This window comes from Hippichthys cyanospilos, chromosome 16 (genome assembly GCF_059441005.1).
Source record: "Hippichthys cyanospilos isolate Australia breed blue-spotted pipefish chromosome 16, RoL_Hcya_1.0, whole genome shotgun sequence".
Taxonomy (NCBI): Eukaryota; Metazoa; Chordata; class Actinopteri; order Syngnathiformes; family Syngnathidae; genus Hippichthys; species Hippichthys cyanospilos.
Window position 1 is genome coordinate 15,773,076 of NC_142384.1, and position 121,896 is coordinate 15,894,971.

The 121,896-nt window shown below is 39.9% G+C and overlaps 11 protein-coding genes across 19 annotated transcripts in view; 6 read left to right on the forward strand and 5 right to left on the reverse strand.

Moving 5' to 3' along the window:
- The window catches only part of LOC148410913 (uncharacterized), a 4,976-nt gene extending 2,513 nt beyond the window's left edge, over nt 1-2,463 (forward strand). The window contains exons 2-3 of the mRNA XM_088437833.1: nt 859-934; nt 1,261-2,463. Of these exons, the coding sequence (XP_088293959.1) occupies nt 889-934; nt 1,261-2,042 (828 nt within the window). The 5' untranslated portion in view covers nt 859-888 and the 3' untranslated portion in view covers nt 2,043-2,463. The remainder of the gene's footprint in view (nt 1-858; nt 935-1,260) is intronic.
- A 198-nt stretch (nt 2,464-2,661) lies between these two features.
- LOC148410914 (uncharacterized) lies at nt 2,662-8,161 on the forward strand. Of its 3 annotated transcripts, XR_015868251.1 has the most exons (5): nt 2,662-2,706; nt 3,483-5,658; nt 6,404-6,584; nt 6,935-7,020; nt 7,499-7,560. XR_015868251.1 is itself a non-coding variant. In XM_088437831.1 (4 exons), exons 2-4 carry the CDS (start codon nt 3,492-3,494, stop codon nt 7,595-7,597), a joined length of 2,352 nt encoding a protein of 783 aa, XP_088293957.1. In that variant the 5' UTR covers nt 2,662-2,706; nt 3,483-3,491; the 3' UTR covers nt 7,598-8,161. The 3 variants fall into 3 exon arrangements, 2 of the variants coding, with proteins under 2 accessions (XP_088293957.1, XP_088293958.1); XM_088437831.1 differs by lacking the exon at nt 6,404-6,584 and having other exon boundaries at nt 7,499-8,161; XM_088437832.1 differs by lacking the exons at nt 6,404-6,584; nt 6,935-7,020; nt 7,499-7,560 and having other exon boundaries at nt 3,483-5,375; nt 5,506-5,656.
- Nucleotides 8,162-20,401: 12,240 nt separating this feature from the next.
- nfil3-6 (nuclear factor, interleukin 3 regulated, member 6) lies at nt 20,402-23,661 on the forward strand. Its single transcript, XM_088437630.1, has 2 exons — nt 20,402-20,675; nt 21,409-23,661. Exon 2 carries the CDS (start codon nt 21,450-21,452, stop codon nt 22,599-22,601), a length of 1,152 nt encoding a protein of 383 aa, XP_088293756.1. The 5' UTR covers nt 20,402-20,675; nt 21,409-21,449; the 3' UTR covers nt 22,602-23,661.
- A 4,009-nt stretch (nt 23,662-27,670) lies between these two features.
- nfil3-2 (nuclear factor, interleukin 3 regulated, member 2) lies at nt 27,671-36,879 on the forward strand. Of its 2 annotated transcripts, none has more exons than XM_088437649.1 (3): nt 27,671-27,905; nt 32,859-32,929; nt 33,068-36,879. In XM_088437649.1, exon 3 carries the CDS (start codon nt 33,323-33,325, stop codon nt 35,099-35,101), a length of 1,779 nt encoding a protein of 592 aa, XP_088293775.1. In that variant the 5' UTR covers nt 27,671-27,905; nt 32,859-32,929; nt 33,068-33,322; the 3' UTR covers nt 35,102-36,879. The 2 variants fall into 2 exon arrangements, with proteins under 2 accessions (XP_088293775.1, XP_088293776.1); XM_088437650.1 differs by lacking the exon at nt 27,671-27,905 and adding an exon at nt 28,574-28,773.
- An 18,272-nt stretch (nt 36,880-55,151) lies between these two features.
- On the reverse strand, nt 55,152-68,686 carry rgl3b (ral guanine nucleotide dissociation stimulator-like 3b). Its single transcript, XM_088436292.1, has 16 exons — nt 68,377-68,686; nt 66,813-67,099; nt 65,629-65,673; nt 65,301-65,500; nt 65,090-65,229; nt 64,206-64,430; nt 63,387-63,490; nt 62,993-63,077; nt 60,424-60,510; nt 59,522-59,554; nt 59,274-59,395; nt 58,489-58,578; nt 58,217-58,346; nt 57,740-58,033; nt 56,613-56,727; nt 55,152-55,981 (listed from the first exon to the last, which is right to left on the reverse strand). Exons 1-16 carry the CDS (start codon nt 68,398-68,400, stop codon nt 55,842-55,844), a joined length of 2,121 nt encoding a protein of 706 aa, XP_088292418.1. The 5' UTR covers nt 68,401-68,686; the 3' UTR covers nt 55,152-55,841.
- Nucleotides 68,687-70,735: 2,049 nt separating this feature from the next.
- On the reverse strand, nt 70,736-87,736 carry LOC148410918 (choline transporter-like protein 2). Of its 5 annotated transcripts, XM_088436291.1 has the most exons (23): nt 87,273-87,736; nt 86,787-87,019; nt 80,559-80,607; nt 80,404-80,477; nt 80,230-80,314; nt 79,328-79,412; nt 79,013-79,126; nt 78,851-78,911; nt 78,343-78,466; nt 78,116-78,199; nt 77,908-78,020; nt 76,974-77,105; nt 75,985-76,084; nt 75,764-75,856; nt 75,086-75,170; nt 74,722-74,984; nt 74,554-74,648; nt 74,057-74,160; nt 73,903-73,976; nt 73,752-73,822; nt 73,528-73,616; nt 73,324-73,408; nt 70,736-72,157 (listed from the first exon to the last, which is right to left on the reverse strand). In XM_088436291.1, the coding sequence occupies exons 4-23, from the start codon at nt 80,441-80,443 to the stop codon at nt 71,955-71,957; spliced, it is 2,100 nt and encodes a 699-aa protein (XP_088292417.1). In that variant the 5' UTR covers nt 80,444-80,477; nt 80,559-80,607; nt 86,787-87,019; nt 87,273-87,736; the 3' UTR covers nt 70,736-71,954. The 5 variants fall into 5 exon arrangements, with proteins under 5 accessions (XP_088292417.1, XP_088292416.1, XP_088292414.1 ...); XM_088436290.1 differs by lacking the exons at nt 86,787-87,019; nt 87,273-87,736 and adding an exon at nt 86,181-86,355 and having other exon boundaries at nt 70,736-71,358; XM_088436288.1 differs by lacking the exons at nt 86,787-87,019; nt 87,273-87,736 and adding an exon at nt 86,181-86,355.
- A 163-nt stretch (nt 87,737-87,899) lies between these two features.
- LOC148410919 (glutaryl-CoA dehydrogenase, mitochondrial-like) lies at nt 87,900-92,418 on the forward strand. The gene is made up of 12 exons (XM_088436293.1): nt 87,900-87,991; nt 88,409-88,524; nt 88,773-88,802; nt 88,907-89,047; nt 89,156-89,218; nt 89,708-89,878; nt 89,976-90,105; nt 90,880-91,096; nt 91,332-91,435; nt 91,521-91,646; nt 91,719-91,879; nt 91,954-92,418. The coding sequence occupies exons 2-12, from the start codon at nt 88,425-88,427 to the stop codon at nt 92,025-92,027; spliced, it is 1,317 nt and encodes a 438-aa protein (XP_088292419.1). The 5' UTR covers nt 87,900-87,991; nt 88,409-88,424; the 3' UTR covers nt 92,028-92,418.
- A 3,033-nt stretch (nt 92,419-95,451) lies between these two features.
- On the forward strand, nt 95,452-99,470 carry LOC148410920 (uncharacterized). Its single transcript, XM_088437358.1, has 2 exons — nt 95,452-96,026; nt 97,311-99,470. Exons 1-2 carry the CDS (start codon nt 95,798-95,800, stop codon nt 97,589-97,591), a joined length of 510 nt encoding a protein of 169 aa, XP_088293484.1. The 5' UTR covers nt 95,452-95,797; the 3' UTR covers nt 97,592-99,470.
- An 844-nt stretch (nt 99,471-100,314) lies between these two features.
- On the reverse strand, nt 100,315-105,789 carry farsa (phenylalanyl-tRNA synthetase subunit alpha). The gene is made up of 13 exons (XM_088437357.1): nt 105,629-105,789; nt 105,016-105,153; nt 104,657-104,755; nt 104,433-104,551; nt 104,044-104,136; nt 103,674-103,802; nt 103,483-103,598; nt 103,309-103,393; nt 102,250-102,349; nt 101,746-101,914; nt 101,323-101,400; nt 100,935-101,049; nt 100,315-100,635 (listed from the first exon to the last, which is right to left on the reverse strand). The coding sequence occupies exons 1-13, from the start codon at nt 105,773-105,775 to the stop codon at nt 100,530-100,532; spliced, it is 1,494 nt and encodes a 497-aa protein (XP_088293483.1). The 5' UTR covers nt 105,776-105,789; the 3' UTR covers nt 100,315-100,529.
- Nucleotides 105,790-106,439: 650 nt separating this feature from the next.
- On the reverse strand, nt 106,440-117,282 carry ilf3b (interleukin enhancer binding factor 3b). 2 transcript variants are annotated; one of them, XM_088436754.1, is made up of 18 exons: nt 117,173-117,281; nt 116,280-116,331; nt 115,984-116,195; nt 115,747-115,921; nt 115,440-115,590; nt 113,785-113,876; nt 112,464-112,559; nt 112,111-112,222; nt 111,929-112,026; nt 111,761-111,869; nt 111,534-111,647; nt 110,789-110,994; nt 110,439-110,600; nt 109,834-110,115; nt 109,628-109,739; nt 109,491-109,535; nt 107,247-107,645; nt 106,440-107,150 (listed from the first exon to the last, which is right to left on the reverse strand). In XM_088436754.1, exons 1-18 carry the CDS (start codon nt 117,208-117,210, stop codon nt 107,026-107,028), a joined length of 2,580 nt encoding a protein of 859 aa, XP_088292880.1. In that variant the 5' UTR covers nt 117,211-117,281; the 3' UTR covers nt 106,440-107,025. The 2 variants fall into 2 exon arrangements, with proteins under 2 accessions (XP_088292880.1, XP_088292881.1); XM_088436755.1 differs by lacking the exons at nt 106,440-107,150; nt 107,247-107,645 and adding an exon at nt 107,729-108,353 and having other exon boundaries at nt 117,173-117,282.
- A 547-nt stretch (nt 117,283-117,829) lies between these two features.
- LOC148410923 (prostaglandin E2 receptor EP1 subtype-like) lies at nt 117,830-121,665 on the reverse strand. Its single transcript, XM_088436756.1, has 3 exons — nt 121,477-121,665; nt 119,411-120,337; nt 117,830-118,616 (listed from the first exon to the last, which is right to left on the reverse strand). The coding sequence occupies exons 2-3, from the start codon at nt 120,287-120,289 to the stop codon at nt 118,344-118,346; spliced, it is 1,152 nt and encodes a 383-aa protein (XP_088292882.1). The 5' UTR covers nt 120,290-120,337; nt 121,477-121,665; the 3' UTR covers nt 117,830-118,343.
- Between the last annotated feature and the right edge of the window lie 231 nt (nt 121,666-121,896).

Sequence of the window (121,896 nt, forward strand, 5' to 3'; positions counted from 1 at the left end):
GACAGAATGGAGTCACAGCTAAGAAGCAGTTCCACTTCAATTGGGGTGGTATCACTTATATATTCTCCCTCCGCATGCCAGAAAGCCATTTAAGAATTGCAGTTGTGAATTAGCTTAGGGCCTCAAAATCCAAGATGGAATCAATTCCACAACACTAAAATGCTGCTGAAATGCTGAATTATGATCATGAAAAACAATGTGATTCTATTTAGATCCCGCAATTCACAATCCGGATATTCCCCATTCAACAAAATTAAGCGCCATTCAAATTAGAGTTAGGATGGATAAATTCTATGCTTTTCGATTTCATAAATAGTCAACCCATATATAGAGGATCCTTCATAGAAACCCAACTGATGAATATCCATCATACTGGCCATTTAATATATTTATGTAAAAACAAAACTAACTGTAAGATAGTGTGGATGCTCCACTTCAGTTTATGTAGATATACTTTTAAAAGTATCCCTTACAGACTAAACATAAGAGGACCGAGGATTGACCCTTGTGGAGTCCCCACCTCATGTCCATTTGCTCAGATTCCAAACATCCAAAGATTGAAAAATAGCTCTTTTTTTCTGAGCAGGACCTGAACCATTGTAGGAGTGTTTCGAGTTGCATCCTTGTTCATCAGTATATTATGATCAACTTTATCCAAGACTGCACTGAGATCGAATAAGACGAGAGCTGTCAAACTTCCTGCATCAGTGTTCAGTTCTAGATCATTTAGTACTTTTCTGTACTGTGATGAGCCAGAATCCTGATGTAAAAAACGTTTTCAAATGGATTAATGAGTTTGTCAAATAGAGCAAACTGAGATTTGATACTGTTAAATGATCATAATGTTTTTTGTTTCAGTAAACTAGAGGCGGACAATCACACCTCCATATGGCACAAAGGATAGTTCACGGAAGTGGGAAGGATGGCCGCTCGGGTAAGACTGGCTCTGGTTACTATCGACACAGTCTATCACAGAAAAATGCTCTATGCAGAAAGATATTCGAAGGAATTTTCTGAATTATCCGTCCAGAGGAAGAAAGAGGACCATTCAGGCCATGTGATTTAATGAGATTGAAGTGAAACGGTCACACCAAAGTCAATGCTATAATCATTGTTTTCTCCTTGATGTGGGCTTTACAGCATAAACGATTACTTTTTGCGTAGTGTTCCAGGCTGTATTGATGAGCCTGTTCAAATAAGAACGCACATTTTCGCTATTTTTTTTTCACACACACGCGTTCGTTCTCTTTTGCATTGCAGTTTTAGGAATGCTAACCGTGCAAGTGGAAAGGGACCCTAAAACAGGAGCCGCAGTCGTTAAATCAGTGGCCCCCATGTCCGCAGCAGCCAGCGGCCCCCTGGCCTCCACTGTCTTTGATGACGGCAGGAAAAGCATCCATGCAGTTGGTGGCCCGGGCTGCCATCCCTCATCTGATGAGCTGGGGCAGATTCTGAGCGTTGTCGACGGCGTCGGGATGCGGGTGATGCTAGATGAGGTCACAGTCACACCAAATGAAGCGCAGCCAAAGATGGTTAGCGCAGACGGCAACAAAGTTCCAGGCGCAAAAATACAGCCAATTGTCAGTCAATCCGTGTCTGAAGAGGACAGCCATCGAAGGCCTAACGCTGAAGATAAAACAACAACCGAGGCCAGCGGTGTGAGTCAGAGGTTTGAGGAGGATCTAAATGTGATGGTGGTTAGCGACACGGAGGGAAAAGAGGTGACCATGGAGGATCGAGATTTGGAGGAAAACCCAGTAACTCTCGTCTTCCTGGGCTACACCGATTCTACGACTGCGCAAGATAATCCGGACATGCTCATCGCGGAAAGGGTGCTGATTACAGAGGATGGAGAAGAACACAGTGATCAAAAGGCGGGAAAAAGGGGTGAAAGAGAAACGTATCAGGACATTCCCCTAAAAGAAAAAGATCACATGTCTCGAGTTCAGGAAAATAAAGCGAAGGAACCATCCTCTCCCTCTGTTGAAGAGCGAAAAGGCCCTTCGAAGCGCAAGAGCTGTCAGTGTTGCTCTGTCATGTGAGACCTTACCGCATTTGATCATTTGTGAATTTTATTACCTATGGAAGCATATGCAGCATTGAGGGTAACTGATTGGACATTTCTGCACATCTGTTCCCCCCATTTGACTCAGAACATTATGTTATAATCATAGGCCATTATGTGTACTTGCAACTTCACTGAGCTCCCTTTAAAAAGCACTTTCTCCCCCTAGAGGAGAAAAGCAGACAAGGCAACATAATGCTTTTTTTTTTTTCAGGTTAATTTATTGCACCCATTTGTAAAGTTCAAAAGATAGCTAGCCACAAGAGACAAATAAATATTTTAAAATGAGAAAAAAAAAATTCTGTTGAGACTTTAATTTGCTGTTTCAGTGTTTATTCCTGTGACAGAAATGTTTTACGTTGTGTATTGTCATAATGTTTAATAAAATCAGGGATCGTCTTTGCCATGTGATAGCTATTTTGTTCTGAACAGTTAAATATTCGCAATACATTCGAAGACGTGGATGTCTTCGGTGTTTTTGTGTTTCTAGCTCCCCATTAAACATGTCCTGCCTGAGATTTTGTTTATGTCCGTCTCACATGACTCACATGACTAAGAAGACGCTAAGAAGATTCCCTTCATCATCATCTGGATTATTTACATTTCCTCTGATGTGCTACATGGCTATAGACTACAATTAGGTGAGTTTCCTTAAACATATAACAACTTTTGTAAACATTTTGAATTCCAGGAATTGGATGTTTGCAGTTTTATCAAATCTTTAAACTTGTATATTATGTCATAATATTTGGATGATGGTTTGCTCATTGGGTGCTGACACAGCAGGTTTAGTGCCATAAAAAATAAGTCTTTACAGTTTAAAAACCATATAAAAGAGAATGATAGAATAAACATGTTGAGTTCATTTAAAGTCCTTTTTCTGGAGTTGCTCCTGCATGTGTTGATAATCCAGGGCCACAGCGTAGACATAAAGCTCCTCAACACGGTTATAAAAATAGACTCGATTAAAACCTGCATCACAGAAAAAGAGATTACTTCAGGATACTATTTTTCCCACTCTAAGAGTTAATACTACATATCTGAAATAAAAATATATAAAATAGATGGTATTTAATGGCAAGCAAATTAAAAAATATATATTATTTAATATTTTATTGGCAAATGTGATTAAACTAATATTTAGCTGATCAAAATGAACAAATTGAACCGACAAGAGGCATGTGGTTTGAGTGGTATTTATTGTCAATCACATTGCTATACAAGAAGGTGGACAAACAAGCAGTACAGCACAGGGTCCAATTGCTAATACTCGTAATTATTAACGTGTGAAATTGGCATCTCCAATGTGCAAAGAATGATCAAAACTTTGAATATCATCAATTTGAAAATAGATTTTCAAATTGTGCTAATAAGCGCTTTCAACACATTCTGTCTCTGTCCTTGAATATTTCAAAAGCTCGTTACCATGGAAACAAACGCATCAATGCAACAATACTTGTCGCTGGCCTCCGAGGATGATGCCGACCTGTGGAAGATGGACTCCGAGCTAGTGACGGAAAATACAGAAACGGCAAACGGGCTCTCACTGAGTATTCCTGGTGAGGGGCCCGGAAGTGAAAGCAAGGCCCCTCCCCCTACTGTGATTCGGAAAGATGCAATAAACAGCGGAGGTGCAGATCATGAGCTTCTCCGACTACGACCTTCCCTTTCAAGCATGGCTCCGCTATTGCCGGGAGGGAGCAACAAAGCCCCAAGTAATTCCAGTGTGACCTTTGTGTTTGAGGCAGGTGATGACACAGAGGCTAAAGCTAATCCCATCAGCTTACACTGGCATCGTAGTGAAAGGCAGTCAATGGCAGCACAGATGGAGGCTGCCCAAGTGTCAGCGGGTACCGCGCTGATTTCTGGAGGGTTTATAGACCTTCCTGCAAATGCTGAAGACCAAATACCCAAGGCTCCATTAGGAGGGACAAAAGAACAAGAGCGGTTCCATGTGCAAGTGGCAACCTGGGGAGAAACTGATGGAGACGCGTTTTCAAAACAACCATCTTCAAACACTGTGGATAAGCTTGAAAATGACACACATTTGGACAAGGTAGGAGACAAAATACAAGAAGGAGATTTGGTTAAGCCTTTGCAGGGCTCAGAAGACAATGGACTGACACTCATGCGGGATAGCAAGGTACCAAGAGAAGCCTTCAAAAACAAGGAAAAAATGACTGCAAGAGCACTCAGTGATGTAGAAATGAACAAAAAAATGGAGAACTTTGACACTGACTCAAAAGATTCCTTGGTAGGGAGTGAAAAAGATACTTATGAGGTACCAATTTTTAAGAATGTGTTTGAAAAATCGAATTTAACTCCATCTGATCAGAGACAGGCTAAGGTAAGTAAGGCCTTACACAGAGATGATTTTTTGAGAATAGCTTCGGATATTCTTCAAGGCGAGCGACTGCTTCAGCGTCTGAAACTGGTTCAACAACGACAGGGGGCAGATATGTGCTGCAGCCAAAAAGTTCATCACGAAGGGGAGCGTGAGGAGAGGTTTCTGACAAACGATTTAACGGCAAGTGGAGGGGATGCGTCGGGCAAAGTCAAGAAAGAAGAGATCCGATTTACAGAGACAGAAAAGACTGAAGAGAATTGGAGTACAGAAGCCCGAGAAAAAATGCCCGCACCGCCCCAGCACCATGATACTGCCACAAGAGAAGACGATTGTTTGGATGAGACCCCAAGTATCGCTTGTGGTTCCCCGGATTGGATTTCAGTCAATACCGATGAAACCGTTTCCAGTTCAACTTCCCTTCGATCCTCCGCTCACCGACACTCTGTGACAGAAACTTCCACGGAAAGGCGAAACTATGAGGATGCCCAAGGGAAACAGAACTTACAGAGGACTGGTGGGATTCTAAACCTGGCGGATGATCCAGATGTACTGGAAATCCCATTCAAAACCAACATCCTGTTTGAAGTACTTCCCACAAAAAAATGTCCGGGACAGGACAGTGACTGGCGATTGTCTGGGCAGACGTCAAAGGAAGAGTTAAGTGGACAGGGGGATGTCCCAAAAGAGTATTTCAAAAAGGAGGTCCATCAATCAAAGAAGGCAAAACAGCTATCAGAAGCTTTCCAGCAGGAAAACACACGGGGTCCAACCAGATTAAGGAAACCCATTTTTACCCTGACGACAGATCAAGTTCACTCCACGGTGCTAGAACGCACACGTAGCCTGGACATCTTCTCAGCTTCTGAAGGGAAGAAAAGCTCGGAAAACCTGCACTCCAAGATCCCAAGCGGTGGTCCTCGAGAAAGGACGCGATTATCTCCGTACCCAAAGCAGGATAAAAATGTACGTCTTTGCAGGAGTTCAGACTCCATAAGCACGGAAGTGGTAGAAAGTAGCGGTTCGGTACGGACGGACAAACCTGGACGAGAAGCTCATGCGCTCAAACAAAATCCTTTCTTCAACTTGCGTCCAGCATTGGCTCTGAAGCCAGATGTTGAGGAGGACATCCGGGTAGCCCAAGCAAGAGAAGATGAGCTCCGCAGACAAAGGTGCACTTTGTATGGAGAGAAGCAACAGCGTACGGACCGAGCGGAAAAACCGGCATGGACATCCACTGTCATACCAGGTGAGTTGTAAAAATGTCAAACCGGGTTGGAGATACGTTTTTTCCCTCATAGTTGATTGTGAATATGACATAAGAATCCCAAGGCTTAAAGCGAGCAGTCTCATGTCGCTGTTTGCGATGGAAATTTTAGACTTTGGAAAAAAAAACATTTTTAGTTGTTTATCAATGATTGTACCAAGATGCATCATATAGACCTTCAGGTGTCACTTTGACCTTCTTACCCCGTCTGGCACTAAGAAGAATGACCTTCTCTGTTACCATCACAGTGTGTTTTTCGAGGAACAGGATCAGCCACTAGCTCTGACCCTGTCACTGGCATTTAGACAAAGGAACTTTAGGAGTGCTTCTGACAGAGGAGCTCCAAATGTAAGAACTTGAAGACATCTATGTTTGTTAATGTGCTTTATAGTATTTGTTTAGTTTTAATGTTTCAATGTGGTCATATTGCTCAGAAAAAAAAAAAAAAACAATCAATGAGGGTTATTTTTTGCTCCTTTGCTTGATTCCAGCATCCGTACAGCCAGACTCTGAGCGTTGGCAGTATTTTTAGCTTTGGAGCAGGTCGATGTGTGTTGACGTGTGGGTTGAATCAAGGTTCAAATGGACAAGCGAGTAATACGTAACAGTAATCCTACGTGTCTGGGATCAAATGAAACCAAGCTAGATTTTGTAACTAACAAATGCTATATATCATCCTTGCTTTAATTTGTCATAGTTACATTTTTTTAAATTGTTATTTTGCCAGGCTGTGGTCATCACAATTACTGCACAAAATCAGCAAGTACCAAACAGACTGATCTTCGCAAGAGCGGAAGGAAACAAGATATTCCATTTTTAAGGAAAGAAACAATAATTGATTATTGGAGTACGTGTTTAAAACAACCCAACAAGTCTCACCGTTTGAAAGTTGAACCAGAATTTCAGAGGTATAAATGCAAATATATGCAGACAAAATATATACATTATAATTGGTGTGAAGATAGGAATTTCCAAGTATTTCTCTATGATTTTGTTGATATTTGTTTCGGGATGTAACAAAACACTACATTGTCATCATTTGTTTAAAGAAAAAAATGGCCATTTTTTTTCCTGAAAGGTCTAAATCAGGAGGTCTACCAAATTAGCACTAAGTCTGAAAAGGTCAGAGCACAACTTATTTTTCCCCATTAAAGAGTGATTTTAACATGATATTAAAAGGTGAGATGTTAATTCAAAGAAATAGAAACAATTGAAATGCCATTTTATCATTTTTTTGCAACTTTTCCTCTGTTTTTAGGTGAAAAGCCGCAGTCCAGAGGTAAACTGGAACGAGTTTGGCCACCGCCCTGCAAGAAAGAGCAACTTAAATCTCAACATACACAGGTAATATGAATAGCATTTCATTTCTTTGTGTATTTTGTTTTTTTAATAATATAAAGAATATTCTGTAGTGTATATATAGTGAGAATAAATTTAAAAAAAACATTGACTTGATTATCATTTCATGCATGAGAGAATCGAAAAACATAATTATGCATGGTCATATAAATTAAAATTGGGGGTGTGGCCAAAAGTCATTTGTTGTTTTGTTTTGTTTTTTTTCTTTTTTGCACTGAGCTGATAAGGACAGTAAACTGTCACAAACCCCCTGTGACTCTCTGGATTAGTTTGTTTGTCCTCCAAGGTCAGAACCCTCATCAGCCTTTAATTTAACCATTAGCTAATAGTATTTATTTACCTACGCTTGTCTAATATCCAAGTATCGTTCACGTTTCCTCTGGGGAAGTGATGATGCTTTTCAGTTTGAAAAAAAAAACAAAAAACAGTCCAGTAATCCATCCCTCTTGAATCGTCACCACAGGGCCCGAGTGTGCACAGAGCAGGAAGTCAGAGGTCTCATCTGTGGCAACGCTGGGAGTTTGGGCAAATCAATGGGCAGCCTTCAGCACAAAAGGACTGACGCTTTTGACTGACGCTTGCCGACTTTTGTCATTTACATATTGCTTTTCTCCAGCTGCCAAGTATCTAACTTTAAACAGCAATAGCCGGCTAATAATAAGTCTGCGGTGAGAAAATCATACATGTAAACAGAACTGGAAGTGTAATAAGTTCCATTTGCAGCGCAGGTTATGCCAAGCCAAAAGGAGTAGCCTCTGTCCAAACTCAGTCCTAGAGGGCCGGTATCCTGCATGTTTCCCAGGGTTTTTTTTCCCGACACATTTGAATCAAATGATCATTATCAGGCTTCTGTTTGAGATTATCATTTGAACCCGGAAAACATGCAGTATACCGGCCATCGAGGACACCTAAGGTTAAAAATTAAACAATACAAGTATATGTATTTCAATTAGGTTATTTGTTTGCTTTCACAATAAGACTAATTGGTTTTGATTTTGACTTTAGGGTTTGCATTAAAATTACAGTAGATCTTTTTTTTTTCAAAACTGCTTTGCTAATCAACATGAAAATACTATTTGCTGCTATGCACTGTTTGAATGTAATAAATTAAAAACTATTGATTGTTTTCTGCGTCACGTTTGTTTTGTTTGATGAAAACTCTTATTTCAGGTCCCAGGGATTATCCAGTAGAAAATAGGTTGAGCATGTGACTAAATAATAAGGGAGAATACTCATATAGTAAATTTACTAATATCATAATTTACTAATATAAACGTGTGGGGATTGTGCAAATCCCACAGTAATTAGTTTTAAATTGGTTTTATTCTTTAGTTAGGGTATTTATAACGAGCTGCCAACTTGGATGCTGGAGCTAGAATCAAACCGCAGTATTAGCAGAGATGAATCTGCATAATGAATGATATTAATTTGTTCATTTCATAAATGAGGTTGGCGGCTTATGAGAACGGGTGATAAATCAGGAAGAAAAATGGAAAGTCTTTCTTTGGACCGTAATGATGCACTGCGATCATTTAAATAATCTGCAGTTTTACTAGTGTACTTTAATGCGCAGTAAGTACAGTACTGTGTTATATTCGCATTGGACGAACTGTATGCGTGTATTTCAAACATCAACCAAGAGGGGGCAGCATCATCTTGATTGTGACAACAAGTCAAGTATCGGATATAATCATGAAGACTGCGGTACAGAACTGTAAGAGAAAACCCAAAACATAATAAATGGGTGTTAGTTAGTGGATGTATTTTTTTATTTGTTTATTTATTTATTTTAAATTTCACTAGGGATTGTGTGGTTGTGTGTGTGTGTGTGTGTGTGTGTGTGTGTGTGTGTGTGTGTGTGTGTGTGTGTGTGTGTGTGTGTGGGTGTGGGGGGGGGGGGGTATAGGCGTATCCTTTTTTTTCATGTTACTGCATACTGATGATGAAAATAACTTATGCAATCCGTAGACAGAAAACGGAAGCAACGCTGGGAACGTACAGTACAGTTATGTAACCTTTGTAAATTATCTAATGATGACTCACATCATGAAATAAGAACAGGTCATCGTGTACACTGCTTGATAGAACATCTGGAACAGTATGTGCAAGAGTGGGGGTGGTACCTTCCTCAAAGTTTGCCACACTGAGTCATCCTAAGATGACAATCACTTTTTTTTTTTTTTTTCCACGGTCCTTTGTGACAGAGTCGCTCAACTCATTTTTGTGTGAAGGCGTTTTTCTGCGTGAAGGCTGCGGGCAATATTCACATCATAATAACATGTTATTCATATAATACATCTATAAACTATAAACTCTTCAAAATTCTGAATATGTGTGAATGCGGTTGTGAATGTTTGTTTGACTACATTATATGTGCCCCTGTGATTGGCTGGTGCACCTCACCTCATCTCATATAACTCAAGAAAACGGATGCCTGCTATATATATTTTCAGAATAAACAATGAAGAAATTCCTGGATAATCATTTGTGAAAGTTAATTACAAATGTTTTCAAACACACCTAACAATATTTTCTGTATGCATTCACGATATTTATATGCAAGAATAAACCTTGAGACTTACAAACGAAATATGCGATGGAATTAATTCTGTAGTAGAACAACTTGAAGGCACGGACCTCAGAATCTGAAAGATGTATGCAGTACTGTTTATAGTTTTCCCAAAAGTGGTTGTACTTATGCTGGTACATAACAGTACATGGATGTGGATATGAATTGTGTGGAGCAGTTCACAGTCTAATATGAATCTAACAACATGAAAATCATGTACAGTACTGTATTTCAAAATCTAAATAAAATACATAAACAAAATACATAAATAACACTTACCAGAAATTCTGTTTATTAAGTGCCATAATACAGACATATTTGGCTTCTAAAAGTGTTTCTGACACACCATTCAAAGCTGGCATCATTGAGCGCCTCGGATGAATCTAAAAATCTGATTAATCTGTTTAAAGAACAGTCCCTTCGCTAATATTGTTTACGTTACATGGGCCAGATTCTCGAGGCTCTGGTCCCATTAGATTTATGGGCGTGGCAGCACATTAAGCTGAAATCTGTTTTGACTAACAAAAGAAAAAAAGGTGAACCTTCAAATACAGGGTTGGAAACGGGCTAGCCGAGGGTAATGATTCAAAACGAGTGTTGGGAATAAATCAACACAATGATTAGAAGCAGTCTGTTGGTGCTTTACGCTGACTTACAGTCATTGGGTTTGTCTTGCTGTATTGTCCGTTTTCTATTAAGCTTAATTTGCTGACAAATTGTTCTAATGCAAAATGTCTTGATGACGCATTGCACCCAGGCCCTGAGGTAGCAAAGCACACCCAAACCAAGGCACTCTTCCAGTTGATTAATTAAGGAACCCGGATAGGTTTTTTCCCTTAAACTAGGTCCTAGCTTGTTCGTTCCTGTTAAAAAAAAATTGCACGTACTATGACATAGTTGAAACAATTGATTTCATCCATACAGAGAAGCAAAAGTGCGTAGTAAGCAGGTTGCGGCAGAAATGGTAATGGAACCAGAGCTTACACATTTTTGGGGAATGTGGTCTCACTAAGGAATGCAGGTGTGTGTGTGCTTGTGTGTGTGTGTGTGTTTTTTTTTTTGGGGGGGGGGGTGATGTCTTCAAAATCCTTCATTCGCAGACCCTTCTTGTCAAAGGGGAGAAGAAGTCAAAGAGCCATCAATCCTGATTGACAGCTTCCTCTGATAGCAGCAGCTGGCCAATTTGTTTACTAATTCTCTGTTGGAGGAAGCCTTTTGTTTCTTTTGTAGGCGACAACTCATCTCGACCTTTTCCGGGGCCCGTAATATTCCCGCATTTACACTGACATCACGTTGTGTCCATTTTTATTAGAATAGCTCAGTTTCAACACACTATTTTACTGATACATATTTCCATTAATAATCATCTGTTTTTGTCCTTCAATTTATACTCATACCACATCTCCCACAATAGAGTATCACAAAGCTCAGATCTGGGTGTTACTTTCAAAATTGTATCAGTTTAATGGGTAGTCACTTGTAGTATTTGTTCATCATGCATTAACAAATGGTTATTGTGATTTTTTTTTCTTCGTTGGTATCAATAAGTGCCAAGCCACTGCACTTTCAAAGTAAAAGTAATGCCCACTTTTTGCGATAAGTGGCATTCCACAACGGAATTAAAAACGTCGCAAATGCACAAATGGGTCCGTGTGAGAGACAACTGGCGTCACTGCGAGATATGGAGCCTGACTCACCTCTCTGCAATAGTACCGGCACCAGCGGCAAAAAAAAATTCCAGATGAAGGATGACTCATCCTTACCACCCACATTTTCCCCTATAAGTCAGGATTTATCACATACAAACACGGTCATGACCAGATTATTGTAATAAAATGAAGACAATATGATTGGTCTTCATACTTTGTAGGAAAAACAATAAATATCCATGTGGAAATGTAATATTCACTTACTCCACTGTAGGGCATGTTCTAAACGTCAACTATCTTAAGTCACTGAAAAGAAATGAATAAGTGAACAGTGGATAGCTGCAACACAAGACAGAGTCAACAGACCTCAAATGTCCCTCTTGATTGTTCATTGTCCTGAACAAGCCTTCCTATTCTCTCTCCCTCTGGCTTGTTCCTGCGGTTGTCTCATTCCGTGAGATCAGATTGGAAAAGTCCAACCATGATGGTAATGACGATAACAGAAAGGAATAGGTCATACTTTTTGATTTGGGGTTTGTACATTGTTGGCTATTTCCACCGATTCTATTAAAAAAAATGCACATGATCCAGGAAACTACAGTAGATACAAAATAAAAGGTTTTCATGATTTAAATAAAATGACATATTTTCAAACTTGTTTCCACCATCAGTACTCCCATAGCTGTTTTTATAATGTGTATGTGTGTGTGTGTGTGTGTGTGTGTATACATTAATTTTAGAATTTCTTCATATTATTCATTTAAAGGGTCTAGGAGCAAATTTTTGGCCTTGGAACGGATTAGGCCATTCACATGTTAGAAACGGCCTTATTTATGAAAAACTCACATCACGAAATTTTTCCATGATGAAATATTTTCATAGAGGTATCACTGTATTTCTTTCTTCTTTTTTTAACAAAAGAAACATACTACAAACCAAAAAAGGAACAAAAAAAGAAAAGTTTAATCTTTACCTGTAAATTTTGATTGCTGTGAGTATTTATGGGAACATAACCATGCGATAAATAAATGAGCATTGTACCATGTACTCTTTATAAAAACAAACACATTTTGCTTGTTAGGGATTGAGTAGCGCAGTCCAATTTATGACAATCGTGTAATATGATATGATATAGTACTTATTTTGTTTGCTTATACATCCTGTAATCCGATTTTAGATGTTGGTATGTGGCTGCCTACCGCAGCAAATTGAATCAAAACTGTTAAAAACACACACACACACACGCACACACACACACACACACACACACACACACACACACACACACACACACACACACAGTGCCTCATTAACAATGGATATGTAAGACTTTTAAAACTAAATAAAACATATCCTCATAAAGTTCATCCCAAAATGCCTGCAGCCTCTCACAAAGGTGAAGCACTTTGAATGATTTTCTGTTATGAGCCATCAAATTTGTGGTATTTCAGTCCCCAACAAATATCCTTGGTATTTTGTTAACAAAGATGGTACTGTAAACAGCCTCAAGAAATTACAGTCCTTGACCTTATCTGACATGATGAAAAAAATCAAATCAACGGCAATGTTTCTGCTGTGACGCTCCCCATATCTTGAATGAGATCTTTTAAGAACACTGCGTTAAGGAATTAATACATTTTCGGGAGGAAACAAACCAAAGTTACATAAAGCTACTCTCAAGAAAGTCATGAGGTTTGGCTATGTTTTATGAGACACTAGTTGCGGTCCATTATGCTTATATTCAAGCAAATTCATGTGAGGGCCATTTACTGTAAGAGATCGTCCGAGGACACAGGGACTCACATTCATGACCCCTGTTCAATTTTTGGCAGGCATTCCATTTTAATCCTGTCCAAGTTTTTGTAAACCGATTTAAAAACTCCTTGTTGAATTCCATCCGTTTTCCCACATCTAAGGACAATTTAGCGCATCCAACAAAGCTATCGTGCATGTTTTTGGAACGTGGTAGGAGGCCGGAGAAAACTCGCGCAGGCTCGGGGAGTAACTGCAAACTCAGCACAAGGGAAGGCTAGAGCTGGAATTGAACCCAAACCTCTTAACTGTGAGGCGGACGTACCCCTGGGGGTACTTGAAGGAACTTCAGGGGGTGCTACAGGTTTTAAATAAAACAAACAAGCAAAAAATTAATTGGTAAGAAATCATTATCGAAATAATCGCTACATGTAAATATAAGTTCATGAAACAAATTTTATGTTTAGGAGGTTATTTAATTTAATTATTGTAAAAAGCCGGATTCTTCTCCATACTAGAATGGTTGGACCCAACTTGTCATGTGCCACCTCTCGTCACCTGTCGAGTTAGTGATCTCTACTATGATCCCAAAAGACGACACTTTGAATTGAATATTTTTCTGTGGGCAAATATTTATTCATAATTATTTATTTTTAAGAACAGGTATGACACATTATATCGACTACTTTTCGAGGGACAAATGTTAAGAATTAAGATTTTTTTTTGTGTGAACAGATCTCTACTGTAACCCCCAAACAACACGCTTTATCTTTAATAATTTTTCTGTGGACACATTTTTTTTTTTTTTTTTTTGACACTTTACATTGATTATTTTTTGTGGAAATTTTGTGGAAAAACATGTATTGAAAATGAAGTTATTTCTTTTTGATAACAGATGATCCAAAAGAGGACACTTTAGGTTGATTATTTTTTGTTAATACAAGTGAAGTTTGAAAGGGTTTAAAGTTTAATAAACAAGACACTGATGGCATGTTTTAAGTCATTTTTTAAACCACCTTCGTTAAACCACTGTAGTACAGCGACTGTGCCCCAGTAGAGCTTTATGCTTCGCAAAGCCGCTGACAATTCCACTGGCGTGCTGGGATGAACACAAAAGAAAACGGTTTCAGCCACCTAGATTTGCACAACCCCTCTGATTTGGAGCAGATTATGCAACTGCAAAACATGTTTTACGTAACTGGGGACGGTTATGCGCTGGTCTGAACAAACACTTTGTCCCCAATTTAAAAATTTCATTTGAGCCCACCGTTTACGCTTGATGTCACGGCAGTGGCTTACACGTTATGAAATATGCTTTATAAAGATATGACGCTCGTCTTCGCGGTGGGACGTAGAAGCTTGCTCGATCAATGAAATCGCGTTACAGTGAGAGCGGTGCTCGTGCGGGAGCCATTAACCATCATTCGTCCATCCAAACATCATATTCTACCATCATCTACCATCTACCATCATTTGACCCTCATTAGGGTCAAGGGTGAGCTGGAGTCTATCCAACTGATTTAGCCGACCGAGATGATATGATACAACCACATCTTGTATGTTTGAGTAGGTCATCATTTTTTTTTTAAATTTTACTGTAATCTTCACCTGCATTTTGGGTCGGTTCTATTTCAGGTTTTATTGTTTTGTTCGACTGACAACCCTCTCTTTATTTGGGGTCCGCAACAAATTGTGAGGCACAAGTATCACTGCCACTTAGTTATCTTTTTGACTTTTGCATTGTCAGATCCAAAACTAATTGTTGGTCAGTATCGGGTTAATACAAACCAGAAAAGAAGACAACTGTCAAATATGAACACATACACACAGTGGGGGGATAACTTACATTGTTTTGTTGGTCCGACATTCGTCATTTGTCAGAGCTCCGCCCCCTTTCGGTCCATCATTTTTTTCAAGCCAGGCGAAATCGTAATTGCTGGTCCGTCGGTCCGTCAGTGTATTTTTGCCTACCCTTCCGTCACCAGTGGAGGGCGGAATTCGACTTGTTTTTTCTACTCCGTCATTATAATCGTCGGTCCGTCAGTGTATTTTGCCCACACTACTGCCACCACTAGAGGGCGAAATTTGACTTTTTTTTTCTGTAGTTTGTAATTTGTTAGTTGCTAGTCTACTTCTATCTGCACTCATTCAATTTAGTGTTTCTGTTTTTGTACTTACACTTAGAACTAACACCTTGTCTTTTTTTTATTAACCGGGATGAATGAGTAAGTCTTTTTTTAAATACAGGAATCTATATTTTGTGCTTAAACAGAGAGCTTGAGTGTTTTCACTACCAAAAAAGAGAATCTAAGTTTTTTTTTTTTTTTTTTTGGGGCTAATGCGCTTCCCTGCAACCATGTGTGGCTTTCTATTTATGTGCATCATAATTTGTATAATAATCTGTTGTAAATAGAAGGACATAATATCAATGCTTCATGCTCATTTTCATTCAAAGAGTAGTTCTGCGTGGACCTTCTCATGGTTTTGTTTCTTCTAAGAATACTGACAGGGTTTCTTTAAGTAGTTGAAAAAAAAAATGTTCTGTTCTGCATTAACTTCATTTATGTAAAGTTATTTACTTTTCATCTGTGTGCATTTCGTAAGCCCAGCCCAGCCCAGCCCCCATCCCTGAATGATCAAAAGCGGTTGCTTTGGCAACAGTGTGACGTATTTCAAAAGCTAAGAATAGACTCGCTCAGAGAAAAGCAAGGATCTTGGCTTCACTTATATATATATATATATATATATATATATATATATATATATATATATATATATATATATATATATATATATATAAAACTTTTTTAGCACTCACACGCTCCTTGTTTTGAAAGTGAACAAAATGAGTCATAGCCTATTTATAGCTCCACTAATACATTTGTCCTGTCCATGAAGAGAGAAAGTTTGACGTTGTGTCTATTCCATCACAGCTGCATAAATAAAGATGAATTGAGTTATGTAAATGTGTTTTGGTCTAAGAACATTAGCGTTTGTGTGTATGTGTGACTGCATTTGTTTTTTTTCACTTCAAAACCTTTCAAAGAAGTTAATCGCAATAAAGTAAACTTTTATGACTGAATATGGGCAACACATGTCAAGTCATAGCAAAGTCTAACATTACAAGGAAGCCAAATAATTCTTCAAAATAAACGATACTTTTGGTACAAGTAGCTTATGTCATAAACGACCTTGAAATGCTTTTATTTTGAAGTCTCTCCCTGAACGTCAAAATCTATCCTTGCTCGCTCATGATAGTGACACAAATATAATTAAATTTTTTGCAGGCCTAAACAGCGAGTGAAATTTACGAGAACATTGAAGCTATTGTGGTGAATTTCCTTAAAACTTGTAGTGGTTATGGCCCAGCTGCTTTTCAGGAATTTGCCGAAAAATGAAGACCTCTTAGACTCAGGCATCTTGATTACAAAAATATAATATAATAATAGCTGGTTCCAAGATGGCCCTCCACATGGCCCTTTTGTTCTTCATTTGAACCAGTTTATCTCCTCCTTTACTACTCAAATTACATGTCTGTGGCAAACACTCATTGGTCAAGAGGTCAGGGGTCCGCATTCAGACCCAAAAGCAATGCCTTTGTTTCCATGTCTGACATAAAATTTACACTGACAAAATCTACTGCAATGAGACTCAAAGAAAACACTGAAGAAATCAACAAAAGTAAATGAACATTCCAAAATACACCACTATTGATTTAAAAATGTGAAAATAAATTTTAAAAAGGACCTGGGATACGTCTGGGGGGAAAAAAAAGAAAACGTAAAAATCCGTCTTTGGCATTGAATGCGCTAATGGAGAAAATAGCAGCGAATACAGACAAATGGGTGAGATGTGCTTGTGGCACAGTTGGCTATGGACTTGCGCCCAGGTTTGCGTAAGTTTGTTTTTATAATTGGCACTTTCAGTACCTGACATAACAGACAGTTGGCTGCAGCTCATGAAGGTTATCACATTAGGTAACCCTAAAAAGTAGGCCAAGCCGTGTCTAGTTCACACTGGGTTGTTGCTGCACAGCGTTCCCGCTGCAGATTTTACAAGCGTCATCGTTAGGAAGTAAACACGATCGTTGGAGAGTGAGGGCAAAACAAGAAGATGCGAAAATCAGACATTTATTTGGACAGAAGTGAGGCAGAAAGAGTTTTCTCAGTGACAGGGACAGGAAAGTGACTCATGGCGCTAACCTTCTTTCTGTGATCGGCGAACTGCGTCAGCCACCCTTTTGCCCTTTTCCAAAAGCTCCTGGTCTATTTTGGGGTGGAAATTCACTCCTGCGGGGTACATGATGTATCATGCCCTTAACTGTCAATTTAAGCATATATCCAAATTCTAAATCTGTCGGCACTCCATTGCCTTTTTTTTTTTTTTTTTTTTGGAAAGGGAATTAAAACTCTCTCTCTGTCTGGTTTATGGGTTGTGTAACACCCTCATTGCCCAATGCTGCAGAGGAGACGCTCATATGAAAAAAATGTACACGGCCACATTACAAGAATATAAACCATATCATTTGCTAACCATAAATAGGATTATTATCGGTAAAAATTGTATAAGTATACTTAAAACTGTATTGTAACATTGTAACGTTGACAAAAGGAAAAAGCAATGTAAACCAACTTTCAACAACTGTTTTTTTTAGAGAATTTATACAGGTTAAAGTGTTGTCTAAGCAGAAAAAAACCCAAGCGCATGAAAGTTCATGGAAAAAAAGATGTCAATGCATAATTTATACATTTCACATGGCAAAAAGAAATCTTTTTTCCTGGGGTCATCCGTTGCAATTTTGTCATACATTCTTTCTGATGGAAATAATGACGATTTAAATGATCAGTTTTTTGTCATTTATCTTCTCCTGCCAAGGCTGCTTGAGGATATCAAATATGCGCCAACCAGTCATTTGGGAAACTTCAGAATTTCCCAATAGCCACCACGCCTTTGGCTGTTACCTGCAGAGAGGGTTTGATTTCATCTTTATTCTTGTGGTTCCAGTTTCAAGTGGTGCAGTATATCATGTCTGCTCTGCTGTTTTGTTTTGTTTTGTTTTGTTTTTTTACATAAATTGAGGACAGCATGAGAGCGTACAACAGATGTGAAGTATTGCGTCAAGTACTATGATTGACTTTTTAAAAGTATTTTTTTCTCACCATGTCATTATTTGCTAACAAATTCACATTTACAGTAAACAATATGAAATCCACGCATCTTTGTTACAGTATCTCCAAATTGTGAGTTCATTAGGCTGTCTTCATTTGGAAAATAAACAAAATTAAACTGGGTTTTTTTTCTTAAAATAATGGTTTACTTTTGACAAATACAGGTCCAGTTAAATGTTTTGAAACCCCCTTTTAATTCTTTTTTATCATTTAAACATATCCTGTTGTTGATCAAAAAAGTATATGTTTTATAATCAAGATTCTTCAAAACAGCTATCAGATATGAATTTTCTCAGTCAGTTTTATGACGCTTTATGACCAGAATGACCTTCTGTTCAGATGTGCATTTTCAAGACACATTAACTTGAATTTTGCATCTCTTGAAGTATTTGAGAGCATTTATTAATTGTATTATTTCTATTAGCATCGTGGAAATATTCATTTGAATTTTGTCTTTGCACAGTTTATAATAAAAGTTGAGGTTACCAATACATTTTACATAGCCTGTAACTTAGCAAATGGCTACATTTTCATTTTTCTGCTTTCATGTTGGAATATGAGTTTTTATTTTCAGAAAATATTCCATGATTTAATCATAGACTCACAGCAAGATGAAGAGTTCATGATTCTCCAACTCATTTAAGCCTAAAGCGCTTTCTCTTCTGCTTTTGTTTGCTTAAAGCACACGTAAACATTACATCTTAAAGGAAGTCAGCTGACTCATTTTCGGACATGTTTTTCAGCGAAGACGACACACCGCCCGAAGGTTTATCCCCCCCCCCCACCCGCTCAAAGAAACACGGTCAATTAGGGGCTCGGGCAGAATGTCAAGAATTTCAGCTTAAACTTGATGAACCTCTTGACTTCCTCCACTTTGTTTCCTGAGCAGGTTCACTGACTTAACTCCAGACTAACTTATGATTTCTTGGGTTGATGCAGTAGAAAAACATTCCAAGCATTGTGTAAACATGATGAAATTCTAGACTCCCGATATTATTATCAAAAGTATGCCGTGATATTCGATACCTGTGATGAAGATTGACACAATGTGTCATGTAAAAGGCAGCGTTTCTAAAGAAGCCTATGATGCAACGCTGAGCTCTAAAGTGGAGCTTCAAGTGTTACAATTATTTCGTAAGGCAAACGGATCCGTGATGTAACTGACTTCCTGTTGCGTAAAGCAAACAGCCACTATGACCCGAAAAAAAAAAAAATTGCCTCGTAAAAAAAACTCTGCTGTATTCTTTCCATCTAGGAATTTCACTACACCTACTACATCCGTACATTTGTGTAAATAACAGATTGAAGAGGACAACTAGGATCTTTACTGTATTTTGTTTACCTATGAACTTAATTATTCGTCACTGATCCTGAGGATTTACCAGCCTTCAAGCTAACAAGATTTCCCTACCAAACATAATTATTCGGAAAAAAACCATCACTTGAAGTCTTTATGTCCTTATGTTGATTATTTTTGCGGACAAATATTTATTAATATTTAAGTTGAGGATTTCTTTTTGTGAACAGATCTCCACTGTAACCCCAAAACAGGCTGCTTTATGTTTAGTATTTTTCTGTGGACAAATATTTATTTATTATGATTTCTTTTCAAGAACAGGTCTGACACTTTATGTTGATTATTTTTGTAGACAAATATGTATTAATAATGAACTTACATTTTGTGAATAGATCTCTAATGTAATCCCAAAACAGGATGCTTAATGTTGATTTTTTGTGTGTGCAATTTTTCTTTTCTTTTATAACAACATGTCTGACACTTTTAATGATTATTATTTTGTGGAAAAATATTTATTAATAATTATGTTACTTCTTTTTGATAACAGGTTTCTTCTTTGATCCAGAAGAGGACACTTTAGGTTGATTATTTTTTGCTGACTAACGCAAATGAAGTATGAAAGTGTCTCAAGTTTAATAAATCAGACACTGATAGCATGTTTTTTGTTTGTTTTGTTTTCACCCAAAAATGCTTTGCACTGGTAAGGGTATTTGGCTGAAAACATATTTCACAGGGGGTATATGATAGAAAAAAGGTTGAGAACCACCGCTGCAGCCTATGTGTCGTGCCGAGATGTTTTTCCTCCATATATTTCTGCTGACCTGTATTGCAGTGGCGTAACATTGCTTCATTATGACGCGCTTCGGCGGAGGGGGAGGAGTCGCTGAGGTCATATGACAACGACATCTGCTATTTGCGGCAACTGTCGGGAGCTACGCAGGCCGGGTGAGAGAGAAGGAGGGCTTATGAAAGTGGTCACTTTTGAAAGGCGGTCCCACAGCGTCTAATTTGCACACAAACGGGGCCCCGGCTGGTTCACTCGAGGATAAAAAACCGTCCCAAGCTGAACTCCGCGTTACAAATAAGCCGCAGCCCTCTTCCAAGTGGAGCAGAGTGGATGAACAGCACGGCTGGATAATATTAAGTCACATCGCAGAGCAGAGAGCATCTGCAGCGAGCACACACAGCGCATCTTCTGATCACAGGTACACTTTCTATTTTCTATTTTTACGATTTAAATGATTTTATTTTTTTGTATAGATATTTTCCAATCTTGTTTTTAGTCTACCTTTTGTGAACATATAGTAAAAGTTTACGACTCAGTTCCACTTTTATTATTATTTTGTTATTTTGACTAGATAGATAGATAGATAGATAGATAGATAGATAGATAGATAGATAGATAGATAGATAGATAGATAGATAGATAGATAGATAGATAGATAGATAGATAGATAGATAGATAGATAGATAGATAGATAGTAGGCTCGGCACTAAGCAATAAAATATGACAGCGATGCTGCTTTGGGGTAATGGGAAATGCCGTAGTCTGCGCTCGTCTGAACACTGCACAGGGATCAGCGTGTTCCCGTCAGAAGTGGGTCGGTCCTCCTGTTGGCGGAAGACCGGAATTTATGTCTATTTAAAGGCCACTGTGCGATTCAGATGAGAGTACGCTTTCGAAACGTATTCTGTTTGTGGGTTAAGCCAAATGAGAATGTAGGTCAAAGTCATGAAGGATAATATAACATTTTAAAACGCGTTGCGCCATAGCATCGGCTTAGTGTTAACACCAGGCGTTGCCACATATTGATGATAAATGGTACAAGTTGCTCCCATTTCACCGGAGTAGTGCGTTGTAATAGTGTTACGTAATATTGTGTTGTAATGGCTCTTGCGTAATCGTTAAATCCTTTCATTGTCTCCTTCTACCACTAGGTGGCACTGTTGCTGCGGTTTGGCCTGAGATTTGATTGAGAATGTTTGAGGAAGTGTCCCGCGAGATGAGCATGCAGCAGAACGTCGCTACGGTCCGTCCACTGGAATGCTCAGGAGAAGGAGTGGGAGCACCTCTTTCTTTCCCAGATAATACCATGTCCATCCTGACCTCCAGCAACCTCTTGGCCCGCTCCCTGCTGGGCCGCAGCACCGCCGTCAAGCGCAAGGAAAGTCCCTCCTCGTCCAGCATCCGGCGCAAGCGTGAGTTCATCCCGCTTGAAAAGAAGGACGAAGGTTACTGGGACAAGAGGAAGAAGAACAACGAGGCGGCTAAGCGTTCACGGGAAAAGCGCCGCGTCAACGACATGGTCTTGGAGAGTCGCGTGCTGGCCCTACTGGAGGAGAACGCTCGCCTCAGGGCGGAGCTGTTGGCTCTCAAGTTCCGATTCGGTTTGGTGAAAGACCCGTCCAACGCTTCCATCCTGCCGCTCGCCACGACTCCCCCGCACAGCCCTCCGAGCGCGACTCCCCACTTCTATCTCCTCAACTCCCCATCACCACAAACCAACAACAACCAGATGATTGGGCGGGGCTCCGGGCGAGACTGCGGCAATCTGTCAGAGGACTCGGGGTTTTCCACTCCATGTGGATCCAGTGTTGGAAGCCCAGTCTACTTTGAAGACCACCTCAGTGACCATGAGAAATCCTCACCTCACAGAGCAGAGGAAATCACCTTTGACCTCTACCACTCCTCCACTGACGTCCAGAAGGTGGACCACGCCGAGACGATGAAGAACCTCCCCCATAAGCTTCGTTTCAAGACGCCCAGTAACTGTGAAGCCGGCGATGCCGCAGGTGACCCCAATAGCACTCGACGCAGCCCGGCCCCCCTCACGGTTGAGGCTCTGCGAGATTCCCCTAAAAGCCAAGAACCAATGAGGAGCAAAACAGGAGAGGGTCACACGGGTGTGTGGCTTCCTCTTCAGGGCGATGCAGGCAAGAGGGGGAGACAGTCCCCCCAGTACGTTCCCTCACCCACAAACTTCACCCTGCAGCCTCCTGCTCAAGGACACACCGAGGTCAAGTATCAGCACGAGAACAACTACCTGAAGTCTCAGCTGACTTCTTTGAGCAAGGAGGTGGCTCAGCTCAAGAAACTTTTCACAGAGCAGCTCATGGCCAATCCTAACTAAGAAGCCCTTTTGTCAAGAAAATGTTGCTTAAGGAGGACATTTTACTCTGAACTCAAACCTCTAACAATGTGATGTGTCTTGTTTTCTGAATACTGCATTATTTTGTAATGGATGTCTATATATTCCTCTTGTAGCCTGCTGTCTTGTTTGCACGCTTCCGGCATGGAGCTTAATGTTTGTCGCATCAACAATGTCCTCCCGTTACAGCGGCTTAGAACAGAAATTTGTAATTGGGGGGTCGGTGAAGGCACTTTAGGGGGTACGTGAGATCTGAACATGGTTTCTGCAGGTATTAGCAAATCCTACTTCATGCTTTTTAATGACAGGACAAGTGCATTTTCAAATTGAGAGCAAATTAATTGGAACATGAGGACATTATATTGCAGCGACTTTTAAGTTTTATTCAGATGCTCATTGTTATTGGTGATGCAATTTTCTTGCAAGTAAATCAGATTACGTTACATGATCAATTTGCTGGATGAATTACACCAAGAGATACCACTACAAATGTAGTTCAACAGCTTAAAAAAAAATCTAAAAGTGTTGACGCAGCACCTGATTTTTTTGTTTGTTTGTTTGATGCAAAATACTTTGAGGATTGCCAAATTGCTGAACCAATATTTCACATATTGAAGATGTTTGCATTGCCTAAATCAGTGAATGTACAGCAAATAACAAATCCCCTCCTCAAAAAAACTGTCAAATCACTAATGCAGGACTACATTCATGTCTATCATCCATGTGCACTGTGAACTGAAGACTGAAAATAGCATCACAACATCAGACGTTTTCAAAATGCATTTTCGTACATTGTGAGCTTGCGACGTCATCTGATTGCAAGAGTTTTTGGGCTATTTACTTTCATTGTAAACAGATAGCCGATAAGATGGTAACTAGCACACAAAATCTCATGTTTCTTTCCATGTTTGTTTGTTTTGTTTTGTTTTGTTTTCAAGCCAAGCAGTCGAACACTGTTACTGTCTGTTTTTATCTCTTTTCATGCCAAGTTTGAAAGGTGTCTGTGTGGTTTCATTTTGAAAATAAACATTTGATAAAGTCACTCTAAGTGTATATTCATGGCTCCTTAATCAAGTCCATCGAGACCGTTGTAAATGGAAGACTGATATATTTTCAACTGGAAATATGTCTAGTACGTTGAGTAAATTTGCACGCACTAAATGCAAATCACAAAATTTATAACAAAATTAATATTTGGTCGAAATAGTTCATCCTCAGCTAACGTGATGTTGAAATGTGTCTTATCACGCCTACGGCAACAAATAGTTTTTTCTGGGCGCGTCGGATTTTGTTTAATTGTCCAGCAGGGAGCAGCAAAGACAGTATCATAAGCCGATATCTATTTTCAGCGGTTCGTCAAATCCAAATCGTCGATGAGAAGCCAGTTCTTTTATTAGCAAGTTAGTTGGCGTGGTTCAGCGGGTTGGCACGTGTATTTTTGTTATTTTGATTATACTCATCCAAAAGGGTAATTAAATGAGTTTTAATTGGATCTGACTTCAATGTTTTCAACTTATGGAAAGTGGCGTTTTTTATCCCCGTGAAAGCCGAAATACATGCATTTGTCCAACATTTTTTTTTTTTTTACTATTTATTCTCACCAGTGTCACTTGGTAAGCTGGAGTTGAAATCCACTGAGTTGACTCTCAATTAGTGGCCCGAAAATATCATGGATGTAATTTTATCAGCAGGTGTGAAAACTATATTATCTTTCGAAATGTATCGCACGATGTTGTGGTGGAATGCATATGCGACAGATGCTGCAGGTGTGGAGCGGCATGAAGAAAGGAATGCGATTTATTGAAGCCACTGCAATATGTTACTACTCACGACTACGTAACTCTCACAACCCCCTCTTTCCCCCAATCTGTTGCCCCCCACTGCCCCCACCACCATCTTTTTTTTTTTTCAGTGAAAGGATAAAGCCTGTTGCTAGGCAGACAGTGCGACAGTTGCTATGGGAACGCTTGCAGACAGAGCTGGGGGTCTGCCAGGGTGGGGATAAGGATGGGGTGCAAAAAAGAAAGGCATGATATAGAGACAGAAAGAGAATGTGTGTTTTTATGGGGGAGGGGCATCTATGATCACACTCAGCCAATGCTTTACCTCCTTCAACGCTATTTGTCTCCTTCATCCATGGAGGGAAACAAAGAGTGACGTTTCACATGATCCCTTTTAAAGATCCCAAATTTACAGTAAATGCGAGCCGGATTCCAATTTGTAAAACACATACATAGAATATCTTATGTGTACACAAAGGTCTAGTGAATTCCTAATTATTATGCAGCCAGAATTGAAGATAAACATCCAAAGTTTGGTTAGAGCGTCATGTGAGGAGGTCAGAACTAGACTCGGAGGAAACTAGACTCGAAAACTAGACTCGAAAACTAGACTTACAGCATTATATATATATATATATATATATATATATATATATATATATATATATATATATATATATATATATATATATATATATATACAGTATATATATATATATATATATACAGTATATATATATATATATATATATATACAGTATATATATATATATATATATATATATATATATATATATATATATATATATATATATATATATATATATATACAGTATATATATATATACAGTATATATATATATATATATATATATATATACAGTATATATATATATACAGTATATATAAATATATATATATATATATATATATATATATATATATATATATATATATATATATATATATATATATATATATATATATATATATGTATGTATGAAAAACTCACACACTGGCATGCAAAATCTATCCCTCACATTGTCCACTTCAAATATGTTCAGTGTCCACAAAGCGGTTTGTTCTCAGCCCCAATAAGCCGAGCTTATATATTTATATTTATATTTAAATTTATATTTATATATACAGTATATATATATATATATATATATACAGTATATATATATATATATATATATATATATATATATATATATATATATATATATATATATATATATATATATATATATATATATATATATACAGTATATATATATATATACAGTATATATATATATATATATATATATATATATATATACAGTATATATATATATACAGTATATATAAATATATATATATATATATATATATATATATATATATATATATATATATATATATATATATATATATATGTATGTATGAAAAACTCACACACTGGCATGCAAAATCTATCCCTCACATTGTCCACTTCAAATATGTTCAGTGTCCACAAAGCGGTTTGTTCTCAGCCCCAATAAGCCGAGCTGATCCCACGCCTGCGGTGCAGTCATGTTTGATAGCCGGTCAACGATCGGGGATGCTTCAAAGTCCAAGTCCTCGGTTATACAAAGTAGAGTTGTTGCACCGTCACAAAATAGTTTCACACTCTTTGTGCGAGGGATTTCCACGCCGGCCAGCATGGCGAACATTCCTGCTTGGAATCAAGCTGAAGCACAACATGGGCTTTGATAGCAGCTGGATGAATAAAATGTGGAGGAAAATGAACAAGCGCTGAAAAAATTGTCAGGCCAGTGATAATGCTAAATTCGTGTTACCTCTAGCAGGTGCAACTTTAGCAAGCTAAGAGGTAATGTTTTGATGGCTGGTTGGGGTGCCGTCTTATTTATTTCTTTATTTATTGATTGATTGATTGATTTTTGTCTATTTTTGCTGTAGCAGGCGCCATTTGGATTCAGGTTTGGGCTATTCTAGTTCTAGTTCCTAAAAAGGGGGATTGGTGGCTTTGATGAAGTCAAAATTTTCAGTCGCCGCTCTAAAAAGCCACGCTCACCATTGTCAGATTAGTTCACCCTAAACTGTCATTCTACCCAGCGTCACCTGTCAATCACTTGAATACTCGATTTAAAAATATGTTTTTGTTTTCTTCTTTCAATCTAAACCATGACCCCATGGGAGGACAATTATGCCCATGAATCTTTATATTTTAAATATTGTTTGTGATATTTTTCATTGCTGTCAATCACCTGGAACCTTTAGTTAAAAATAAGTTTCTTTTTTTCTTCTCCAGATCTTAGTTAGGACCCCATGAGAGGACAATTATGTCCACATAGCTTTATAATTTCATTATTTAATTATTTTTTGTTAAAAAATGTGTTTTTAAGCATATATATATATATATATATATATATATATATATATATATATATATATATATATATATATATATATATATATATATATATATATATATATATATATATATATATATATATATATATATATATATATTTATTTATTTATTTTTTTTCACCAACTAAAAATGCTTGCCTGTTCTGGGGATTGGTTGAAAAAATATTACACAAGGGGTGGTAGGTACATCAGGACAGAAAAATACTGACGTCATCAAGAGCTAGGGAGCTGATTGGCTGGGGAAAAAAACAGTCTCATAGCAAATCTATCTTAAATTACATCAAGCAGCAAAATTGATGCTGATGGCTGTGTGCAGATTGAATTAACATGGTAGCTGCAGTTTGAAATATGAAATACTGTAACACGCTTTCAGAATTTGGCAGTGAATGTGGCTGGTGCAACGTTTCACTGAGATTCATTTCTTGCCTCGGCGGCTCATCTCGGCAAAATCCATGTCACCAGTAAAGCAGGTCAAAGCAAGAACACTCCAGAGAACTATGAATGCATGCGAATGGGAATCACACTCAAGTCTGGCAGTTTTGTGCACCCTTAGTTGACTGTTAAAACTTATTGTTCGAATAAAAAAAAAGTCAAGTTGAAATGATTGTTGACTTCCCTGCATTCCCTGACTTATTTCTATTCAGAAGCAAGTTTGACGTGTCCAAGCGCAGTTTGAACTGACAGCATGTGAAGGCCGTTAGCCCCACCCATTACATCCCCTAGCCCCGCCCCTCTTAGATCCCTTCTGCAACGGGATTGGAAGGCGCGGAAATAGGGGAGGGGGCAGAAGTGGGAGAGAAACAAAAAACGTGACTAGGCACCCAAAGCGTCCTGTTATGCAACAACTGACCTACTAACATACATTTAGACACTGAGAGAGAAGGGGAAATAGAGAGAGAGAGGAATTGGAGCAAACATGCCATGAGCAAGGCACTAAAAACAAAATCCACTGAGCTCACGCTCCTCCTGTATACCTGCACTGAACGGAGAGCTGGACTTTTGTCAATTGGCGGATGGCTTGTGTTTAGGAGTATGAGGCGACAGCACACGGATTGCTGCCAACCGGATTCCATCATCTAAACAACTGGTGAGTTTCTCATTTATTTTTACAATCATTTTTCCATCCCGGCGCTTTTTTTTATAACTACCGCATTCGAACCTCGGTGGCAATATTCTCAATGTCAATGTCAAGTTGTGTATGCGTGTGTGAAGGGGGAAAAAAGCTATAGATGGAGGATACGCCTTTTGTGGGGAGGGGATTGGGGTATGCTGTTATTTTACAACAATTCAGTAATACTGTACATCAGTTTGGATAATAAGTGTTCTTTTTTATGTTGTATCCAAACCACATATGCGCAGGCGCTGCACGAGCATATTCTAAATACATTACAACTAACTATAATGATAATAACAATACAAATAAACTAATACTAATGATATTAATAATAGAGTATTTTTTTTAAATAATAGTATTCCTGCGTTGGTATGATTCTTATTCTAATTATTATTATTTTAACAATATTATACTTGTGTTCGTATTTTTCTTGTTTTTATTATTATTTTTATGATTATGCATTTACGCTTCTTTGTAAATTTGCGACCTATTTGGAGTCTTGTGGGTTAGTAGGCTAGTGCAGACGAGTGAGCAGTCGGCACCGCGGCCACACTTCTCCGTGTCACGTGTAGCTGCTTCTTTGTAAAGGTTACCGCGGCTGTGCGGTCCTCCGGCTTAACCCTTCAGTCCCCGCCCAAGAAGCCGCAAACAAGGCGAACCGGGAAGCGCAAAGTCAGACGCGATCGAGCCGCGAGTGCCTCGTATTTGCCTTCGGATACCCATTTAGGTGGAGCTATTTAGGGAATACTTAACGTTATTTGAAGATGGGACTCCCTCCCAAAATTAGACCGCTAGAAGGATGGTGAAGTTAACCGGCTTTGCTGACTGCAGCTGCTGCAAGGTGAGGTGGAACATCTGGGTGAAATGTGGGTCAGATGAGGGTCGTTGTGGGTTATAACATTGCGTCAAGTTTATTCGTATTCATAAGGGGGTGATTGTTTACTTGGATGCACGCATCTGATGATCTGAGGATAAACGAATGCGATGTCACACTAATACTACAACAAAGAAAGCACGCGGGGCAAAATATGAAAACCACTCATGATGGAGAGACTAAAATGTTTTTTTTTAAATCAAAATGGTGTCAAACAAATTCAAACCGTGCTTTTACTGATGTATTGTGTTTGTATGTTTTTTTTTGTCTGTTTGTTTGATTTTTGGAAACTGGCACACGTTTATCGTTACCCCACTTGCTCTCGCAGCTTTTTAGCAATGGCATGCTAAAGTCATTCTCAAAGGATGGATTTCATACAACCAGTAATATTATGTACAGTAAACAATGATCTTAACCTGGTACGCACACTAGTATCTGATCTCCTGTATTACACATTTGAAACAATGTAACTAAATAGAAATCTGTACATTTAGATACCAATATGTATCATACGTGAATTCATAAATGAAAAACGATGTTTTAAAAATGGCTTATTATGCAATCGGGGGAAACCGCTGGTGTGTGCCGCCTGTATTCAGGGGCGAGGCCGCTGCCAATTGGGTGGCATACAGTGGGTCTCCATGCCAGCTATAAATGTAGGTCACATCACTCCTGTGGGAGGGGGCGGCACTGAGGTGAGGCACAAAACCAAAGCACGCTAGTGCAGCATTATCAGAAGCATACAATAGAAGCGGCAGTCATAACAAGAGAAATGGACATTGAGTTGAAAAGCGCCACAAAAGTCCATGGAAACAATCCAACTTTAATTAGAAGCGAGCTACATTGACATCAAACCCAAGTAAGAATGATGTTTGTTGCCCACGTTATCAGATAAGGCCACTTCAAAAGGCAAGTTAATTGTCTGGGTTTCCGAGCGCATGTGAGATGGTAAAATATGAGCGCTTGTGATTCGGTGTTGCGCTGCGGTTGTTGCTGCATGCGCAGGCGAATTACAGCGTTTAGTAGGCCAAGGGAGCACATGTGACTGGTGAAACACATGGACTGAGTCACTCAGCTTTTTTTTCCCTTTTCCAGAGAGAGAGGGCTGATATGGCTGAGTGTTCTTGGAACTAGGATCCAGTTTCGATTGGACTCCACCTTGCTGGCAGCCTTTCAGTTTTCTTAGTCCCCGCCCCCATCCCCCCAGTATGTTGTTTTTGTTTTTTTGTTTTTTTTAAATAAAAGTCTGCACCCAGATTTGGGATTCTGGCAGACCCCGCCCACGCCATCACCCCCCAATTTCACACCACGTGCCATACCCCCCCCCCCCCCCCATCCTCTCTTTCCGTGTTTCATCATTCCCCCTTCTTTTGAGGCATGTGCCTTTTATTTTAAGCCTGCTCCTATTTCCTGAAATGCTCCACAGCAACACGTGCGGGGTTTGAACTCAATCCACTGTTTCCAGTCGGCGCTACCCCATTTAGAGTCTCGTGGTTTGGGCCCGGCGGTTTGCGTAAACCAGCGCAACTCGGATTCTTTCATCATTCCACAAGTGCCGCCGAGACCCGGCAACGACACGTGATTTGTATGATGAATCGGAACGAGCCATCTAGGTCACGGACGTATATTTAGATCGGCAGATCAGGTTTGTTTGCTGGAGTGTAATCCATTTGTATATTTGAGTCATAAATTCCAGTTGCTCATTCAAATAAAGTTGCCGCATTCAGGAGTCACAAAAGAGGGCGAGAGAGATAAACAAAAGAGGAGCTTGAGCTCTAATGCTCTCAATGAAGCTCAGCAACACAAATCAAAAGGAAAGCTTTTAAAAACGTTCAACTAATCGTCCGCGTTTGACCACTAAATTGATTGTCAGGACTCTGAAATCTAATCCTTTTGTTGCCGGGGGTGATACATTCCTTCGGTTGATGTAATACCAACATTGTTGCAGTCATCACTGCTGTCCCGCTATCTAGCGACCATCTCATCCTTTGTTGCATTTCTCTCGCTTTGATTCATTTCTTTGTCTTCACTCGCCACACTTGTACTGGCTCCGCCATCACTTTTTGTCTTTCTTCCCATCTCCTGGCTCCATTCTCAGGGCTGCGTCTCGCTGCAGTTCTGGTGACCTAGATTCTGTACAGTGGAGGCAAATGGACTTTCTGGGTCAGTGGGACACGCCGCGAAACGTGTCTCGTCCTATTCTGTCTCGCTGCTGCCACATGTCTAAAGCCTCACGAGGATAACCTCAAACCATTAGGCGATCCAACAAATGAAAAAAAAATAAAATTCCAGTCCAAACCAGAAAGACCTGGGAGCAAATTCAATGGGTCTAACCAGTTCTGAACCAGTCTGACTAAACAATGAAACAGAAGAAAATTTGCACAGGGTATGGTATACCCATATTAGATTAGATCAGTGGTTCTCAAATGGGGGTACGGGTACCCCTGGGGTACTTGGAAGAACTCCAGGGGGTACTCAAAAAAACAAACATGCAAAACCATTATCCTGTTAATTAATCCTGTTTAATAAGTTCATAAAACAAATTTTATGTTCAAAAGGGTATTCATTTTCACTATTTTTTCCCCATACTAGAATGGTTCGACCCAACTTGCCACCTCTCGTTACCTGTCAAATTAATGATTTGTTTTTGTGAACAGATGTCTCCTGTAATCCCAATGGAGAACACTTTAAGTTTAGTATTTTTCTGTGGACAAGTATTTATTTATAATTATTTCTTTTTGACTCTGTTGACTGATTACTTTTTGTGGGCAAATGGTTATTATTAATTAAGTTAATGATTTAAAGAGGACACTTTATGTTTAATGTTTACTTGTAGACAAAAAAAATATTTATTTCTTTTTGAATGGCATGTTTTAAGTCTTTATTTTTCTTTATTTTGACCAAAAATGCTTTGCACTGGTTAAGGGGTACTTGGCTGAAAACATATTTCACAGGGGTTACATCACTGAAAAAAGGTTGAGAACCGCTGGTTTAGATAATGAAATTGCTTTCCGGACAGTAAAGTTTTATTGCAATGTAAAAATCTTAAAAAAGCATATGTGTATTAACAAACACATCAGCCTATGAAATAAATCAACTGTTACACGATTACATATGTGCAACACAACTCCCCCTAAGTATTGCGTAAACATATGTAAGACTTCATCACAGGTGCAAGAACTCCTTGGAATCTAACTGAAACTCATTTACAGACACAGAATGGGATTTATCTTTGAAGCATACATGATGAAAACGCAGACCACCCTCATGTTGTGGCAAATGTTATCAAGCTTCGTTAGATCTGGCTCTGTCCCTCATTCTTTCTTTTCAGAGGCCCTTGACCTATATTCATCAATGACTCACATCCCAGCTTGCTCCCTCAACACACACACTCCACAAAATCTCATGCCCCCGATTTTTGCCTATTTTTCCTTGACCTGCATTGGCCGCTCGCCTTTGTGTGCCTTATCTGCTCTCCCTGCATCATTGATTTGGCATTGAGTTGTTTTGGTGAAGAATGCTGCCACATTCCTCTGAGGTTGCACGCATGGGGGGTTAGCTATTTTCAGGAGTGTTTACACATGGGGATTCTCCCTGGAAAAAGCAGTGGGGCAGTTCCCGCAGAATCCAATAAGACGACTGGTTTCACCCTTCTGACCTACTTTAACATTTAATTTGAGATTTGATTTACACCATTTCTTCCGTGAGCCCGCGGGGGACAAGATAAGAAGGGGGCAAGCGGCCCTGCGATATATTATTCCCGCTGACCCCATTACATCACGGGGGGCAGCATGCCAGGCTAAGGGTCAAGGGTCATAGGCTCGCAGACAGAGCGGATCAATAACAGCAGAGAGGTCAGACAGTATGGTCAAACAATTCTCATTGGTTGCCATGGGAAAACAACCGACACGCAAATGCGCCGTTTGTCTGGATACAAACCCAAAGAAAAACAGGAGAAGGGACATGACATCATTTTTAGTCTTTTATGCAAATCTGTCAGGAGTTGAGCCAGATGATCACATCTTTTTTACGCTTTGTTTTTATCTCTGCAGCTTTTAACATCAACGACAGAAAGAACAAGAGGAAAAGAGAGCAAGATTCATCAGGGGAGCGGCACACCGAGGTAGGTTGGCAGACCGACATGCTGCTGTTTGCATGCAGATATGGGACGCGGATCATCCGCCTTCACTCAATGTGCCATTATTATGCCCAAACACCATCCGCTCATCAGTAAACTCCATTTTTTTTTCTTCAATCCCAGATCCAGGAGTCGGAAATACCTGCTACCACAGCAAACCCAAAGCTGCAAGTGGATAAATGAGGGTGTCTGTCGCTGAACCACAACTCTTCTTGATCTTCTTGGCTTATTTGGACACTTGAGTTCTCTTCCGTCGTAACTGAACTTGCAGTAAAAAGACTGAGACCTTGAAGGAGCTTTGAAAGGTGTTCCATCACCTTGATCTCTGAGTCGCCGCTTTGTTGGTCGAAAGTTCAAACTGGCTGCTACCAGACAAGAATGGAAAATCTGACTTCAGCACTCAGAAACTCAGGAAGTAACTTAAACTGCCTTGAGACCTTCACCGGTTATGAAGAGTCTATGCCGCCTCTCCAAGGGACGGCGTCTCGCATGGGCCGCATCATGAAACCCAAACCCAACATGACCTGCAGGCGAAAACGCGAGTTCATTTCAGACGAGAAGAAAGATGCTTCTTATTGGGAGAAACGGCGCAAGAACAACGAAGCGGCCAAGCGCTCCCGCGAGAAACGACGTCTTAACGACATGGTTTTGGAAAACCGCGTCATTGCACTGAACGATGAAAATGTGAGGCTCAAGACGGAGCTGCTCCAGTTGAAGCTACGCTTCGGCCTTATCAGCGCCGCCTCTTACATCGAAAAGAGCCAACAGATTGAGGGAAGCGCCGGCGCAGCGAATGGCGGCTCTTCTTCTTCATCATCCTCTCAGTACTACTCCAGCGGTTATTCCAGCGGTTCTCAGGTGATGATGAACTCCGACTCCTCTGAAACCGAGCAGTCTGGGCTCAACGAGGTCCGCAGACAGATTGCCACATACTCGCCTCGCGGTTCCCTGTCCGACATGTCCGACGGCTCCTCCAGAGACAGCCCGGAGCCGATTCCCTTTGAGATCAAGCAGGAAGGAGACAGGCTGGAGATGGATATCACCAACGGCACTACCACCCAGATCATGTTTAACATCCATGGAGGCCTGGCCCCTGTACCCACTCATCACCAGCTCCAGCAACACTCTCAGGAGATGGAGGCCACTTATCACAGCCCGCATCAGCAGCAGCATCTTCACAGACAACAGCCCCATCAGGAGCCTCTTTCCGCTCTCAATAACCAGCTTGCCCCTCAGCCACCTGCCGCCCAGAGAAGTGTCATTCTCTTTTGTCCCGTGGACAGCTTGACACGGCCTCAAGATGTCGACGTCCCGAAACAGAGCAAAAGTAGCAGTCAGGCATGTGCCAACCGACACCCAATGTCATTCGCCGAGAACGCCCCGGAGCCTCCCGCTGAGGTTATGAAACAACTTGAGAGAAAACCCATAGACTCCCCTTTAGTTGAGTTCTCAGGCAGCCAAAATGAAGACGGTCAGAGACAAGCGTACAAAACTTGCCGGTCTCCGCAGCAGACCCGGCAGGAGCAGCTGGAGCCTCATGCCTCCGATGAGTTTATCCACAAACAAGTGGAGGAAGTCAGCCAATCGCATCCGTATCACCACCGGCCCGCTCCTCCGTACCTTAGTGCCCAAGACGAGGAGCCGCCCGTTCTCAGCCTTGAGGGCGACTTCCCAACTAATGCTTACTACCAAGGTCAATCCGGTTCCTCGAGTAAAGACACGTCATCCATCGACGGGGATCCGAGGAGCTCTGACAAAGACGCTTCCACCGATGATGACGAATCTCCTTCCTCATCCTGCTCAGACAACCGACATCACGAGCCCGCCTCCCCTCAAACCGTATCTCCGGGCTGCTCTCGGGCCCAGGGCCGGGACCCCCCTGGAGAGGTGAAGACCACGGCCTTGCCCCACAAACTCAGGCTTAAACATCGGGCCATCAGCTCCGGGAGCAGCGGCGGCCATTGCTCCGGCCAAGAGTCCCCGACGACACCTCCCTCTGCCACATCGCCGCCCCTCCCTCAGCATCCGTATTTATCCCTGTCGCCGCAACAGAGGGAGAACCCGGCCGAGGCCGCCAAACCGGCAACGCCTGAGGACGAAGGCGCGAGGATCGGCAAAAAGGAGACTGTTGGACGGCGGAATAAGAGACGAGATTAGATTCAGTCTCCAGTCATACGTATGGTAAAGACAATTCCTCCGCGGTCACCGTCTTTTCTAGAATGCCTTCGCCCTCCGATGCTTTTGGTACACGAATCTGGCCAATTTGACGCCGCCAAAACGGCTGGACTTTGTGACCAGTAGGACTGTATCATACTTGTATATAACTGTACAGCTTTTTCATTTCTTACATTCTCTCCATACCAACAGAAGCACTTTTTTTAAAAATGAGATGAGAGGAGGAATGGAACTACATGCTTTTCTTGGTTTACCATTTATTTCATGCCGTCAAGCAGACTCAAAGCCCATTCGGATCAAAGGAAGAATGTAAAGCAATGAATCTCAAGCTTGATCTGTAAACCCTAACGTTAGATTTGCCTCGAATCTGACTGCGGACAAACGCGTGCGGCTGGTTATGCCTTACTTAAATGAAACAAACATACTCTCGGGATGCTCCCTTGACCAAAGAAGCTCGACCACCATCAGAAGGACAAAATTGGAGTTCCATACCTCTTCCCAGACCCTACCTCTCTGATCCATATTCTCCCCTTGAGTTGACAAAAGATTTGCATCACCTTTATTTTCTAAGCACTTGTTTTGTATATTACTGTGATATATGAATATATGTATCTATTCTAAATCTATATTTTACAATAAATTTAATACAAACGCAGCAACGATAAAGGATTTTGAAATGACCGTCCTTTAAGTCACCCGAATGAAATTACTGTACAGCCACACCGTCTGCTGTTGCCACAGGACCCACTCAAATCAAAATGCCTCTCTCCTGATTGTCGAGCTTTAGCATTAATCATTTGTTAATGACCTGTTTACACAGAAATGGCTGTCCAGTCGGAAGAGCCAGCAGCACTGAATGGAGAACATTTTGTTTTCTGGGGCAAGTGCCTCATTCAAATGTTTGGATTTCTTAACCTATAACCAGCCTTTAAGTATGTGGTGGATCTCACCGGCTGCAGGCTCCAAGCCTTTAGTTTATTTGAGCTTTATCGACCATATCTGTTGTCACCGTTCACTGGCCCAATGTATTTATTTCCCTCTTCTCCACTTGCCCATCACTGTATAAAAAGCCCACATGAACATAGACAGAATGTGTACAGATGCAGAACCAAGACCCGCCGCAGAGTTTGAACTGTGATATAGAAATTCGCGACGTGCTAAACCGTATCCGAAATTGATCAATATTGCGATTCAAATTTGACCAGAGAAATGTAGTTTTTGCCACCCATATGCTGCAGATATCCAGTTCTCTATGTAGCACGACTTCTCAGTGAGTATGCGCGCAACCTGCGCTGGATTGGAGGTAAACAGAAGTATATGTACCATGTTTGGCTTTTTGACACTTGTGTATAAATGTAAAGTTCCCCCACCCTCAAACGACACTGTAATGTTTATTTCATTGGTTTTATATCCTTTTTTTTCTCGTCAAGTGTTGTTCCGTTCCCTATACTGCGTCGTTTTTCCTATTGACTGTGATGACATGTATTTGACTCACCCCCCCCCCCCCCCCCATGCCTGCCCCACCCTCTTTTCAGTGTGTATTAATCAGTAACGTTTGTGATTTTGCTGATGGTTTTCTGAGAAAGACAAGTAGACAAAAGGAAGCAGGCACAGATAAAGTGGTGTTTTGAGATGGGTGGTAGTTGAGCCAGCTGGCCATTACCATTTCTTCCTTTTGACATGAATATGTATGGAGCGACACTAATGAAGATGGGAGCATTTCAAGATCGAAAAAGAAATAAAAAGAATGTTGAACCAAACAGTGGTCTTCGTGTTGTTTTTGTCGCCATATCTTGCAGGGCAGCCGTTTGCAATTTCGAACATCATTTTCAAGTTTTTCCTGTCAAGGGTACTGTTTAGACACACATACACCTTTGGCGCTCTAAATTGATAGTATGGTGCTATCAATCTAGAATTTGCAACAATATGGCCAACTCTTAACTATACGCACATATATTGAGAATTATTGCGTAATTTCACAGTGGTTAGGGTGGTTTGTTGTTGCGACAGACGACACACATTTTTTTGTGGGGCCCAGCCCACAAAAAGAGCCTACGAGCGAAGTGAGCAACCATTTGGATCTATTTGAAGGTCTTTGGCGACAGGCAGTAGTGACTGTAAGCATAGCAATGACAGCTTGGAAGCGGCCTGGCACCACATGCTGATGATCTAGAAACCTCAACCTCCAGTTAGGTAACACGTTGCTCATACCTTCTTCCAACGAGTTTGGCATGAGAAACCAGGAAAACGCATAACATAAATGCTTAGAACATTGTAATATAACGACAGTTCGTATTTTTACTGCGTTCCTGCAGCAATAACAATGTAACTTGCGGAATACTATAAATTACTATATATATATATATATATATATATATATATATATATATATATATATATATATATATATATATATATATATATATATATATATATATTGTTTTTTTTATTAACTACCTAAAAGATATTTACTTGAGAAAAATTTTAAACTACTATAAAATTATCACTATTCTTTGGTCCATTAATGCAATTATTTTCCTGCATAATACAACCGTTGAATAAAACTACCAAATCCGAATCATTGTTTTGGTATTTTTTCACATAGTCTTCTCATAGAACTTGGAACTAGTGCAGGGTATATTGCTTTGAGAAGGTCCGCAAAAGATGTACAAATAATAAGATGTTTGAACAAGGCTTTGCAAAGTGTGCAATTGTTTTAATTTTTCCAATAGCCGTCAAGCAACTTTTTCAGTCAAACTATGTAAAGATTCATCTTGGTCTGTATTTGTGCTAGTGACTCCCCCCAAGTTTGCTTGCAAATTAAGCAAAAGTTAACTGCAACAGGAAGTGAATAAAACTGTTCAATTAGTTCTTTTATTAAAGCTTTGTGAAATGTAAATTAATCCACATTTTTAACACTTTAACTGCCCTCATATAGATATATATATATATATATATATATATATATATATATATATATATATATATATATGCAATATATACAAGATCTTCTGTGCTAATGTGTATTTTATGTGTATACTTGTTTACATAATCTGCATAATCTGAATTGAAAAAGACTGCAGGCCGTCATCCAAATGAGTACATTTTGCATGAACAACTTGAACAGTTCTTCCCCTAGGTCCACATTTTTTGCAGACATATAACCAAAGCGGAGCATATTGCAAATCAAACATATTATGACAGACGTAGAACAAAGTAGAGAAGGTTACAAGCAAAACATTCTACAACTGAAGAGGGTGAGTCATCACTGTGGGATGTGCACAGAAATGAGCCTTTGGCTGCCTCTGTTAACGTCCAGGCCAAAGGCAGTCTTTGTGTTAACACAGAAAACATACAGTATTACATGTGTCCTGTTGCGTAATTTATTGGCAAGAGTTGATATTATCTAGCCATTAATCAATTAGCTATAATATAATTAAACTAAAAAATAAAGCCCGGTATGTGAAGAATTATTTTCTCCCAAATTTTCCCAGCCTTCCATGCATCAGGACAAGGTCAAGATAATAACAACAAAAGGAGCAGAGGGAGGGGCAGCTGACGGAAGACGAGCAGGATACACAAGGGGAGGGAAGTGACCACTACCTCCATCTTAGCCTTCAAACAAAGTACCTCTTTGAGGCCGACGCGTCAATGGCCTTCACAATGCTTTTAGCTGCATTCGACTAATCACACACACACAAACGCACCGCTGTATTTGTGCAAAAACGCAGTAAACCAGATCTTATCAAGTTGACGTTTCCTGTGAGAGTAAGGTGTTGCTGCATCCTCTGGTTTCCTGACTTGACTTGAACTGCACGGGAGCTTGCAGAAACAGGTCACGGGAAGGGAGGCGAGAGGTAACTAAAAAGTGTGTGTGTTTGTCATTGGGGGGGATCCTTCCATGTCATTTTTGTTCATCATTTGCAGAAAAAATCAAAGTTGTTATATTGGTAGACATTTTAATTTAAACTCTTGAATAAAATAAATAAATCAATACATTTTACCAGTCCGGCCCACATGACATAGTCTATATGACCATATTTCAAAATACATAAATAAAGAAACCAATAACACCGATACTGAAACATGTCTTTTGAATCCCAGTTGCTGATTTCCATGAGAATTTGAGATTTTGATAAGCCAAATGAGAAAAAGTCACTGGCAGTTATTAACACCGTGTCTAAAAAAGGTGCTTAGAAATTGGAACCCTTTTGTTTGCCTCAATGTAAAAGGAGAAGGATGACACATTAACACATGCTGTGTGCGGTTCAGTCACTTTCAAAGTGGTCTGAGGCAGCCATGGAGTAGTGTGGCCCACATGTAACCAAAGACCTCACACGCCGCAACACCCCCCATATCGCCATCAACTTCACACCCGTTCACTCAGCTTCTCTCGGTTCAGGCATGCACGCACGCCCACATGAACACGTGAGAGTACACAAGCCCTTGTTGACCTGCAGCCTGTAACTTTCTTTCAAAGTGACGTAACAGTAGTGCGCATGCCGTAGAAAAACAGTTTCTTGTTGTTTTAACTTTAGTGCCAGCCGATTAATGAAAAAAAAAAATCACACGGGGACCGAGTGGAGGGAAAAGAAAGGGAGGGGCAGAGGTGGAACGGGGAAGATGTGAGTGGGGTCAAATTATTTATTTAAGGGACCGCGTGGAGGAGAAGATATTCTCAAGTGGGCTGGACTGGTAAAATGAGGCTATATGGGGATTCTGAACCACACGCACACATGCACCTTACAAATCCTGCACAGTGCAGGAAAGCTTGCTAAATACATAATATTTTACATCATCCTCATATGTATAGTTGCTTCCACTCCATCTGCTTCATTATATGCTCAGAATGGAAGTTCATTCATTTATTTATTTCCCTATTATTGCCCTTCTTGCTCTTACTCTATTTTTGTTTTATAGCCTACTTTATTATTTGCTCGATCGTGGAATGTAGTCCGCTCGGTGAACAGAATAAGAATTTCATTGTATCCGATAATAAAACACTTGCATCTTGAATATAGCTAAACAATTAATGTCACTTATGCAGGTATGTAGATTTTTGCTGTCAGAAAAAGTTCTCCTGAGAAAGATCTTCGGAAAAAGAAATTTGGGTGTTCACATTATTGCTCAGCCCATGCTTAAAATAAATAACACACACGGGCAATAAGCATGCATACCTAATGTTTTTCCTGCCATGATGAGAAGAACCAGCCAAAGACACGCATAAATGTGCAGCAGCAGACGGCCGAGAGCGTTTGAGGCTCGAATGACTAATGACGGAGGCCGAGAGGGCACAAAGAACGAGTGGGAAACATGGAGTGCAAACAAAGAGACGACTGTGTCTTTCACCCCCGTGGGCTTCCTTCCTCTTAGGCCACCGGGCCATTGGCTAACTGCAGCCTACAGAGAAAAAAAAACAACGGTTTGCTAAGCATGCAGCTCCACCCCAACACACACACACACACACACACACCTGCACTTCCCTTCCTCAACAATGGCACAACTCAGAGATTGCATGTGAAAAGTGATGAAAGCGGGTGAGAGGTGCAGCATGACAAAAATGCCACAAATTCTGTTGCTGTGTTTCAATAGGCTCTGTAGTGCTGCTCCAACTGAGCTCTTCAAAGCCTTCTATAATCTCACCACAGGATGGACGGCACCACCATGTGCCACACTTCCGAGGAGGGCATGTCGGGACACATGCTATAAGGAATTCTGGGAAAGAGACACAATGCGCGCTTTGTATTTATGGTATGGTGGGAGGGCTTCGCTCATATGGAGAAATTGCATGCTATAATTATCTTCTTACCATCTACACTGCAGTTATGTTCATGTTTGAAGGGGAAAGGATGATCTCGGTTGATTCAAAGCGTGGGTGTCAAACTCAAGGCCCGGGGGCCAGATCCGGCCCGCCACATCATTCTATGCGGTCCGCAAAATTCTAATGACAACTTCAAGTTTTTTAAATTTGCCAACATTTGAAAATTAAACTAAAATCAATTAAAAAAAAACACCATAAAAATCAAAGTATTAAATTAAATAATAAAAATGTAAATGAAATTAAATTAATAAAATTAAAGGTATTTTTTTAAGAAAAAAGGAAACAACAAGCATTTTTTGCACAGTTTTTTCCTGGCCTAGGTAAACATTAAAAGATCATATTTTACCGAAAATTTCTTTACCTTCATAACGGCCCTATGATAGAAACTATAACCACAATACGGTCCACGATAAAAATGACTTTGACACCCCGATCTAAATTGTTTTTAAACTCAACAAGGATGATTTATTTTTTTCTGCGCTTGAGCCAAGTGCGCTACTTCACAGGAAAATCCAAATTAAAAAGAAGCGAAATGAAAAGTTTCCATGCTAGATCACGAGTCTCCTTTTCCTGGTAACGTGTGGCGATTTCATGGAACTAAATGAGGCCATCTGCAAACAGATATATCATTTTATCACCCTAGTACTCTTAAGATTGAAACACGAGAAAAAGCCAGCGCGGTATTTCCGGAATCTTGCCACGGTGCTTTGTTTTAATTGTGTTGTTTGTTCAGCCTTGTCAACATTTATTGTAGTGTATAACTTCCAGCGCAGAGGGGAAGGACTTGTTATGTAGGTTGGAAAGCCTGTTGAAGATATTACACAATAACCTTGCGGCTGTGCTGCCTGCAGTTAAAGTTGAGTAACCGCCTGTGTTACCCTGAGAGCGGGGCTGGGTGAATGAGGAATGTTTGTTTTCAATCCAATAGGGGCCCAGGAAAGTGTCATTCGTGTGTGCGTTCATGCATACGTACATGAGGGGAGGGTTAACTCATAGCAAATTAGCTTCACTACTCGCCAATGTTTTTGTTTTCAATTCCTCACCCCTTGCTGAAAATGAGGTCAGCCGTCACGTGTTACGCGTTTCGGCCGGAGCGGGGATACAATAGACGTCGGCGATGATATTTTTTTTATAGTAGGTTTAAATTTAGCTCATAGCCTAATGGAAAAGACCTTAATCATCCAAATCAGTCGACCTTTGGAAGGCAGAGGATTCAAAAGGACTTGATTTCCCCAAGCTCCGTGGAAATGGCGATTGGTCATGTGCTGTACTTACCGTTGACTTTGGAAGCGTTCCAGCATCGGTGACCTTGTGGAAAGTCGCAGTCGTACGTGTTATTAGTGCATACAGCGTGTGAGTGGGCTGTCAATACGGTGTTAAGAATGCGCAGGGAGTGGCAGGCGAGCTTTATCAAAGAGCGACACTTGTGTCATGATGAGAAAGCGCCCATCCGGATGTCCGACGCGTCTTAGTTTCAAAATCAAAAGGAATGCGGCAATACACGCACCGACAGAAAGTCAACTAAGTGGTCATGCAAGTCTGGTGTTCTTATAATAAGCGCGTCATTTACAAGCCACCATGGAATTCAATTACACAAATTCACAAGCCACCACGGAATTCGTTTTCACAAGTTGAAAGTTCATTACCGGCAAGAATTCGGCACATCTACAAAGAAAAGCTTCTGAACTTCAGTGTTGGGAGTATTGCGTTGCAAAAGTCATGGAATGCGTTGCTTTTTGCTGTAACGCCGTTCCACACAAAAATTTTACTCGGTGCGAAAAACACTGCGAGATTGGAGGAGGAAGTCCAGGGCAAAATGTTTACTTCCTGTTATTAATATCTACGGTACCGCAGCAGAGATGAGTGCGGCTGAAGGAGACAGCAGGTTGAACAATATACGTCCATAACTTTCAGTTCGTCAGAGATAAAGACGAGAAGAATAATCAGGAGTAATTTGTGCGCAACACCATAAAATAGCACCAGTAATTTGACAAACCATTTAGAGCGGTGCCATAGTAACATGAAGAAAAAAATTGGATAGCATATTCTTGATAAACTGAGACCTGTTTGGCAAATATTGTTTTTGGGGGGATTTCTGTTTAAAAAAAAAAAAACACAAAGTTATAATTTACTGTAATTATTCCTCAATGTTCTCCTCATCATTTCGTCTTCTACTCAGGGAACCCAATTCTTGGACTGGCTGAACATTTTCAAGTTAAAAACATCCATTACTTTTTTGCGACAGGCCAAAATTTTGAGATGTCATTGTGTCAAAATTGGCGTCATATTTCAAACTTCCACGAAACTTGTGACGGTATTCTTTATTTGAAATTGATGCATTTGTTTGCAATACCTGGTCACACTATCGAATTCCACCTGTTTATTATCTACGTCAGCCCTTGGACATTTTTTTAAAAAACTTAATTGCTATAGTACTTTACATTAAGTCCGTAAACAATTTACCTTAAAAAAACATGTAAAAACAATGTAAACCTCCTATGAATTGCTATATGCTGCAAGCAGCTAACAAAATGTAGGTCAACTCCTCCCAGTTTCTTCAGCGAGGCCCACCTTTTTATTTCGCTTGTCCGCAAAGTAACTTTTGAACGCCCCGAAGCCTTGTACGCCCCCCCCCCCCCATGATAAAACAGCTGTTTTGTGGGCTAACCGAGAAAAACAGTTGCAGTGGGCGTGGCCCATGGAAGCAAAACGGGGCTGCGGCGATGCAGGCCACATGTTCAAATATGGCCCTCCCAACATGGTCATGTCCCCCAGACACCCTCCTCCCACCCTTCCATTTTTTCCACCCTGATGTACTTGAGAGGAAATCTGCTCTGAGCTCCAAGAATCCTGACCATATACAGTGCCAGCTGGATCACAAAACAGCAGACTTGACTGCAGTCACGTGTCCCGCTTGGCTTTGATTGCAACAGCCGACAGAAGGAATGTCACGTCGTTGCGGAGAGCCATCTCCAGAGCAGCCGTTATCAATCAACAGGTTGGCTTTTCTCCACTGTTAGTTACAGAAACGCGGGTGCCTTTTAAGGAGGCGCTAACGCAGGTTTGGAGGATTCTGGAACCCAAGCGATGAAAAGTGCAGAAACACAAGGAGGAAACAATGATGGCATGAGTTTTATTTTCTCCCCAGACTGGAATGCGATGGCTGATATTGGGGGCGGGGGGGCTGGCAGCTGAGTGCACAACCACGGACGGGGGGGGGATGACTACAACCTTCCATTATGAAGGCGGGGCAGTTAGGTCAGTATGTCACGTTGGCCCAAATACATTTTCCAGTCATTAGTTCAGGTGATCTTTGGATTTACGACGTTAAAAAGATCATTTTAAGAAACGGCAGTAATGAAGCAAAAGTTGTGAAACGACTTGTGGTTCTATTGACAAACTACTGTTGCTTTGGCGTCTGCCGGAGCGACAAAAGCAAAATTTGATGACTGACAAGTTGAAGGGAGTATTCTTTGTGCTAAAGCCGGGGAGGAATCCTGAGAAACAACAATGAGTTCAAGTATGTTAGTGAAAAACAGCTGAAAACAGACCCGATACCACTGCGACTTTTTTGTAGATACGTTTATCATACTCAGCGTGCAGGGATGATAATGCGCCACTAGTTGTTTGAACCTTTCAGCAATCGAGTTTCACAGAATAACCGTGATGAACAAAATACGATCTGAAGTCTTCAATCGTATGTAAGTGCCTTCAATTTATGGTACAAAAGAAACTTTTCGATTGGATTGACAACCAAGACAACAAATTGGTTTTGTCGGTTGAAAATGCCAGAACTCAAAAAGAATCTTGGGTTTTTGTCCATGAGGTTAGTCAGCAGTTATACTTGTTGTCAAACAGGCGGAGCTTTATATTTTTGTATGCGGTGTATTGCAGCCTTGTTGATACTGTAAAGCTCCAGCTCCCGTTTTATCATCAGGAACCGAGCCTCACGTTGTTCAAACACAAACACGCCCACAAGTCGGAGTGTGTCACGGCATAATGTGTGCCACAAAGGCGCAAGGACCTACTTTCTTATCCAGTTCCATCCAGTTTGTCACAAAGCAGGCGAAATGATGAGCGGGCAGGCCTCAGGTAAGTGAGACCTGAGAGAGAGCCCCTTGACATCTCAGTTCTTCTGGTGTAAGTTTGTTTCTGGCTTCAGGTTTCACGAGCATAACCTTTCCCAAGAGGGTCAGGGTTTAAAGTTGAACGGGTGCAGCTGAAGGTCTGGAAAAATAACCAGACACATAAACAAATTTGCATTTTTCTATGTACAATCACAAATGATTTAGGTTGGATTCCAATGTGACTATTGCCGCAGCACGTCTTGCTGGCCATCTGGCCCTCCTCCAAAAACGACTTTAGCCTGTTGACCTATGACTTGTGGGCCCCGGTCAGCTTCCTGGACTTGTACAAGTTCCTATCACTTGCGTCTCCTTCCTGCCCTCCTCGACCCTGCTCCTCCTCCAGTCGGTGGACTGCTCCAAGGCCTTGTTCTTGGAGAAGTTAGCACCAAAACAGTTGAAGAGGGGCCTGCTGATGTGCAGCAAGATGGTGTTGGCCAGCCTGTACCCTGCAAGGTCGGGTCTGAGGCCGCCAGGAATTCCAGCAGGTGCCTGAACTCCCTGTGGCACAGAAAGAGAAACCTCACCCTTGCTCCTCCCTGATGTGGCATCAGTGAGTCCAACAACCACATCCAGAAGGATGTACTCTGGGCCATGGGAAGAGATGGCCGCTTCAGGACCGCGCAGACCATCTCCAGCTCTCCCATATCAACCTCAACTAGGGCGTCGAACGTCACAGTGGGCGGGTCGCCACAGAGGTGTTGGCCTGGACCTTCTTTGCCAGGTAGCCATCGCCGCAGTTGCCGACCGCAGCGAGAAGCAACTCGTCCTTCGACGGGTCCGGCTGGGCGTCGGCCAGCTCCCTGACAAGCTCGGCCAAGATCACCTCGTCGTTGTCCTTCTCCTCTCAAGGCCGGCCTGCGCATCAAAACGGACTGCCTGGTCCTCGATGCCTCCATCCCCGCCCTTGTCTCTTCCTGACTTGTCGTGCCAGCGCACGTCTTGCCCCTGCCCGCGCACGTTCATCACTGAGATCATCCTGTGGAACATCTCCAGAACGTCAGCCGTGTTCCTATGATCCTCCTTGCCCGTGGTCTTGGCGAGGAGCCTCAGCTTGGCGACTGCGCTGGGGTTGGCGATCGCCATGATGAGCCTGACGCTCATGGAGGAGGGCGCCGGCACCTTCTGGGCCAACTTTTAGCCAGCCTTGGCCGACTTGTAGTTCTCAGAGCGTGAAGTCTATGATTGATTGACTTATATCAATTTATATAATAATAATAATAATAATAATAATACTATATATATATATATATATATATATATATATATATATATATATATATATATATATATATATATATATATATATATATATATATATATATTGTTTGAAGAGGGTTTTTGTTAGTTTTTTTTTTAGTCAACATGAGTTTTTTTTTGAGTGGAAATGACATTTTTTGGGGATGTGAGGTTTGATGGTAAATGTGAGACATTGTTTATGACTGTGAGTGGTAAATGTTATTTTTGGCCTAGACAGCACTTCATTGAATGCCATTCACATGATCCAACCTGCATGGTCTGTCTAACTGGGAAATTTTATTGAAACAGCGGAAGGATAATAATGACGCATATTGTAAAACAAAGGATTGTACTGAGAAAGCTCATGATCAGTCCGTATTCAATTCTTCAAAGACATGCTTTTTTTTTGACTGGAAATACACCTGGTGTACAAGTTCCGGCGCTAATGACAGATTATAAGAAAAGTGTAGCTGCCGATAATGGTCAAGTTTATACGCAGTAAAACTAGTATCACCAGATTTTTGAAATCACACTACAATGTCACTGAATCAATCTGGTGACTGGTAATTGTGTTATTACTTTAGCTAAATGCCGAATTATGTTTAGTAGTGGTAAACAATAGTAATGAATACACTCATCATGCAAACAATTTTTCTTTCTTTTTTTCAAATTTTGTTCATGAAACCGAAAATATCCCCATTGGAAAAGTGCCGCCGGAAATGTTCAGCTCACCATGGCCTGATTACATTTCCAATGATTCTTACAAATGGATGGAGGAAATCGTCAAAGTTCCAAATGTGTGCAAACGTGTATATCAAAGTAAAAAGTTGCATTTGTTTTAATGGATTTATCGTATGAATGAAATGATTTCTATTGCTTTTTTTTCCCTTTTGTTAATGTTGAAAAGGATTCAATTTTAGGTATCCATGTACAATGCTTTGCAAAATTTAATTGAGAAGAACTACCCAAGGTCCAACCTCATACACATTCGTAACGCGTGTGCCACACTGAGCGCGCGGAGGGTACACAACTCGAGCGAGCGGCGAGTTAGATGAGCGAGGGAGGGAGGACAATTGTGAGCGAGCATTGAGAAATTTGGAGTCAAAAGTTTCTCTGTGCTCAAAATCCATCGTTGTTGGTGGATCTCCAGTAAACTCTGTTGACTACCACCCTCCAATCACATCGACGGCTTTCTGTTCGGACAATGAAGGCCACAGGCCGACGTCCTCCCTCCAAGCATCCATCATCCTTAAGTGTGCTTGGGAAGCACCCGATTGCCATTTTGTGAGGGTGCACAATGAGGAAACGCGATGAAGAAATTGAAATGATTCTTTTGCAACTTGAAGTTAGTTTGACAATAAAACAAATCAAACAAGAAGGATGTCGAATTTGTTCATTAGTTCAGGCTTCACAAAACAACACGTGTCCATCAATTTTAGATCAACACATACCAGTTAAATCTAATTTGCGTCCTGCTCCGAGAACGCGTTTAAATCGGTATACCGCCGAGTTTCCCTTAAGCAACAGGTAAACAAACTGGACTAGGAATTTGACCAACACACACATAAACACAATGTTATGATCCGCTAAGCTTCTGGGAAAGAAACACCGACTGTGTGTGTGTGTGTGTGTGTGTTGCGTGTGTGTGAGCGCGCTTGCTTTTCTGCCACGTGAGTTGCTGGTTAAGTAGGTCAGTCAGTAAGTCAGGAGTGGCAGGGAAGCAGTGCACAAACACAAGCTAACTCCATTACCTCATACTGTGGATTAGTGTCAACAGGCCCGTCCATCTGTCTAGAACCCGCCTGCTAAAAGTGGAGCAGCCCATGGACTTGTGTTCTGGTCCATTTCTGGGCCCGTAAATTTGCGTTCACAAAGCTTGTCTGTGTTTCCCCACCTTCCCGAATCGATGCATTCAAAGTGGCGTGCGGGCCGGTTTAAATGAACACAATGCTAACATACTAACAGGAAACTGTGAATTATTGTATTTCATGAATGGCAACAGGTTGGATACACGAGTTTATTTTAGGCTCTGCTGTCTAAAGGAAGGCCAATTATTTGTTTTGACTGTATATATATATATATATATATATATATATATATATATATATATATATGTGTATGTGTGTGGGTGTCTGTGTATATATCTGTTCATACATTTAAAAAAAAACAAAAACAAAAAAAGACTACGTTGTTTAAAAAAAAAGGGAAAAATGGCTTTCTATATAATATGGTCAATAAAAAAAAACAATAAAAAAAACCTGCCTTATTTATGGTCGTTAAAAAAACAAAACACCTTGCCATACATCGCAGGTGTCAAACTCAAGGCCTGGGGGCCAGATTCGGCCCTCCACATCATTTAACGTGGCCTGCGAAATGCCAATCATGACTATAAATTTCTACCTTAAATACCAAACTTGCTATGTATCTTCAACTTTTACACATTTTTTTGTTACCAATATCAATTGAACAGTTTTTAGCGGCCTCTGATTTCAAAATGTGTCAAATTTATTTGACTTCACAGTCTATAACTATAACAACAATGTGGCCCATGATAAAAATGAGTTTAGCATACAGCTAAAATCCAAAATGTGAGTGAGCTGAATAGCAAAAAAAAGAAAAAAAAATCCAGAGGCTGCAGCAATAAGCCCCAAAAAAAGTTTCCTATTATTTTAATCTATGAAAAGAAAGCTCAACAATGGAAATCACAACAATGGCAAAATGTAACACTTTGGCTTTTTGTTCTGCAATGAAGCTGCTGCCAAAACATGATCAAATCGTGTCATACGGGCGCTTTTCTCTTCATTGCTTTTTCCGTAGCACGAAAGACGAAGTAGATCCAGGTATTGACAGTAACAACTGTAGCCGGGAATAATTTTAGCCTGCGCTATTGAAAAAAAAATCAAGGCCAGTAAAAGCATAGCTGTGTGTATACTCAAAATAAGCGACGCGCAAATAATGAAGGCGGAGCGGGCGGGCGGAAAGCCGATTTGACAGTAACGCCGGCCTCCCCTTTGCTCGCCACTCAGTCCTTCCTTCTCTAATCCAAACACCTGAAGGGGGAGGAAGGAGGGCGAGCCGCGGGCCCCATGTGAGTTGTTGCTCACATGCAGCCAGCGCACAACGTGTTACTGTAACACCTTGACTCGGCCCCAAACCGACGGTTACATAAAGCAACGGCGCTGCAGACTAGCATTTATGCAAACATGCTGCACCAAGGGCACGGAGCAGCGCCAGTGGAACATTTACAATACCAGCTGTTGTTTGTGTTTGCTGTGTTAACAGCATGTCACTAAACGCGCCTGCATCGTTAATAGCACATGAATCGGCATCGCCATGGCGACACAGAACATGCTTGGATATATGCTTGTGCCGGTTGTGGTCGTTTTTGCTTTGGTTTCGGCGGATTCGCGCAGGCCGATATCGGATAACGGCTCTTTTAGAGCGACGGGCGAAAAAGTTGATGTCCTTTTTAAATAAAAATAAAAAATAAAAAAACACATGCACGCATTTTCCATTGTGTTTACTCCTAAACCTAACCTAAAAAAAGACATACAATCACAAAAAAAGTGCAAAAAAAACAAAAACACACAGATTAAAATAGATACAAACAAAAAAATGCAAAACATGCTAAGGAAAATTTTTGCAAACAGTCACAAAAATGGCATGTTAAATGTACAATTTTTTTTTTCACTTTCAATTTCTTGCGAATATTTGTCAAAGAATGGCAAAGAATTTTCTTAAGGGGTCCTGGCATTTCCTGTTTCCTGTTTTCAATGATGAAAATCCATAATTCCCCTTGAAATAAGAAAAAAAACAAGCAAAGTGTGCCAAACCTTGTCTCTGAGCGACATAAAGTCTGACGAAACAACATGTATGCAGATAAACATGTCCATAAAGAAAGATGACTTTAAAACGGATTTTGCTCAGGATTGCTCGGATGATGAACCTTACCCTCAGTTTCTCAACTATATTTTGCCAGGCCCCCCCTAGAAAAGAGAAAACTCCCCCCCCCCCCCCCCCCCCCCCCCCCAAGTCCATGCACTGAATATAAATAAGATTATTACTGATGAAAATTGTTTTATACCTACACATGTATCCTTTTTAGGGTTAGGGTTAGAAAAACACACTATAAATCAACTTTCAACAACTTTTAATTATTTTTATCGTGTTTATACGGGTTATAGCTTAGTCTAAAACGTGAAAAAAAAGAAGCAAGTGCACCAAAGTGCCTGAAACTAAAAGAAAATGATGAAAATGATGACTTTATTGCAATTGCATTCCACGTGATGAAAACAAAGCCTTTTTCCTGGGATCACCCCCCCCCAGGGGGCCCGCCCCACTATTTGAGAAGCACTGCCCTAACTTGACAATATTTCGTGAGCAAGTAGATGCTAGAATGGTTCTTCAATGTGTTGAAAATATGAGGTATTTGAGAGGACAGAGCCGGTTTCATTCTGGGAAAAAAATGCCCGTGAGTTTGTGTAGCTAGCGGGCAGGCTTCCAAATTTGACCTGACCTCCTTACAGTTTCTCGCTCATCAAATTTCGAAGAAATGTCCCCATTTCCAAAAAGCATATGACTTCTTATCTGCTTTCCCGATCTTTGAATGATTGAAAGCTTCGGCTCGCTATAAAATAATCGCATGACAGAAACTTTCACAACATTGAATGAAATATGAGTGAGACCAATGAAAACAACAAGGAATGAAAATGTGTGTTGATTGGAGACAAGAAAAAAAAAAAGCTATCAAGATGCACTGAAATAAATCAACAGTTACATGGTTTGTGCAGTAGTTGACAGAGCCAAGGTGGATTCTCAGTAAAAGACGGAGGGGGGGGGGGGGGGGGGGGGGGTGAGCGCAGCACGTGAAGGCTGGGAGTGTGTTGTCTAGGAGCCATGTGCTGAGGCCAAGCGTGTGAGTGACACAGGCCGTTCACGTCACGCTATGACTCACGCTGGGGGAGGCGCACTCTTTCACTTGTCACACACATTCATTCATGCACACACACACACACACACACACACACACAATCGAAATGCAACCGTAAAGATAATGTGCACAAGCCTGCCTACTTAGCTAAAATTAGACAAGTCAGCTTGAAATTTACAGTGCAGAACATGTACTTAAAAATAACAATCGATCACAAGTAATAAAGCCACACAATGAAAAACTATGCATGACGGCAAGCGGCAAGGACTGTGCGCTCCTAAAACAGTGGACCAAAAAAATAATCCAGAATAACACTTTTTTTTTAAAGCCTGTGCAGTATTTTGACCATTTTTGGGTCATGTTATCTGAGTGAAATTTCAGCTCCCTAGTATCTTTCAGTCAATGATTTCCCTATATTGCAGTGCTTCTCAATTATATTTTGCCAAGCCCTCCCAGGAAAGAGAAAGCTTTTTGTGCCCCGCCCACCCACCCACCTACTCCACATGCTCACTATGAAGAAGAATATTATCTATAAAAATTGGATAAATATACCTTAATCTGTATCTTTTTTTCACATTAAACAAAAGAAAAAAGCAATATACAGGTAAGTATAAATATTTTACTATATAATATTTTATGTATAATATATATATATATATATATATATATATATATATATATATATATATATATATATATATACATATATATATAAATATATATATATATATATATATATATATGGGTTACAGCTTAGTCTAAATAAATAACCAAGTGCATAAATAAAGCCTTGTTTTTAAAGTGCGTGTGTGTTCCATAGGTTTGAAGAGGGAAAATTAATTAATATACCGATTGTGTATATTTATCATTGCAAAGGCACACATTTACAAGTTAAGAACGCGAGGCCCCTTTTTTCCATCCATGCAATTCAGAAACACATTGGGATTGTCTCAAAACGCGCCACTGTTTTGACGAGCAAATTTGTGCAGCTGGGTGAAGTCTTTCCACGTGTGTTATAATATGGTCTATGAACTGGGGTAATTATAGTTACCACCCATTTTTCTTCCTGAGCGGAAGGAGGGGGCGCATCTCTTGGAGTGGGGCCTCAGTTTCAAAAAAAAAAAAAGTATCTATTACTGTGCATAAGGCATTTTTTTAAGCCTGTAAACAAGTCAGCATATACTTTCTGCATGCAAGTGTGTGTGTGTGTGTGTGGGGGGGGGGGGGGGGGGGGCACATTCGCGGTGCAACCGCTCATTTCTTACACAAGCGTGAGGTATGCGAGGTGAGCATGTGTGCAGCGGACACGTTTCAAATGAAAGTCCTGTTTCTTTTTTTCATTGTGTTTGAGACGTAACGGGCGCATGTGTTTGAATACCCGTGTGACCTTCAGCTTCCTCTTCTAGGAATGGGGAAGAAGGCCGTGTTTATCGAGTGTGCGCGCATGCAAACAGAGCACTGACCTGGTTTCCAAGCACATTTTACAGTCAGTGGGCACAAGTGAAACATCTACAGTACACCGTGGATGAAAAACAAAGCAAGAAATACAGGACGCGCAAGGTATACACACACTTATCCGGATACTGAGCGTAAAAGACCGGAATCGGCGCAGCCGTACCGATTTTAGCACCCCGCAGATAAAAACATTTAACTACTCGGGCAGGGGTTCTCAAATGGGGGGGCTGGCACCCCTGGGGGTACTTGAAGGAACCGCAGGGGGTTTATATTAAACAAACGTGCAAAAAATCTTTTTTAAAAGTAATTATCGAACGAATGAATTGTTTCATGGAAACATAAGTTCATATGTTCAGTAGGTTATTCAATTTCAAAAAGCTAGCTTCCATACGAGAACGGTTGGGCCAAATTTGTCACGTGACTCCTCTCGTTACCTGTCAAGTTAATGATTTATTTCGGTGAACACATCTCTAGTATGATCTCAAATGTTGAATATATTTCTACGGATGCATATTTATTCATCAGTATTTCTTTTTGAGAACAGGTGTTGATTATTTTTTGGGGCACAATTATTCATAATTAAGTTAATGATTTATTTTGGTCAATGGGTCAAAGCAGGACGCTTTATGTTGAATATTTTTCTGTGGATAAATATTTATTTCTAATTATTTTTTGGGAGGAGAAAAGATCTGACACTTAATATTGATTATTTTTTGCAGGGAAAAGGATGCTTTATGATGAATAATTTTCAGTGGACAAATAATAATTATTTCTTTTTGAAAACAGGTCTGACATTTGATTCTTTTTGTGGACAAATATTTATGAATAATTAAATTAATGATTTATTTTTGTGAACACTACTGTAACCTCAAAACAGGATGCTTAATGTTTAATATTTTTCTATGGACAAATATTTATTCATTTTTTACACTTTATACTGATTTTTTTTTGTGGAAAAATATTAATCAATAATTAAGTTATTCCTTTTTTATTTCTTTGATGATCCAAGAGAGAACGCTTCAGGATGATTTTTTCTTTTTTTGTGGACTAATACAAATGAAGTTTGAACGCGTCTATAGTTAAATAAATCAGACACCGATGGCACGTTTGAACATCCATAAAAAAAAGTGCAAAAATTCGAAGCTGGAAGTCACGGACAATGTTAATGCTGAGCTAGCAATAATTTTGAGGATGCAAATAATGTGAATTAGATCTCTGACTTCTTCTTCCACCTTGAGGTCAGGGGAGGTGAGCATCATTGATCTTACTGACAGGTGAACTGGATGTCTCATCAATCCTCATTAGAGACCTGCATAAGCAATTTCCTTGACAAATCCAGATAAGACCTTGAAAGTCTCACCGTGTCTGCTGGGCCCGCTACACACACCAAAGGCAAAGAGGGCATGGTGGATACAACATGCGTTTTGCACACATGGCTGAAGCTCACACGCATACATAATACATGAGAAAGTGTGAGATGGGAGCAGTGTTCTGTTTCTCGTGAAGAAATGCTGACCTGTGCATCCTAAGCAAATAACAGCCACATGGAAACCTCTGTCCCGCTCCTGAGTAGGAAAAAAATTTTTTTGCTATTGTTATTCCTGTTTTAATCTTGTTACTGAAAGTGTATTGCATTCACTTGGGAAAAAGGAAAACTCATTTGGTTGATTTTGGTGCTGTTTTAATCATTTATTTTCAGGCGTGGTCTGTTCTACATATTCTTTTTTTTATTTCTTTTATGAATATGTTTTTATTTATCTTATTTTTCATTTTTTTTACATTTTCTTTTTTAATTTATTTGTAACTATTTGTATTATTTGAAACTGTTATTCCTGAATAATTCTTTTTTCCATATTATCTTTTTAAAAATATTTCAAATACAAAAACATAGATATAGATAGATAGATAGATAGATAGATAGATAGATAGATAGATAGATAGATAGATAGATAGATAGATAGATAGATAGATAGATAGATAGATAGATAGATAGATAGATAGACAGACAGACAGACAGACATATATGAATAACATAGCATAAATGACGATGCTCCACTGCGTGTAAGGACGCCATAGTAGAACATTATTCATGTTTGATTCCGTTTTCTAATTGAAGGTTAAGAGGTCACTCCAAAGTTGCTTGCTGCCGTCAGGTGGCGACGAGACAACACTACAGTCGTTTTACACCAGCTTGCAAGCGAGTTAAATACGTGTGTTTACCGCTATCTAGCGGCCATTTTTCTCAAAGCTCAACATGAATTTATTTTTGGAGTATGCCTTTTCATACTTAAGACTTTTGTCATTGTTCTGTTTTGCTCTCATCGCAAATAAATAGTGAGTTTCCTTACACTGTATCACTTTTATATCACACTTATACAATAAGCTAGAAAATTACTTTCAGAATTAGCTGATGTTGAAATGATAGAAGGTACAAATATCTTCAGGCATTAGTCATTCACTTAATTCATTCAACATTTTAAATAATTTCAACATCATTACAATCGAGTAGCATTTAAAATGAGGTGATTTTGGTTCAGGCTTTAATTTGGCTACCATTCAAGGAGCATAGGCAGCATATAAACATGAAATATCTCCAAGATTGGAAAACATGTTCATCTATTGTCTCTAAAAGTCTCTTTTGTTGCCATGGTTACTAGAAGCCTGGGACGTCAACCTTCCAGTCAGGGCTGTCAGCCACGTATGCAAAGTTTCCCAGCAACAGCAGGTGGAGTCAAACAGGTGGTGGATCACAGATTTCTTTTTGTAGTCTGTACTTGGCACTTGACCCCCTCCACCCCGCCCAAATTGCAACATTTGAGCTTTTAACGACCTAATGAGAGGCCACACCCTCTCCAAAAATATACATATAAAAAGATAATAAAGCTCAGTTTTGAATTCATAATCTATATAGCAGTTTTTTGCAATGGTGTAGAAACGTTGTGCCTAACAAAACAAATGGATATTACGACATTGTTCATTTCTTCAGAAATACACAATATATTAGGACCTAATGATTAGGTATTTTTTAAAGTTTAGTCCCATTGTTGTGAGAATCATTCATAAAGTGCTATTTTCCTTTTTTTCATCTTCTTCACTACCATAAGAGCTTCACATTTTCTCCTTTTTAAAAGTTCCTCACGAGCTTTCCTGGCTTCATTTTGTGTAGCGCCCAAGACTTGAAGTGGCTCTCAGGGGTTTCTTGTGGCCCATGTGGAATCGACGCAGGACGAAATCAAAGTTTGCAGTGGTTGACATAGCGTAGAAGACGTTTGCTTTGTCTGGTATGAGCAACTCTGAAAACAGAATATTTTGTTACAGGTACTGATCAAAACGATCAAATGAGGAGATGACAACCACTCGAAACTTGATAAGGTAGAACTGTGCAATCTCAAACACAAGAACAATTATATACTTTAACCTTGTGGCATTATGTGACAAATCATGGAAATTCCTTTGACTGTTTTTAAGGTATCATAAAAGAATCAATGGGAAAAACACTAGGGAGCTGAAAAGATGATTAAAATATGTAAAATGTTAAAATATCACGATTCCGACAATTCTATGTGATTGCAGCTGGATGTGCGAGATTTTGTGCACGAAAATAATTATTGTCCAAATTTTGGACCATATAAAACCATTATAATTACAAATTTTGAGATGCATTTTAAGAGGATTTATTACATTGATTGTCCCGCAATTTTTGCTACATTCCATTCAGCGGCGGTCTAACTATGTCAGCAAGCAGAGAATTCTTTGTTGACTTGTGTTTCACCTCAAGACAGTAGGTGGCGGTAGAGACCAGTTAATGGCTATGTCTTGAATGATATGAAGTCGCTCAGTTGATACTACAATAAAATCTGAACATGCGGAATGTAAAATGAACGTCACCTAGCAAAATTAAGAACTTAAGGTGTGTGCTCTGACCTCTCTCCGGCGAGATGACTTGCGTCAGAGTGAATTCCCGCCAGTTCATGTGATCCAGGTGATGTTTGTCTAAAGCCCGCTGAATCACATGCGCAGTTTTGTCCTGGCTGGTCAACTATGACAAAACAAAGAAATCACACAGAACAAAGACTTAAATAGATGATACGCATGACTCATTTAGTGTACTTTTCATAATGTCAACCATGCATGACAACTCAAAGGTAAATAGTGTCAACTGGAATTTGCAATTTCACATTTTTGCGGGTTGTTCGTGGGTTTTGATCTGCTGAAAGTATTGCATTGAGGACGGAAAAAAGTGTATTGAAACAATTTTTCGAATGAACTCTTTCAGTGCCAAGCGTTATCAGAAAAGGTAGCCTCTAGAATGCCAAACGATTTTTAGCATTTTCACTCATCTTTTAAGGCCGACGGAATATTGTGTGCAATGTCCATGTAAATATGGGTGGTATCATATGAAAGATTTCCATTGCTCACTTGGAATTACATGTATGTAATGTATGTGTAGTATGTGGGGCTTTCTTCATAGTTTTCTTGAGGAACACTGCCATCTAATGGTCACAGTTCATCACTACGGTGCTCATTTGGCTTAATATTGAAATCAGCACTTGCCAAGTGTGTCAGCGAGCTACCCTTTCATCAAAAAAACGTTTGACGAGAATTCTCATCTTTGGCACACAATGTGAGTATTTTAAAAGACGAGAAATATCATCCATGGCGCTAAAAGAGTTAAAAGATTTTTATAATTGGCTAGTGCAGCAATAATTTAAGCCAGAGGTACATGAACTGTACTGGGCCGCACCCAAAATAATGAACTGGCCATGACATGTAAGAGTTCGCTAGTGTTTGTGCTGTTTTGCCTCCCTCTTCAGGCGTTTATGAATAATTGCTCTAATTTCAGTTGATTCCAAGCTGTGTTACAATAGGCTGATTTAATCACATGACACCTCCGGCTCACGGGGCAGCGACAACGAGCAACACACTAGTTTCTGTGTATACAGCCGCTGCGTCCGACAGAGATGTGCAAAGTTTGTTTTCTTTATCTGGCAAGCGTCAATCAATTAATTGCCGCGCCTCTGAAAATAACGAGTATGCAAAAGAAAACTCACCAAGACACTCTTGTACATGTTGCCATTGTTGTGGCCCAGGTCAACGCTGACCCTCACGATGCAGGAGTCGGCACTTTGGCGGTTGTAGACGGGCAAGGAGGTCATGGACACGGAACGCTTGTGGTTGAGGGTCGCAGAGAGCGGAGAGGCCACACAGGAAGCGGCAGAGGAGCAGAGGGAGTCCGAAGACGAGCCGGAGGGGGTTTGGGAGCCTGGAGACAAGGCCGTCGAAGAGCATGGAGAGGAGGATGAAGAGAAGACCTCTGACACATTGTTGCAAGAACTATGGAAGCACTGCAGGAGATAAAATCAGAAAATTATTCATAATTAAGACCGCACATTGTACAAACAAATTATAACCTGACGTATAGATGTACGATAGCTACAATCATCTGAACCTCAGTGGGTCTGCATCCCAATTAATTAAAGAAGCCTGTTACTTGCTATTTGGGTTTCTCACGCATACCCACACTTTACCTGCAGTCTGATGGAACAGGCAGAGTTGGGAGAGGACAGATCCTCCAACTCAGAACCACTTGATCCTGAAGATGAAACACTAATCTGGTCCGCTGGGAGCCTTTTGGGTCCGTCGCTCATCATCAAGAGACTAAAGAAAGATCTCGCGTCAGATTATTTGGGGCTTTTCCAATCTTGCGTCATGAAAACATTTTGACGGCAAAGTACGCTGTGAAATGTGCGGGTGGGCGTGGATTTAGTTTGCAGGCCTCGTACTGTCACATGATACTCACGAGGATAGTTTCTTCGTGAGTGTCCTGTGGCTCCAAGTGGTTGGTGAACAAGCATCCACTGGAGGCTCCAACTGTCTTGAAAGTTCGTAGCTGTAAAAATTACATAACACTATCATGATGGAACATCCGATTAATCCTACGTACAGTGTTCCCTCGCCACTTTGTGCCTCACTCTTCGCGGCCGCGGTCCTTTGCGTTATTTTTTTTTTCTATGAAAGAAGCATCACTCCACAGCAGCGAATGATGCACTGCAACTCCCACGCTCAGTACTTACATGGAATTGAAGCAGTCTAAAAGCTTGTTCGAATACTGTTGCTAAAAACTAAACCACAATATCTGAGTGTTTTGGCAAGAACTCGGCACAACTGTTAAGATGTGTGCTTGTAGCTGTACGGAGAATTACATGTGGGGGAGGGGGTGGGCTGTGGGCAGATTGAACAGGGTGACAAACTAGACTGGTGCTGGCCCTTTAAGAACAGTTGCAATGTGGGAATGGGTGGGAGGTTACTAAACATACTGTATTTAAAACCCTTTATTTATGTGCGTACAATCTCTGTTTACTTTTTCCGCTCCCCATTAACCGCAAAAAAACAGGGAACACGCACCCAGGACTGGTTTTCATTTTAAAGAAAGATACAGCCAATTGGGAGATTGTGTTTATTGCTGAAAAATTGCTCTATCGACCTCATTGTTTAAGATTACGGTATGTACGTATTGGAGTACAGTGAGTGATTGCATTATTTATATGATTTGAAATTAGTTAAGAAAATTGTCTCCCAATGCACCTTTCTTGATCAGTGAGCAGTTTTTGCCCTTGCATCCAGGCGGCAATTCTGGGGTGATGAGGTTGGTTGAATTGAGAACAGGACAATTGCAGCTGCCTTATTTGGGACAGAACCTCAAATTCCTGCAGGAACAGAAACGTTTTAGATGGACAGATTTCAAATATCTGAAAAAAATTCCATACTGGAACAAGAACAACTGCTGCAAGTCAAACAAATAATCGAGAAATTTAAAGAGAGTAGCGACTCACCCTCCTCCTTTTCTCAAAGTTTATGAGTCCAGCCTGTCAAAAAATTTGACATTTTATAAGGGTGTTTATCGCAATAATAAATGATTGAACCAGTAATAAAAATAAAACAAATATGTAACTTCCTTCATTTTAAGAAGCATAAAGGATGTAAGAAAATCAATCAATCTTTAATTTAGTGGTTAAAGTTTATTTGTGATGAGAGAATCATAAACAGCACAAATATTCATGGATATTCGCATAAAAAATGGATTTTTCTTTAAAGGAGAAAAAAATGAAAATTCTCCTAGCGTTTTTTAATAACCACATATTTTTCATGGCTTTTTAGTATATAGTATATAAGGAAATAAATCAATTAATGATGCTTCATAAGAGAATGATAAATAGTACACATTTTCATAGACATTTACATAAAAATTGTTTTCACGACATTTTCTTTCCTACTAGTGAAAAAATGAATATTCTCTCAGCATTTTCTTATAACCTCATTTATTTTTCATGGCTATGAAGAAGCATAAAGAATGTAAGAAAATTTGTGATGCTTTAAAAGAGAATGATAAACAGCACATATGTTCATATATATTTACATAAAAATTGACATTTTATTTTCTACAGGTGGAAAATGAAAAATTCTCCCAGCATTTTCTTATAACCTCATATATTTTTCATGAGCTTTAAAAAGCAGTGTGGGAATGACTTTTCCGCCTATTTATTTGTGTTTTGCTGCACTGAGTAGCTAAAAAAACAGCCACTATGTACACTACTGTAAGATCCCCTTGAGGATAACAACCTTAAATCATTTTATCCTCCCAAGAAATGGAATAAAAAACAAATCGGAGTAAATCCAATGATTAGACAGTCAAATAAAAACCATGGCAACTCAGGGGAAAAAAAAAAGTATATACCTCCACTGTGTCTGGCAGGGCTGTGTCAAGCATGGTGAGGACGGTTAGATAGGTACCGAGGTAAGGCACCACGCCACTGGATGAATTCTGTAACAATACAAAAGTTGAATGAGGCTACAGTCAGGATTTTAATCTTCCTTTCGAGCCCAAACGCACAACCTTTAAGTGGCATGCGTGTCCTACTTTCATTCGAGGTATATCGGTCTGCGTTAGTAGCGCCGTCGGCTCGTGTTTCAAGTCTGGGAGTCCGTGCGGATGACTCATCGAGCACTCTGCTCGAGTCTATTATTACTGACCTATAATCCTGATGGAGCTGCGGCCATTTGAAACGGAGTTGGGCCAAAAATAGTTTGGTGATGTGAAATGATCTCCTCAAAGTGATTTTTGAAAGCTTGTCTTGCCATTAAAAATGCTACTACAACATCCTACACGTGTTACTTCATGTAAATTTCCCCCACTTCCTGAGCAAAAGCTGTCTGAATGTGAAACTGCTTGGATAAAATGGGAGAAAATACCATCTATCGTCGTTTGACCTCAGTCCCATCGAAGGAGGTTACAGGGAGCTATGTTACGTTTACCCACTTGAATATTAACCCTGGGAGGCTAAAATATTGCATAGATTGTCAAAACATGACGCTGCCGTCCCTTCTAAATGCTTGCAAACGAGAGATCCAGGGGTACACCCTATAGATGTCTAATGTAGCCGATGTCGGACTCATTTACTGCCATTCAAAAGCGGAAATATTGTCAATTTTGGACATAAGAAAAACCCAATGTTTTACTATGCATTTCCCCCGATTTTTGCATTGATCCATTCAACGGCAACTCGCAAACAGTGTGCAATAGAAATTTTGATGTTGGGACCTCAAAACCACCAGAGGGAGCTAGCGAACAATTTATGACATTTGCAAGCCTTTCAATGACTTCATTGAGTGGCTTAGCCTGACTGCAAAGTTCTTGCTGTACATTGTGATACTTGCAGTTGACAAAAGGCTTTCCAAACACTAACTGTTACGGAAAAGCTTTTATTTTGCTGCAGGTAAGCATTTTTATTTCATGCAATGCATAACATTACATCTGCATTTACCTGTCTGCGAAATCTGCAACATTATAGCATGAAACACACGTCAACTAGAATTCTGGTTTATGGAGTAAAATCTGACCTCCAAACTTTAGAGAATGGACTATGGTACACATTAACCTGCATATCCTGTTTAATTGTTTTCCAAGGAAAGGGGGGGAAGCCACGTTTGTCATTTTTATTTGAATGCGATAGGAGGAGTAAACCTCGTGCATAAGGATGAGTGCTCAACAGTCTTTGTAAATTCTTAGTAACCCCATTGCGCAGATATATGGTACTCAACATTCACATGATGCCAATTAAATTGCCTGAAGGAGACGACAGGAAAAAAAAAAGAACAAACTGCAGAAGCACTCGAGTTTTACAGTCAATATTTTGGTCACCATGAAAACATGATTCTTCACCCTTACAAAAATAGAGAAAAAAAATCAATGTTCATCTTGTACCAGGCAGTTTCTTCATCAAGTCATTCATTTACAGTTTATATATCATGTATGGAAGGTTGCATTGCACTGCATGCGCTTTCTATTTTAACGTAATGCTTTTAAATGCCTCACTTAAGATCAGTGATTTTTTTTTTTTTTCAAGGAATGTAGGTGAGACGGCTTCACGGACTTGCTCTCATACACATTAACAGGTAGGTTAAAATGAAGGTCGTTCCTCTTGAACAACAGTCACGTAGTATAAAAATATTTATCGCGCTGAGCAAACAATGTCATCTGTTTTCACGTGCTGTACTCACACCAATGATAAGTCTTATAAAGCATAAGTTGGCCACATGACATGACAGATTCATCAACATTAAAATAATTATGGCTGTCAAAATACTCAATTGTATTTACTTTTGGTGGCAGCTGAACTCTGAAGCTAATTTTGCAACAAAACTAAAAGGAGAGTCGGACGCGCCAAAACAAAGATGGGCATTCATGTCGTTTTACTTTACAAAAGTTGCCTGACGACCTGACACTTTGCATGTTGAAACACCATATTAGCTGAACATTTTTGGCATACCATCTCAGAGAAACACACCAAATTTGGTAGTTTTGTTCAACAGTTGTATTTGTTTTAAATATATATATATATATATATATATATATATATATATATATATATATATATATATATATATATATATATATATATATATATATATATATATTATATATATAAAACAAGTCTATTTCAAGTCCTTTTTTTTTTACATTAATTCAAGCATTTTGCTCAAGTAAATACCTGTGATTTTAAAGCATGTTTTATGAATAATTAGTTAAAATAAATAAACAAATAAGTGTCTCCCAGCACAAAAATATAACTTCTCATTTGGTCTGTTAATGCTTACTTAAAGTAACAGTATAAATAAAAACATCCAGCCAGAATATCTAACTGTTTTATATTATTTGTCTTAATTTTTGTAGTATGCAAGTGTGAGGAAAACGGGTTAATTGAGAGATTTTTTTTTTTTTTTTGGGGGGGGGGGGGGGGTCTTACCTCCACCAATAGCTCTTTTGTGGTCAGAAGACAATTTTCATCAGGAAAAGTCTCACAGAGGTTATCAAACGCAACCATGCTGTCCCTGCAAGAACATTCACGGTAGTTGATTTCATGATAAACTGGAATATTTTATAATAGGTCAGAGCATTTTAACCACAAGCAACCGTTATGTAACACAGAAAAACACTATTAAGTTAAGCTTTTATTATCCGTGACATTTTACTGGCTTAGCGGAATTTTCAGACGCACTGTGTAATGTGGGTCATCCTAAAACAGGTAATTTGCTGACATTGCTCCGAAGGAAGGTTCAACGCCCTCGTTAAAAGAGAATTATGAAACGCGACGCAACACGCAGTAAAATATAGTGGCGAGAACGAAAATCGCACTTTACCTGCTAACTGCGGCCCAGGTCTTTCTCAGTCTATAGATTGCATTGGACTGAAGGGCCGACAGGATTGCCTTGAGCGAGGAAAAGTTCTTCAAATTGTTACAGTCCTGCAGGGAAATACAAATGCCATATGTGTACAAAATATTCACACCTCTTTACTAGTTTCGCTTCTTTTGATACAGATTATTACCGTGATTCCCCAAATATAAGACGCAATTTCCGAAATACGAAAGCCAAAACTGTGGGCGCGTCCTATAAACGGTAACTTAAAAGTTTGACGCACAAATGTGCATTTTTATATCGGCCGTATTCTTACTTACAATTGTTATCGTAACGGGACAAGCTAGAGAACGGAAGCTAACGGCTGTTAGCAGCAGCTTGTATTAGCTGAGGTTGTTAGAGCATAATTTTCAAAAAAAGAAGCGAGCAGACTGAACCATCAGCCGAGTCCATCCTTGTTCAATCCCTGGTTTTTGTTCATGTGTTTTAGTTTATGTTTTGTTCCCCTTGTGTCTGTCCTCGTCAGTGGGAGTGTGTCCACTTGTCAGCTCCCTCCTCCAACTGTTTCTTGTCCAGGTATTCTATGTTGTCTCATTAGGTGTGAATGTATTTAGTTTCCAGTTTCCTTCCAGTTGTTGTGGGGTCATTGTCAAGGACTCAAGTCTTTTATTTTGGGGTTTTGTTTGTTGCTTTGTATGCTGTTTTTCATTCTTTTTTACTCTGGGATGATTTTTGTGAAAATCCAAATAATTACCTACAGTAAACACCGATGTTGATTTGACAAACCGATGGAATGAAGAGTGAAAAGAAAGCGAAACCCACCTGTGCTACTCGGATCCACTTCTCGATAATCCGAGCTTGTTGTTGTGGTGTAGGAATTGAGGTGGCGCACGAATGGCGGCAGAGCAGGGATATGATGACAAGGTTGGTAACTGCATTAAACTGCGCGATGGTGGCCTTGATAGTGGGGGACATGTTCTCCTTCTTGTCTCTTTGTGACCAGATGCAGCCCAAACATTGGTAAGGAACCACTTTGACAAATAAAGCCTGAGAGTGGGAGCCAATAAAAAACACGTCAGCCTTCATAAAACCTGAATGTCGACTAAAGTTTTGGAAAAATAGCGAAGGTTCATGCGAATATTCCAAAGTAGGTTTTGCAAAGGTCAATCACACCCTGAGGCGGACACTGATTGGCTGTCATTGTGTTTGACAAACCTGATAGGCTGCTTTTGTGGGGGGCAGAACAGAGGGAAGAAATCATGTGAGGTTGCCAGAACTGAGAGGTAAATTTAACTTGAACATTTTTCTGACTGCACCTTTGATGAAGCTAGAGTAATAGGCCATCTTTGTAAGAAGAAAGTTGCTTACCCGCCTCTGTGGTAAGCAACTTCCTTTAGGCTCAACTTTAGCCTACTGCATAAATACAAAGCACCCAGCCACACCTAATGATAGCAACGATAGCAAGATGCTAATGTAGCGAGCCATGGGAAAGCTCTTTGCCAAGATAAATTGAAAAAACACGCCATGTTTGAGCAAGACTGCGACCGCAGGATGGACAATAGTTTATATTAATGTTATTTTCTAATTAATAGTAAATAGTTACAACCGCACCTGTTAAAGTGTGATAATCTTGCAATTTTTTAAAACTCCAGACAACACTAGATTACGTTTTCTTTTTATTTCAAAGATATCCTCCGCTCACTTACAGAATCCATACGAGTGAGTTCCTCTGCGACGGCTCTTGCTGAGAAATCCATAATGTCGCCTAGATCTTTCGAGTGTTCATATCCTGAATCCTCATCACCAGAAAGCTGCTCCAGCCGTCGGCTCGAACGCGCCTCGGATTCTGATGAAGGATAAAATGAGCAATCGCGCATCATCGAACATAACGATGCGCTCCGTATGACGGAGGAGCACCTTCTTTTTGGAACCTCCTGAGCAAATGTTCTGTTTGCCCGGCCAAGGAGCAGAAGTTGGGCTGACGGCGGAGTTGGCCATGCATGGCGGAACTGATCCGAAGATGATCCAAAAGAAGTTGCAGGTCAGAGTGCAGCGGAGGATCCCTCAAGTCCTCGTTGTATTCGTCCAACCATGTTTGGACAAAGGCCAGCAAAGGACTGTGGGGGCAATGGGAGTGTGGGGGTGTGTGCGTATAAATGCTTGATTGAACATTTTCTAGTCTGCAATTAAGAACAGTGATTTTATGATTTACATTAAACAGATTTCAAACCAAAATGGCACTTACGCTAGGTTGCAGTCACTGTTTTCCAATTCTGACGCTGCACTGTCTCTGGAGGCAGACATAAGGGAAGAGAAATTTTGTGCAATCATATTTTCCTCAAGATGTTTTGAGTGTTTGGCTGGAAATGTTACTTGTTCATACTCTCAAGCAACCCTAATCCTGCAACTGATTCATACAAACCGCACTCATCCCGTCAGTACATAATTTTTGTTATTATTGTTGGAATGATTCCAAAGGAACATAAATATGCAAAGACGGGATTTGAGCTTTACTTTTTGATTTAGAGATGAATAACTGAAAAAAATGGTGACAGTTTGTCAAACGGGCACATTTCACAGCCCTTCATATGATTTAAAATGTCTGCTGGTTCTCTTCAATGTCATCGGTTATGGCAGGGGTGTCCCAACTAGTGAAAAAAAAGGAGTGTGTAAAAAAATAAAAATAATAGAACAGGTGCCATGGGTGCCACTATTAATAATGAATTGTGCTATACAATGAAGATCTATGCAAATACATGTAATTGTTAGCTAACGATTAGCTAATTACAATTTTCTCCCCTTCTGGTTCTGAATGTGGCGATGAGATTGCGTTTCTGTTCAGCGGAGGAGTGGATCTAGTTCTAGTAGGATACAGGACCATTGGCTACCCATAAATTCCCAAATACTTTGACACCATCTTCAACTCTTTCAGTGCCATGGACGAGGATTCTCGTCTTTTAAAATAGTAATAAAAATAATAAATAATACAATTCTGGTCAAGTTCGTTTTTTTATGGAGGGTTGCTGACACACACCCTTGACTAGTGCTTATTTAATATTAAGTCAGTTGTAGTGCTAACTGTGACCGTTGGATGGCAGTGTTGCCATACATACCACACATATATTACATACTTATGATTCTAAGGAATGGAAGTCAATTGTTCATATGATACCAGCCTTTTAAATCGAGAGTACACAATATTCTGTCGGCCTTTAAAGATGAATTAAGAAAAATGCTAATTGTACTGCCGCTCTAGAGGTTGCCTTTTCCGATAACGCTTGGCAATGAGAATTAGCGGAAAGCTGTTCTGCGGGGGTTGAACAAAATAATGCGGAAGTAGAAAAAAGTTGCTTCTTTTTGGACAGCCTTTGCAATAGTGTTATCACAAAATGTATGAATATTGCAAAAAAATGTAACACGCGCTAATACCTTTGAAAGATGAGCTCCAATAGCTTTGCTGTACTAGTGAAGGTTCCGTATGCGGAGAGGAAGATCCTGCCGTAGTCCTGTTCCACACAGTTGGGGTCAAAGAGGTGACTCACGAGCATTTGCAGACCGGCGGCCTTCAGACGTCGCACTTTGTTGGTTCTGTACTGGACGAAAGCACTTGATGGATTGGAGCTGGGGTCGGGCGAGGACGGAACGGGAACCCGGTGCAGCGTGATCCCGTACACGGCGCCGTCCTCAAATTCTTCACCCCACTCCTGCACCGGATTCTGTGGATTGTGAAGAGGACGACGGTGATCAACTTTTCCGCCCATTTGACATTTTACAAACCCAACCAGAAACCTGAAGTTTAATGATTGGTGTTTGTACATTTTCTGCACTGACGATTTGAAATAATGTAAAGGAAAACAACTTGTTTTTTTTTCCAGATTTGAATATCGGTCGACCAAATACACCACAGATTAACCGTTCAATAAAAATATTTGGTATTCCGATTTGGAATCAGGTGAGAAACTCTACGCCATTTCACACTGGTAAATAATATATTAGGGTGAGAAAAGCAGATGCTTTTATCATGCAAATATGTGGGAAACATTGCCCTCTGGTGGTAGAATGACAAAATGCTTGATTTGACTTGTAATAAAATAAATAAATAAGGGTTTGACTTTTTTAAAGTGATTTTTTTTTAGGATGAGCTCAATTAATCGTAGAAGCCAATATCAGGATAGTGATTAATGTTTGATTAATTGTGCAGCCCTAATCTTGGACCACTTGTTTTCTGAGTTTGGTCGTGTGACATTTGCAAATATGTAATTGGTTTTTAATTGACCCATGAGCATTATTGATGTCCCTTTTAGTGGACGGCAAGATAAATCATTATTGTAACTTTTTTTTTTTTTTTTACATGACATCCTCTTCGAGGGGCTACAGTGGAACAAGAATAAATAAATGCCACCACACCAGTGACTCCTACAAAAATTACAAATGGAGTCTTATTTGTAAAGACAATGTACGTACATCTTAAATGGACATAACACTTCACTTAACCAATAATTTGCGTATTTTAAACCCGCATTATGTGCAATAATAACTTGTTGAGTTATATTGAGAATTGTTTTATATGTTCTGTACACTATATGATAAATTCTCCGCAATTAAACTTCTTTGTGTCTACCTTGTTAAATCTTACGTAACCTGTTGCTCGCTCCCAGTGCACACACGTTAAAGTTGTGTGTACAGTAAGTATTTTTATGCGAATGGGTTTTAAACCACTCAAACATGACTTGCATTGTAAGTGGTAGTAGTATTTTTTTTAATGTTTCAGCTTTTTTGCACATTTTGAAAATGAGCATACAAGATCACTTTTGCTCCAATTTACTACTATTCTATCAAACAAGCAAATTTGAAGCATGAAATACCCAATTTATGTTCCTGGGATAAAAAAGGGACAAAATAACATTATACAGAAATACAGCGTTCTTTCTGTCTGCTACAAAATCTTTTTCTACATTTAACTTTGCAAGACAATATTAAGAAAACGTCTTACCATCGTCAGCTCCCATTTTCCCATCTCGCCCGATTTTCTCACGGAGTTTCTTCTACGGAGAGCGACTTTCCATCTTCTCTGGATTTGAAATCAACTTCCAGTGGGCGAGACGCTCCCTTTAGGGCTCCATGCTTGTTTACGATCAAAACTTTCACAAAGTCACTTTTACGTGGTCACATCAGCGCATTTTTATTAAAGTTATAAATACGTTAGAACACAACGGAAGGGGTTGTCTACATTATATAATCCATATATAAAAAGGCTCTTGGTGTGGCTGTAGGGAGTTGTCGATACTTGCCAGATAAATCTCATGAGAAGCAACCGGACACACCGGCTGCAAGGCGACTCTGCCTTTATATACAAGAGGTGGAGCCATTTTGAGGATGGGCGGGAACATCTCGGCGGTCAGCCAATCGTTGTCTGCTTTTTATTTCCCAGTTAAACCGACTCCAGTCAAATTACTGTCTGTACTTATTTTTAAACCGTTATAGGGGACTATTTTCAAGTTCATAAGTATTTTCAAGTACCGTTCGTTCGAACATGTTTGGGATTTAAAACCAGTTTTGAATTTTACAGCGATAACTATTAAAGTGGTGTTATGAAAATGCATGGATAGAATGTAATAGATTTGAACGGCTTTATTGTCAATATAATCACCCAACGAATTTGAAGCGCTAAAGGCTGTAAGAGTAAGGGGACAACTTGATTTTTCGCAAAACTTGACTTGGGTGAAGATAAAGATTCACTTGAGACTTGCATGCGTGACTAGAGCCCATCTATTCATTTATCAATTCCAGGGATTTAAATCCCTCAGAGGAAAATGTGTACTGAGGTTATAGCGGCGTCAAGAAATATAGACAAACAGTTCTCTATCAACACAAGATGCAGATGTTTGTTACAATGTATTTGCATTCATATAACTGCATATTCGACGCACGCCTAAAGGCCTGCGTAAAAGGTTTGGCCGAGTGTAACAACATAAAACATCAAATATGAGGCTTAAGTAAAACGTTTAAAATGTAGGACTTAAATGAGAATTCTAATTTTGACGTTTGTATCATCCATTTAAGTATTGCTCATCATATGTAATACTGAAAGGAGGCTCCAAAGACGATATCATCAGTATTATATTCATTAGTGGGTTTTTTTACTGTTTTAATTGGTATTTTTGTAAACAAGAAAACAACACTCAATGATACATAAATAAAACTCACTGTTGAATTTGCAATATTTGCATTGTAAAATGGCTTATTTCGCAGGTGTTAGCGCTTGAATCGCAAATCATTCTTGACCTTTGATATTTAAATATTTGACATACATAATTCAATTTATTGTATTACCCACATGCTATTTATCATCCTTTGGGGTTTCCTAGGAAACAGCGGCTGATATGGAGTGCATGCCAGCCAGTTGAAAGGACTCCACTAAGGCCGCTCAGGTGTTTTCCAAGGAGACTGGAGTGAAAGCCACCCCTCAGTGGACCGCAGGCTTTATTAATCACTCAAGACCCATGACGCACAACGCTGAGAAAACAAACTCCTGAATTATCAGTAAGAGTGCAAACAAAACCAGATGAAGTCATATTTGAAGCACACATGAGCTTCAGGAGACACTTGTTAGCTAGTATTTGCACCACTTTTCTTCCAGACTTTCTCATATTATTTTATTCATGTATAAAGATATGAAAATGTATTTGCAGTTGTTGGGAATATTAAGTATTTTTTTATTTGATTGGTTGATTTTGTCAGTTGTGAGTTGGTAATCTTTAAGGTGTAAAAATATTGACAGCAAACGGACAGGAAGTTCCATTTCTACACAGAAGTGTTTTGTACACAAGTCAGAATTTGTGTAGCCGTATCACTAACAAACAAAACTTTCCTTAATACAGTAAACTGTTGTGTGAAAAATCTGTGGGTTGTAAACGAAAAAAAAATACATAATGAAAGCTCAAAAAGCATATTTAATTTGTATAATAGTAAACAATCATGGTGGTGAATGAGCACGGCTCCTTGCGTCAAGTGACGTCTTACAACTTACCAAAGAAATCAATTGTGGGCTATTCACAACCCCAAAAACTCGATATTCTTGTAGTGACAAAAACTAAAAACTGCCAGTAATTTATTTACAACTAATTTACTGTCCTAGTAAGGAAAGGCAAATTGATGTCTACGTAGATTCTGTCATCAACATTCAAAGTAAACAAAGCTTGACAGTGAATAACTCTGGGAAGTTTTAATGTTTTTTGTGCTTTCACTTGTGTTTTGTATAAAAAGCAAACGTTCACAGGACAGGATTAATTCTGCAACACGTTTTAACTTTTTCAACCGCCAGTTGAATAATTACGACCAAAGAGATTGAATGAATGTAGAAAACTATTACTTTTATTTCCAAAACATTTGCAATTCAAGCCATACACAGGAACAGTCATAAAAAAAATGACCATAAAAGCAATACAAAAAAAGTTTCATCAGAAGTGACATGCAGTGTGTATACTGCCTCATGTTGGGTGTACAATGGCTTTTGATATAATAAGGGATGGGGTCATGCAATACAGTTTCAAAGAAAAAAAAATGTAAAAATTACATATCAAACTGTTTTAAAGCTTACCTTCATGTACTTATCAAACACGTAAAAAATACACATGTGCTGGTGCTTTTAAGTATTAATATTTGTTGACTGCCGCGCAAATATACAATAAGCTTAAACTGTTAAATTCAGACCGCTGTATAATAAATAAAAGTGATATATGGTACATCTCTGAATTCTTTGACAAAAATGTGGTCGTCACCTGAGGGTTCTGAGAAGCATCAGGATGTTTTCCTTGTTCTTTTTGCTTGATTGTTTCGACCAATCACACCACACCAACGACGACGCTTTACTGAGCGGGTGCATTCTTGTTCTTCTTGTTCAAGACTTTGCGGAGGCTCTCGGGCATGAGGTATGGCCTCTCTGGACTGCCGTCATTCCTCTCAAGGTCCTCCACTGGAGAGAGACCAAACAAAGATGTTAACTTTGACAAAATGGAGCACTCCGAGTCCTCTTCAGAACATCACATTGGCGCTTAGGATCCTGAATCTTGTTTCCATTTATTCCGCTTTATTATATCAAGTACATTGGCAAACGTGTCAAAAGTTAGAAGATGTTGCCATCAAACTAGCTGGATTCACAGTAAAAACTGAAATGCTGACAGTACAAGGCAAATCAAGCTTCTAGCTCATCATTTGTTAATACACATCAAACGTTATAAAGTCGATTCTCAAAGTCTAAACCCCGACATTCAAAGATGCCTTCGGAGGATTATTAAATTAGGAAAAATTAGGCACGTAAGTGGTGTCAAATGTCTACCGGCCAGCAGCATCAAATACATGACGGCCGATGGCATTTCCTTCGCGGTGAACGCTCCGGGAAAACGGAGACGTTCCGCACGCCGAATTTGAAGACGTGGCTACAGTACCAGTATTCAGCTGACTTTGCCGTCGGATAAACTTCCCTGTTCTGGATTCTTGCCGCTTCTGAGCGTGCCTGTGAGACATGAGGCTCAAAAAGAGACCCACCTCCTTCAGTCCCAAAAGGAAATCTTAAGGGGATTTGTCAAATAAATTCCTGTCTATGAAAGCCGTGTCCTTGTCCTTAAACTGTTTCTCTCCACTGAATTCTTCATCCTGCCGCTGAGCAGAAGATGCCGGACCCTCCGCGTTGCTCTTCCAGAGAATCGCACGCAGAGAGGTGGACATGTAATAAGGCCTCGTGGTTGACCCATCATTACGCTCCAGGTCTTCACCTTTTGTGATTTTGTGTATAAATGTGTGCATGTTCATGAATGGATGAGACGTTTAGTTATGAGGGTGAAAAAAAAAAAAAAAAAAGCAAGGTGTTAATCGGCAAGAGAGGTAGATGGGAGTGCATAAAGGGATGTGAGGGGAAGGAGAGAAGAGACAAAAAGAACATCGTCAAACAGCAAGCAAGCAAGCAATAAGTTCACCGCAACCAAATACAGTGGGCCACCGGGTTACGAGATTCATCCGTGCCGCCGTTGGGATCGGAACGCCAATTCGCAGTATGACGGGCAATTCGAACCTATGATTAGCGTGTAAAACCCCAGGTAAAAACATCAAAATTGTATATTCATAATTAAAATGATATCAAAATAATATAGTGAGTGCTACTTTTATAAAATATACTTGCATACAATTAACACAATAAATTAATAAAATATATATAAAGAGTTTATTTACCTTCGAGCGATTTATGGCCATAATCCATAGTGACGGTAGCTTAGCCTATGCTAGGCTATCTTAGCCTCCTTTGTATTTCTTGATTATCTCTAGCTTGGTTTTCCATATAAATCATTTTTAACCATTGCAATCTTTGACGCCATGGCTGACCAATTCAAGTTTGAATTAGGCACTAAAAAGCACTATAAATACGTTTTTGTTAGCACTCACAGGACAACAAAGCGTTTACGATCCGCCATTTTGGAATGAGTGACGCATAACAATAGCAGACCAGTATCTTAGTGTTTCCGGGACGCTGACCAATAGCAGACCAGCATTGTAGTGATGTAATCAGTGACGCGTTTATTGACATCAGCGACACGCACATACATTGACCGCCATGTGAGGTATCGTAAGGTGAAAAACAATGGCGTAAAGAGGGGACAAAAAAAACGGGGCGGTCTTCGTCGTTAGATGAAAAAAACGCAAGGCGGGGACGTCATAAACCGGGGGTCCACTGTATACGTTTTGAAAACTAGTAAGCCAAAGAATGAAATGGTAGTTTCATTAATTTCTCCCATATTTTCATGCAAGACAGCCCGACACCAAAAGCAAAGAGCAAGACATGGCTCTGGATCAAGTCTTTTTTTTTTTTCTGATCAAATTACAGTAGTTGCACAGGTTACTTTTATGTTGAGTGTGTTAGGTTGACCCGTGGGGTGGTTTTACTCACAGAAGCAGAGGAAAAGCGTGTCCACGCACATAGCGTACACGCTGAAGAATCCATGAGCGATGAGATAGGAGCCAACCACCACAGTCTACAAAGGACACAAGCATCATTAAAAAAAAGTTATACACATTAAATATAGCACTGTTATGAAATTTTATGAGAAAGCTCCTGCATCATCATTTATTGATAATGTGTAAAATGACTCACCAGGATCGGTACCCAGTAGTAATGGAGATGGGGGGCAGTGTCCTCAAAGGCTTTTACTCTCCCAGAGAAGAAGAAAAAAGCAAAGACCCCTGCGGTAGGAGAAATAAGTTGACCATATGACATCAAACTCGCAATTATTCAATCCGCACAGTGGTTGCATTGTGATTTGAAAGAGTGAAGGCCTCGCGGTCATTTCTAATCAAGCATGAAGAACAGACGCTCACCCACGAGTCCAACAATGAGCAGTTTGCCCAAAAACAAGAGGAAATCTGTCACTTTGTCCAAAACAGCCACCCTAGAAAATACAATGAAGCATCTTTAGAACGGCAAATTGTATTGAACCTGCTTTCAAGCTAAAGTTACCACAGAACAAACCTAATCATATTCCTCATGAGCAGGAAGAAGGCATCCCTGGCAGATACGCAGAAGTTTTTGCCATATATCGCCACCTAGTGGTCAAATGTGGGGAAAAAAACATGAGATGCTACGCCCTAGGTAGGTCAATAAATTAAAAAAAAAAAAAACTGACCATAATGTAGGCGTTTCTGTTCAAGAACTTGATGCATTTCTCCAAGCACCAAAAGCAGCACTTCAGACAGCACATGAGGAATCTGGTACACTTATTATGGGCTCCTGGCATGGAAATAAGAAGGTTCCAAAAACATGATGTGCAATTAAGAACATGGAAGGTCGGTCATTTCAATAAGTAAGTGGTATAGTTAAAACCTTTACTTTTACTTTACTCTTAAAATATTCAAAATTGTATTGTGGAGACTATGTAATTGTGTTTTTTTTCCTGCACATGCCTTGTACAACTCTAAATTTACATTAAGATTAGTGGTGTCTGAATAAAAGATAAATGAGTCAAAGTGCTCTGTATTTACAGCATTAATCACATTTTTAAGTTCTAAATTGATTAAATCCTTCGTGTGCTTGGGTTTTTGGAGGTTGGAAAACAAAGGTCACTCCCACCCTGAAATGGACACTGACTGTGTATCAAAAAAAACAAAAAAAAAAGTGTCTGACCTTTGAGTTTATGGTCCAGATACTCCAGCAGAACTCTAATGATCTGGATGATGGAAAGGATCAGGGATCCAAATGCCAGGGTTCCCGTGTGATACCTAAAAACAATACAAGTTGATCAAACCGCCAGCGGTCTATGCGATATAAGGAAAACTCGATCTAAAAGCACACCTGAGGGATCTCCCGAGAGAAGAAAAGATGGGGAAGGAAGGCATGTCGTCTGGCTTGACAAAAGCCCAGTAGTAGGAGGCAAAGGCCCCCGCCAATGTCATTTGCCCCAACGCCGTGACGAAGTTGGCACACCAAAAGAAGAGAAAGACATTGTAGAACTGCAAGCCGATCAGGTATTTGTGGTAAACCGTCTCGCCCCCGTAGAAGGCGAAAAGGCACTCGGAGTCCGGGCATTGCCATTTCATGTTTGTGCTCGTGTAGTTCTGTGCGCAAACAAGGCAAATTCAACATTTGGGATTCGTTAGAAGCAACCGAGAAGATGCTCGGGAGCTCCGTCCAAATCAATTCAAACAAAAGAACTCACGGCCGGATCGCAGGTTTTCCTCGAGTGCTCGCATGCGCTCTCGTTGAACACTTTGTAGACGGGTTCGTTTGAGGTAGAAAGGAAACTGAACGGTTATGTCAAGGACAAGCATCATAAAGAGGATAATTGCTGGTGAGTCTCTTTTTTTAAACCTTGCGGCACTAAGTTACAAATTGTGGAAATTCCTTTGATTTTTATTAGGATATAAAAGAATCAATGGGGAAAAAAAAACTGAGGGAGCTGAAATTTCCAGCAGATGGCTAAAACGTGTAAAGTTTCAGAATGCAACGATTCTGACATTTCTATGTTATTGTCCAAATTTTGGACCATCTAAAACCATTAGAATGACAATTTTTGACATGCATTTTCATAGGATTTATTACATTGATTTTCCTGCGATTTTTGCAACATTCGGTTGAGTGGCGGTCAAACTATGTCAGCAAACAGAAAATTCTTTGTTGACTTGTTCACCGCAAGATGGCGGTAAAGACCAGTTACAGATCTCTTAAAGTGCCATCATCACATTACAAAGACATACAGACCATACCAATTTTCATTTTTTTGTGGACAGACTTGTTACCCCTGAACAATTTGAGTGATTGAGGAGAAAAAATATTCATCTGTCAGATATCCGAATTCAACCGGCGTATCTAAAATTGGTATTATAAAAAAGGATACACAGCAGTGGTGGCCCAGTAGGCGATAACTATAGCCAGAAGGAGAAAAGTGAACAGCGGATAGAGGAGTGAACACATCACATGGCCAATCGCCCTGCAAACAAAACATAAGCATCACTTTCACTATTTTGGCCAGTATTCAGTATTCACAAAGTCTCCGATTACTCAATATTGACTATTCTCCCAGATATGGTCAGCTGCTCGATTCAAAAAAGATCTTACTTGCTGGCTTCTTTGATGAGTGCGATGGCAATTAGAATCCTTTTCCTGAGGAAGATGAGTAGAAGGATGATGATAACTTCGACTATGGCGAGAATGATCACTAAATGGAAGAAGAGCAGGTGAGAAATAGAAGAATTAGAGTACGTCACACGAGCATATTTTTGCCAGATTATAATTTGAAATACATTTTAAGACATACCACTAGATCCAATAGCTGAAGATGTTTTACTTTAATTGGGGACTATGTGAAACTGTAAGTGCTGAATCATAGGTATGGGGTAGTCAACTGTACTCTAGAAACAGTGGTAAAATAAATATTGATTTGAAACAGAATTCTATGCCATCTCTGTGTTATTTTGAAGTGGTAATATATTTCTATATTTTATCCAGCACCGACATAAGATACTACGGATAGAGTAACATCTTTTTTTTTTCTGGCTCATTTACTGGAAATCCGTGTCACTCGTGCCAATGCACATTCACAAAACAAAGGCATAGAACTTTGTGCAAATGACTGACAGGAACACAATATAACGCTAATACATATGATACATATTCATTATACAGCACATTTGGTTGGGGCTGTTGATAGTTGTAATTTACAATGAGCAAAAAGGGCTGAGTTCAGAAGTTGCTTCATGTTGCAATTCATTTACTCTCAATTCAAAAAGTACAGTACTGTTCCTGTCACCAACATCCAACATTGGTTAATAAATTTGTATATGACATCAGGGTCCAACTGATGACTATATTCATCGGACGTAGGCCTCAAATTTGTTTTAAGTTGCATTTAAAAGCATTAAATCAAGACTTGGAACAGAAAGCCTGTTAAAATTCTTATGCAATGCCTGAAGTTCCTTCACGTACCACTAGGTGTCCTTGTTCGACAACTGCTGCTCTATTAACAGCAAGGGAAGCTTACAAACTGCACCAAAGTGTTAAAGGACTTGGATGAATACAAGGTTTTAATACACTTATGTTTAACTCACTGAATGCCAGCCAGGTCTGCCTGATTTGAAGGTAGACTGTGAAGTCTGTCTGAAAGCCAAGGTCCTGCAGGGTCACATCAGCACCAGGTGTTCCCTTCAGGGCGGCGTACTCCATGTAGCAATGGAATATACCTGAACAAATATAAATAAGATAGGACTTTTTATTGCAAAACGAGCACCGTAGTGGAAATATGGTGTAGCTTTCAATTTTGAAGCAGTGACTGAGTGTTGCTTGCGGTCATATTTTTTTTGTATCGGGGTAAGCAAAATTGCAGAATGAGAAATGCCATCGCAAGCATTTTTAGAAAAAAACTCATCCCTGTACTAATGATGTAAAGGATATACAAATTCTGCACATCACAAGTTAAACTTAAGATGTGGAACCTGTGTGTAACCTGAATGTCTGAAAACCAACTCAACTTTTTGGCCATAATTCCTAAAGCATTTTGTAAACACAGCACTACGTCAGCATAATACTTTTTGTCTGTTTTGCTTCTGTTGCGACTGTGGATTTTGACAAAATGGTGGGAATTATCAACAGTCCCATAGAGTCTGCAGTAGTGCAAAACCTTCAGACTTCAGCGAGAAAAAGCCTTTAGATTGGCTGTAATTTATTTGGGGCAAACCACAGGGATGTTAAATGGTACCAGGTGTGTTGACTGAAATTACTTCCACTACGAGGCTTTTTTTTTTTTCTTCAATTCAGTTTTAGAGTTTACAGAACACAATGGTGGAAAGGTTCTAAAAAATTATACCGTAAAAATCTAGCATTTGAACAGGGGTAAGTTGAATTTTTACAAACTTGTATGAGTTTGCAAATACATTCTTAATTTCATTACCAGTACAAATGCATTTATCCTCATATTTATTTTGTAACTGTATAAATACATACATTTCTGTACAGTCTTTCCGAATAAATGGACATAATTCTTACCGTATCCTATCACAATTATCACCAAGGCTACCATGATCCAGACCATGATCCCTGCCAGAAAGCGCAGCAGAACGATGAAAACCAGGCTGAGGACCGTTGCAATCACTAAACCTCTGTAGAGAGAGAGAGGATTGAAGCAGGTAAGGGGAAAGAAGCCAAAAATTGTTGCTTTCCACAGAGGCTCTCAGCATTTTCAAAGGTATCTTACATGAGAATCCAGTACCAAGACTGCGTGTAATCCTCAAAGATTTTCATGACCACCTGGCGAGCTTCAATAACCACAGTTGCATTCCTGGGGAAGACGAAACAGACTTGAGCTCATCTTAATTGTACGATTTGTAACGTTTTAAAAAGAAGATCCAATCTTGAAGTAAATATTTGCGGAAACTATGGAGGATTACCGGGTCTCCTCCGTGTAATAAATCCAGCACTTACTTCACTCCATCCAGAAGGTCCTTGGCATCTCTTATCTTTCCAGTTCCGTCGTCAAACTGAGAGTTGTTTCCCACAGTTATCACTCCTCCTTTTTGACCCAAAGCTGGGAAGCACCTACGGGTAACTGAAAGAAAATTGAAAAAACAAACTCTTATCAAACCGCATTTTTTTAGCTACGACCTTGTGGATCTTTATAGCAGGACTCATTTAACTGGCCATCCCTCTCATTTTGCAGATACTGTACTGTATGGGACATTTACTTGCACATTCTATATTATCATCAACATCATTTTTTTATATTCAATGCATCACATTTTAATAGATTTACAAAGGTTAAAATAAAAGCAGAAAAGGTGGGGGAATATCAACTTGTATCACTTCTGACGCATACTGTTGATTGGGGAAAAAAAGTCATAAAAAGGGGAAAAATGTGCAAAAAAAAAACATTTTAATTTTAATGAACAATAGTGATTTTAATTTTAAGATTTGACAAAAATGCAGAACTCACAAGGCTTGCTGGGGGTCAACATGGCAGGACAAAGACCCGCCTTGAGGATTTCGGTTACCGCCTGAAACATCACGTTTGAACATGGTGCGTGTGAGCGTAAAACGGGAAAAAAAATCCTCTACATGACACGTTCAAAGTTTACTCGCAGAAATTCAAACCCACCATCGAGGAAGTGACGCCTTCCTTGCAGAATGACCTGTAGTAGTCGAAGTCTCTTCTGTTGGCGTAAGCTTTGATCAACGTCATGAACTTGTCGGGGCACTTCTCCACACACATCTAAAGAGGGAAGAAGAGTCACTATAGTACAGGAAATATGTTGTCATTATCAAATAACAGCTGAAAATGATGTGGCTTGAAACAGGAAATATGCGGTGGTCATTAAGTAACTTCTGAAAATAATATGGCTTGAAAGAAAACTAAAAGATGTTTATGATGCACAAAAAGAGCTGTGCAGTGCTTTTTTTTTTTTTTTGAAACCTGTGTGGTTGGACACTGGAACTCCAGTAGCACCATAGGGCTGGCACACTTCATGATGTTAAAGTAGAATAACAGTGGCTTCTTTCTGATGAAAGCACAAAACACACACGCACATTCAAGATGCTAGTTGGAGCAATTTCAGGTAAATGAAACTGAAAGATCAAACCTCGTTTTCTCCTTAACCGGAATTACACTCCCACTCAGTGAATCCAGATCGAAAAATATTTTATAAAATGTAAGGCAAACTTTTTTTATCCCTCTGAAAACAGCTGCCGTTTGCAAGTGAAAGCCAGAAGAGGAAGAAAATGTTTATTTTTATCATTTAAAGTGAAATGAAACTCAACTAAAATATGATCGCTTGATTTGCTCTGAATTCCTAATGAAATCAGAAGAGGTGAAACCAGTCAGGGTAATTTGAGTACCTTGGTTCAAAAAATGCTTGGGGCTTTTTGGATGAAACGATTACTGGTGAACAAATCAAAAAACATGTCTAGCAAATATTATTAATGCATTGCAGGACAGCAAAACAAGCGAGAGGGCCAACTTCAAATTGAATCTTCGTTTACTAAATAATGACATGAATGCTTCCTAAATTTTTATTTCGAAGTTGACAAAAAAGTAGCATCTTATAGTCTGAAATTTAAGGTGTTTTTCCTTCCGAAATATTTGGATTTTTATCCGCATACTCTAAATTTGATTAGAATTTTCTGTAGCATATCAGAAGACCAAAAATCCTCAATAGCTGCATCACTTGAGTTAGGTGATGCGAAATTCAGAAAGCATTGCAAATGGACCTATCTTAAGACAAAAATAAAAACCTTGTGCAGTTTGGTGGACTTATATGTACAAATATGAGGCAATGAGGGGTTCAGTAGTAGTCAATGTGGGTGCGGCCTACTCACTCAAGTGGGGTGCCAGCCTGCCCGCAGAACTGGCCTCGGCTGTCCGTGGGATAGATCACCTTCCTGGGGTCACCTTGCGACCAAGCTTAAAAAAGCAAAATAGATTATGAATCTATTCCATGTTACAGTACAGTATATGTAAAAAAAAAATAAAATGCAGGGCGTTTTTCTTACCAAGAATTCCCACTCCAATATAACATAATATGGCAACCATGAAGAGGATGCAACACACAATGTCTGTGCAGCTCCTGGAGAAACGTGAAAATTTGGGGGGATTAAAAAAACAAAACATCCAACTTCAGATTAAAGTTAAAATCACCCCCCCTCACCTTTTCTGGAGCGGGCCCTTGAATGTAGGATCATACTTCCTAGGTTCGCCTGTATAACAGAGGAAAGTTTATTCAATCTGCATGAGCGCTCACATAACATCCTTCCGCTGTAAAATAGTCAAGGTAAAAACATTTACACTCATTGTAATCAAACCAACACATGTACAATTTTTTACACGAAGGAAATTTTGACTGGCACAGCAGTGTGCCCCATTCTTCCCCCCAATTTCCCAACAGACAGACACGCCTGGCAACCCAGCAAATTCCTCCCTGGTGACTAAGCACCAGCAAAACTAGAGAAAGAATGTGTAAATGCAGCCACTAGAGGTCGCTAAATCCTGTGTTGTGCTACGGTTGAAACAATGGAGCTGCTTGTTATTTTATGATGAAAACAAGACAAAGTCAACTACATTTAAAAACACAGGCGAAACAGGAAGTTATCTTTACCACGGTGGTGATGTTAGTAGTATTAGCTGGATTACACCAAGCACCGTTTAGTATAACAAGAAGATTGTTAAACCATGGCAAACGTCTGCAATCCTAATTCAGTTTGGTGAGAAGAGCAAGATTGTAAAATTCAATCATCTGCGAAAGAACATGGTTGCAGCAAAAACATTGAAAAGGAGAGCTTATGAGTTTCAGTTTCATGATGGTGGAAAATGGCTCATGATTAGCACCAATATAACTACTGTAAGATTATGTGGAGAAAGTATATAAACCGCATTTGATTGAAATATAGTATGCAGAAATGGATCACAGTCTAGACAAACGGCAGCATAGTCTTTGCATATCAATTATGGATGCTTTTAAGAGGATGAATGCTGCAGCAAGCATTTCTCCAAGTGGCTCTTAGAGAAACCACTTCCTGAAACATTGAGTGCTTGATGTTGTCAGTGCATGCTATGATGCCATTGTGTTGCTTTCAGTTGATAGTCTTAAATGTTCAGAGGAACAGGGCCGAGCTTGATGAAGTCCGGTGAGTTCTCTAGATTTTTAAAGCATTACATGGGGCCTAGCCCGGTGGTGGGTTCTGTATATTCATAAAGCTTTTCATCAGTTTCAAATTTAAGCATTGAGCTTGCCGGTGGTATGTATACGAGTTGTTCATGCACAAAAAAAAGCAAAAAAACAAATGTAAGGCCCCTTAATTTCATCCCCACCTGGTCACAAAGCTAACATGCTGTTACTGGTACTCCAGTATCGCGCTAAACATCTAATCACTACTACACAATTCGGTTCAAAAGAAAAATTCCCCCAAAAACATCCTTCAAGGCTAATGCGATGCGAAACTTGATCCGGAAGGGTAATTACCATGCTTTCCATAAAATTCGCCTTCCTTTGGCATCTTGAAATTCCTTTCTGTGGCTAACGTTGAAACGTGCAGAGAAACCCTGGTTACTCCCCTTCCAAGAAAACGTATCTGACGCTTTCTTTCCACTTGTGTAGTTTTTCAAAACGGAGTGAGGACCGTGTGGGTGGAAACCAGTCTAACCTGTCCTTGAACGCCTGGCCGGTGAACAACGCTCCACCTTCTTGCCCCCTTTCCCTGCCCCACCTTGTTTATCCTGAAACAAGTGGCTCTTCCCAATCAGTGTTCCACCTGTGTATCTCCTCCCACCTCTAAAAGAAGCCTCTTTCTCACGGGCTGCTTCTCGTTGGGGACTCTAGAGATCAGAGGAGAACAAGTCAACTCATCTGCAGGAAGTCTGGGAGGGACGCTTGAGAGGCGTGTCTGAGTGAAAGAATGGGTGGGAACTTTTGGTGTATAAAGGAAAAATAAAGGAAAGTTGAAACATGTGTTTTCCGAAAAGCGGGGGAGAATTCTGACTCCGTTGCTAGTTTACGTACGTAGCGTTTGTGAGCCACAAGATTTCCTCCATCTCCATTCAACTTTGTTATGGGCTCAACTCCAATTGATTTGCTTTGCATTCGAACTATTTCGACTCAGTTCTATATTTAAATCTCAGCACGAATCGAAGTTCATTTTGGTGCTCTTGGGTTGAAAATTTCTATCAGTCGTCAGGAAGATGGCGAATGAATTCATGATTCAAACAAAGAGTCCACAGTGTGACTAAATGCCTAAATGCATATTTATAACAGGCGATGACATAACGGAACATGAATGAACTTTTGCATTCGCTTTGTTTTGATGAGCAATTGGAACTGAAAATGGATGCGCCAGTTCAGATCTGGGCTTTGCTCCATCATCGACACCTCCTGTGCGTGATATAAACAGAAAAGTCATTCACCGAGTCAAAAAAAAAAGTGGTATTTTCAATGGTAACATTTAAGAAAAGGGTGGGCAACTGGTGAAAATGTAAAATATGAAAAAATATCGAAAAAAAAAAATCACAAATTCATAGGTGCCAATAGGTAGCCATAGGTGCATTATCACCAATCACCACTAGATGGCAACAATATCACATTGTCAAGCCGAACACATTTTTTTTTATTTGTTTCCGATATGCAGGACACGCACAGTACTTTTTTTCATCCAAATAACATAAAATTCTACATATGAAATATGGTTAAGTATTATTGTAAAACACAATAAACTGGTATGGGTGGGAGTTGCATCATGCACATAAATACAGGTTCTTATTGTGAAAGCTTATATGACACAACATGGTGGTTTTACTTACATCAACGACAAGTTAGTGAATGAAATCGCGGCAAAACCGGTTTCCAAGGTAGGAAATTATTGGGATAACAAACCCCACACGAGCAGAGCACTTCAATTGAGTTCAGCCGCATCACTCAGTTTGTGGCGGATTAAAGCAACACTATTGATTCTGAAGGCCCTGGGCAAAATAGTTTGACAGGACAGCTTACACAGGCTGAAATCTATTCAGCCAAGCAAATAAGTTTCATGTTTTCCAGTATATTGGTTATCTGCGTAAGAGTACTATCACCTTGCAAAAATATTTTACCATAAACTATTAAACAGTCTAAAGTGTGTCCTTTAAGAAAACATTACATTTAACGGTGCTAAACCATTTGTTTGGATTATCAAAATACTGGATATTAAAGATATTTATTTGGCATATAAAATAACTTCTAATGAAATTGCTAAAGATCTAGTTAACAAAAAGAAAGTGACATTGAAGAAATACAGTGGGGCTAACCTTGGGGAGAGGTTTTAATTTGATACAGAGGTATAAATATTGAACTCTAAAGCAATGGAAAAAATTCCTGTGGCTCAGATCCCTTCATGCTTCGAGCTTCCTGTACATGTCTGTGGGGGCAGTGTTATATATAGATCTCAATGTAAAGTATATCCTATTAAGTTTTGTGAGACTACCACTATAGTGCATTTATTTTTGCATCAATAAATTTGTTAGCCAAGTCGAGATTCTTGGCAATATATAATGCAAATACAGGTCAAATGTAAACGCCGTATTGCCATTTCATTGCTAATGTTTTCATAACTTAAAAAGCAAACTAAAACAAACTAAACCAATCAAGTTGCCATCAAACTGCAATTAGTACATTTTTGGGGGGGAAATATGGAGTAATAAAGAGATATGAGCCGCATTAAGAAACTACTCAAACTTTAACACGTAATTTAATGACCTTAATAGCACATAACTGTCATGCTTGGCCAGTTGGCATGAACCCCAGTTAACAAACTCACATGATCCCGCCTGGGTTGTTAAGAATACAAGCAAGTGCTTTAAAGTGGAAACAGGTGGCTACAAGTTAGCAAACAACAAAAGAAATAAGACCAAATCTGCTGCACGAGTAAGCTTTAACAAACGGCACAAGGAGGGTCAGATAGAATTTAAACCAGGCTTCAAAGCACTCTTCTAAATGTGACTTCTAATTACAGTTCAACTGATGCAGGGCATGGCTGCTTCAGATCCTGTCATTGTGGTGTGTGTTTTTTTTGGGTTACAACTGAAATTACTCCATCATGTGAAGCCCAAACAGCTCTGAACCAATGAAAAGTTTTCCTCAGCGGCAACTTCCAGATTTGTTTAACATTGCGGGCAATATGTGGAGCAGTTTTCCATCTCAGTGTAAAAACTGGTCAGTCACTGTAGATTTTTTCTTTTAATCTGGACAAAAACAACAAAAGCCTTTATCCTAGAACCTCAAAAATGTCTCTAACCCCTAAAGCTCTTTAACTCACATTGTGTCTGTAGATTCCATTTTATTTTATTGTGTGCTTTAACTATCTCTTTAGCAGCATTGTTGACATTAATTAAAACTGTCCGATGAAGCTGTGAATTAAAAATGGGGAAACAATAGTCTAGAGTTTCAATAACTCAGATCTAAGTTACATTGCTTAACATGTACGTTAGAGATCGTATGAGTCATCCTGGTTACATGAGAACATAATAGCCATTGCTTTAAAAGACACACAATGGTCCGGTTAAAGTCAAATGTGTAAAGTTAAACTAAAAATGGCTGTTCTGTCTGCAGAAGCTTTATGATATGTACACAAATGGAAGACTAAACAAAACATATAACATACTTACAAAATATTAAAACCGACCTAAAATATAATAATAATACAATCATAAGAATCAATGCACGTCAGCGTGGTCTGGAGAAACTATACAATATGATGTACACAAACTAAATAAAAATTGGTCCATGTATTTTAAAAACGCTTTTCTATGATCGGTCATTATTCAAACTTTCCAATAACTCACCAAATTAATGTTTGAATAATGCTAGTGTTAATTTAATAACAGAGATCTCTGCCAATGATGACAGGACTGTGATGCACTTACATGATTAAACTGTGCTGTACCACGTGATTTTTTTTTTTAAAGATGACTCAAAACAGTCATTCTTCCAAGAAATTTGCAGATAAATCACCACAATTTATGTTCCTCCCTTTGTGTCACTGAAATCACTCCATTATCATCTGAGCCCTTAATAAAGTCCTGCATAATTTGATCATTAAAAATAGAACCACTGTACAGCCTTTAGGCCCTTTCCTTTGAACCATTCTGGGCATGCAGAATGTAAATATATATGACACAATATTCCTCTTTGTGATATCACACAGCACTTTGTCAATTCCGGTAATGACATGTGCATTACAGCAGATCAACGTAAAACTCGAATAACGGCGCAGAGAGCAGCCAGCTGAAAATAAATGAACCTTCTCGCCATGTTGAAGTTATCTTTTAATTAGATGTGCTGTACAAAACTGGACGTCAGCTAAGTCGCCTGCCATACCAATGTGTGGAATGTGGCAGCAACTGGACAAGCAAAGGATATTGTTATAGGACACTAATTCGGATCCCCACAACACGAGTACGCCACCACAAGCATCATTTAAAACTCCATATTCCTGCATCTTATTTTGAACTTTGTATTGTTAAAACCAGTAGCTAAGTTCCAGGCTTATAACAGTTGTTTACTGTAACTATTACCGTGTTAGTGTAGCACAAGTGAAAGTGGTCCGCTGTTGCCCGCTAGCTAGTAGAAGTAACCATCGAACACATGGTATTAAGTCATTATAAACATGTGGATTTATTTACGTTATTGTTAAGAATAACGCAATTTAACGGGGCTATGTTTAGAACGGCTGACATGTAATGTGGCTTTAATGTTGGCTATCAAAGGTGGAACCATCTACAGCAGTGCATAAAATAATGAAGTTACCGTATTTTGGCTTCTCTTCCAGTTCCATGATTTCTGAATGTTCCTTGTCACAGATAACGGCTCATAGGCGACGAGTTGAATTTATTTCCAGCCTCGAGGGTGGTAATCGTCAAGGAGCTGTGTCCATTTGAACAACAGGACAAAAGTCCGCTCCAAAATCTTGACTGCCCTACTACCGTTTAAAGGGGTAGTTCTCCAAAGAAGACGGCTGACCAATCACAACACAGTGCAATCATGACTGACGTAGAGCTAGGCCAATCAATAACAACAAGAAGGACGTAATGGTATTTTGGTTCTTCATAACAATACCGTTAAGTGGCACTGTGGAAGAAGCATTTTTGTTTGGAGCTTCTGTATTATGGCTGTAGTTTTTTTTTCTAATTCTCCTCCACATTCATAATAAATCTTGTTTGATGCCATTGCACTAGTCACACAAAATGGAGATTTAGTTTATTTGAACCTTTTTGCAAATCAGCAGTAATCTGACACAAAAAAGGCCCCACCCACAGGGTGGCGACATGGCAAATGTTTTATTGGCTCATAAACTCCCAAGTAACATCAATTATAAATGCGAAGTATTCAATTGTAATTCAGACACAGGCCTACCTTTGCCTTAGTTTACTCTGTACTCTTGAGTCACAGCAGCTGGCAGAGAAGAACGACGTACCTAGTCTGTTTAGCAACACTAACAAATTATATAAAACAAAAGTTAATACTGTGGAGGTGATGTATTCTGAGCATTTGGAAAAGCATTTCAACTTGAATGGTAACTATTGTCCAGGGTATATCTTCAAAAACTGCTCATAGTCTGCCAAGGTAGAATCCAAACATCCTGTGACCTGGGAGAAAAAAACAAACAAACTTGTGCATTATCTATTTTTTGGACAAATTCTGCTCCCTAGTGGCTTCTTTCAATGATTTCCCTTTGGTGTGAAATGCCTTTAATGCAAAGATCAAGGGATTGGAAAAAACACCACACAAGGGTTAAGTATAGTTAATAAATGTCAAATTTTTAAGATAATAGTCGAAAATGTGTACTAATGGTGTCTTGCAAAGTGAAATTGCGGTATACTATCCATTCATTTTCCTAACCTCTTATCCTGACGAGGGTCACGGGTGTGCTGGAGACTATCTCAGTTATCCTGCAGCAATAGGCTTGGGTGTACCTGGAGAAAACCAGCAAACAAGCACCAGGAGAAACTGCAGAGGAAACCCCAAGCCTTGATTCAAACCTATATCTTCGGAACTTGTGACGCAGACAAGCTAATCAATTTCACAAATAATCCTGAATGTAATCTTGCAAAATTGATGCTCAACAACCTTCTCAAACTCATACAAACTCAAAATATCAAGTGCCCATTCATCATGTACAACTAAAACAAAAGGATGTTGTGGTTACTCACACGTGTACAATGTAATTGTTGACTTGTAATCAAATCACTTGAATTGTCAGTTTGTTTTCCTGTGGTACTGTGCACTTTTACTTCTTTTTTTTTTTTTTTGCAAGCGATTATCATTTCCGATTGGGCTCACGCCCCCGCGAATTGGCCAACCAGCAATTGGCGTGGCCAAAATTCATAAAAAAATAACAAAAAGCATGTCTATTCATTATTGTATGCTAGTTAAATATTACTGAGAAAATTTCACACGAAACACAAACGCAGCGATGTCTTTTTGTGAAAGTACATTTTGTAAACAACTTTTGCCACGACTACATAATGCGACGTCCTTGGGTGATGACGTCACTGACTACGCTGTCAAACCAAGTCCGAAAAGTCGATTTAGGACAAACGTGTTTCTTCTGAAGACAGGTAAATAAACCTAAAACAGACGATACTGCATATTTTAATTACGTTTTAAACAAGTCAGCATACAACCAAATAGTTTATATAAGACCCCTGTTATCTTCTTGACGCCAAAGGTACGAGCTAGCCTTGTTAGCTAGCAGCATCAATAACATACAGTACAAAATGTTAGCTAAATTAGCCGATTTTATTCGTTTTTTTGTCCGTTTTTCGTTCCATTCATTAATATGAATTTAATGTCATATGGCTGCGGGAATCTTGGACACAATCATGCATTTAGCATTCTTTATATCACTGTTTACTGATCGAAAGAGGCAAATGTGTGTAAACACACATTCCAAAATTATGGTTTTTGGCACCACGTTTACTTTGCTGTGATCCGAAATTATATTGGATTACATACTAAATGTTCCTACTTTGTAGACATCAAATCTCTATCATGGCACTGAGGAACGTGTGTCGCGTCTTGACTCAACCTCAGAGATGTGCTCTCCTTTCCTTCACTCGAGCCCAGGGGACTGCGGCTCCTGTTAGGCGGGGTAAGTAAACTTGAATCCAGTTCATTTTGATATACTTTTTAAATATGAGTGTATATGTCTTGAAGAGGTACAGTACATTGTTCGAATAAAAATATTCACAACAGACAGGAGCAACCATCACTATTTACCAGTCAATTATTATTATTATTATTATTATTATTATTATTATTATTATTATTATTATTTCCAGCAGCAAATTCAGCAACTCTCAAGCCCCATACTAATCAATTCTTGGGTTCTTTTTTCAGATGCAGAGAAAATTGAGAAGACCAAAGCAAGTATGTGGAAGCAGATTTGTATATATATTTTTTGTAGATGGGAAAATCCTTCTTTAAAGAACTGAATGTCAATTCCTGTCTGGTACTATTTTAAACATAAACAGCTAAAGTTCAGTTCAACTGGCGTGATGTGCTGAACCTGGAGGGTCTGCTGACAGAAGAGGAGGTCATGATTAGAGATTCTTTTAGAACCTACTGTCAAGACAAACTGATGCCACGCATTATTTTAGCAAACAGAAATGAAGGTAAGCTGTGCATTTTGTAGAACTAAAAATAGAATTCATAGAATACTATGAAATGTAAAGATTTTGCTCTTCAAAACATACAGAAACTGTGTTCATTATTTCTTTTAGTTTTCCACAGAGAAATAGTGTCCGAGATGGGGGAGATGGGTGTCCTGGGTCCAACCATTAAAGGTCAGTGTGGACACACAGACAACTCAATCATCTTCTCACAGATGATTTTAGAAATAACAACATAGTTATTTTCCCACATTGCTGTGGCGTGTTCCGCCCTCAGCAGCTTTCCACAGTCAAATGTATGCATATATATGATGGAATCATACCTTAGGTGCAGTGGAAGTTAAATTTCTTTTAAAATAGGTGTTATTTTGGTGGCTCTCGCCGTGTGACTTTCATGACATCATTCTGAAGCCAACTGCCACGACAAAACATTAATAACAAATAAACGTTGTAGCGGTCAGTAATGGAGGAGTGAATGAATTTTGCACTTTAAGATGGAGTTTGCGTATGTTAAATGCTATTTAAAATAAAAGCAAAACTTGTTTTGAATTTTTTTGTCATTCGTACTAATTTTCTTTGGATCAAACTCCGGAAACAATGGAAATAACATTTCATGACATCATTCTAAATAGATTTAATAATTTGCTTGCTATCCTTGTAAAGGTTACGGCTGTGCGGGCACAAGTTACGTGGCCTATGGTTTGATCGCCAGAGAAGTGGAAAGCGTGGACAGCGGCTACCGTTCAGTCATGAGCGTGCAGTCGTCGCTGGTCATGCATCCCATCAACGCGTACGGCACCGAGGAGCAGAAGCAGAAGTACCTGCCCAAGCTAGGTAAGAATAAGAGTAATAGCAAGTCATTTGCCTTACACACAATTATAGGTTATTTCTATCAAGGAATTTGCTGTTCTGTATTTGTTTCCATATTTAGCTCGCGGAGAGATCCTCGGCTGCTTTGGCCTGACCGAGCCGAATCACGGCAGCGACCCAAGCAGCATGGAGACCAGAGCAAAGTACAATCCATCCAGTGGCACCTACTCGCTCACTGGCTCCAAGACGTGGTGAGCGCTACCGCTCTGTGATTCAAACAGTAGTTTCTTTCGAGCAAATTTATTTTCAACGTTGGAAATTGTATTTGTCGTGGCTTCATCCATTTATTTTCTTTAACAGACTTTAACAGTTACTGTTGTAACAAACAACAGCAAAGCACTTTGCTATGGCTTGCTACATTAGCATCTTTGTTGCTATCGTTATGCGTTGCATATCGTTTTATTTACCTCAAATGATAGGTCACGTTCCTCCATGTTCACGTCTTCGTATTTACTCTTGAACTTGCCCTCCCATCCGCAACAGGAGCCTATTGGGTAATGCCAAACACAATGACAGCCAATCAATGACCACTGCATGATGTAATTGACCTTTGTTTTTCAATGCAAGAATGCACTAGAACAAATCTAATCAGCGTACAGAAATGAAAAATTGAGTGATTAAATACGATTTGAGTACTTCTGCCATCCATGACTATCATTTGTGGTCAGTTTTCACTCAGCTGTTTCTACCTTATAGTGAAGTCATGAAACAAGTCAACGCTGATGTTGTTGAATATTGTAATGCTACCAAATGTCCACAAGGTGGTGGTCTTTACTCTTGAATTAGTGTATGCAAGGCACTGCTAGCATTTCATGTCATACTCAGGGTTCATAGGCGAAAAACTTGAAAATAAATTTGATAAATTTCCAGGTCAAAAAAATATACAACGGAAATATATTTATGAGTCTATAATATTATATTCTTATCTGCGCCTAAGTGTGATTGCAAGTTGCTCTCGTGCACAGGATCACTAACTCCCCAGTGGCAGACGTTGCGGTGGTGTGGGCAAAATGTGACGACGGGAAGATTCGCGGCTTCATTCTGGAGCGAGGCATGAAAGGCTTGTCCACTCCCAAGATTGAGGGCAAGTTCTCCTTGAGAGCGTCCTCTACTGGCATGATCGTCATGGATGAGGTGGAGGTTCCTGAGGAGAACCTGCTTCCCAATGTGTCTGGCCTTGGGGTGAGTGGAGGAATATTATCATACTGATGCACTAAGACATTGGGATAAAAGCGGGTGGATTTATCTTGAATACATACTCTAACACACTAGTAATCGGAATGGGATTCCCTTCTTTTTCGAACCTCTATGTCATGTTGATTTTGCTGCAGACAACACACAATGGGGTTGTAAGTTGAGAAAAACCGTGCTAGGAAATGCAAGTATTTTTTCAATGAAATTGTGCCCATGCTCCCAGGGTCCATTTGGCTGCTTGAACAATGCTCGTTACGGCATCGCATGGGGAGCTCTAGGAGCCGCCGAGTTCTGTTTCCACGCGGCTCGTCAGTACACGCTGGACAGGTTAGCGGAGTCGGTTCTGACACCCGGCTTTCCTTTGTGAGTTAAAAGTGACTCACCGTCACAGCGTTGTCCTTCTCAAAATCAGAATCCAGTTTGGAGTGCCGCTCGCTCGGAATCAGCTAATGCAGAAAAAGATGGCTGACATGTTGACGGAGATCACCATCGGCCTGCAGTCCTGTCTGCAGCTGGGGAGACTCATCGATGAGAAAAAGTAAGAAGCTCTTGTTCAGCTAAAGGCGGCATATCTCCCCCAGTGACTTACTGAGAGCTTCTTTGTGAGCAGGGCTGCTCCTGAGATGATCTCCATGCTGAAAAGAAACAGCTGCGGTAAAGCCCTGGACATTGCCCGACAGGCCAGAGACATGCTGGGAGGAAACGGCATCGCAGACGAGTACCACGTCATCCGCCACGTCATGAACCTGGAGGCCGTCAACACATATGAAGGTGAAAAGTCGCAAAAGTATGCATGATGTTGACATGTAGGCTATATGGGTTCATCTTATTCTTACCGCCCTCAGGTACCCATGATATCCATGCTTTGATCCTGGGCAGAGCCATCACAGGCCTGCAGTCCTTCACTGTGGACAAATAGACCCAAATTCTTTTAGCTGCTTACAACCAACTGGGCTTGACCACATTATCTGGAAAGGAGACTTACTGTACACATCAGTTCTTGAAAATGACTGTGTGGACTGTAAAGAGAGATATTTTTGTAATTTAACAGCTTGCGTTCATCTTATGTTCTTTCATCAAAATTACTGAATTAGGTTGTCAAGATTGAATTTGCAGTGTTACTGGCGAGATGATTCAGCTCCCCGAATCTCAACTTTGGAAGTAGAACTGTGATAAGTGGTTATGCCAGATGTCAATTGCGATGCTGTAGCACTTTACGGTTTCTTTTTCTGAGGTGATCAAGGTTTGCATGATTTGCTAAAGGTCAAGTCTGCATCAGTGCTTTTGAATAAAAAATATTTGTTTATGTTTGTCAAATGTCTTCTTGGCTGTGTGCGTTCTGACTTCATATACTCTGCATTCAATATACTGGGGATTTTTCACAAGCCTGGCCTAATTATCACCCAACTTTGGCTAATTTTGACAGGGTCATAACATCGTCAAATATAAATATTTACTTTTAACCCTTCAAAATGTTCAGTGGCATCAGCCCTATACATATTTTTTTTTTTGGGGGGGGGGGGGGGTAGCAAATTTGTTTTCAAATGTGCGTGAGTCGCCCCCTTTATGTAGAAAAATTGTAAAAATGCTATATTAGCAAAGGTAACTAGGAATATTATGTCATAATTAGAGTATTATGACTTGAAGACTGTGCATTATGGGAGTCCAGACTAAGCCAATCATGGAAGTCATTGAAAGGCTTGCAAATATCATAAATTGTCCGCTAGCGCCCCCAGAGGTTTTGGGGTGTCAACACTAATTTCTATTGCTCCCCGTTCACGAGTTGCCGTTGAACGGATGCATGCAAAAATCAGGGGAAATGCATGATAAAACATCAGGTTTTCAATGTCCAAAATTGACAATATTTCCAATTTTGAATGGCAGTAAATGAGCCCGACATGGGCTCAATTTGACACCTACAGGGTGTACCTCTTGACCTCCCATTTGCAAGCATTTAAAAGGGATGGCAGCGCAGCATATTGAAAGTCATCATGTTCTGACAAGCTATGCAATATTTTAGTCTCCAAGTGTTTTTTTGGCTGCTTTTTCTTTAATATCACACTGCAAAAAGCCCAAAAAGAGTTTGGTCAAAATTTCCCCCAGGAGTATTCTACTATATTTATTTAAAGCAGAATGCACTATTTTGGTGCAGGATTAAATGCAAATACTGTCTGTTAAAACATTTTGATTAAACTTCAATAGTTAATTTAGTTTCAGAACATCCCATCAAGCCCAGTGCTGTAAAAGCGAAAATGTTATGTAACCCTATGTATAATAAATTGATAGGAGTTACTCTCTTTTTTTATAGTATACCAAAGCTGTTAAAAGCGGTTCAATCAAAATCAAGGGAGCGCATTGGCCAATGTTGAAGATGCTCCCCGATGCAGATGGCGGTTACATAATTGCACCTGTGCTGCTGTGAGAGGCCACACACGACAGTGTTATCCTCCGGGATGATCACATTCAGAGCATCCTGTCCGTCACGAGGGCCCCGTAGGCAGAAACAGCAACTAAAGGGAAAAAAAAAACACACACCTGCGAGATTTTTCAATAAAACTGGCATGAATTGTTCTAACAGCCAAACAAGTCTTGGATTGCATCCCAACAACCGATTGGGTTTCAAATTGATCTTGGAAGCAACTTGGCGGTGAACCCGTGAATATATCTTGAGTGATTAGCGGCTCATCTGAATACGAGAGGGCGCGAGGACCGCGGGAGCGGGCCGGCAGATAAAGACCATCGTTCCCTCCAGCTTTATTGCATGTGTGTCTGCCACTTTGAAGTGGAGGGAATTAAAGAGCGGCAAATCCCTGGCAGAGCATGTCCTGCATAGCGCTTACATAAGGAAATTTTCTTTTTTTTTTTTTTTTCCTGTTTGGACCAATGGCTCTTCATCTATCGGGCATGTGTGAGAGTCAGCGTGACTAATTGTGGCTCAAATGGCCTGTGTGCTTTGTATCCTTTTAGCCACGGATGATGGCGGCGGCTACATGAAACCAAATGAAGTGTGGGAAATGAAGAGAACTGTCATCTTCCGCCTCCTCACTAATTGTCTCTTATCTGCTCTGATACTTAGGATGACAGAATTAATCATCATGGATTAGAAACTACTTGTGATAGAGGCTCGGTGGCCATTATGGGCTCAATGGGATTCATAATTGCCCATCTTTAAGCTACTTACAGTAATAAATGATTCTGGGAGGAAATTTTCTGATTAAGCCCAAACTTGAGATTTTTATTTTATCCAAGTGTGACTCATTTGTCTCAAAAAGTCACTTTTTGACCCCAAATGTGACCTTAACCCGTGGGTGTCTAAGGATTTTTCACTAGCCTGGCTTTATCATCACCCAACTCGGGCTGACTTTGAAAGGCTCATAACATCATCAAATATGCGCAGATATTGATTTATTTCCCGTCGAACCTTCAAAATGTTCATTGACATCAGTCCTATCCATACATGTATTTTTTATTTTTTTTTTTTTTGGGGGGGGGGGTACACCCCCTTTATGTACAAAAATTGTAAATTTGTGATAATAGCAAAAGTAACTACCCTGCTGTGTATTTATACATCTATTACATTGAAATAGGCATATTTATTAAGCAATAATTAGAGTATTATGACTTTTGCATAATGGGAGTCCAGGCTAAGCCAATCATCAAAGTCATTGAAAGGCTTGCAAATGTCATAAGTAGCCCACAAGCACCACTGTGGGTTTTGGGGTGTCAACACAAACATTTCTTTCGCGCCCCTGTTCGTGAGTTTTCACTGAAAGGATTAAAGCAAAAATCAGGGGAAATGCATGATAAAACATTGTTTTCAATATGTTCAAAATTGACAATATTTCCAATTTTGAGTGGCAATGAGCCCGGCATGGGCTACATTTGACACCTATGGGGTGTACCTCTCGACCTCCCATTTGCAAGTACAGTACTTAGAAGGGATGGCAGCATGGCATATCGAATGAGTTAATTAATCTGTAATTAATTGATCTATGCAGTATTTTCCGCACTATAGGGTGCACTAGATTATTAAACGCACTTTCAATGAATGAACTATTTTAAAACTGTTTTCAAATATAAGGCGCATTATAAGGAGCACAGAAGAGAAGCTACAGTAGCGGCCGGGGTTGCGTAGGTGGCGCTACACTAAAGGAAATCCCGCCCCCCAAAAAAAACAATCAGATAAGTCAGTCAAACTTGATTAATAGACAGTTATTTTAGCCTCCTAGTGTTTTTGTATGCTTTTCCTCTGATAGGTTGGGTCCAAATGAAATAAATCTTGCTCAGTGGCTCAAAAAGCAGCAATGCCAACAACCTTTGTGCAAATGAGAAGGAGCTTGAACGGCTCCCAAGCCAGCAGCTTCTGGCTAACTTGAGGGAATTAAGGGCAACATAAGCCCGTGGTGAGCAGAGGCGTGGACGACAGAGCTGATCACTCGGGCTCCGCTTGCTGCGCGGCATCAACCTGCAGCTCCTCACCGAACATGCAGGAACCTGCAGCTCCAATGCAACGCTGAGACTCTTGGACAAAATTCACACTTTATCTTCTAGACGGATTGTAACATCTCTTTAGTCTGCACGGATCCACTTCCTGAACTTGACATTTTGTGAGGGACTTCATGCGGAAGGAGCGTCGCTTTCATCCACGTTTGAGTGACGAGGGGATAAAAACGGAAAGATCTAACCGCGATGAATGGATATAATTTCACCATGTTGAACTCCACGGACGAAGCCCACGCCTATCCGTATTCCACGTCCTTAGAGGACCCCCTCTACAAGCAGTACAAGCCTGTGGCCAAGGAGCTGATCCCCCTTCCCAAGGCGGTGCTCTACCTCCTCATGGCGGCCCTGGTGGTGGTTGGGGTGGCGTATGCCATTATTGGACATCTCATTAAGGATCTGGCCATTGATATTGCAGGTATGTTTCCTCTATTTATTTTCTGAGTGCTTCCCAAAACAACTTGCAGCTTTGGTATTTTAGTCAAAAACTCAAAAGGAATAATTGGCATTTTGCAGGCCACATAAAATGATCTGGTGGGTCCGATCTAGCCCCCGGGCCTTGAGTTTGAGACCTGTGCACTAACTTTTTACGACCATTTTACAGGCAAAACGACCGAAAGCGTCCGTAAGTCATTGCTTAAATTCTAACATAACCCTAAATTTCTCTAAAATCCTGAAAATTCTTGCTTGTATAAAACTTATAAATAGAAAAACATATGCCTAATAAAGGGTGGTTTTGCCTGTTTAGCACTATTTTATTTACCCTTTAATTTGGTCTGAAATGATTATTTCCTACAAATTAGGGGTGAGCTGAATTTTAGGCTACCAACATTTTTCAGCGAACCATGGCTTTATTTATGCATGTTTGTTTTTTTGGCCAAAAGACAATTTCAACCAAAACAATAAGTCAAAAAAAAAAAAAACAAAGGATGCTGTGATGATACAAGACAAGGAGAGAGGCTTCTTCGCTTGGTAGGAAACTACTGTAGTGCATTTCAACGGGTCAAGTAAAGATAGTGCTGCTGAGCTCGCTAACCATTTTTTTTCTATTTTGCAAGTTGCAGTGCTGATTTTCGCATTGCTTGCAAAACTACGAATTTTTGTACATTGTAAGGTTCGTTGTTTTTTTTTTTTTTAAATAAACACATAAAGTTAATGCCATAGAGGTTCATGTTGTTTTTGACTGGTCTGACTTAAAAGTAAGAAAAATCGCAAGAAAAAGCGACAGAAACATGCAATAGAAAAAGCTATGGTCAAAAATGGAAATATTTGATAGAGGTAAGCCGTGAATCGAACTGTGATGTAGAAAGAGAAAAATACATAACAAAGGAAAATTTATCGTTTATTTTGATCCGTTGCAATATATATATATATATATATATATATATATATATATATATATATATATATATATATACACTGTATTAGAAAGCCTGCATTATTTGGATATTTGCAGTTATTGCAGTTAAATGCATTGAACTTTTTATGAAATGTCCAACTGCATTTGAATGCATCATGTGTCTCAGCTAGTGCGAATGCCAAGACACATTGACAAAATAATTCAATTAGCAGTCCTAATTAGCGACAGAATATGAATTGGGGATGGCGGCGTATCGACATTGGCAGCTAATAGTACTTCATCAGGGACCTCCTGAAATCCGCTTACGTTTACTGATGCAAAGACATTATCTTCCATATTCAGAGTGCATGTTGGGTCCAGCCGGTAATGAGGACAAGGAGCAGGACAACAACCCACAGGGTCTTGCCGGTCACCCCCCACCGCACCCGTTTGCCCACAACGCCTTCCACGTGTGGGACCAGGACGACGTGGTCATCCCTCTGCCGTCGGACGACAGCCCCGAGACCAGCCCGCTGCTGCTGGCCACCATTCCCTACATCCCCTCTTTCTTCCCACACCTCCACAGCCCCACCAGTCAGAACTCTCCCGCTCTCCCCGACTCGGGAGATCAGAATCCGCACTGAGGTTGACCGCCGTGAACCTCGACAGGACGAAAAAAAACAATTCGGCTCATCAAACGGACTCTGTCATTTAACGATAAATTATTGAGAAGATGGACAGAGATGATTTCCATTTGCATGCGATGTGTCAACGTCTCGTGCAGACACGCCAGGAGATCAAACTGCTGCGCGCTTGTCTTTTAAATCTGCAAAGGTTTCTGTGAATAATGCAACACGCCAGACTGCAGTTTGGCTCAGACTTAATAAAAAACTTGACAGCATAAACTCAGAGAAGGACAATCCAAGGACAACGAGGATTAGCAGAGAAGATCATGGGATCATTTCTGTGTGCCTGAGCTTCCACGAGAAGAGGTTTAAAAATACAGTATTGGTACAATACGCACGGTTAATCTACTATTTCATGTTTTTATATATCTGCTTATAACAAGTGTGTGTTTTTCTTATGCCATGTTGCATCACAGATGTATGGCATCTTTATTTCGTTTAGTTAAGTGCCGAAACAGCGAACAGTTGAATATGCATGACTTTGTACATTCAAAAGATTAATCAAGTTCACCCATAAAACTATAGTTTATTTAACCCCTGGTTGTCCGGGGATTTTTCACTAGTGTGGCCTAATTATCAACCAACCTGGGCAGACTTTGACAGGGTCATAGCATCGTCAAATACAGCATAAATATATATTTACTTTCAAGCCCTCAAAATGTTCAGTGGCATGAGCCCTATCTATACATAGCTTTTCTTATGTACAAAAATTGTAAAAATGCGATAATAGCAAATGTATATTTATATATTTATGAAATTGAAAGAGGAATATTTATTGTGTCATTCGAGTTTTGTATTATGGGAATCCAGGCTAAGCCAATCAGCGGTTATTGAAAGGCTTGCAAATGTCATAAATTGGCCACTAGCGCCCCCAGTGGTTTGGGGGTGTCAACGCAAACATGTCTATTGTGCCCCGTTCTTGAGTTGCTGTTGAAAGGATTGATTCAAAAATCGGGGTAAATGCATGATAAAACATTGGGATTTCATTATGTCCAGAATTGACAATATTTCCAATTTTGAATGGCAGTAAATGAGCCCGACATGGGCTAAATTTGACACCTATAGGGTGAGCCTCTCGACCTCCCGTTAGCAAGAATTTAGAAGGGACGGCAGCGTGGCATATTGAAAGTTGTCATGTTTTGACAATCTATGCAATATTTTAGACTCCTTGTGCTTTTCCTCTGATATCACACATCAAAAATATCAAAAAGCCCGAGTTAGATCAAAATTTCTCCCAGGGGTTTAGATTCATACTGAAACCTCATCCTAAAACCGTCAGTTGTGTATTCCCACTGTTTTCCAGGATATAATATTTCATGAGTTTCTGTACTTTGTATCACACTTTAGTAACGCTACTGGTCGGACTCATTCTGCTGACCTCTGAATTCCGTCTGCACGTAAGTCAGGCGGCCATTCAAACCTTTAAAGTGATCACTTGGCTGTCGTAAACACTTCACTAAAATACTATTTGCAGTCGCTGGGGGATTAACCTTAAGGCGAAGACTTAAGGAGTTCCTGGGAGTCCACTTGTACACAACAAGACTTAATCCTGGAGCCTTTTTAGTGTATGGAAAACACTTGAGGTTTCCCCCGCTGGCATGTAAAGCCAAAGCGCAAACATGTATGGACAAAAGTATTGGGACACGTCGTACACTGAAAGAAATTTATGGACAAAGACTAACAGAGGACTAACAAAGATTTTGGTGCATGTCTGTGGTAGATTTTTGCATGTTAATCCACAGGAGATTATGTTGTTTATCAAGGCTTGTGCCAAGCATTTTTCAAAACGCCTACAACCGTAAATGGTAAAAAAAGAATAAAGGAGGTACAAAAGGCACGGTTTGAGTCGCACCACTCTTATTGGGAGTTTCCCTGTATACAGCAGATGAAATAAGTATTCAACACATCATTTTTATCACCAAATATTCATCAAATCATGCAAAGAAAGCAGAAGCGATAACAACGGAAATTAATTTGCCTGTAATACGGTGAAATTATACAGTGGAAAAGTATTGAAAACACCAATTGGTATTTACTTACTTTTTACTTACCTTTGTTAACAATGACAGCTTCTTCAATGTACTTTGGGTTTCGGTTCTTTCCATAGGTTTTGGTTGGATTCAACTCAGGTGATTGATTTATTTTTCTTCTTTGAAATCAAACGGTAGTTTTCTTAGCAGTATATTTTGGGTCATTATCCCGCTAAAATGTTCAAATTATTGACCCATCCGAGCTCACGGGAGCATTCAGAAGCTTAGATATGTGCCTGTAATCAATGACATTGTTATTTTTCGCAACAATGAGTTAAAGATGCTCTGGCTCTTACCCATCATAAGATGTCTCTTTAATCACTCCCTGGCAATGAGAAGCAACTAAAGAGTGACATGGAAAATGGTTAATGACCTGTACACATATTTGAAAATGGCTTATCCAACTACGCTAATCTTTTATGATCTGCATTTTAAAGGAGAGGTCAAGTAAACATTTGTAAACATGTTCTATGTTCCCCATTAGTCTAATGGCCTTCTGATTAACCATTTGTTGGTGGTATATGAATCAAGAAAGTCAAATCCACAAATTTTGATCATTTCAGCCACAAAGGGGGATAAAAAGAGGGGATAAAGTTCATCGTGCAAGATGTGCAGGAACTCAAACGTCCATACAAGAGAGAAGTGTAGGTGTTTAACAGTTTAAAAAATATTTATTTTAGTCTTGAAAAGAAACCACAGATTTACCTGTACAGTCGAGTTTATTCTTGTGACACAAAATGGTGCTGGTTCCTAGGCTATTATTTTCGCATCCCCTGAACTTAAAACACCATAAAATAGAATTGCACTTGTTATGGCGTCCAGACATTAGTGGGTCCCAAATGTAAAAAAAAAGATCTGTACCAAGCTTAAGAGTCCAGTCGACAAATGGGACTGTCATAAACCATCTGTAGATTCACTTTGTGTCCCACCAGCTCTCTGATGTTGTTGATGCCATATTTGATCATGGTGGGTCTGTGGGACACATCAGAAGCAACAAGTCAGCAACAATTCCTGGAAGGAGAAGGGCTTATCAACTATGTATTGGTAGGAGACGTTCCTTGGCCAGACAGCGTGAACATCATACCAAACGTGTTGCCTTGTCTCAAAACTCCAGAATAGCTACAAAATTTACATCAAACAATCATCAGAAGCTGAGAGTGAAGGATCATATTTGATTCACTTTGTCAATATGCGCCCTGGACGTCATTTGCCGTCAATGGCAGTGAATGAGTTAAGAAACTGACGTATAAAGTATTCCTGCGTTTGTTTACCTTTCCAGAGACAGCCCCCACGCAATAACGGACACATCCTCGGGGAGACCCATCGGCAGCAGCATCTCTGGTCGGAACACACCAGAGTTCCCCACTTCCACCCATTTTTTTAGTCCTGTACGTACAAAGAAACATGATACGCAATTATGACAAATAATCGGCTATAGCAATATCTCTTGGCACAAATAAGCAAGCATTTCCTATTTTCCAGAAGAATGGAGTAGAATTTCAAACTTAAATGCGGTACAGTAGAGCCAAAGCATAGACATTTTTTTGGTTAACATTAGCGCTCATCTTTTGCAATTCAAACACAGAAATAACTGTGCAATAACTTTGGGCTTCATTGTCTTGGATCAAAAATGACTGTAGGTAGAGGAGAGATGAATACCTTCATGATAGCTGAAGACCTCCATACTGGGCTCTGTGTAGGGGTTGTAGGCAGGCTTGAAACGTAACTTGGTAATTCCTACAATATTAACAACAATTACATTTAAAAGTGTGAGAAAACTTTGCTTCCTTGGCTTCTATTTGTGTCAAATGAAAAATCTCCACATTTTTTAGTGTCCCTTGCTGAGGCCCTACACTAAACTTTGCACGGGTGCTACCAAGCTTTTCAGCTGGTCACACCGCATAGCTATTTGGTCGCGCGCTTTTTCGGAAGGTGGGGGCAGGTACACCACTGTCATATTTGCTATGAAAAATTTAGTGATGCAAGATCTGATATTGGTAAAGTTAGGTTCTCTAAAGCAATGTTTTGCAAACCATGCCATTATTACAGTAACTATAGTATTTTTATCTGATTCATTCTAACCTAGTTTGGTGAAGAACTGATGCAAGACGCCCATGAGGTCCCCGAGGGTGAGCCCATAATCAGCCACCACACCCTCTATCTGGTGGAACTCGGCCAAATGCGTCGCGTCTAAAGTCTCATTCCTGAAGACTCGATCGATGGAGAAGTATTTGACCGGAGTGAATTTCTCCTGGTGAAGGAGAGACACAGTAAGTCATCGCATGGCTGTCAAACACAATGTGATCCGTGAACATGCTGAAGCACCACTTAAACTACATCACGGCTTTCCAGGAAATGTATGAACCCGAGTGCGAGGATTGCTCCAGTTTAGCTGCCAAGAGCTTTAGCGAGGTCAGACATGTGGCAGAGGACGCTTGCAGGTTAAGGCTAACCGCACGAGAGTAAAAGCTGTCTCTATATTCTTCCACGAAAATGCACAGGCATGTCAAGAAAACGTGCACGCATTGCAGCAAAGACAAATTAAAAATGTAATTCCAGCTTTAACGTTAATCATGCGCAACTTACCTGCTGTGCTAGCTTGTACAGCATACGTGCGCTGACTGCTGTAGTGTGTGTGCGGAGGATATTTTTTTGGGCTTCCTCAATCTTCCAGTCGTATTTATACCTGAGGCAATTGTAAGGGTCAGCACAATGGAAGAGCAGTTAGCGCTGTTGCCTCTCTAATGCAACATGTTTAAAAAAAATAAGCTGAAACTGTTTATAGTAGCTTTCATTTCCAGTAAAGATGTAGTGAAATTTCCTTGTGCATGATGACGGTATCTACCTGTGTCTACAAAAACGCCATAAGTACTTGCTTACCTGCCTCGACTGGCATATGAACTTAAATGACATTACATTGTTTAATCTGTAGGGTTTAAGGACACCGGACAACCCTTTGCAGCTCTAACAGCGTCAACTCTTCTAGGAAGGCTTTTCGCAAAGTTAAAGAATGCGTTGGATATTATGGCCCAACCCCCAATTTTTTAAGAGTTTACTAAGGTTGAACATGAGTTTATTTTTCAAAATAACTTACTTCAGCTGAATGTTGAAGAAGGTACATAAAACTACTTACATTTTATTATCTTCTAAAGGAGTTTTTAGACAACAACAAAATTTGCCTATAAGCTAATGTTTTGATAGCATTAGCACGCTAGCAATTACCATGTAAGGTACACAAACACTACCTACCATTTAATTAAAAAATAAAACCTGCCATATGTACACTACATATGTAATAATGTACTTAATGTCACTTACAGCTAATCAAATGTGAATACCTAAAACTGAGCCACTATGCTCACTATCCACTAGGCATGAGACGATATCAGAATCTGACTGTATGATAACCTTGATCAAAAATATCATGGTATTGAAATTACACCTCTAAAATACATACATTTTTAAATTTGTTGGGGTAAATAGCAATTTTTCTAGATTATATTAACAGTTTTATTTTTAAACAAAATATATATGGCATTTGTTACAATAGCAAACATTTACCATGCACATTAAAATAAAAAATAAAAAAATAGATATAAATATAGAGCCCATGTCTAGCCACAGATATTAACATGACTATCTCACCCTTGCGAACCAAAGCCGCCCTCCGAGTGGACCTTCTTCACTCTCTCTAAGTAGTCCTGCGGTAATTTCAGGGCGACGGCAGGGTCTGAAAATCATGGCATACAATAACTCTGGATGCTAAAATAATCATGAAAAATTGAATGCGGGAGAAACAGCCCAGGCACTCGGTCTCACCGGACAGGAAGAAGGTGTCGTGCTGGTCTCGGGCTGGGTGCTGCTGTGGCTGGAAAAGGGAGTCAAAATTCCAGAAAGAGCTCTCGATGAAGTTGTTGGTTGGCATCTCGGTGAAACTAAAGACAAAAGTGGTCAACGTTTCAGGCTTGAGTATCTTTTTCTGATCACTTAAGTGGCAAGAAAGAACTCACCCCATCTCCAAGAAGATCTGTCGGAACTGTGTTCGCACCTTCATCAGCGGATGCAGGTGGCCACAATCTGGGGCCACGCCCATCGCATCGAAGTTGTAGGGTTTGAAACTTTTCTCTTTCCAACTGCCGCTGTGATGCAATACAAGTATGTAGCGCTTTGCTCATTTTTAAATATATGATCATTTCAGTCTTGATGGCTTTGTATCGCCCTGCCTTTAGGACAAAGACCCCGTCTTTGGAACTATCCCCTTTACCGGGCGTTAACTTCTCTGCGTCCTCAGTCTGAAACCCTGCACTCTGTCACTGCTGGACAGATGAGGTCAGACAAGACAAGTATTTTGCAAAAAATAAATAAAAAATCTGAACTTACGTGGCTATCATTTCTTGTGTTAGCTCTGTCTCCTGCTTGGTGACGGTGGTGCTGAAGGAGTTGCCTTTTGTGATCCAGTAGGACTTAACCGTCCTGAACACATTGATGAAATTGATTAAAAAAAACATTAAATATTATTGTCCCCAATTCCCAATTCTCACTATTCTCACTAAATTGCTTTGATATAGGACACTATAACTTATATATTGATATAGGACACTTTTAGAACTGTTTGTTTGAATTCTGCAGCAAAGGTGTACATATTCTAAAAAATAAAATAATAAAAACTAACTCAATTGCTTATGGAGATCTTGGAAGTTACGGTTTGAATTTCCAAATTTGCTTGTTGATTTTTTTATCATTATTTTTTTATTACATCCACAACTTACACCTCAGCAAGAAGTTTTCGCTTTTTAAGCTCATTCTTTTCTTTCTCATCCAAGTTTGAAGCGATTCCTTTCTGAACAAGAAGCAGCTTTTCTTGAACCTGGTCTTCTATGTTCTCTATCTATGGACCCAAACAGACACACAAATACATATTTTCCCAGAGAGCATGTAAAAACATAAAAAGATAGTGTATATCGTTGATATTCCCTCAAAAATGCATACTTACAGTTCTGAATATCCTGGGCCCGCCTTCGTGCCCTTTGTCCAACCGGATCCACTTGTTGGACATGGCTTTGCTGAAGCCAATTTTTCCAAAAGACAATTTCTACACAAGGCACATCAAAACCTGCTCAGACAGGAAATATCCAGCACATATGCTAAAATTTCAACCACCTAGAATTTAATGGTGAACTCAAGTTAAAAAAAAAATCCTTTGTTGTAATATAAACAATATTTCATTCATATAATAAGCATTTGGTACAATTAATGCAAACATTTTCAGCCATCTTAGAAGGCTTATATTTGCACCATCATCTCCAACTGTTGACAACAATTGATGTCAAAGTGCCCCTCTGTTAGCCTTACCATTAAATCACTTTGAGTCAGACCTTCTAGGGGGACTGAATTGAAGACGCGAGCTTCCTGGCTGCCTTGCTCAGCAATCTCCTTGCCCTCCGTCGTCAGCTCCCAGTGTTTGGAGGAGCGGAGCTCAGCTGAGATTATCTGAAAGACAGAAAATGCACAACATTATTTTTTGCCACAATTATCCTCCTTCGCTTGTTTTTGCTTTGCTCCAACTACTGCCTACAGTACATACCAGTCTCTCGTTCTCTTTGGTCTAATTTGCCATTTTGCTTACAGATCTGCAATTTTCAGACTCGCTTTTTCAATATTTATCCTCGCAAAATTATTCATTCATATAGTCTTGCTCTCATTCTAATTTGCACTCACTAACAGAGTTCCCCAAATACTACTACGCTGTAATTAAAAATGCACTTATATAATTCAATTGCTTGGAGCGCGTATACTTGTGTTGTTTTTAACACAGTCTAAAAAATTAAAGCAGGCCATATTACAAGCACATTTAACCTGTCTTACAACAACTGTCACACACAGCTCGCTAAACCTCATTGCATCAGTCACATTGCAAATGTTGACGTGACAGACTTCCGCTGCAACTCAAACAGGGAAAACTCACTTCGCCGAGAGACTGTAGACTCTTCACGGCTCCCACGATGACCTGGTGGTCCACCCCGAGGCTGCAGGCCACATTTAGGCTCTCCACGCCGTCGTCCGCCTTCTCAATTCGCTTAAGAAGTGCCTCCACAACACTCGTGTCCGCCATTGCCGGTTTCTCCACTGAACTTCAAGGACCGGAAATTACGTCACGCCCCAGGTTTAATGTATCCACAATATGCAGTTTTGTTTTATTTGCTAAGCGATCACATTGTAACACGGAATTTTGTAATCCGTTGCTAAATGTAGTATGTTTGAGAGGGAAAAATACGTAAAGAAATAAATGAAAATATGTCTTTAATCGTCTGTAATGCATTTTTTCCGCTTATGAAAATCTCTCGCTTGCTTGGTGTGTTGCGTAGGGACATATTCACATATATAATTATCGTATTCATATATATATAGTAGACGCTCACAGAACTGTTCTTTTAAAATTGTCATCTTAAATCATTACTTGCAAAAACTGCGTGGAAATTAATGTAGCTAAAACTACACACTGCTAAAATGGAAACACTTATGTTGACGCTCTATTGAGACTAATGAATTGTTATCGTCTTCATATAATAAAAAAAAATCAAATGACTAGTTAGTTTTATATTTTTGCAAAACATCAGACATAAATAGATGACAATTGCGTTTTGCGGTATAGAACATATGGTAAAAATGGAAAAACGTCATGTCAGTATTTGCTTTTAAGTGTAGACCATTGTAACTAATTGTAATGTCTTCATAGAATAATAAATAGATACAGTATACAAAATAAGGAAACCATATTAATCTGAATTGGAAGTTACAGGTTTATTTTTTACTTTTCTTAAATTGTTGCTCAAGACCTCCATTAATGATTGCAATTACCCCCGAAAATTGGGAGTCAAAACTCTGACACAAAAGTTCTAAACAACCTTTATCAATAAAAAGACACGTGGTTTACATACATTGACAAGAAAATTATCCACAAAATCAAAAGGTACTTGAAGCAATAACATGTACTTTCCAGTTCCACCTCCTACTAAAATATAACACCAGTAACATTATTTTTAAAAAGCCAAATATAATAAAACGTAAAGACAAAAATAAACCAAAGGTATCTACAGGTTTGGAATAGTTATAAGCATAGTTGACATGCACGTTAAAAGCAAAGTATGCAACTGTAGAACCCGGTCTCACGAATAAAATCCTTACTGAAAGAGACCAAACACAGCTTTAGCTCAGCTTGAACACAGCCAGTCTAAAATACATCAACAGCACGTAGGAAGTTGAGGAACATGAGTGAGCCGTCGATCACATTCTTCGGAGAAAAGTCGATGCAAAGAAGCAGTAGGAGATTGAAAGCTCATGTTTTGACACGAGCATGGCAATCTATCTAAACTGGTAATTTCCGCTGCCGTCACCCTTATTGTGGCTTCCAGGATTGTGGCAATGTGTGTTGTAACACTGGTCTTCTCCGGAGCCCTGCGAGTTGTAATTGGACTGGTTGTTGAAACCTTCCCAGGGAAAAGCGCAACCGTTAAACTCAAAAGTCAAGAAATTCTTCAGTCGTTTACCTCAAGGCTGCATCGGGTTCGCGATTGCTCACTCACCATCGTAATCGTAGTCCTGGTTTCCTCCGGCACCACCAGTCACCTGGCTCGGGTAAGCGGTGCTGTAAGAGTACCCGCTTGTACCTCCTTGGTGAAAATTCTTCTTTGACTGACCATAGCCCTGGCCATACTGATTATAGTTGCTCGGTCCGGAAGAGTTGCCGGCCTGGTAGTTCCCCGTAGATGCGTTATTCATAAAGTAGCTCCCTGAAGATGAACTATTCGAGGGACCCTGAAAAGGCTTCCCGCCTCTTGGTTTATTTTTGGAGATTTTAGCAGCACCTGTGTTATTGTAGGCCCGGTCGCCATCATAGTATGAACCATACGAGCTTTGTGCCGATCCCTGTGACGTATTGGCCTGAGTACCGCCTCCTCCATTCGCACCACCGCTGTAGTAATCTGAGAAGTAACAGTACGACAAAAGTTTTTAAACATGCAGCTGGCAACGCACAGAAATAAAAAAAACACCTTTTAATACAATATTTCACGATAAAAAGCACATTTATTTAAACAAAAACAAACAAACAAAAAAACAAACAAAGGTACAGAATGGATTTTTTTTGTTAAATCTAGAATCAGTTATGCCATGACTAAATAGTACTTAAAAGGCCAAGTTTAATTCGCAGTCTAAATGCAATCATTGCAAATTTGGAAAACGGTCCAGTGTGATATACAACTGTTGTGTTTGTGAGTCGGCAGTATGGAAACAGAAATAAAAGTGAGTGTCCAAAAGGAAATGTGTAGTTCATCCCCCACTTGTTTCAGTGTATTGTGAATTTTTGCCCACGTTCACAAAAAGGGGCATCTTCTAAATTAATATCCACCCTGTAGACATCCAGATGTTTGATACATCCACACCAGATGGTGAATTATGGTTGCATGTATGCAGAGGCAGATCATCTCGCCCGGGAAAAGTGGACTGACAAAATAGGTTTATCGTTGTTAGAATTCCAGGGTTGCGCTTGTGGAGTTGAAGGGAGTTCTGGCTGCAGCTGGAACACAACTGTGAATATTTGTCTTCTCTACTAAAGTTTTTTTTTTTTTTAAGACTGGGGATGATCTAATTCTGAAACTCTTGGTTGCCATAGAAGTCTGAGACAAAGTCACCTAAAGAGTGAGACAAGGCAGAGAAGGGGGGAAATGTCAATATTAGTTCTGACTACTGGAAATTTGTTCTGCCTTCAAAGCAGCAATCAATTGAATTCATCGGACCAAATTGCATTCAAAGTGGCTTATTTCAAGCTTTTCTTTTTTTTCTTTCAAGATTTCCCTCCTCCTGCCACACTCATGAAGGTCAGTCCCCAGAACGAGCTGCCTAAAATAAGAGGGGCACGGGGGGAGTGTCTTGGAGTACTTATATGTTGTGAAAATAAGGCCTGTGGTTTAAAACAATAGAATTAAGGGAAAAAAAACATTGATCTTGAGATCATTGGAAAAAAAAAAATCACAATGTTAAGACCACAAATTTCTGCTGGTTGATGTGAATGCATCTGACTCAGTAAGTACTGGACACACACAAATAGCAGCCTATAGAAGTGCACCGATTTCCCAGATTGTAAATGGCATTGCAATAATATTTAAAAACAAATAAAAACAAACAAGCTTTCGTATTTCTCCGAGTACAAGTCAAGCCCCCCCCCTCATTTTCAGCCCCCATTACCGCATAACTCTAAACAGACCAATTTTTTGTCCATATATGTTTGAATACCATTAATTTGAATGTGAAATTAGTAATATCATGTACATGGCTTAAAATTAGATACCTCAAATTCGATATAGTATGCATCCGTTTTAGAGCGTTCGCATTGAACATAGCAAAAATGCGCTTTTGTCGAGCGCCGCGTTATTACCTTTGTTGTCAACGAAAACGCTGTATGGATCACTTTTTCTCAGACTTTGACGCATGATGAAAAGAAAAAGACAGATTGACTTGTCTTCTTCAGCCCTTGGATGCATGCTTAAATAAGCCATCATGGATGGGGGGGGGGGGGGGGGGGGGGGGGGGGGGGGGGGACAGCGATGGGCAACGTTCCACGCTCTGATCTCACAACAGTCATCACTTCAGTCAGGAAAGCTTGGGATAATATTCCAAGTAAGATGATCAGCAAATCTTACAAGATCAAAATTTGGTAAATTTCACCCACTGAAGTAGAAAAACGGGGGGGTCCACTTATAAGCGAGGCCGACTTGTACTCGGGAGAAATGCAGTAAGTAAAATCAACAGAAAAAGGCCAGAACACTTACTGTATCCAGACATTGAATTGTTGCCATAACCGTATGTCCCGAAGCCTGTTGTAAAAGACCAAAGGTAAGTTTCAGTCAAAGAGGAAAAATGGTTGAGGCTCTCTATTTCAAGTAAGTTAAAAATAAGGATATTTTACCTCCTTGGCCCCCTCCATTATTGAACCCTCTGCCACGACCTCGCCCTCTTCCTCGGCCCCTGGGCATAGGATTATCACCAGGCGATCCCATCATGCCGTAGCCTTCGTTGTTCTGAATGGCAAATCAACAACAAAATTGCATTCAATTTGCAGTGATTGATAAAAAGTGCAGCAAGAACAGGGATCTTTTTTTTTTTTTTTTTTACCATTGGTGGTCCCTTTTTCTTTTTCGGCATGTCGGTCATAGAACCCTCAGGAAAAAGCTGCTCCAAAGCGGCCAGTGCTGCATGAGCCTTGGCCACTTTCTTGTTGGATCCGGCCCCTTGGAATGTTTGTCCATCAATCTCGACCTCCATGACGAAACGCTTGTCATGGCTACCACCGGTCTCCGAGATGAGTTCATACTTTAAGCCGCGGCGCTTCTCGTTGAGCTCCATCACAGGGTTCTTGCCATGTTTGGTCAGGATTGGACCCTGTTGGCGTGCGGTCTAAGACGAAAAGAATGAGGGAATTTAAGATGGGTTCACACTTCAGGGCTTAATGCTCAAATCAGATTTTTTTTCCCCACGTAAATGTGACCTGTATGTGGACAAGTGTGTGTACGTGAGGATATCATGACATCACAGACAGTGGGCATGCTTAACGTTGACAAAAAATGTGAATGGCCATTCATTCAGAACAAGATCAGCTACCAGATTTAGGACCACATACTCAAGTGGCCTTTTTTAAGAAAACTTAAGTAGACTAAAGTTGTTCTTTTTTCTTAAACACTATTTAGCAAATATGCCCATCTATCAGATGAGTTCTGTACCTCTGCGGGATCAGTAGGCTCAGCGATCACAGGAGCAACTTCAGCATCTGTTACTTCGGTCTTCACATAATGTACCGTGTCTGGTGCTGTAGTTTCTTCAGTTTTTACAGGCTCTGGAGTTTTTATTTCCACTCCTGTGGATAGACCCATGCTTTGCAGCGCCTGAAGTTGTTTAAACAAACACATTGGATTTAAGTACAAAAAATAAATAAATATATGAGTGGAGCTTGTAGTGCCACTTTCTAATGTTCACAATTAAACCTATCATTGTTGCGCTGCCTTACAATTGATGTAAATATTTAGATCAGCCAGTAATCTGATTCATTCATTCATTCATTCATCTGACTCACCTTGACTGCAACGTGTAGCTTTGCAGACCTTTTGGATGGACCGGAAGCCTCAAAAGTCTTGCCATCAACCTCTACAGCCATTGTGAAAACGGGAACATGAACTGGGCCAGTTTGGGATATCAGCTTGTACTGTAGACCAGGCTTCAACTGGTTGAGTCGCATTAAAGCATTCATAGCCTGCGGGGGATCTGACTTATCCTCTGCAGCTGGTAGGCACAGGACAATGATAGATTTAATGTAACATATGCCTAACAAAACTATAAACTCACATCGGAAGTACAAGCAATGTGGGGTCTCAACACAAAACCAGTCAAGTCACATCACCAGTCAAGAATTCAGCCTTATGTATCATATGTATGTATGTATCAACGCAAGATGGCAGGAACAGATTGGAATTGAATACTGATGAAGTTGAGACATCAGTCTCGAATCACCATATGAGGGATTTAAGGCGCTTTGCTTGTCAGCCAAAATAGAAAAATGTGAATATTTTGTCACGGTTGGCATCCGGTACTGTCCAAGTCAAGTTAGTACTGTGTGACTGGGATGGTGGTAAACACTGAATGCAAAGGTTGCCTTCATTAATTTGTCCTCTCGTTTCTGTATTTGTTTAGTGGGGCTCGAAACAAACTTCGAAACAATTTGGCCCGAAACCTTGTGATCATTTGGGCCTCAGCAAGAAAAAAATTAGGAACCCTGCAAAAAAAAAAAAAAAAAAAAAAAAAAAAAAAAAAAGGGAACTTACATTTCTTCAGCAGTTTTTTCTTTTTCTTATTGGGACTCTTGTCTTCAATTCCCTCCTCTTCCTCAATGGGCCGTTTCATTGGTGGTGCATATGCGGTACTGGGTGGGATTTGCACTTATTACATCATTGTGGGGGAAGAATGAAAAAAAAAAAAAAACCATTTAATTTCATCTGTATTTGATTGTATAGAAAAATAAAATAAACTTTTGTGTATCGCAGTCAATTACTTGTATAGTCCATTGGTGGTCCAGGAACTTTTTTGGGTATCTTAGAGGGAAGCGGATCCATTCCAAGCACTTTGTGTAGCTGTCCAAAGGCTGACAGCCTTAAGGCATGCTAAGAAGACAAAGGAAGGGTAAATCTCCCAACGTGGCAAATATGCTGATGATACTTACTTGTGCACTCAATGTGATGTCTTCTCTCTGCTGGGTGTCCAAGTGACCTATAGCATTTGTGGGCTCCTTCTCACATGGATCAGCGATTCCAGCCGCATCTGTAGAATAGAAATATTGGACCACCTTTGACGACGTGAAAACGAGCAAAGTTGTACAATTCGGGTACATGCACACAAACTTACCAGGCATCAGGATTCCTGACGCCAGACATTCAAAGACTCTGCGCAGTGCTTCTCCCGCCATCATAGGCCGGTTTCCTGTGCCAATGGCTTTCTCACAGATTAGCTCCAGTGGCTACACATCATAAACAAAGACATTTCTTAAGAGGCTTAATTACACCGTTCTAACCGCACAATGTTTGCTTAAAACGATCAACACGGCCCAGTTCAGTGAAAACTGAGTTAGAGCTAAACCAATTTGATTTACAATGAACCCCTGCTATATCTTGCCTCATAATTCAAGCCAAAGCTGTATTGCAGCACTTTTAAGACCATTTTTACACAAGAGTACAACAAATGTAGCATAACACTCTCACCCAGCCACTAAGTGGGGTCCATGTTGGGATGTTGGCGCACATGTCTCTCAGAACCCGAATGACAATTACACAGGAGCGCAGGCCGTTGGCTCTGGCCTGAGGAAACAATAAAAGAGGACATGGGGACGACAAGCAAATCAAGTCAAACGGAGTGATGACAGTTGGTGTAAAATAAAAATCCTTAAAAACAAAATTAAGTTTTAAAATGAAGCCACAGACTGTGAGACCTTGGTGTATTCATTGTGGAAATGTTTAAAGGCAAAGTGAAAACAGGTTTAATGACCCTTTCTCAAGTTTGAGTGATGAGTGAACCGACAATGGGATTTATAGATAGCACTGCGATCCAAGCATACAACATTCAAATCACGATCAAGCATCAACAAAGATGATTTCAACATAATCCAAGCTCTGAATTTATGAACCACTTTAAATAAATGAACCGTTTGTGTCTGCTGTCACAAGGTTCTTATTAGTCTGTGGAAATTAAAAACAAAAAAAAAGAAGCCAGTACTCAAGGTGCAATATTCCTGATTGATTTGTGGCACATTGCAACATAAAGAAAGCAGGGAAAGATTAAGCGAAAAAGGCTGCAGTAATAAAGCGTTGACTGTTAAAGGGGCGTAGCATGGCAGTTTTTATAGATTTTAACCATGTTACAATGCTGATTTCTCACCCTAAGCATTCCTTGCTTATTCTGCGCAATATTCTGTTTACAATATTTTGTATATGCAATCACATTTATCTCCATCTGACATCAAAATGTAGATTAAAAAGATAATTCTGAGGGTTAAAATGTGCCATTTATTGCATTTAGAAGAGCAAAACAAAATTTAATTAATCTAAGCCTTTGCGTTTGCATCTTAGAAATGTTACATTCTGTATATAACATATATATTATAGAGTTTATGTACATAGAGTGATCCGCCAACAGAACACACCTTTTCTTTGGGACTTACATTACTTGTTGTATAACTACTAACATTAGCAGTAGAACAATAGAAATATTGCACCCAGATACCTTGTTATTCCCAAATACCCATGTATTTTGCTTACATGTTTGAGGGTCTTTTAAGTTAATTGAACGCTGACAATTAAACCGCCGTGAGCTTAAAAAACAGAACCAAAAAAGCCCCGTGCCTGAACAATAACTCGGGAACATTGCGATGGCATAGATTTTAAGTAATCACTGCAGGAAGTACATACTGTAAGAGCCACGCAAGATAAATACAAACGCCAAATGAAACACGGAAAGACAAAAGAGCATATGAATCATATTTGAAACTACTTCTGTTTTAGAGACAAATAAAGACAAGATCCAAACCTGAAACCACTTAGCGTGGCGAAGAGACGCCAAGGCAGTTATGCATTTCTGCCTGTCCAGAGCATCCGGGGGATCGTTGACTGATAGCGTTTCTATTGGCAGGTGGAATAAGAAGACAAGGTACAGTTTGACCAAGGGGAGTTCTGTCACCCGGCCGGGGGAACACAGGCAGCTTTCCCAAACCACAGGCAGAAGAGGAAAGGGGAGGGGGACTCCTCCAGTGGAGAACCACAAATGCTCTTAACCTCCGAGTTGATATGGTTTAGCACATTACGGCTGGAACAAAATCCACTTGAAACCAACTGGCAAGAGCAATGTGAAATAAGTTGGCATTCGAAAATGTCAACGTGTATGTGGAGGTTGTTTCGCCATGGCAGCATCAGTGTTGTGCTTTTTCTGAGAGGTAGAGCCCCTCCCCTTTGCCTCAATACTGGGTACACTGCACTTTGCCCCTTCCGAGACAGAGAGCGGCCAGTTGGTCAAAGGTCCAGCGTCCCTAAAATTGACAAACTAGAAGGCTTGACAAAGAGAATCAGAATTGGAACCACAGGTACATGTTATCAGGTACACAAAAGGTGGGTATCAAAACAAGTCTGCACTGCAGCAAAATTGATGGCTTACAAAGTCCCAAACTGGGGTTCATCAACGGGGTTGCAGATGAGGTCGTGGTTTAGCGCCTCCTAAAATCTTAACTCTCTTTACCACCAAACACTGATGATTTCGGTCGGACGGTATGCAAGAGTTACAAATGCAAATGCTTGTTGCTAGATTACAATTAAGGATTCTGTAGAGCAGCAGGTCCCCATTAACCACAAAAAAGAGGGAACACTGTCCTCTATTTTATTAAAATTTTAAGAGTGTGTATCATTATTAGTGACACCAGTTTCTGCAGACAACCCCAAAAAGAATCAGATATTTCACAATCCATCTTCTGGAGTTGCCGAATAAAACACCTTTCGAGATAGCATTAAAAATGTAGCTCCAAAGTTAGGATTTTTTTTTTCATCCAAAAATGCCTTTCGCTGATTAGGGGACATTTGACAGAAAAAATATTTCCCAAGAGCTATATCATTGAAAAAAGGTTGAGAACCACTGCTATAAAGAATAGACAAAAACACCAATATGATCCTTCGTGTTGTGTGCGGAATACGTTTTTTCTTGTCCTTATCTGCAACCCTAAGCTCTTCCTGCGGAGAAACGTTGCAGTCAGAAGCAAACCGCTGGGTTAACCAAGCAAGGCCAGTTTCACAATAGCTTGTGCTTCTCATTTTTGCTTCAATGCAAACCGTTCATGAATGATAAAACACATGCAAACGAAGTGGTCTTTTTTGTGTTTGATATAATTCTCAGTAAGCCTTCATTTCTTTAGTGACCTTGACCATAGTGAGAAAAGACAAATCAATGTCTTTAACACTCAGGAACTCTACCTGCCCAATACTATACTGTATATTGGGCCATCAAAAATGTACAATTACATTGCATGGAACTAGGAGATTGTCTACAGAGCTATAAGTATAGCACAGTTTCATTATGTCTTTTTGTCCCCTAGCTCCATTGAAGGCCCAATAAACAATATCTTGTCTACATGGCCTCCCAGCTGGAGATATAGGCGTGCCACAAAAAGAAAAGAAAACTACAGTCTTTTTGGGCCTTACCACCAGCAGCAGCCTTCTCCATCTCCTCGCGAACTAACGGGGAGGTCAAGTGAATGGTGAGTGTGAGAGGGGGCTCCTTTGTGTTCTTGATGACAATGCAGGCATCTTCGATGTGCTGACTCACAAAATACTGATGGTCTTCAGCAACAACCTGCAGGAGATAAAAAGTACAAAACGGTTTTGCTTTTGTGGTTTGATATCAAACTAACGTAAGCTATTGACCCAGCAAGCATATTAGGGTTTTCTGTCATAGTATGTGTGACTTTATGAACAGAGCTTGTTTTAACAAACAAGAGTATGCTCTCACCTTAAGCTGTGTAACCAGGTTGTCAGCCACTTTCTTCAGCAAAGTGGCAGTGGGCTTGTCCTTGCAGAGGAGCACCAGCTCAAGGTCTAGATCTCCTTTCAAAAGAAGACCCTTAGCAACAAGGCCCACCCTCATCACGCCACGAAGTGTACGTGTGACTTGTTCCTTAGGCTCACTGTAAAATGGGAAAAAGTGTGACAGGGTGCAAAAACCTTTCAAAACAAAAAAGTGAATTACCTCTCTTTATCAGCATCGACACCATCACCATCACATTTTTCTTGCTTATCTAGCCAGTCTGAGACAGCCTTGAGGGCTCGTTCCGTGTGGGACACCATGTTTTGCACATTCTCCAGTTCCTCCTGAGAGGGGTAGATGGTGGAATGCTTGGCCATGACATGGCGGTCATCATGCAAGAATACACGCAAGGAACGATGCCGCAATGGAGGGGCCTGTGGGTGAAAATAGGTATAAGAGTGATTAAGGCAACCACAAAAGAAAGATAAGAGTCATTGAGATGAAAAAAAAGTTATTACCATCTTATTATCAGAGATAGTGACACTATTTTGGGAGCTGCGGGTAGGTTGGCTGCAGAGAGTAGGAAAAACAAAGTTAAAACAAACCTTCAACATGTTTTTACAAATTCCTACTCAAAATGAAAAGAAAAAAAGCATTAGTGAACTTTTGTGAGCTTTTGTTTTGCGATGAGGCCAAAATTAATCTTGATAACATTAAGATCGTATTAGCACCTTAACTGCAGAAGACTTAATGGTTGCAAAGACTTTGTGGCTAAGGTGCATGTAAATAATAAATACATCAAAACAATTTCGTCTTAAAAGAACCATTTACAATTCATAGATCTGAAATATTTGGAGTTGTGTTGTATTGTAGTAGCCCACTAGGCACAATGCTGCATCAAACGCCTGATACAATGATTAATTACTAAATAATAAAACAATATTTACATTTACGTCATGCATTGACTACGGGGGGACGACTTTTTAGTGCGAGTCAGTCCCATCCTGAGATTAAAAGGCGACGCCATTTTAATTCAGCACCAGTGATAGCGATGGTGGCTAACGTTAGCTATCACACCCACACACATTAGTTAAGGTGAATAGCTCATTTATTGTCGATGTTCTCACCGAGTCACAATCATGACGAAAACATACACCAATGAAAGCAATACACAATAATCCAAATTAAACCATGCAACACCAAGCATGCACGAGAAAATGGCGACCAAAGGCACGATTATTCAATGAATGTGTTAGCTTAGCCTGCGACGCAGAACATCTATCTTGCGAGCAAATCTGTTCAGTATGATTGAATGAGAATACACTTTACCGGCATTCGCACTTTACTTATATCGTATTTTGTATTCCTTTAATGCAAATATATCGACGTTTATTTTCATCATCTTACTCACCTTAGCGGTTTCCTCTGTGCGCAGTTCCGTTTCAGCATGAAGAGCGTCGTCGATTTGGTTACGCCTGCTATTTTTTCATTGGACGCTGGTAGGTTGATGCTTTTTCTCCAGCCAATTAAAAATAAGCATTTCGTGTGAGCCGGGTGTCGTCATGCACGATCCTCTACGTAATCATGACGTACAAAGAATACGTAGTTTTCGACAAAAGCATCGTTCGTTACGTACACTTGTATTTTTAGACTCAATAGAAAATAGGAAATCTGAATTAAACATATACATTAAAAATACTATAATAATCCCGAAGAGTTAACAAATAGGAAGGCAGAAAAATGAGTATATTACTGAGGGCAAGTTTGAATTCTGTTTGTCCACAGTGTAATTACTACTACAATTTAATGCTCTGGAATTTGACCAGATGAATGATCTCAAAGTAGGAATTTCAAACTAAAAGCATTCAAATTGGTGTTATTTCATCAAGTCTTTAGGTACCTCCATGTAGAAGGGAATTAAGTGTAGAATTACAATATATGAATAAGTCAAATATGCCAACTATGTCATTGCTTCGTAACAACAGTTATGCTTTGTAAAGGAGACCTTTACAATTCTTGCACCCTGAACTTTAAACCATTTCTTGCAGGTCTAACAATTAACAGGACATTTTGATTTCATGCTGTTTATTTTAAGATTTTCACAATAAAAGCACAATCATATTCATGCCACTGAGTACATCAACCAAGCTTACACATCTTCACAATGAGGTAATATCGCCTTGAAGCACTGAATTTAACATGTTTACAATTCACAAACATCATTTTGTTCATTTGCTGTCTGGCTTTATGGAGTAGTCTTCATTTAAAAAAAAAGACGCATTATGAGTCTACATCAACAAATCTCGAATCAGATTTTGTTCTCATAGAGGACAAGCAGCAACGCAAACATTCATTTTGCATTCATAATAAAAAATAAGATTTTTAAAAAAACATTTTAGATCAGGGCCTTTCTCCACTGTAGAGTGCTTATTACACAAAAAAAAAAACCCGAGCAGTCATTATTGGTCATTCCTTTACATTTCAAGGATGTTTTTGTTTCTTCATTGAGCCATTGGTGTCCCAACTTAGAAGAACAGGCCATAGGTTGGTGATAAAATCGCAGATGGTGTGATGTCAGCCCCTTAAACCTTGACATTGTTTTTTTCCGAGTTTTGAAAGGAGCCGACATCCCAGCGCAAAGAGCGAAGCATGCTTCCCTTCAAACTGGCTTGCCTTTTAGTAATCCTGTAGATCTTCTTGAGGATGGCCCGCCGCAGCAGGATGTAAACCCACGGGTCCAAAATCTGGTTACATGTCGCCATCCTCACACCAGTTACCATGAGGGCCCTGTAAGTGTCCCTGTCGGGGCCTATGGTGCCCCTGTAGGACCGGGTGGCTGACATCAGTCCAAAAACCTGTAGACAATTAATGATACAACTTTAGACTTACAGTATCTTGTGCACACAGAATTTGATAACGCTAACATTGTTAGCATAACAGCATGACTGTCCAAAGCAGTTTTGAACATATTCTGAAAACAAGAAAAAAAAAATAGTAATCAACAAACAAGAAGTGCAAAAATATGTCGCTCAGAGCTCAGGAAGTAACCAATCATGGCTCAGCAAATGTCACATGACAAAACCCCATAAAAGAGGTGAGCGTGCTTAGCCATAACCTGAGCACTGAGCAGTGATGTGATGAAATACATTTTCCAAGATATTAGTTGTACATGAACAATAATGAAGTTATCAAATTATTGATAGTTAAAATATAATTTTTATATTGCTGCAAATGTTTTTAAGTTCTCCTGTAAAGATTTGAGTGCTGAATAAAGGATGACTATCATTCTATCATTGTATTTTTATTGTCAGGCTTTTTAGATGAGCCATAAGAAGAGTTCATGAAGATAAAGCCTCTTGGGTATAATAATGATGTCAGCGATTCCCAAACACCGTAACAGGCAATTAGCGTACACCGAAAGATTATTAGGTAAAGTGGGAAACAAAAATCTATATTTAACAAAAATAATCTCCCTTTCATTGTGAAGATGAACGTGGCAGGCGGAAAACATGTTCTTCTACGAAACCTGAGTAAATTTAGATAAGGTCATTATTACAACAAAAAGCTACAATGAGAGATATTTTCGCAATATAAAATATATGGCTTGGTTCACTCAATTGTCCACCTTTCAGAAGTGGCTACAACTCACCAGCAGAGGGCTCCAGCAGATGCACGAGGCTACCATGATGCCCACCAGCTGGACCACCATCTCGGTATCGTGGGATCTGGCCGAGCTTCGCTGAGAGCTGGACTTCTTCTTCAGCCTTGCTCTCAATAGTGTGATCCCGCTGATGGTGTTGCACACAAAAGCCACAGCCAAAGAGCTCAATGCCAATCCGGAAAACAGAGTCACAAAGGCCAGATCTGTAGCTTGAGTGCCTTCCATCACCCTGATAAAGCACCACGTGCCGGGGTACTGATACGTGTAGGCTCCCAAGCTGAAAAACGGCAGCAGTGCGACACATAACGCCAACAGCCAGATGAGAGCCAGCGCCATCTTCGTCCGGGCGTTTGTGACCAAACGAGCATGCAGCAAAGGCCTGGAGACACCCAAGCATCGCTCTGCGGCCATTGCGCATCCGAGGAAGAGGGGGCACAAGCCAAAGAACACCATAAAACACCCCAAGAATAAACAGGGGACGTCCGGATCAGTTATGAGATCTTCTCGAAAGCTAGAGGGAGGCTGAGCCGATGTTGCGATCCCGACTGAGTATCTTCTCAGTACCAAAGCTCCATTGATGACATGCCCAGCCAGATCCGTCGCCACCAGAGAGCTGGCAAAGAGAAGAAAGGTGGCCTTTGACCTCCTGCGAAAGCGGTTGTAGGCTTTGGCAAGGATGATAAGCGCTACGACGTTGAATACAATTCCGAGCGTCATGGTGATGCCGGCAGCTGTGGGGTTCGTTTTTGGACGGGTGGCATTAAAGAATACGGGTGCCACTTCTGGTCTCTGTACAACTGCGCTGTTATTGGGGGGGGGCAGGGAGGCAAAAATGCCTGAGGAGTTGTGGCGCTCTATTGCCAACATTGCTGCTGATCTTCAAGTCTGATGGAGTTCTCTTCGGCTGAGAGAGTCCTGTGAGCAAAAAAAAAAAAAAAAAACAGGATTAGCACGCTGAAAGGATTCATACAGTAGCACTCAGTACACGATGCCTGTCACTCAGGTTAAACTTTTTCGGTGTTGAAAAAAAATGGTTCAGGCAAATAACATTAGGAATAGCAGGACTCTACTATTTTTGCATTTTGAATGGGGTGGAGCATTTATTCGTTCAAATTTGATTGAATGTAGATTTTTATCCAAATTTGCACCACAATATTGTTTATGTTTTCATTCTAAAGACTGCCAATCAAAACAATACATCTAGAATTTACAAAAAAATATAGGAAGCTATTTCCTTGACAACAAACTTCTAATATGTGGCCGCATTTAAATATGGTGTGGTACTGTTTGTGATATTTGAATTATGCAGTGAAATCCAACATGGGGCGTTCATTTTACTACTTGATTGACTCAAAATTATATCATAGTTGCTCAGTTGGGGGATGCAGAGGAAATATCAAAAAAAAATTTAACTTGACTTTCTCTTCAATTAGATACAAGTTACTTTAGTTTTAATGAAGCTTCTTAAGACATGCTGATGACACTGAGAGCTGACTGCGCTTTTTGTTTAAAAAAAATCAGTTTAGATTTTGTTTTTGATGTCAGTATTTTCTCATTTACTCAAAATTAATACCGGCTCAAAATATTGTTTCCTGTTTGATCACTAATAATTGGTATTGGCCCTGAAACATTGGTGTGGTTCTGAAACTGACACACTAAGCTTCATTTTGTCTCCCATTATACCAACATTGTAGTCTTCCGAACATGTCCTGACAGTTGACAGCTTTTGCTTTCTTGGGAGAGGAGTGATTGCATTCATAGACTCATTTTAATAGGCCAGTTTTCCAATTACGTCAAAAAGTGAGCGGATCAAAACAAGGCAGGAATGTTTGAGGCCATTGAAATTTGCAAGTAAAGGAGAATAATGTGAAATTAAATGCATTGTTACAGCCGCATCATCAGTCACGCCTTTCCAGTCACTATAAACAGACTGTATTTTTTGTAACTTTAACCTTATATGTTAACGTTGTAATCTTTTGGTCGTGTATGTTGTTTTACATTAATGACATGTGTATTACATTCCATTGAAAAACATTAAAATAAAGTTTCCCTACCTTTAAGTTGGGAAATCCATAACATCCGAGACTGCCTTCACGTTGACAGTGATTCATTGTCCTTATCAAAAAAGTAACTACTGTATTTTGGATTGCGTCCTCTCCAGATATCGTCTTTGTTAATTCCTCACATTGTGGCCCCTTGCGGATGCCTGTTGGAGCAAGCAGCCTCCCAGTGACATTGCGCAAGCTTGTCCGCTGTCGATTGACTGAGGCTGGCTGCTTTTATATGTGGGAAGTGCAGCAAGCCAACATCACCTCTGGGTGTCTCACTTGGAGGGAAAACAAGTGACGTTCTTGCAGGGGGGGGGGGGGGGGGGGGGGGCAGCAGACCCTTTGGACCATATGACGCCACCTAATCAGATACGTCAGATGAACACTTCAGTCGCTCCATTGAATTCCAGCATAGCCCAGCATACT

Excerpts from the sequence above, each read along its gene's own strand:
- LOC148410914 (XM_088437831.1), top strand. The coding sequence starts at position 3,492 with ATGGAAACAAACGCATCAATGCAACAATACTTGTCGCTGGCCTCCGAG. Across the intron at positions 5,659-6,934 it reads GACATCCACTGTCATACCAG|GTGAAAAGCCGCAGTCCAGA; the intron begins GTGAGTTGTAAA and ends CTCTGTTTTTAG. Across the intron at positions 7,021-7,498 it reads TTAAATCTCAACATACACAG|GGCCCGAGTGTGCACAGAGC; the intron begins GTAATATGAATA and ends TCGTCACCACAG.
- nfil3-6 (XM_088437630.1), top strand. The coding sequence starts at position 21,450 with ATGTTTGAGGAAGTGTCCCGCGAGATGAGCATGCAGCAGAACGTCGCT.
- nfil3-2 (XM_088437649.1), top strand. The coding sequence starts at position 33,323 with ATGGAAAATCTGACTTCAGCACTCAGAAACTCAGGAAGTAACTTAAAC.
- rgl3b (XM_088436292.1), bottom strand. The coding sequence starts at position 68,400 with ATGGGAAAATGGGAGCTGACGATG. Across the intron at positions 67,100-68,376 it reads GAAAATGGGAGCTGACGATG|AATCCGGTGCAGGAGTGGGG; the intron begins GTAAGACGTTTT and ends CACAATCCACAG. Across the intron at positions 60,511-62,992 it reads CAAAAGAGCTATTGGTGGAG|AATTCATCCAGTGGCGTGGT; the intron begins GTAAGACCCCCC and ends GTATTGTTACAG.
- LOC148410918 (XM_088436287.1), bottom strand. The coding sequence starts at position 81,903 with ATGCCAAAGGAAGGCGAATTTTATGGAAAGCATG. Across the intron at positions 78,200-78,342 it reads GACCTTCTGGATGGAGTGAA|GAATGCAACTGTGGTTATTG; the intron begins GTAAGTGCTGGA and ends CGTCTTCCCCAG. Across the intron at positions 73,823-73,902 it reads CTCATGAGGAATATGATTAG|GGTGGCTGTTTTGGACAAAG; the intron begins GTTTGTTCTGTG and ends TGTATTTTCTAG.
- LOC148410919 (XM_088436293.1), top strand. The coding sequence starts at position 88,425 with ATGGCACTGAGGAACGTGTGTCGCGTCTTGACTCAACCTCAGAGATGT. Across the intron at positions 88,525-88,772 it reads TGCGGCTCCTGTTAGGCGGG|ATGCAGAGAAAATTGAGAAG; the intron begins GTAAGTAAACTT and ends TTCTTTTTTCAG. Across the intron at positions 91,097-91,331 it reads CCAATGTGTCTGGCCTTGGG|GGTCCATTTGGCTGCTTGAA; the intron begins GTGAGTGGAGGA and ends CCATGCTCCCAG.
- LOC148410920 (XM_088437358.1), top strand. The coding sequence starts at position 95,798 with ATGAATGGATATAATTTCACCATGTTGAACTCCACGGACGAAGCCCAC. Across the intron at positions 96,027-97,310 it reads TCTGGCCATTGATATTGCAG|AGTGCATGTTGGGTCCAGCC; the intron begins GTATGTTTCCTC and ends TTCCATATTCAG.
- farsa (XM_088437357.1), bottom strand. The coding sequence starts at position 105,775 with ATGGCGGACACGAGTGTTGTGGAGGCACTTCTTAAGCGAATTGAGAAG. Across the intron at positions 103,394-103,482 it reads CGACACCTTCTTCCTGTCCG|ACCCTGCCGTCGCCCTGAAA; the intron begins GTGAGACCGAGT and ends CATGATTTTCAG. Across the intron at positions 101,401-101,745 it reads TCAGTTCTTCACCAAACTAG|GAATTACCAAGTTACGTTTC; the intron begins GTTAGAATGAAT and ends TTAATATTGTAG.
- ilf3b (XM_088436754.1), bottom strand. The coding sequence starts at position 117,210 with ATGCTGAAACGGAACTGCGCACAGAGGAAACCGCTAAG. Across the intron at positions 111,870-111,928 it reads ACATCACATTGAGTGCACAA|CATGCCTTAAGGCTGTCAGC; the intron begins GTAAGTATCATC and ends TTGTCTTCTTAG. Across the intron at positions 110,116-110,438 it reads AGCCTACTGATCCCGCAGAG|ACCGCACGCCAACAGGGTCC; the intron begins GTACAGAACTCA and ends TTTTCGTCTTAG.
- LOC148410923 (XM_088436756.1), bottom strand. The coding sequence starts at position 120,289 with ATGTTGGCAATAGAGCGCCACAACTCCTCAGGCATTTTTGCCTCCCTG. Across the intron at positions 118,617-119,410 it reads TCTGCTGGAGCCCTCTGCTG|GTTTTTGGACTGATGTCAGC; the intron begins GTGAGTTGTAGC and ends AATTGTCTACAG.